The following is a 144,179-nucleotide window of genomic DNA, read 5'->3' as shown; positions in this document are numbered from 1 at the left end:
ACCCCGGAAAAGTAATGAACCGCACAAATCAAAGTTCCGCTGTGAAACAGTACTTTCTACTCTTGCATATCATTCACAGCCGTCTAACATTCTGACAGGAATCTTTTTAAATGACAGTTCGAGAGGATGTAAAATGCGGTGAAAGATAACAGCATTGCTAAAAGCGTGTGATGGAATGAATACAACTCCCTACACAACCTAGAAACTTTATTGCATGCCTGAATAAAAAAATATGTGGAATCTCGTGACTACTGTGCACGCCAAGCATTTCTACTCTAAGGCACTCAGTACAACGTTTTCTGAATGTGGTAAGATTATTTACTAGATATAGTAAACATCAATACCCCAGGGTGAGGTGTTTACCACTTGAGATAAATAACTCCTTTTCCGGGTTTGGAATAGGAAAATGAGGCTTAGCAAGCAGAATCGGTTTTAATACACCAAGGGCCAGATGTAGGAGCCCTAATACCGGTCGGAAACGGCCGATTTCTGCCGTTTCCGACCGGTATTGGGGTTTTCAGATGTAGGGGGCTGAAAATGACAGAATCGGTATATTTACCGATTCGGTAAAATTACCGATTCGGTAAATTACCGAACCGGTAAATATACCGATTCTGTAATTACAAATGTAGGTGGCACAGTTTACAGTGCCACAGGCCCTTAAGAGTCGGTATTTTACCACACAATGCTATTGTGTGGTAAAATACCGAATTCAGGTGTGCATGCACATCTGTGCAATGTGACACACAGACATGCCCTTAGGGCATGTATGTGTGCCACATGTCACACAAGCCTGTACTTGGGGTGCTAGAGGGTGTCAAAGTGACACCCCCTGCACCCTTGCAGGATTCGGTATTTACCAATTCTGTAAATACAGAATCGGTATTTCCCATTGATTCCTATGGCCTTCAAAGCCCATAGGAATCAATGGGAAATACCGATTCTGTATTTACAGAATCGGTAAATACCGAATGTTACAGATTCGGTAATTCTGAATTTAAAATTACCTACATCTGCCTCCTTCCTATTTACCTATTCTTAAATACCGAATTGGTAAAATTCGGTATTTAAGAGTAGGTAAATCGGAATTACCTACATCTAGCCCCAAATGCTATGGGTTTTGCGTCTCTCTAGGTCTTTTCCCCCAATAATCCGAAACACAATTCCCCCAAGAATTTAATAGAGGTAAAGAGCGATCCTTATTCACTTATAATAAGGCATATGGGTTATTCATCATGGTTGTGATGGAATACCCATCCATCAAATTCTAAATCAAACTATATTCACTTCTTTTTTTATCAAAACTCACCAGAGAGGCAAGGCTTGAAGTTGGAGCCAGGAAGGGCTCTTAGAGGCAGGATTCCTTCATTATGAGTTAATGCTGAATCCATTTTTAGCATGACAAAATCAAGACCTATACCTTCTAAGTAGTTAATATGTGAGATGTGACTAATTTGATATACAAAGAGATTATCAAGTATATTGCAGCAACTCCTATGAAAACTCAAAGGCTCTATTGGTAAAGGTGTGTCTTTAACAGTTATCTTCGGAGATTTTATGAGTTTTCAACAGGTTATCAAAACAATAGTGTCATTGAGTCGTTTGCACAAACAAATATTGTAGAGATAATTGAATTCATTATTTGGTTGATGTCCAAGCACATTCTGCACTAGAAAGCATCTGATTTCAGAGGCTTACCACAGTGGTGTCTAGGCATATTTCCCCAGCTAAATAGCTCAGTGTTTGAGCTTTTAATCCAAGTAAGCCTCAGTGTTGTCTTCATTTAAACATGCAAAATGTGTGTCTCCTCAGGAGAACAAAGTCCCAATTCAAGTGCTCATACTTTTATCAATTCAATCAAAGAGTATGAAGGATGGTGTATGTTAGATCTGGATTTTTCAGCAGGTTTATCCCAAATAATTTTTGCTCTTTGGCCGCCTGTTTCTGACCTGTTTTTGTTGGTTTTATGACTCTGAGCACATTAAGGGTACGGTCTGCTGTAAAAGCATGGCTTTCATTCTGCTCAAAGCATCAAACTGTATAAAAGAAACATTCAGTAAAGGCCATAGCGGTGCATCCCTGACTATATTTTTCAGAGGAAATAATACTTGCATACAGCAAGTAACCCTGGTGTTCACTGTAACCAGATAGACGATACCCGGAAGCATGCATCAGCAACCTTGATCATTCAGCATCAAGCTACTCCCATTCAAGAGCAACTCGAACACCGGTGTAATCACGTCAGCTGGAGTTCCTTTCATATGACAAGAGAGATTCAGTATTGAACCATTACATGCTCCATGCAAAACAATATCTTGGCACATGAGAGAACCGCTTAAAGTGTTCTTGCAGTTTGTACCACTAAGAAAACACTTCTCGATCCCCACTCCGGCATCGAAATATATATGTTAAATCCCAGGATTTCTTAATGTATTCTTTACCCAATTTTTCATATCTGCCTGCCTGCCTTTGCTCAAAGCAATAGTGAATTGGAAAGGTTGTGACCGGAAGAGTGATTTGGCTGTAAAGTAGTAGCCATTCTGTTGATGGTAATTCGGCCACTGTGAATGGTAGCCAATCCAGTTTTTCAATTTGCAGGATCATATATTTATCTCCTCTTTGTGCCATTTCTCTCTGTATATCTGTTAGATTGTATTCTGAAAACAGAGACGTACTGTTTATAAAACACCAAGGCACAAATCCTGCATGCAAAGATTGCAGCGTCCAGCTTAATAACAAAATATAATTTAACTGAGATTGGCCGTGTCGTAATATGGCTAAATCCAGTATGTCAATAGCAGAATATACAATGTTGTCCAATGAATATATCCTGGAGGTCAAGTTGTTAACCCACTATCTACCACAGCTAAAGCTTTTTCTAAGTGTATACTGTCTATTCTCCGTATTCTCTCTGAGGCTTCCTGTTGGGAAATCTTCCAGTTTTCATTATAGGCAGCATAAATGCATATATGAAACGTGTTTGACGTTGTCTACTGGGTCCTTGTAAAAAGTCCCTAAGATCCATGTCATATGAGAGTAAAGATAAGTGTTGTTTCACTTCTGCAAGTGTCGAGGTTTCTAGCCAATTGAGGTACAACTTCTCAACACTATAGGATGTCACTCCCCCTAGATGTACATAACGTGGGTCTGGCCTATTGATACTGAGTCCCTCAGTGATGTTCAGGAAACTTTTACGATATATGTTCGTGTCTAAGAGCCAAACTACCAACTTCTTCCAATTTGGATATGTTCTATTGTACTTTAGTATGTCATCTACTGTTGCTCCTTCTGTTGTAGTTGAATTCTGTCACCCCTGTGTTGGTGATGGAAACCTAGGAGAGTTCAGGCCCTTGTTCCTGGCTAGTCCAAGACATGATGTGTGCTGCACAGTATTATTTAAAAAGATCATCTGCAGTGGAATGAGGCTTGCTCTAAATAGTACCTTTGTACCCTGGACTTACCAGTCCCTTGAACTCCAAATTGATTTTGAGTCAATTCGTCTTTCTAAAGGTCAAAACCATGTTTAGACAATTGGGCCAAAAAGGAAGCAGAGTAAATCTATTTAGTGTTTGTCAACATACTTTTCAGTGCTGATGTTGATGCAACCCTATAGTAATACAAGGCTGGATCTGTTGTGTTAAACCATGAGAAGTATGAACATTTCTGTGCAAACGCTTGTGAACTACTTTTTGGTAGTGTTGGGCAATGTTCCCACTGATGGTACTCAAAAACATTCCTAGCTAAACTGGATTTGTGCAGGAAATGATGACCATAATGTCAGTAACAGTACAATGTGTCATAATCTGAAGAACTCTCTAACATTTCATTGTTAGAAAATGCAGCAGTTTTCTGTAAATCAGACAACATGTTAATGATTGTTTCAGTGTCTCAATCATCAGAACATTTACTGGAGGTAATTTTAACACTTAATAACATTTTAAATAGGTGATTCATTTTTAAAAGTTTGGTCGGTCTGAAATCAACCTTGTCCCATACTGTGCCATCTGGTATAGGAACTGCTGTAATGTTCACTGGTGACAAGTCTCCTTGTTCATGATGTGCTGATGGATGTGGCTTCAGTAGGATGTTGACCTTTTGGACTGTGGAACTTTGCTGAAGGTAGTGTCCATTAATAAGCATACTAAAAGTTAGTAATAAGCCTAGCCAGAAAAGAAAAAACAATATCCCATAAATTACCCAGAGTTCAATCCAAGGTGATGCCAGATATGTCTTTTGAAGAAAGAGAAAAAAGTCCTTTAATTGTTGCTTGAATGGTGTTATTTGCTGGCGTCGTTTCCTGCTCGCTTGGATCCAGAGGAAAAATATCAAAGTTCCTGAAATAGCAGAAGCAGTTCGATCAATTGTAGGAATTGCATTGGGATTAGTTGAAATATTATTTTCCTCTCGATGAGGCATGTTAATGTAGACTTCTATATTGGGTCTAATTGCAACTTGTGAATGATTCTGATGTTCAGTTTGACTTTGAATATATGGTTCAAGTGGAACAAGTGCCATAGCATTTTTGCTTAGTCCTTCATTCTTTACAGGTGGCTCTTCGAACTTGATGAGTCTTTCTGTGTCAACTTCTTGGATTGTGGCGAGTGGAGGGCATCTGCTACAGTGGAGTCTACAAGGCCTCCTATTCAGTATCGGCCACATAGTATGATTTGATTAGGTCGAATGAGACAAATCTTTTCTCCTTTTTCCCGGCAAGTGGAGGTAAAAGTAAGGTTCTTGTTCCTTGTACTGCAAAAACTGGTACAGGTGTTCTGTATGAAGGTCCAAATTCCTTTTTTTCCACAATTTTCTCTCTGACCAGATCCCTGACTTTTGGGATCCAGACCGGTCTTGCCGTGACTGCCTTGACTTCCCCAGTGGCAGTCTGCTTTAGATGGACATTGCTTTGTTTTATCCTGGATTCATTTAGATACTGTAAAACAGCCAAACAATCAATCAATCATAGCATTTGTAAAGTACACTAGTCACCCATGAGGGTCTCAAGGCGCTGAGGGGAGGGATGCTGCTGCTGCTCAAAAAGCCAGGTTTTGATTAGCCTCCTGAAGGTGAGGTGGTCCTGGGTGTGCCGTAGGAGGATGGGGAGGGTGTCCCAGGTTTTGGCGGCGAGGTGTGAGAACGACCTGTTGCCAGAGTTTGCTCTTTGGATGTGGGTAAACGGTGGCGAGGGCGAGGTTGGCGGAGCGGAGTTGGCAGTTCTGGGTGTAGAAGGTGAGTCAGCTGTTGAGGTATGTCAGTCCAGTGTTGTGGAGTGCTTTGTGTGCGTGGGTGAGGAGCTTGAAGGTGATCCTCTTGTTGACGGGAAGCCATTGCAGGTCTTTTAGGTGGGGTGTGATGTGGCTGTGGCAAGGGACGTCGAGGATTAGGCGTGCGGAGGCGTTCTGTATGCGTTGCAGTCGTCTCAGGAGTTTTGCCGAGGCTCCTGCGTAGAGGGCGTTGCCGTAGTCTAGCCTACTGCTGACAAGGGCATGGGTGACCGTTGTTCTTGTTTCAGTGGGGATCCACCTTTAGATCTTGGGGAGCATGCGGAGGGTGTTGAAGCAGTAAGAAGACCTGCTTGGTCCTGGAGAGTGTTGAGTTGAGGATGAAACCTGTGTTGCATGCATGGTCGGTGGGTATTGGTGCTGCTCTCAGTGTGGTCGGCCACCAGGAATCGTCCCACGCCGAGGGAGTGGACCCGAGGATGAGGACTTCCATCTTGTCTGAGTTCAGCTTCAGGCGGCTGACCTTCATCCACTCTGCAACCGCTCTCATTCCTTCGTGAAGGTTGGTTTTAATGGTTAACCTTTTAACAGTCTTCTGGGTGTCCTGTGAACCGCTTTGCTCCTCTTAGCCCCTCTCGTTAGCTTTGTGAACCAATACATCTACAGGATCTGGCCCACAGTCCTGTGCTCAAGAGGATGCTTCTAACCTCTGTCATGCTGACAGGAGTGAACATCAGAGCAAGAGATATTCCCACATGGGCACAATGTTGAGAGTGCAGACGAGAATAGCAAGGCCATTACCTCTTTCATGCCACAAACTCGAAATAGCTTTCAGTGAGACAATCCAATGTTTTTTATTATTCGGGTGATTGTTTTTTGTATCATTGACTGCAAATGTTCACAGTGCTCTTTTCATTTGTATGTTCTTTGGTTCTTTTTTCCTCACTCATTACCTACAGTGAGATTATAGAGGCATTGTTTGAATCCCATGGTGATATGAAGTACAAGGTGTTCGGTCCAGTGTTCTGCCCAGTAATTCAGTTTCTTAACTTGAGCCACAATGATCCTACAAATGCAAAAGATCAGTCTTTGTACTGATGAGTTCAGTAACCAACACATCAACCTTAGAGTATGTGTGATCCAGTATTACACCGTATTTAACACTTCTTTTCCACTATGAATGTAATACAACACACCACACAATTATGAATCAATTTATATTTTTTTAATTCATATTTTTAAATAATGAAGACGATTTCCTTCATACATTGCTGTCATAGATACACAAAACATAAAATGTGACTTAGTGAACAAAATGACATATAATGCAACAGTGTATTGTACAGCACACTTCGACAATTTGACAAAATGATGCATAAGTATAAACAAATATCCATCATTTTTATCAAATGATTCGACAAACACCCTCTATCTCCATTAGTTTCAATTTCAGGATGACTTGACCAAGGACATGGACTCGTCAAAATATCTTCAACGTTTCGACTCCTAGTTTATGTGCTAATAAATCCACATCACGGATGTCTTCCTCAGGACTGGTATAAGTGTTGAAGACAGCCTATATGGAAATACAGACTCACACGTAAGTATGGTGTGCATGATATGAATAAAATAATGTAAGCACAGGGTGCCTAAGCGACTGAATAGACAGTAATAAAATCAAAAGACCTCCTTGATACAGGGATAGAGTCCACACTGAGGATTCAATCTAGATTCAACAAACAGATCTTCTCGTGCCCCAAAAATAATGATTCTATTGGGTAAAACAGTACAATACCATAAGTACTGGAAAATAACCTTGCACTGTTTGTCCATAAGACCCAACTGTGTAAAGATGCTCACCGTTAGGTGTGGGGCACAAACATCAAATGGTCCTCCAATGTAAAATTCCAAGGTGAAATGCTAGTACACTTCTGTTTTATTCTCCAGAGTAAATTGTAAAAGTCAAAAATTGAGGGTAAATGACATATCTAGAATCCCAAACCTAAAGATGGTGCAGGATAGTGCCTCACCGAAATTGCCTCAATGTAATGAATGCTAAATCCAAAGGCTAGCACTGCTGTCTGAATAACTTTTGTCTATCAAGCTCTTTTCTCTATATATTTGTACTTTTCTGTCATTTGCAGGGGTGACCTCTCCATTAGAGCGGAGGAGCATTGCCCCATTTAAATACCCCTCCAAAGCCCAAGAGTAATGTTTTACCATTTTATTTATCATCACCCTGTTCTGGACCGAGTGTCAGGACATTGTGGATCCTCCTGAGTGGCAACAGGGAGGAGTTGTGGGCAGAAGGCTGCCTGAGCCCTGTTTAAAGTGTGCATGTCTTTTTGGCTGGCCATCTTGCGATGGCCAGCCAGACATGCACACTTTAAACCTCTCAACCCGGCTGTCTGAAGACAGGTGGGTTGAGAGTGTAGTCCTGTAGTACACTGGGGAGCACCAAGAGAGGCTGCTCGCTCCAATCAGGCTGCTGCTCTTATGCTGGTTAACAGCATGTGAGCAGCACCAGGATTGGTCAATGGAGTTTGCTGGGGCCCACTCTGCAGTCTCAGAAGAAGAGGTTCAAAGCAAAGAGGACGTTGTGTCATCTGGATTCAATAAGAGTTTTCATATATATATATATATTTTTTTTTTTTTATTTTATTCGCGGGTGCACCCATCCATTTCCATAGATGCTAGCCGACACTGATCTTTTGTATCCACATGTCCTGAATGTTAATGTCTAATTATAAGGGTCACAGCCACCACTAGTCTACAAATGAGAGAGGGTTTTTACATGATCACCAACATTCCTAATACTGGTGCCCCTGCTGCTGCAGTTACTGTTAGCAATGGTGATGCTCCCAGTTTCAGAAAAAGGATTTTTCTGTGACAGAAGGTCAAGGCTTTCGAAAGTTATGTATAAGGTTTGTTAAAGGTACCTGAACAGATTGTGACAAAACCTGAGAGAAAGAGAGAGATGGTTTATGAATAGCTTTACTAATATGCATCTACTGAAATAGTGACACTAATCAGCATGTAGTTACTAATGATCAGTAAACAATAGAGGGACTTTGGACAAAAACTTGGTGACTTAACAAAAAGAAGTATAAGCTAGAACTTTAGGACATTAGGGATTTCAGAGTCCTCGAAAAGTATAAGTGCCTTAAGGACATCACTATACAATGTTTAGCAATGGTGGTATATCTTCATGGATATATCCTAAGGAGCACTGAGAGATTCCTATTTAGGTAGGGAGTCCAGAATAGTAAATGCAAAACCACATGACTTCAATTTAAAAAGAACGTGCCACCTTCCACATCTTTCCTCAGATACTCTCCTTCACAGGCATAAATGAAATGGCCTTATTTTCTTGTCCCGGAAGGAAAATGATTCAGGATTCAATATTCAAGGTCAATGTTTAATACACATAAAAACAATCTATTAGGTTAACCCAGAAGACATCAGAAGCATTATGGGCACTCAGGCACAGTTTGTGGAAATGCAAACCCTAAGACGTAGGGGCATATTCACAAGGACTGGTGATACCTTTCGAAAAATCCAGTTAGCGGTAGTCTTTTTATTGCCACCTAACCCTGAAAACTAACGCCATGTTAGCAGCGAATTAACAAGCCCTCGCTACATGGCAATAGTATCAGGGAACAGCAGTGAAAACTGCTCATCAGCGCAATGGAGATAGGAAATCCGGCCTTAGTGGGCGATAACTAGCGATAGGCCCAGTAGTGGCTAAAAAACTCACATTAGTCAGCTGAAAGTGTGTTTTCTTGCCTCTAATGCAAAAAATAGCCTATCAGTCACTCTCCAATTCAAAACAGACATAAAAAACAATAACATGCAGAATGGAGCAGCCAGGGCCAAGTGCAGCACACATAAACAACCCCGACAAGCCAGCCAACATCCCAGATGACCAGGATGTGAGGCTTGATGCCTCGTTGGACCTGCATCTGGAGCTTGGATGCCTTGTTGGACCTGCGCCTTGATTCTCAATGCCTCGGTGGCCTGCATCCGGAGCTTGGATGCCTTGCTGGACCTGAGTCTGGAGCCTGGATGCCTTGCTGGACCTGTGCCTGGAGCCTGGATGCCTTGGTGGACCTGAGTCTGGAGCCTGAATACCTCGGTGGACCTGTATCTGGAGCCTGGATGCCTTGCTGGACCTGCATCTGGAACCTGGAGCGGGATGTGGAGGAGCTGTGGAGTCGATGAGCCGTGGAGGTAGACATTGAGGTGCGACGATCGCCCGTACCTGGTGATGAAGTCTGGCAGGTCGCATGGAGAAACGTTGCTGACCTGTGTGAGAAGACCCTTTGGAGCTGTTAATGGAAGAGGGACTCCTGTGCACTAACGTGTGAGGTCCGCATCCCCTACTAAGATCCACAACTACACTGGGGATTATCAATGGTGTGTGCAGTCTCCCTGCATCACAGGCCAGATGATGTTGGACTGGCCGTACGCTATGGAGGGTGAGGCCCCTGTGCTATGTCGAACATGTGTGGTGTGAGCGCTGCAACTTCACGCCTAAGGGGGCCCTGCTGCATCAACTGCATCGAGAGGTGCAGTACCTGGCGTAGTGATATCACAACTGGCTGAGACTCCTGCTGGCTGAGTCACAGATTTGGAGAGAGTGCAGTGGATTGCAGTTGGCTGTGCTGTAGCAGTGGGTGGCTTGAGATCCAGGGTTTATGGCACGGTTCGCAGTCAGGTCGCAGACAGGCAAAGACGGGCTGGCCTAAGGCGCCCCTTAGGCTCACCAGCAGCACGCGTCCGCTGAGTGATAGCGCAGCAGCCTCCATTAGGTAGGGGAGTGGGAGGAACAATCAGCTAGGAGGCTGGAATGGTGAGGACAGGGGTGCAGGCCACAGGGGCAGCAGCGGTGGGAAGCAGGGGCATGAAGAAGCCAAAAAAACAGATTTAAAAGGGAAAAACAAGGGATAACTAATGATGTAATTATGCTATGTATGCTCAGGGGGGTGCGAGGTTGGCTAGGATTGCTCCAAACATGGAACAGGGCATGGGTGGATTGGCATGCCCACTCAAGTGCTCAATGTTTGGTCGGCTCACTCAGGCCGCCCAAAGTAGTCATGCTCACTTTCCTGTTAATAATGCAGGCTGCATTACCCCCTGCGTGGAGAACATGCCCGTCCCTTCGGCCCATGTCTGCATGACTTGTCCCGTTGCCAATTACCAATCCCACTGCTGCATTGCAGCATTGTGATTGACTCAGGGAAGAGAGCCTGTTAGCCTACTTCCTTTTCCTGAAAGCAGGCACAGGAGAGCAGGAGCTACAAAGACACAGGACCAGGATTCGAGGTAAGACTTCCCTCATTTAAATTTTTACAACACCCGATCAAAAACACATCCCCGCTTCCCCGCCCCATCCAGTGTTCTTTCCGGCATTTACCACCTCACAGCTGTTCAGCCCCCCCAGCTCTTCTCAATGGCAGCCGCTGTGCGCCCATGCACAGCGGGCGTACCACTCCTGTGCCAAAGGCACATATGTAGGTGCTACGCATGCCATAACATTGCATTTTATTCCAATGCATACTAATTCTAGGCACATTTCAACAGTAGAGTAGGTGTTGCATAGTGCAGACATATATATCACTAATCCCACTTCAGTGAGTGCAACCCAAAACTAACCTTTGTACCACAAACACAACCGTGAACCCTGGAATTCTTTTTTGAGCGACCAAAACACACCCAAAAATCAGATTTGAGCCAAATGCACAACCTGATTTTCATATTGTATCCCAAAACACACCACAATTTTCATATTTTACATCCAAAACCCATAACCACCCGAAAATTTTTAAATTACCCCATTACTGACCTCACAATGCATTGTAACCAAATACGATGTAAAGGCACCTGCGTTGTTGGAGTTGTGTTGCTAACAATGTACTGCCTGCATTGTAATGGTTGTCTCCTGTGCAAAAGGCAATCCATAGGCTACGCCATTTGCGTGTGTCTGCCCATGGACCACGCTCAGCACCAAGAAGCCTTCCTCTTGGACACTCCACCGCAACAACACCAGCACCCTCCTTGCCATCAACCCTGGACACCACCTCACCTGCCAGGACCACCCTCTGCTCCGGACTGGACATTGCCATCGCCATCACTGAAGGCTGCAGTATCACCCGCATGGAGCACCCCGACTGTCAAGGAGGAGGCATTGCCATCACCTACAGTAGCACACTCCAACTGGCCACACACTCTAATGACCCAAGGGTTACCATGGATCACCTCAAATCCCCGATCCGGACCAAGCACATCATCTGCAGCACCCTCATATGCAGGCTCCCCGGGAAATGCCCCCCAATCTCCAATACCATTGTAGACCTCATTGCACCCCAGGCTCTCCCATCCACCAATGACATCCTACTTGGTGAACTCAAGTTCCACCTGGACAACCCCAGTGACCAGGACACTACCCCCTCCTGGGAAGGTCCCCTACATCATACAGAAGCAGCAAGTCATCGCAACAAGCCACATAACAGGACACACGGTTGAGCATGTCACCTCAGCCAGCGGGAACTTCCACTATAGCCACAACACCGAACTCTCCTGGACCGACCATCATTGGTAACATCACGTCTTCACCTTGCCGACAGGACGCCGCCGCCTCATCGCACCCTCCCGCAGCTGGATCAAGGCTACCGAAGAACGTCTCATCAACTCCCTCCTCACCAACACTCCTCCACCAATGCTTCCAAACGATGACACCGCAGCGCGCAACCACCACAAGGGCTCTCCAACAGCGCCGACATTCGGACACCCCTCATGAATGGCACTGCGTCAGTACTTTTAGCCTGCCTGAAGGCAGGGGTGAGAGTGATGCAGTGCCACAGGGAAAGACTGGCCCCATGCATTGATGAAGTTGCGTCATGGTTGTGACATGACTGCAGCAATGCGTGACTTTGGCGCAGACAGATACGTCAGGATTCCTGACATATCTGTAATCACTTGTGTCATGGATCACTGTCCAGTGAACACAGTGCATGCATGCTGTCCCAAGAAGGGCGTAGTGAGAAGTGTTGCAAAGCTGTCTTGTCGCAGCGCTGCAACACTTTTCATGACTTATTGATGATGCGCATTCCTGCACTGTAGTTTTTTCGCAGGGCAGCGCTGCAAAATTGCTTGCAGCGCTGTCCAGCTCCAAAACCTGCAGAGATGATGCCTCAAGTGTTATCCCCATTTTTAAGACCAGCTATTTTCTGGTCTTAAGTAACGAGCTCTAACTGCAGTTAGAGACAGTTTTTTTGGTCTTCAGAACTTCAAGGATCCCCTTGTGAATATGAAGAAGTCAGGTTTGCGGCCATTTTTGCACTGGAGTGCCTCTCCAGCACATAATTATTGCTAACAGAAGTGGCGATCTTTACAACGGACGTTTTCCCAGAAAAACTGTCATTAACGGCTGTTAGCGACAGCTTGATAATAGGGCGATAAAATTATCACCGCATTAGCGGCAGAAAGGTGCCACTAACGCTGCGATAACTCTTTGTAAATATGCCCCATAGTGTTGCAGAAAAAAGTAAATTTCTCCCATTTAGAAAGTCAAGGAGAGAGGCATCCAACTCACATTGGTTTAAAACTATGCAACATTATGTCCCTAAGAGGCCTGATAATTGTATGAGAATTGAACACAGTTGCAGACTCAATAACTTCCCTAGAATTCAGAAGACCAGATTTAACAGTGGTGTTTTTTTAACTATATTAGTCTCCCCACCTGAGATTACTCCATTAAGGCTATGAAAACAGGTAAATGTTCCTTTTGTGCCGTATCACCCCAGGAATTGAAGTATAGACATTAGATAATTTAAAACAATTTTAAAGGAATTCACCATAAATCAAAATAATATCAAAGTAGCTGTATAATACAATGAAAATATGCAAATGTGTGTGTTAAGAGGCCCACAAAAAGTATTGACGTGTCCACTACCACAATTGTTTAGATACAACATTAAAGAGTTTCATTTAATTCAAAAGAATGCGAGAAAATTGAGTTTGTATGAAAGGCCAGCCGTGCACCCACAATGCCATCCAAATCAATCAGATTCTTTTCATATGGAATCATTAGAGTATGATATGACATTGTAGTACAAAGCTAATGTGTTGGATAAATGTCAAATGTTCAAATTATTACAGTGCAAACATCTTTGATATTTACATGAAATCAAAGGAGACGTATTTTTTTTTTTAAATGGAGAGTTTTATTTAAAACAAGAGAAATCATGTGTCTTGACCTTTAAGGTATTCCAAACAGTGACGAATTTGGTCATTAAAGCTAACCTTTTCCAAGCAAAAGTCTGCCCAACAGAGAATGAACTGCTTTCACAAAAACAAATGAATGTACCTTCAAATTAATGAGTGTGTTAAAATGTCTTCCTACAATAGATGTATATAAAAAGTGCATAATACAATATATCCGGTACGAATTCTGTAAATGTTGATCAATCTCAATACTATGGTTTTTCCAAAAAGACAAGTATTGGTCCACCCGATTTTGATAACATTATCAAAGAGCCTAACACTAAGCTAAATACATGAAATAAGGACAATCCAGGACATTTCAGGATCATATATAAAATATATTCCAATAGTTTGTATCAATCTTTTTAAAGGAATGAACATAATTCCTCATTGTCTATACAGTGTCGTATCGCTTGAAAAGCAAAATGCTGCAATGACAAGCGTTACTAAAAGCCCTTTCAATGGTACTCATTTTATTAACGTCAGAAAGATGGAAGGGTGAATGGGCCCACTAGGTTTCAAATATGTGATGTGACCTTTAACATTTGTTTCAGTATTATTTATATTAGTCCGCTGAGCCGTTTTTCAGCATATAAATATAGAAATTAATAAAACATGAAAGCTTTTTGTAATCAATAATGGCTTCAGACATTTTGCAGCCCAGAAAACAAATACCTATTGCTGTTTTCTCGCCTTGCTATACTTATTAAACATTTGCACTTGAATGATTGGTCAACAATTCACACCCCACCCAATGTCAAACATTACAATTTACACCTCCTTGCTTTATATCTGTCTCTGCTTTAGCTAAATACTCTGTTGCAGATGTTGACTATCACATTAACAGGCAGAGTTCTGGAGAGGGCATGCAGTTCATACGTCTTCACGGCATGCTTATTAGTGCACCACATCTGTGCTGTTTAGTGGTAGGGCAATTCATGTTTTTCAGGAAATAAAACTCTGGACAGAAGGTTACACACTTCCTTTCGACCGACAGGGATTGGTTTCTTTCAAAGCATTGTTCAAGGATATGATTAGATTATTTTGGAGGACCCCTCGCTTGACCATGACTAAGTTTGATTCAAGAACTTGTAGTTACATATTTGTTATTATATGTGGGCATCCTCACCTGTGGGTTGCTGTTTGTTCTGGAACTGAGACTGGTTGTGGAATGTACGTAAATTAAGCAGGTGGGATGTATTAATCTAACTCCAGTCCAGCCCACAAACACTGAAAATATTTGATACATGTAGTGGTTAAAATGATCTATTCCAAAAACCAGCCAAAGAAAGTTCGAAAGGTGCATAAATGAAGGGTGTTAGACCTGACATCCTTGGTGTGCTTCCCCTAAATTTTTATTTTCAAACCTCCTGTTTTTGTGACTTCGTTTTTGCTGGCTTAGTATTCTGATGGCCAGTGCTAAAATGCTTGTGCTCTTTCCCTAAAATGTGGTAAATTTGGCGTACCCACAATTGGCATATTTAATTTACTCATAAGTCCCTAAGGAAGTGTACTACATATGTCCAGGGCCTGTAGATTAAATGCTATTAGTGGAACTGCAGCACTGATTGGCCCACCCACTTAAGTGACCATTTACCCATGTCTCAGGCCTGCCATTGCAGAGCCTGTGTGAGCAGTTTTAAACTGCGATGTGGGCCTGGCAAGTTTAACCTCTTGCCAGACCCAAACTTTCCTTTTTAATACATATGTCCCCCTAGGGCAGGCCCTGGACAGCCCAGAGGGCAGGGGGGGGCTTTATTTAAAAAGCAAGCCCAGTTATTTTAAGTTTTACGTGTCCTGGTAGTGAAACACTATTGAATTTGTTGTTCACTACTGCAAGGCTTATATCTCCCATAGGCTAACATTGGGATTAGCTTTTTATATTTCATAAGTGCATTTTCCAAATGGGAAGTTATAACTGGTTAAAATCCTAATTTATGGTGAAGTTGGATTTCACATTTCTGAAATTCTGAAAAAGTCACTTTTAGAAAGTTGGCATTTTCTTGCCTAAGCGATTGGGCTTTGTGTATTCTACCTAGACAGCCACACACAATAGATCTGACATGTTGGGCCATCCTGATGGGAGAGAGGAGCTGGACACAGCCTCACTTACACCTGCATAGGCTGGGTCCTGTTCACATACAAAGGGCTGCACGCCCCCCTGTAGTGAGTCTGGAGCTAAGGCAGGAAGGCAGGGCACCTATGCACTCTAAAGGTACCTATTTGAAATCTCCAAATTTAGAGGCACCATTGGGTATAAGAACTGGACCTCAGACACCACCACTTCAATACACTTCTGTATCTGCTGAAGCAAGATTTCTTCATCAAAGAAGACGCCGCACAACACTTTTGGTTACGCTGTTTGTTTTATTTTCCTATAGGTTTCCCCACCTATGCGTTTCGGACTTCTGTATCTGTGGATACTCTGCCAAGAAGAAAGACTGCTGTGCTGCTGAAAGACTGCCACTTTGCTGGAATACTACTCTGCTGGACTTCTGCTTTGCTGTGCTGATCTGCTGCTTGCTGGCCTCTTGTCGGGATGATAAGGATTGGACCTGCATCTCTGACCCCAGAACCAAGAGTTTCTCCAAGGGCTACTTGCCAGGCCTCCTGATCTGGGCCTCACATACATAATAGTCTTCCAATAACCTTTTATCTGCACCTGAACTCTGCCATCTGTGAGTCTACCCTGCCAGTGGTACCACCCCAGTCCTGGATCTTTCAGTGGAGGGACTAATGGGCTTATCTACAGAACCAGTGCATCTTCTCTGCTAAGCAGTGGAACCTCTGGCAAAACAAACATCTCCTCACCTGAGTGATACAGAACAGATGCATCACTGCTGTTGCTGTTTCTGGGTGCGGAAGGCCTGCAGTGCCCTTTGCATCCTCGAACCTGACGCATCACCGATGGTGCGGTGCATCTCTGCCCCAGGTACATGCATCCTTCATCAATGGCTGCTCCCCGATGACCACCACATTGCAGGCTAGCAGCTTCATCAGAACCACCTTATCACCTGGCTGCATGCCACATCCTTGATGCCAGGACTTCACATTGCAAGCCCCCGTCAACGGTATCCTCGATGACAATGCACAGGACCAGTCTTGCTGCACCTCGGAACCGACGCATCACCTCTTCTTCTTTTAAATACACGCAGTATTCTGCAACTTGAATTTAAGGTACTTTGTTCAGTGGTCCCTTAGCAAGCTCGCAATCCACCGTGGTTATCACAGGTTAATTGAGGGATTGCTTGTGCCTTACACTGACTAGGATTGTGGTTGCTGCTTGACCAGGGATCACACCCCATTCAACCAGCAACTCAATTTATAACAGAGGGGGAGGAGGGTATTTTAATAGTCTAAATCCAAGCCCACAAGAAAATTGGGAGAGTGCATGTATTAAGTATTGTAACTCCAGTCTCACAAACATTGTGGAAAACATTTAAATTATTGGGGTCAATTTACAATTTTAACTCCAATCTTACTTACATTGTGGGAAGTTGTTGTAATACTTTATTCGATATATTCATATCATAAAAGTACAGACATTTACTAAACATAAAACCAACGTACAAAGTATTACATCCATTTCATCTTAAAATAATTAAAAAACCTCTATACAATAAAAAAAATAATTACAGAGGGCTAAAGTGCATTTTCAATAATGTTCATGTATCTAGATAAGGTGGGAGTTTTTATTTTTTAATATTATCTAGTAGCCTAGTCCGTTTAAGCCAAGCGCTAGAAAGATACATTGCAACCCCAGAGACAATAAACATGGAAGTTGTATCAGTTAAAAGGATACGTAGTGAAATCCTAAAATCTCTAACACCCATCTCTCTACACACAGGTTTTAACCATCTTACTCTAGGGGACTTGTAAGCCCTACAAGCAAACAAAAAATGAGGTAGAGATTCTTTCATGCATGGGCAGCCTGGACAAGTGGCATCATGATCCCTTGCTCTTTTCCACCCCGCTGTAAACTTTTTCAGGGGAAGTATACCATATCTCATCTTCAAGAAGAGGGATCTATCTCTAGTGATTTGAATGTAATCCAGAAGGGGCTCTAACTTCCTAGTTGGCTTATGTTCCAAAAATTGGTTAGTCAATGGCCCCCACTTTGTACTTTTTAGGTCCGCAGCCTCCACCCACTCCCAATACATTTTTTTTACAATTTGTTTGTGGGGTGGTGACTGGGAAACCCAAAATTCAGCCATGCCTAGACTCATCACCAGCTGTCTTAATTTATTGAACCACTTTATTTTTTTTTTTAGGCATTCAGGTTAATCAACTCGTCCAACACCAAGGCATATTTTGCAAATTCTGGTGTCCTTCTCAGGCGCACCCAGAACAGCAAGGGGCGGAGGCGTACTATATCCGCAATTGATCGCTTGCCCATGTCATTAAAAAGGGATTTCAGAGGGGTCGAGTAAGGGAGCAATACTAAGTCTCTCACAAACTTATTCTCAGCTCTTACCAGATCAATCGTGTCCTCTCCTCCCCACAATTCGGAACCATAAACCGCCGAAGCTAGCGCCTTTCCCTCATATACTGCAAGGGCCGGGGCTATTGGCCTACTGATAGATAGGCGCTGATTGCTCAGGATTACTCCGGAAACCCTTTTAAGATTTAGGAGCATTTTTGCTAAATGGGAGTCCCATTTCATGTTATTACATAACCTGACTCCCAGATAGTCAAATTCTTCGACCACCTCTAAAGCAGCCCCATTTAAGGTGAGATGGACTTTCCTAGCCATGTGTTTTAGAGGATAGCACCATCAACTTCGTTTTAGAGGTATTAATAGTTAACCCTCGCTCGTCACTAAACAAACTAAAACGATCGAAGAGTTTCTGTAAGCCCGTTGGGGTTTTGGACATCAGGAGGGTGTCCCCAGCCAGGACTGGAGCATCCGCAGAGTCCTCCCTCAAATGGTCTACCACCCCATTGATGAAGAAGGAGAACAATGTCGGAGCCATAACACAGCCCTGGCGAACCCCTCTGCTGACTGGCACCCTCCCTGTTAGCTGACCCTGGCTACCCCACCGGATTCTTTCATAAGTATCTTCATGTAGCCTAACAACAAACTGCAAAAGATGACACGGGAACCCCATGTCCAACAAGACCTTCCAGAGCTTATCACGGGGGATTACATCAAATGCAGTTTTTAAGTCAATAAAGGGCAAATATAGGCTACCCTTTGCGACGGACACAGATTTCCAGTATACTGCACAGAACCTGAAAACTTGGTCCATCGTGCCCACATTTTTCCTAAAACCCGCCTGAAAGTGGGTCAGAATATTGTCCGCATTTAGCCATGTCCCTACTCTATTAACTATGACCCTGCCAACTACCTTCTGAATTGTATCAATTAAACGTATAGGTCTGTACTTGGCAGGGTCCTCTCTGTCACCTTTTTTATATATGGTTATAATCTCTGCACATTGTGGGAAGTACATCATTTGTACATTAAGGTTATGATCTACATTTTCATCAATGTCCCAAGTAAAACAGGGAACCGTGCTTTATAAGGATACTATCATTCTAACTCTAATCCCAATAAAAGTAGGAAAAGTGCATACTAGAAGAGGATGAGAATTAACAGCCTTTCTCAAGACTCACAAAGGGTAGGGAACAGTTCAGAAATGAAAAGGGTGAGACTTACTATTCACATAAAACAAGCTTTGAAAGAGGATACAATACGTGGGCGAGTTTAACAATTCAATCTCCAAGCCAGCAAAAACTGGTGTAAAGTGTGTTAATAGATGGGGTAATATCTAATATTCTAACTTTAAATCAACAAAGTTTATGAAAATTGCATAAACTGGTATGGGATCAGATTTTGGGCCTTATTTGTTTGCTGAAGCAGGGGCGGAACAGCCTCGCTCTGCTCCAGCATCGCAAAACCTGTGTTTGAACCGCAAGCCAGTTTAGGAGTTTCCTTCTGTCCACAGCAGTGCCTATGAAATAGACATCACAATGGGTACGTAAAAAACATTGCATGCACGGCATGGACTGATGCAGACCATGTCGTGCAGGTACTGGGGTGCATGCACACAGGGGGGCACAACATGTGCCCCCCTGCATTCATCCCAAGGGGCAAAGGCATAAGGAGGTCCTGCAGGCCCCCCTTTGCTTCCTCCTTTCCTTTATACCAGTTTCATGTAAGTTACAATAGTTCCATCAATATCAATTGCATCATACAGTAACAGTTATTGACCAGCAATAAAAAGAAGCAAGCCTAAAGTTCCATGCATTTTATGGTCTACCTTTGTTTCCTCACCACCACATTTTTCATTGGAGGTTACACTGCCATGAAAAGTGTGGAGGTAAGGAAACTCGTAATATATGCAAGGTGGGGCAAGAGCGTCCCCGCCAAGGATATTGTAGCCCTAAGACTGCCGCTCTACTGCCAAGGATCTCTCACTTCGCTGAGTTCTCTGTGTATGCGGGGCCTCCCTCAACCACACGGGACTACCTGCAGGCGGGGTGGGCTCCCGCCTGCCTCCAACACCTCCCTACATTGCCGGTGCTCCCAACTGTTCACGGGCAGGAGTGCCTGACTTTTTCATCTTCTGGCAGCATAAGCGTGGTGGGCACCCATACCTGTAAAAGAGAAGAATAAGCGGGGTGGGCACCTGCTTTTACATTAAAAGCAAATCCTGCAGAAATGAGGGGTAGGCTCCCTCCGAATTGAAAGTATAAAGCGGGGTGGGCTCCCGCTTTGTCCTGTATCACAGGGGAATCCCTACCATGGGGATTCCCTCCGACAGGGGCTCCAGCTCGGCGCTGCACAACCCACGCTCTTCCCTTGTAGAGAAGAATACAAATAGATAGGTCACAGCGCTCCATCCTCCTGGAAACCAAAATATAAAGCGCTCCTGGAGGACTGAAAAATATGGCGCTCACAAGGTGCCCAGAAGCCACACCTCTAGTAGCCAGCAGAGGTCCTCCAATAAAAAGGCATTGTCTTTAGGTGAAGAAAATGAAGCAAAAAGGTCCTGTAGAGAGTAAGGGCAATGTAGAGCCCAAGGAGGCAAGTCCTCATGGTACCCCCCCCTCTCCCGGGCCCCAGCAGCAGCACGCCCTGGCAGGAAGAGCAACCAAGAACTTAACAATCTTGTGGGTACACAGCCCCTATATTTTTATTAGAAAAACCCTATGTGTCACAGCACAGGGCTGGGAGGATACAAGTCAGAACTGGAATGGGGGTGCTTTGGGGCACTTTGTTTTGCTCAGCTCTTCTCTCCTTTGTCAGGTGGGGGCTAGGGGCTCAGACGCACCACAGGGGGCAGAGCTGGGATTGCGGAGGGTAGGCACAGTCCTATTCAGGTCCCAGGTGCAACTCCTCCCTCCCATCAACATGCAGATCTCCCTATTCACCACTGGGCACACATATCCCCTATGCATTCCTATGGGAGGGTAGGCCCATCTCACCACACATACACAGAGATCGCACGCACTTTACACTGGACCCCAGAGCTAAAGTGCTCAGAGGCCTAAAATCACCAACACCAGGTTACAGAAAAAGGCTAGGAGAATGCAAAAAGTTTCAGGGTGAAACTGCCAAAAGGGCAAGTCCACCACACTGGCCTATCAGCCATTAGGGCATCCCTAAGGGTAACATATCATTATTAAGAAGGAAGGGTTAGGCTCGGCAAAAGGTTTATTTTGTCAGGTTGAAATGGTAATTTAAAACTGCACTACAGGTGGCAGTGGTAAGCCGGAGACATGTTACAAAATGCTTAGTGGGTTGCAAAATGAGTGCTGCAAGCCCATTAGTTGCATTTAACTTACAGGCCCTGGGTACATGACCTACTATTTACTAGGGACTTACAAGTAAATGATATGTGCCTATTAGGTGTAGGCCAATTTTACCATGTTTGAGGGAGAGAACACAAGCACTTTAGTACTTGTTAGTAGTGATGTATGTGAATTAATGGAAATACAAAACTGAGAAAATACATTGGGGGAAATAGTTCATAGAAAACCAATTTTAAGGAAATATGAATACATCATAAAGGTAACATTTTAAAATGAAAAATAATTTGAAGGAAAGATCCAAAATTACATTAAACAGGTGTGGTGTTTAGGATTATTTTACTAGGTTTTGGAGGTAAAGCATAGGTAATGTGCACAGATGATGACGGGATATTAGGGGTCAGGAATGGGTGTAGTTTAAGGGCTGTAAGAGTTCTTTTAGATATCATGACTGGGTGGAGTATAGTGGAGGTGAGGGGGTTTTAGGGTTCAGGACAGAGTGGAGATTAGGATATCAGGTGTTTTAGTGTTCAGGGATAGGTGGAGTGTAGGAGTGTTGAGGGGTGTTAGCATTCAATGATGGCTAAAGAATACGGGGTGAATAGCGTTTAGGGTTCAGCAGTGGGTGGAGCTTAGGGTGGTGAGGGGTTTTAAGGATACGAGGATTTGTGAAATTTAGAGGTGATAAGTGTCTTTTTAGGGTTCAGGTATGGTTAGAATTTAGGGGGCTGAGGAGGTTTTAAGGTGCATGGATGGGTGGTATTTAAGGGCAGTGAGTATTTTTCAGGGTTCAGGAATGGATGGAGTTTGGGTGTGGGGTGGGATTTTAAGGGGTCAGGGTTGTGCAGGGTTTAGGCAAAGAAAGGTTTTTATGGTTTAGTAGTAGGTGGGGTTTATGGGCAGTGATGGGTTTTTACAGTTAAGGGTGGATTGTAGGTGTAAAAAGTGCTTTTAGGGTTCGGGGATGGTTGTGGTTTAGGAGTCAGGGATGGGTGTAGATTAGCTGTAGGGAGGGGTTTTTAGGGTTCTAGGATGGGTGGAGTTTAGTGCTAGGACAGGCTTTTAGAGGTTCAGAAATGGGCATAGACATTCTGTGAATTGATTTCTATGACAGGGCAAATCCCTTTCATACTGAAAACAGTTTAGCTTATATGGTGTCTCAGTAATGTAATTTCATTAAATCGTTTTTCTATGAAATCTCATGCAATCCTTGAAACACAGTACTTAGGGCTCGATTAGGATGGCGGGCAGACTTCTGACCGCCCGCAACCCCATCGTAGATGGGACTTCCCGACAGGCTGTCGGTGGTCCCGCACTAGGCACTTCGATGCGACTGACACACTGGCAGTTGCAATGCTTATTTTCTGCATATGCATTTTAGCATGTAAACGTAAAGATGTTTTATCAAAGGGTTGTGGGTGCAGTAGCTTACTCAAGAGTGTTTGCATGAACTCCCTGTTATGCTTATTATGCATATTAATAAAACAGAAATCTCACATAACTTTAGTAAAACAACAAAAAACTATTTTTACATGCTAAAATACATATAATCATCTCATAAAAATTAAAATATAGAAAGCAGTGCCTTTAGTTAAATAATTCTATCTTTACATGCCAAAATGCATATAGTCATTTTACAAAAGTGAAAATGGAAATATAGCATGCAGTGAGAGAGGTTTGGGATTCTCCCTAACCTAGGGAGAGAGCCAACCACATGCCTTGTTCACAAAGAGCACATCATGCGAAATGATTCGGTGGTGGTCCCATCCTCCTAGGACTACCCCAAGCACAGTTATGAACAAAAATGCAATCCCAACCAAAGGCCCTGCATATAGCCAAATACTGGGGCTGAAGTTATCATTTCTGCTTCCGGTTCACAGTGCACGACACGGCCGCAGGAGGAATCTGACTCTGCAGATGTACTCGCTAACAGGTTTGCACCTGAATGCGTTTGACATACCCGGAACGGAGGCTAGGGGGTATGTTTAAATACCATGGCGGACAATATATTCTGCCATTTTGGCATCTATATTGACAGGAAAGGACAAGAAATATCAGAACATACTAACGTCTGACACTGGACTGATCGGTAGACAGTGTGTGCATAATCTTACCTGTAATCAGGTAAGACATGACTAGTCTCTCTCGAGCCTCTAAAACTTTTAAGGGGTGAAGTCTGGAATGGGTTATTAAGTATTCTTTGAATCTTAATCAACTGGGGATAGCAATACAGGAACTTTTTTACTCAGATTGGAGGAGGACCCAAATCTATTTGACCAGCCTGGTCAGAGAACCAGTGGAGGGGGTAGGGGAATTGAGAGGCAATGCAGGGCACTATTACAGTAGGGCTGCAATACTGGATTAACTAGTGTGATTTTCATAACACATCAAGGACTTTTGGGTGATAGCTCACTCTCCATTATAGGTGAGGAGAAATAAGAGAAGTGATGAGTCTGACAAGTAGGATTGGTCTTTTTGACAGTGAGGTGCAGGGATATGCTTTTGTTTACAAATTCAGATTAGGCACGACACAGCCACGGAGGAATCTGACTCTTCAAGCGTACTCGCTAACAGGAAAGGACAAGACATATTGGAACATAATAATGTCTCACACTAGACTGAACGGTAGTTGGTGTGTGCATAATCCTGTAATCAGGAGATAGCAATACAGGATCTTTTTTACTCAGCTTGACACAAATCTATTTAACCAGCCGGGTCGGAACTCGAGGAAAGACTTGTTAGCTGGGCGTTGTGAACTAAAGACAGCAAACTGAACACACTGAATGACTCTTTTTCATGGAATGATTAAAGTTACAGTGCTTTGTTGATAATTGCGTTTGCTGAGGATTTTTAGTAATGATTTTCTATGTTGTCAGCGTGAAAATTGCATGGTATGTATGAGTGAACCGGAGTAATGGAGACGAGTGGGATTGGTTATTAATTCCCTGGCATAGCCTTTTTAATAAGATGAAGGTAAGGTTTTTTTCACAAACAGTGGAAGTGTATTGCTTCTATTCCTGAAGTTGTAGTGACGAGACTTGGGGCCAAATATATGTGTTGGTAGTTAGGCCATTCTCCAGGGTGGAGGAGTATTTTACGCCATCACGGAGGTTCTACTACCAAATTTATATCTGTGCTCTGAGCCAGAGAAAATGTAATGCATTGACAGAAACTGTTGTCAAGGTGGTTCCCATCAATGCCTTGTTAGGTTGCATTGTAACTTCATTGAACAGGGATTTTGTTTTTTAAAATACAAAAAAAATTATTCCCCCCTCATTATGGGAGTTATCTCCCAAGGCAAGGGGGTAATTCTGCAGTTTTTACTGCCCCTTACCACTTGGGTTTTCCTGGCACTGATGGTGGGCAGACATACAGGTCACCTACCGGTGGCCCTTAATTCATCGGCGGGGTGTAACCACTGGGGAAACATTGTTACACCAAAAGGCTGCCCACTTTTATATCTGGTGGGCTCACCATTATGTTGGAGTCAAGGGTATTCTGTCACCCTTTCAAGTTCCATTTACACAACACAAATGTGTAATCACTCTCGTCATTAAGTCATGGAATGGTCTCTGTTGTTCTTTTTTTTGCATCTAATTTACTTTATCTGTTCATGTCTGAGTCCACCTCCTGTGATCACTTTCTGTTTGCTGATTTCTGTTATTGTTCTAGATAGCTGAGAAAAGAAGCATCCGCCGGATGTATATGTACATATTGATCCCAACCCTAGGACCTTAGCCTGCCAGGTAACCTTAGCACAAGCATATCAACCTTCTTTATACTCCCAGGCCTTATTTATTGTTACCTGTAGTGTTTCTTGAAATGGATGTACACTACCCCATTTATTTGTATGAGATACAACTATGCCATATACATATTTTATTAATTATAGGCATACAATACCTTTCCCACCCAATCTCTTTCCAGTTTTGCTGACTCAAATGGTGATAATCTGGTCTCCTATTATAGGACTATGTCTGGGGATGTTGTTCAAACAAGTTAACACTTTTTTTTACATTAGATATGCCATGTGAGTCCATTTAGGTTATGATAGTCTGGTCTTTGCTCACTGCTCTGGATGTTTGTGGATCTTTGTGGCCTGGTATTTGCATGGTGGCTATTGGGTGAGTTACAAGGACCTATAAATAAAGGTTGCATTGGAGCGACTAATGTTTAATGTATTTAAGGGTGTACTATATGATACGTATTCAAGTGGGCATTTATGTGCTTGTTTTAAAATGTTAGGATGTTAGCGGGATATGTAGTACTAGAAAGAGGGGATTTTGTGGAAACTTAGAAAACACCTGTGATAGTGTCAAAGAAGGTCAATGCAGTTCAGTATCACACAATAAAATATGACAATATATGCAAACGTGTGTAACATTTAAAAATGGCTTAGGAATAATCTTTGAGCCTTTCCACCTGCCACCCGGCCCAATATGAACTGGTACTCTAGGTGAAATCAGGTGTTGTTCAGCATAAGGTATTTTTTAAGTTCTCATGGTGGATGGCTATAGCTGTCTTCGGCAATCAATACAGATACCTTCAACAAAGAACTTGGGAAATGTAACAAATATGCAAATATGCACCCCATACCATTAGTCAGTTACCAATAACAAATAGGAAATGAACAGCCTCATTCAGCTATTTGACCCCTTCCATAGACTCAAGTTTGATTATTCTGCTTTTCCCATCTGTAAGTCTTATCAATCAAATACAGGTTTCCCACCAAGTCTCGTAGGTTTGGCCACACTGCCTCCAATTTTGCAATGTGCCCTACCTTAGGTTTCATGCCTCCTGACTGTGGGGACGTCAAGCAATTTTCATAGTTTATTGGGAGATCTGGATTTATGAGCATGTGTACTCATTTCTTTAATAGAGTTCAAACGCACTCCTTCCAATGCTAATTCTTCACTATTTCCCAGCTCCACTTCTCAAATGCCCTTTGAAGATATGTGATTTCAGCCTTCTTCACAATACCATCCAGTGAGTTAGTCACATCCATGGACGGTTCTCCACTGGTGTCTAAAATTTGCCACCAGGTCTTCTGGCTCGTAGGACTCCATATTCCTGCCGGTGCACAGACATAATATCGACTCCAAAATATCGTTTGGACAGAATATCGAGTTTTAAATATCGTTTGGAGAAAATATCGACAGGACAGAATATCGACAGCCAAAATATTGTTTTTAAGGTAAGTGAAGTAATATCGACTGTAAATAATATAGAAAGTAAAAAATATCGTTTTTTATATAATATGTAATTATTTATAGTGTTTTTATGTTATAATATGTGTGAAAAGTGTCATTTTATGTTATCATTATTTTTAATTAATGATTTTTTTTAAATTATTGTGTAATTTTATTCTGTAGCGGGTTGTGGGTTTATAGGGGAATAGGGTGGGAAGTAATTTAATTATAATTAATTAAATATGTAAATTTATTAATTGGTAGTAATAATTAATTAATTGGCAATTAAATAATATATGTTAATTATTTAAAATTTAATTGGTAATTAATTTAATTTAATTTATTAATTGCTAATTATGTAAATTAAAATAATGTATTTCCTGTAGCGGGTTGTGGTTTTATAGGGGAATAGGGTGGGAAGTAATTTAATTATAATTAATTAAATCTGTAAATTTATTAATTGGTAGTAATAATTAATTAATTGGTAATTAAATAATATTTGTTAATTAATTAAAATGTAATTGGTAATTATTTTAATTTAATTGATTAATTGCTAATTATGTTAAATTAAAGGGGTATTTTTAGGGTTCAGGGTCAGTTTTTAGTTTTTGGGTAAAGGGGTATTTTTAGGGTTCAGGGTCAGTTTTTAGTTTTTGGGTAAAGGGGTATTTTTAGGGTTCAGGTTCAGTTTTTAGTTTTTGGGTAAAGGGGTATTTTTAGGGTTCAGGGTCAGTTTTTAGTTTTTGGGTAAAGGGGTATTTTTAGGGTTCAGGGTCAGTTTTTAGTTTTTGGGTAAAGGGGTATTTTTAGGGTTCAGGGTCAGTTTTGGGTTTTTGGGTAAAGGGGTATTTTTAGGGTTCAGTGTCAGTTTTGGGTTTTTGGGTAAAGGGTTTTTTTAGGGTTCAGGGTCAGTTTTGGGGTACAGGGGTACAGGGGTAAAGTGTAAAAATAAAGTAAAATTAAATTTACATTAATTTAATTTAATGAAATGAAATTAAATTAAATTATATTTAAATAATTTTAAATAATTTAAATTAAAAAATGTATTATATACTTACCAATACTTACGTTGTAATGGTAGTGCGTTGTAAAAGTTGCGTTGTAACGTCATATATCCACTGTTGCACTCTTTTCAGTGGGAATAGTAATTTTTACTCTTTTGTATTTGTACGTTAATAATATTGGCTATTATTTAATTAAATTTTGTTACTATATATATATATGTTTTAAGAAATATGATTAAAAAAATATTATTTTTTTACTTTCATTAATTATTTAATTATTAAAAGCTATTTTAAGTATTGTTAATTATATTTTAGTAATTAATGTTTTATATTAATGTAATTAAACATTGTTTTTATTAAAGTCGATATTTTTTACAACTATATTTTTGTAAACGATATTTTGTACTCGATATTTTTGTACTTACCTGTTTGTACATACAAACTCGATATTTTGGTTGTAGATATTTTTTCCTCGATATTTTGGGTAGTCGATATTTTGGTAGTCGATATTATTTCAGTGATCCATTCCTGCCATATGTAGTGAGCAGGTTGGTGGCTGGTTCTAAGATTCTGTATATAACATATCGCTGTTAAATTTCTGGGTACAGAGGTAGGAATTGTTTACTTTTCATATTTATTCCATGGGAGAGCTCTGCTGAGATAAATTCACTGTGATTCTCATATTGAAACTAGCTTGGCTGCAATTATTATTTGACAGGCCTGTTAGTGTCTGAGGAGGCAAGTTAAGATGGGTCTTGAGGCTTCAGATTTAAGAACACATTTCACTCAATAGTATGTGCCTTCTAAAAATCTAATAGTCGAGAAAAGGATTATCCAAGTAGTGTGGGAACTCTGCGACTGAATCAAAACAGGGGAATCAAATCTCCAAGATAAGAGGGTTTCATACCTTAATATTGAGATTAAAATGCCAGTTGACTTTTTATTGTGTGTCAAAGTGATAATAAAATATGGTGGGAGATAAAAACAATTAATATTGATGGAAATTATATCTTTATTGCATATGTTTGAAATATTGCTTACAAGAAGGGGCGGAGCCTGCCTCCTAGGAGCATGACGGCATCTTGGTAAAGCTCCTGGCTAGCGAGACCCTTGACCCTTGGCCCTCAGGTAGACATCGGCGGGCAACCATCACCAGACTTTCCAACTGTGTTGTAGGGGTACTGTGACCTCTCTGATGGTGGTGGGAAGGTGCTTTGGGGCCTCTGCAGCCAATACGGTATTACCAGAGCAGAAATAGGGGGCCAGACACCCAGGAGCAGATAAGGTTGCCGTAGACTCCCAGCTCCTGGGGCCTTGACTGCCGGCCTTTATTTTGTCTGAAAAAAGTCTTCACAGGGTGCACACAGGGTGCACACAACCAGCCTCACCTGAGCTTGGGGGACACTTGAAACCTTTCTGACAGCTGTAAAGCGGCTGCACAGAGTCCTCTGCTGATGTGACCAGGATGATCAGGTCACAGTGATGATTGCACTTGCTGGTGGCCCAACAACCCAGTGAGGATGAGATAAGAGACCTCCTGCAATTGGCAATAAGCCCACCAGGGATGAGCAGCCTTAGGGCCTGGGGCAGTATGTTCTGTGCGGTGAGGGGCATGCAGCTGGACGAATCAACTGCGGTCTATGGTGCTGGGGATGCACCCTAATGTTTGAAGTGACATTTCTCTCCCTGGGATGTTGCTGCAGTCATCTCAGGGCACTGAACCCATGGAGTGAGTGGTGCCTGAAAGGAGAGGGGCAGGAGCCATACATCTTCATTTGGGAAGGTGGTAGTCCCTCTACTCATCATTATCTCCCACCCACCTTGTCCCCCTGCAACACAAAGTATCTTCCAGTACCGCCTCTGTTGCTGCCAGGTGGCCATACAGTGGGGAATGTGGCCTCCCACCGAGGCCTGTTTGACATTGACCTTGGGTTTGGACATCTGGTTAGACTGCTCTCTTGATTTGGGTAGCCAGGAGTTCCTCTCTAGTGTTGTGCAATGCGTTGGTGGCCGAGAGTGTGCTGTCTCTCCTGCACCATGTCTGAGGTGCTGCTCTGCTACTTTGAACTCAACACCAGGGGTGACTTCCACTGCGGTAGGCCTCGCTGACTCATCTGGGGCATGGCCATCCAGGATTCTGTGTGGCAGACTTTAGTTTTGGCAGTCATAGGGACTGGGCCACACCTCCCCTGCTGGAGGCTACATTGGTGCCCCGCCCTAGACCCTCTAACTGGGGGCTCACACTCTTCACACCTGACTTACTAAGATGCCGCAGACCGCACCTTTGGTGTCCCTTCTTTCTGTTTACCTTCACTGGAGGTCCCACCAACAATCTCCTGTGGCTGCTTTGGCTCTTCAGGTATGCCGCTTCTAACCTCTCCCCAATGATTGACCATTACACATGTCAAAATCTAAGTCAAAATTAACATGCAATCTCCTTTTCTTACAGACTGTCTCTAGAGTGAAGCCACCCAACACAACCAGGATGGGAACCATGTTACAAGACCGATCATCTATATTGTCAGTATCCATGGACACACTTCTTCGTCAGCGCTCCAAAATCAAGACTTCTATGGGCTCCACTGGAGCTGCAGTCACAAAAACCGCTGATCAGACATTGCCTCCTCCCAAAACCAGTTTGATGTTACAGGAAAAGTACCTCTTTGAGGACAGAAGCTGATGGGATCACTGGCTTGACGGAGAAAATAGAGGGGGCACATGTGATCCCGTTCCTCTGTGACTTTCTGCCAAAACTCTTGGATCTCTCATTTGCCAAAAAACTTGAGATAGATTGTGCTCACAAGGCGCACGATTCACAAAGGTAAACTTAGATATTTGGTCTAAACTTCTAAGTTTATGACTTCGGGAATTCACAAAGGGCATTTACAAGTAGAATCCTTATGTCAGCACTCAGTGTGGAGAGCCAGCCCTAGTGCGGACATAAAGATAGTACTTGTAAATGCCCTTTGTGAATTCCCAAAGTTGTAAACGTAGTCACTTGTTCTAAGTTTAGGCCAAACGTCTAAGATTACCTTTGTGAATTGGGCTCAGGGTCTGCTTCCCACCCCCACCTCCCTAAAGCCGTAACCAAGCTCATACTGGTGTGTCTCCTGAGACACCAACAGGCGAGCAGATTATCATTGCAGCAAAGAAACACGTCCCATATCAATCTGAGACCCACCACATCTTCATCTCAGCTGGCTTCTTCCAGAACACCAATCTTATGTGGAATCAAGTTCTGGCCCTGCAGCCCCTCCATTGGGAAGTGGGAAATACAGTATGGTCTTCTATAACCAGCCATGATGCTGATAACAGTGGAGCAGAGGACCCATGAGTATGATGACCCTGAAGACCTGGAGAGATTTCGAAATGCCCTAAATCTCAACCACATGGACATCTGTGAACCACCTGGTGAACCAACGCCTTGGACCTGGGTGAAGGAGGAACCTTATGATCAAGAGTCACGCACATAGCTACAGAGGTTTCAGATTGCTATGTGTGACATTTTCATAATTTCAGTTTAATTATGTGTGACATTTCAATGACTATGAGTGACACTCACCAGCAAAATCAAGCAATGAAGACAAGGGAAACATACGTCAGAAATTGGCTATGCAACCTATAAAACTATTTATCATGATTGAGGAAAGAATTGCTTTCTGTGTTCTGTTTTCACTGACAAATGCTTTCAGTTTCATTTCCTAGTACAGCAAAGGTTTACTCAGAGAGCAATAGGGGTGTCAGTGTAAGGCAAAACAGCAACCTAGAGCTAGAGCCTGTAAAGGAAATAAAATCATCTACTTATCGCATCTGGTCCTTGATGGGGAGGTGCTCCACTGCCCCTATGGATGTGATTGGACAGCAACAGCATCCGTTGTTGTGAAGGAACTGTGCTGATGTGAAGACCCTGCAATCTGTGCACCGCAAGGAGTGCTCCGGCAGTGAGTGGGGAGACTGTGCGGTCATGTGTGGTCCTGCGATACTTTCCTGTGCTTGTGAGAGATATTTCCAAGATTTTTTGCATGACTCTCTGGGCCATGCTTATTTTAGCGCTGGTGAATGTGTGATGGGGGCAGCACTATCGGCTGTGCTGATGATCTCTCTTCATGTTCAAAAGGAGTTTTGCACCAGTTCACAAGAGTGCACTTTTAATAGTTCATAAAAGTGGGCATAAAAGGCTGATAACAGTGCGAAACCTTAGGAATCCACACAAAGCCAGATCAGTGTCACACAAAGCAGCACGATGTGGCTTTGTGTGGTAGCTTAGAAGCAAATGAAATCAGGTGTAAACAGTGGATTGGCGGGGGTGAAGGGATTGATTTTCCTGATCCTAATTCAGAATTTCCATGAGTGGTGCAGTGCTCGCCTACATGAAACAAAAGTGTGTCTGAGCCCTAACAAACATGCAGGGCAGAAAGTGACATCAGTTGTGTTTACTCACTGTCATCCAGCGAACCAGGGGGCTCATTTATGAGCCCTTGCGTCACTTTTAGTGACGCACCAGTGGAGTAAAAAATGTGCCTTGTTGCACCACATTTACAAAGTGACGCATCTAGGTAGATGCGTCACTTTGTAAACCCCTGCGCCACATTATACCTGCGCCAGGTATAATGTATGCAAGGGGGGCGTTTTGTCGCAAGAAAGAGTCATAGAAGTGACGCAATGAAATCTATAAGATTTCACTGCGCTATTTCTTGGAAGCTAATGCATCAAAATCTAACGCCTGCCTCATGGCAGGAGTCAGCCTGACGCAGGCCCTTTCAGATGGGACTTGCCCCATGTGAAAGTACACATTGATGGAGTTGCGTCACTTTTGTGACAAACTCCAGCAATGCGTCACTTTTGCGCCTATAGATACGTCAGAAATACTGACGTATCTGTAACTCCTTGCGACATGATGCGTCATACTGTAAATATGATGCATCATTAGTGTCGCAGGGAGAGCGCAGTGAAAAGTGACGCATCGCTGTTTTCACGCAGCGATGCATCACTTTTCATAAATGAGGCCCAGCGAATATTGCTTGCGAGCCATAGCGCTTGCTCATCTCCACAATTAGGCAGCACAAAGGTTGTGGGTGAATCACATGCTGTGCCACTCTGGCTGACACCGGCGCCATACAGAACACGAGTCATGCCACCTCAATCTCCAATCAGACGCCATCACGTCATGTAATGGGTGGCACCTTGCCAGAAAACACCAGGAAAGTTCCCACCCGGTATCCACTAACTTAGTGAAAAAAGAGTGCTGCAGTGTATTTCAGACAGCAGGCAGATAGCACAGAGCACACTACAGCAGCATGGTGATTCCTGCTTGAATACAGCTCTTTGTACGGCATTCCTCGCATCGGTAGTCAATGTGCTACAAATGCATGACAATGCATTTTAAGGCGATGATGCGGACATCACACCTAAAATGCGTTAGTCTGACGCCTGATGGTTGGTATTTGGCAGGGCTGCACGCACGATTGGTCGTTGTCTGGAGGCAAACATCTGAGCAAGAGCCATGGTAGTCAGAGGGACTAATCAGATCCAGGATTAAGACACTATGGTTTACTGTCCTCTGGCCTGCAGTACCGCTTGATGCCTTTTTGCTAAATTCCCTGGACTGTGGGTCTGGCGACAGAAGCCTGCTGTTGGAATGCCGATAGCACTTTGCTTGTGTCACACGACCAGCGCAGGGTGTGCCGTCAGTGGGCCCCTTGTTGGCTGGCTTGACTGGGTGGAGCCTGCGGAGGCTTGCTGCTGGACTATTGTATTGGACCTTGCCAGGACTGTGCCTGCATTGCTGACAGGGTCCTAGAACAATAATGTATTCTCTGTTATTTGTTCATATGTTTGCCTCAGTTTTCTATGCTTTACCTTTCCCTAGATTTGATGGGGGCCTCCGGGATTCACTGTTTGTCATCCCTCAGACACAGTGGTTGGTTTCTGGGGTTTTGGTTTGAGGTCCTTCTTGGCCACTGTGCAGGTGTAGGTCTGTTCACACGAACACACTGACTTTCCATGGACCACCCTACCCAGAACTATAGATCTAGTTGTTCCTACCCTCCAGTAATAGGGGAGGAGTCAGCAATATTTTCCATGTTTCTCTGGGTTATAGCATAAACTTCTTCTCTGCATACCAGAAGTTTTTGCTTCGTACACCAAAGACAACTCCTGTTTTCCCCCATTACCCCTTCTATAGACCCCTGTCCTCCCATTCCAGATACCCCCTGTGCCACACACATGCCCCCCCACTCTCTGGGCTGACCCTTCCATTGCAGAGCTACTCGCTCAATTTAAACAGCCTGGCTCTTTATCAAGAGGCAGAAAACCCCCTCATTTCTGAGAATGCAACCCGCGATGTCGCACTGCTCCAAGAAACGCATCTGTCCCCTACTGAACATGATAAACGTAGATGGGATTGGGTGGGCATAGTGTTGCATGCCAGCAGGACTCTGAAAACCTTAAACGTCCTCCTATTCCCCCAGACCATAGGAAGAGTGGGGTGGCCATTCTGTTTCACAAATCCCTGGCAGCCTGAATACTAAGGATGTGGAGGGGCCCCTTGGGAAGGTACATCTTTGCCAAGGTTCAGATCCATGATGAGTTCTTGATTGTGGGTTCTATCTACGCTCATGTGAGAGATAAGACAGATCTCTTCGCCACAATGACCAAACACCTTCTCTTCTTTGGGGAGGCTAAGGTATACTCATGTTGGCTGCACCTAGACCCGTACCTTGTTATGCCTGAAAACCACGCAGCCAGACAGCCCCAGGATTGTTTCATCCTCTCTGACATCATTAATGACCATTAACGAGCCCTGGCACAACCAAGGGATAGGGACTACACTTTCACTTCCTGCACCCATGGCCCCATTTTCCAGATAGATTTTTTTGCTGTCTGTTAAATTGGACTGAAATAGTGTGGTAGCCTTGATTCTCCCTAACAGTTCCTCTGTTCAGGAATCCATCGAAGCTGAGAGGGATCAAGTGGAGTGGCCGTGCCTGTTTCGTGTGAAGGAGACCATTGGCCTGGGGAAGCCGTACATTGATAAGGTTGGGTGGGGTTATGCCGCTCCAACAGCCTCGGTGGCCAGTGGGGGGGTTTCCTCACCCTTTTTTGCTATCCAGCATGGGACACAACAGGGGTGTCCACAGTCGCCCTTGTTATTCTTTTGGAGCTAGAGCCATTTGCAGATAAGATTTTCAATATGCCTTGTATTCGAGGGATAGCCACGACAGTAGGTGGGAGTGAGGCATTCTATTATGTGGACAATATCTTGGCAGTTCTCTCCTACCCATGGAAATCAATATCTGCCTTCATGCAAGAGATAGAGTTTTTTATGACTTCTCGGGGTACCGAAATACTGGTCAAAATATGAGGCCATGCCATCGATGCAGGTGGCCACAGTAGCATCACTGGGGGATGCATCAGTTGCTTGGCAGCCAGTGTGTCTAAAGTACCCGGGGGTGTATCTGAGTTGCAATCTATTTAGGGTGGTCCATGATAATATCACTCATATTAGTAGCAAAGTGAGAGTCAAATATACAACTTGGTTGGCTATGAACCAGTCCCTCTGGGGACAAGTACACATTATCAAAATGTATGTGATGCCATGTTTTACTACATTTTTTGAATGCTTCCTTGAAAATCCCTAGGGGTGTGCTACAGGAGATCAACCATCTGATCCCGGCCTTTGTGTGGCAGGAGCGCAGAGCCTGCCTCAAAGCCACCTAGTATGCCAAGAACACTGCAGGGGGACTGTGCCTGCCACATGCAAAGTCCTACTGACTGGCCTCACAGCTAACACACATCAGCAAATGCTGAAGTCAGCTAATGAAATGCCCATGTAGGTCTTCTTGGAACAGTATTTACTGCAAAAGAAGATGACCCTCACAACTGACTACGTAGGGCATGAGCAGGCCTTCCAACTTGGTAACCCAATCATAGGCACCATGTCTGGTGTCGCACTCATGAATTGATTCGCTCACCCAGTACAGTCCATCTTAAGGCGCTGATAAGGATAAACAGGGTTATCATGATTGGGGAGAGGAGATCACCTGGTCTCATTTGAGGGACAGTGGTTTGATATGGGACGTCTCATAATGCTCATAATTAACGCTGTTACTGGGGACAGAGGCTAGGCCTATCACTCTCTGAACAAGACTGACATGATCTCTCAGAGGAGCATGACAGTTTTTAGGTCGCGCCTGCGATTGCAGGGGCGAAAGCCCCTGCTGTCGCAAAGCGATCTATTGTAATCATTTCAGTCATTTTCCCTGTCAAGGACTAGGCAGAGACAACAGACTGTCACGAGCACGCAGCCGGCCGGAATCGGATCAGGTCACGCGCTCCGATCCCGGCCGGCTGTTCACAACACATGCACACGCAGGCACAGGCAGGCACACACGCAGGCACACGCAGGCACACACAGGCACACACAGGCACACACGCAGGCACAGGCAGGCACACACGCAGGCACAGGCAGGCACACACACAGGCACACACGCAGGCACACACAACACACACACACAGACAGACGCACGCACCCCCCCCCCCAACTCACCGGGCTCTTTTAGTGTGTTCCGTGTCTCTGTCATCAGCCAGGGGGTCAGTCTCGAACCTCAATCTCCCTCCGCAGCGCTGGTCTTCACCCGGGCCCCCTCCTGGGACCCGGGACTTCAGATGCCGCACTCCTCTTTGGTGCCGGGGCTTGGAGCGCGCACGCGCGGGCAGCTCCCGCCCTCTCGCGCTCAGCCCGGGCTGCTTTCAGATTGTGGCTTTTTGTCAACAGGAAAGCTGTGAGGCTACAACAGAGGCCAGCTAGTTACTCAGGCAGCTGAGTTATTACAGTCATTTGTACCTCACAATTTGTTTCCGTACCGGTGTGGCCATAATATCTGCAAAGTATTTTCAATGTAAGGTTCTGAAAAGTGCTGCGGGCTCAAGGGGGAGATGGGTGCATGTACAATTGGTATTATACTCCCAGAAATGTGTTACATGTCTAGTCTAAGGGCCAAATGTTGATGTTCTGGAGGTATTGGATATGCTCTCCTTGGAACGGTTTGATTGGGTCAGAGAATTGATTAAGGTTATTTTAATTGTGTAATGAACTATTGCATTGATTCTACTAATCGTACCACTACCCCTCGTATGCCGAGAAATAGGGCCTTCTTTAACGACCTGACCCAGGTACATGGGCTTTGTGATGTATGGAGGATCTTTTATCCAGCCAACCCGAAGTATATTTTTTATTCATGTCCACACAAGCACTACTATGGGATTGACATGGATTTTGCTGGGAGGTTTTTAGTAGAAAGTGCAGAAATAGATGTAAGCCCTTGGATTGTTTCTGACCATAATCCAATTCTATTTTCAATCAGCTCTACTGAGGCTAGAGCTAGCAGTTTACAATTATAATTTCCTCGTCATCTTTGGTCTAATGGCGACTAAGGGAAGCATGTCTCAGTTTCCCCCAGCCCCTCCTCCCCTACCCCCTCCCCCCCCAATCAACGCAGGTACAGCGTCACCTCCAGTAGCTTGGGATACCATGAAGGCATACATATGCAGTATCGCACTTAAGTAAATTCTCAAATAAAACAGAGCTGCTTTAGAGGGTGCTTGTTTATTGCCCCAAGCTATTCATCCGCTTGAAGATCATTCAAGGAGTGGCAGAAGAGCATATTATTTATTTTCGGGTAATTAAGAAACGAACCTTGCTTGAACGTGGGGTAAAAAAAACAGATTATGGAGAAAAGGTGTCCCCTGGACTGATTGTGGGCTACGCTAGGCGACAATTGGATAGATGTATCAAACTGGCTTAGGCACTATATATACACCCCATGTATATAAGACTCCATGTGTCAAGGTGGCGTATGCTGGGTGGTACTCGCTTATTTCAGATCTGTTGCAGTACTTGACGGGTACCTGCTTTCTCCCCTTTTATTTGCCCTGTATTTGCAATTGCTTTACATGAACACAGGTATCCAGCCTTTGATGTTTGGTGGTCATAAGCTTCATGCATACGCAGATGAGGTTTCGTTTTCTTTCATCAAACCTGTTAGCAGCACTGGGACAGTTTGTTAATGAAGGCACTCGCATTGGAATGTTCTCGGGGTACAAGCTCAACTTATATAAGACATAGGTTCTCTTGAATTGTAAGCCAGATTCTCCAACTCCAGAGGTAACCTCAACTGCTGCATACCTTGGTGTCAAATTGTGCTCCGAGGGTGGGGATATAATTAAATGGAATTATGAACCTTCACTATTATCAGTTATTTCTGATGAAGTCATGGAATAAACTTCACTTAGAATTATTGGTCGATGTAATGTCTTTAAGATGAATATCTATTTGTTCAAGGCAATCCCACTGCAGGTTACGGATTCTTTTTTTAGATGGTACTATCAGGAGTTTCATCTAGAGTTACAAGCAGGCGAGAGGAGCAATTTGCTTTATGAAACTCACGTTTAGCAGGGCCACTGGAAGTATGAGATTGAGCGGCAGCTGCGATTTTCATATAATTATAGATTTGCCGTATTTGCCACATAGTCCACAATCTGCTGAATCATCTGCAGATTTTAACCCAAAAATCATTTTGTTTCTAGCTCAAACGGTTCAAAAGTGACTAAAACTGCAGTGACATGTGTTGCCCCACAGTGGAAGGCCCTTTGCAAAGCTGGACTGGTCACCTTTCTGTTGCTTAGTGTTCTATTTGGATTTAAACTGGTACTAAAGAGGTGCAACTAATGTCCAGATTGTGTTACCAAGTTTAACAAGCATTGGCATAGCCAATAGGTCTCGCCTTTGGGACCTAATAGGTTTGCCATGCAGCAGATACGTCCAGTGGGTTTCGCAGTGGTAACCGGGACAGACTGCTTCCCTTGAGCTCCGAGGTGTACAGTGCAGAAAAAATGCGTGCGGCCTCCCCAAGTGTCCGCCATGCTGTGTGCTAAAGCATGGCTGCTGCCCATAATAAAGCATGCACAATAAAGCGCATGAAACCGATGTGTAAACATGCATTAAAAAAGCAATAGGTCTCGCCTTTCATCAAGTTAAAGCCATTTGCTATACAATACCATTAGTAAAGCAAATGGCTTTAACTTAATCAAAGGCGAGACCTAGTGCATTTTCAATGCTTGTTTTCCGAAAGCCGTTGCTAAATTTAGGTATTTTAAGGTCCTCCACCAGTGGCACTAGATGAGGCTCTATAGGGCACACATGACTGCTGACTCCACGTGCTAGAGGTGTGATGAACTAGACTGTGAAACTGCACGTCCCCCCACTACTGGAGCTCGGTTTGGGACATGAAGAGGACCAACCCAGGGCTGGCGCCGACTGGCCCTGCTCTATGCCATGGCAGCATTCCCAGACTTGACGTAACACCGTAGGAGTTGGCTGGCTTAGGTGACAAAGGTGGAAATCTTGCAATATTGGGAATCGTATATGTTCCGGTTTCCATAACATGGCTGTCTGATATATACAACATGTCAGTATACGAAAAAGTCATTTACAAGCTCAAAGACCAACTGCAGAAGTTTGAGGAGGTCTAAGGTCCCTTCCTTCTCACACAGCTTCTGACCCTGGCACCAACCAGTCCTGCTCCCTCTAATGTTTACGGCTCATGGATCTGTCTGACCTAGGGGTTAGCTCCATGTAGGGTTGCCAGGGGTCCCAGCTCCATGTATTTTCCGCCTCACTCTCTTGCGCCTTCTCCACCTGTCTCCCCTTTTCTCTCTCCCTGCACACTTGGAAGATCTTCCTTGTAGTGTCCTCTCTATCTGGAGGAGTTCTGTGTTGATTTTCTTTTATCACTTTCTTTTCAGATGTTATTGTTTCTGAGAGATCACGGATACTGCAGTTTGATTATTTCCGGTATCTGTTACATGCTTAGTGTGTGTGGAAAACCCCCAAAAGAATTGAGAATTATTGCGTGCCAAAACAATGCTGTATTTGTTGCAGTTTGTTTTTGGTCAAATATCTCTCATAATTTGGTATTAATATATCGGTATAAACAAATGTATCATATTAAAAAACAATAAACCTCTTGGCAAGCATTGACAACAGTTTGCATGGAAAAACAATGCTAGTTATTGAATTAATACTAGCTAACCTAATGACCTTTCCAACATTGCATGCATTATTGAAGATTTAGCATTTCAGTCTCAGATCGATTTGTTTCGTCCTTTATGCTTCACACAGAATTCCTTCTTTGCATTCTATTCATGTTCCCCATATTTTCCAATATTTCTTAGGACTTTATATTTATGTACTTTTAGTGTCTGACACATAACTAATCTCACCTGCATGACCAAATGGTGTAAAGTAGATCTCTTTTTCTGTTTGTAATCTTAAACAAGGTCAGTTCCTTTTCTAAAGTCAGTTGGAAGTTAAATACATTCTGTTTAAATGTTTGAAATGTATTATTCAATATATCACTGAGATTTCAAATCCCTAGGAACAATCAATGCAACTGTCGACTTTGTCTTCTAGGTTGCCATTGACAATTTCACATGTTTCCCTTAGATTATTATATTTCTCCATTTATCAAAAGGGTTTCACATTTTGAGAATATTTTGTTGTTTTGTGGTTAATTTGAGGAATTATGATGGAGGTGAGAACAGTATCAGTGACCGAATCACCACCCGCCACTTTTCGATGGCGGGCGGTGTGTTGGTGGTCAGAAAGACCGACAGGCATGCATCCGTCAGTCTCCTTGAGCCTGCAGGTACAGCGGAGGGGCTCGTAGTCCCTACATTGGAGGCAGTTCCTACCAGGCACAGCTGCATGGATTATAATGTCCATTTCGGCCTGCCTGTTCTTGGTGGTTAACCCGCCATAAACAGGCACGCGGAAAGGGACTTTGGGGGCCCGTAGCAGTCCCCTTTCCCCCCAGGCCCTAAGCTGTGGGCACTGGGAGGCACCTATGGTGCCCCCTACATATCTCTGCACCATGTGGCAGGCACTGCATGGTGCCTGCAACATAGGGCAGGATATGCAAAGTAGCTGTGGGCAATGAACTCCGCTCCGCTAGCAGAGGTTGCGGAGTTTTGGTAACTACGCATTTCATTGAAAACACGGAATTCATGCAATAATTCCAACTCCGCTACATAGTGGAGTTAGCTACCACACCCACAAGCCTTTGCTAAAACAACTTTACCTTTACATGCTAAAAAGCATATAACCAATTCACAAAAGTGAACTTTGAAAAATACCAGGCAATGAGAGAGGTGATGATTTTGGGGTCACCCGTAACCGAGGGAGAGGGAAAGTATGATTACACGCTTCATGGCAAGGGGTTACACTATACAAACAATTGGGAAATCAGAATGTAGGGTATTGAGAATGCAGAGATGTGACACACTTAAAGATAAAACTGTGACAAAAGAACAAGAGCATGGAGTCAGACGTGTAACAAACTATAATGGATTGACCTAAACACTAATGAGAAGTATGAAGAAACATTGGGGCATACTGAGGGAGGACAAATCACTAGCGACTTGCACGAGTGCCAAACCAGGGATCACATTCAGGAAAGGCAGGACATTAAAGCCCATCATGAGTCCGAGCATCCCCCAAAATGGAAAGGAAGCAAATTGGCTTACACAGCAATCTTTGGGATTTTACAAATGTGATGCATGTGGGGTCTGCAGGTGAGCAATGGATAAAAAGGAGAAATTCAAGGGACATGATAACAAGGTGTACACAATCAGACACAACATAAATTGGAATTCTAAATGTGTTATCTACATCATTGAGTGCAAATGCAATCGTATGCACGTACAATTAGAGCCCTGAAATAAAGATGCAAGATATCCTATGGAAAACCATGCCATGGAGTGTGAGACAGAGGACTCACACAAACAACTTGCCTTTTACGGGATTGACATACTAGCGCAAAACCTCAGAGGGGGTAATAGAGAGCTTAAATTAAGACGCGTAGAGACTATGCAGATCATGTGTCTTAAATTTGTTGAACTGGGCCGAGGAGACTGGGGGAGAGACCCATCTAAGATATGTGGGTTTGCATTTGGGAGGAAGATTGGGAATGTCAATGAATATGACAAGCAATGTGTCCGCATTGAGTTAATCTAATGCTGTATTCATGTGCACTCATGACAAAGTACTCTTGGAATGTACTGTAGTGACACAATTGAATGGTTAGTGTATTACTATGTACTCATCCATACAAACTGTATTGGCTGAAAATGAAGGTTTCTCACTGTGATACTTATGAAATGCGGCATTACTGGATGTATAGCAACAATATGTTTGGTTGGGTTGATCTCACTGGTGTCAAGGTTTTAATACTACATATCAACAGTTACCCACAGAGAATGAGACGATTAGAATGAGTTTAGCCTTCTAGAGGGAAAGGTGTGACTGATTAACACACAGTCATTAACACACACACACACACACGGATACTTCCGATAATTAGTGGAGCAATCGGTGGTGCCCGTCACAAGCCAACATAATAATGATGAATTTTTAAATCAATATAAAAAAGATACTGGAGAGTACTCATCATTAGTGTTAATGTTCTAGTTGATGCGGAACTGAAGAAGCTAAATAAGGGGCCTGAAGTTATCACTTTTGCTTCTGATTCACAGTGCATGACCCAGCCGCGGAAGGAATCTGACTCTGCCAGCGTACTCGCTAACAGGTATGCGCCTTAATGCACTTGACATAGCTGGGACGGAGGCTAGGGGTATGTTCAAATACCATGGGGGACTAAATATTCTGCCATTTGGCATCTATATTGACAGAAAAGGACAAGAAATATCTCCACACAATAACGTCTCACACTAAACTGAACGGTAGTCGGTGTGTGCATAATCCTGTAATCAGGTAAGACATGAATAGTCTCGCTCAATCTACTAAAACGTTTAGGGGTGATATCTGGATTGGGTTATTAAGTATTCTTTGGATCTTAATCAATAGCTAAACAGGAGCGTTTCTACTCAGATTGAAGGAGGACACAAATCTATTTGATCGGCCTGGTCGGAAGAAGAAACAGAGGAGAGGTAGGGGACTCAGGAGACTAGGCAGGGCTCTATTACAGTCGGGCTGTAATACTGGATGTACTTGTGTTATTTTCATAACACATCAAGGAGCTTTGGGTGATATCTCACTCTCCATTATATGTGAGGAGAAGTAAGAGAAGTGACGAGTCTGAGAGGCGGGATTGGTCTTTTTAATAGTGAGGTGCAAAGATATGCTTTTGTTCACACATTCACGATAGGCACGACACGGCCGCGGGAGGAATCTAACTCTGCGAGTGTACTCTCGACCAGGAAAGGACAAGAAATATCGGGACATAATAACGTCCCACCCTAGACTGAATGGTAGTCGATGTATGCATAATCATGTAAGCATGGGATAGCAATACGAGAGCTTTTTTACTCAGATTGAAGGAGGACACAACTCTATTTGACCAGCTGGGTCGGAAGTAGAACCGGCAGAGAGGTGAGGAGAAGTAAGAGAAGTGACGAGCCTGAAAGCCCTGAAGAAGGCGCGAGCTATTTCCTGAAACTGAACACAACGAAGTACTATGTTTTATGCTATAATTGAAGTTACAATTCTTTGTTAATAATTGCGTTTGCTGAGGATTTTTAGTTAATTTGGGAATTACACTAGGGTCAAAGATTGGAGGGGTTAGAGTGATTCAACTTCCCTTGGGCACTGCTAAAGATTACAGCCTTTATTACAGGAAGTGTACATAATTGTATTAGTGGCAGGAGCATCCTAGTACAAATAACACCCCAGAAGGGCATTACACATACAAAATCATGCACCACAGACACTTGGAAGGATAGTGCTAGGATCTGAGATAGGGCATAGAAACGGGACTTTACATGTGTGTGACAGTAAGCCTCCACTCCCAGGTCAAAAATAAAAATGTTTGGTAACAGTTATGGGTTCACAAAATGTAGTGCGCTACCACCACTCTTTGTATTAAACCCATGACAGAGGTGGCAGTCAAAGGCAGGTGCAATGAGGGTATGCTTGGAGTGCCCCTCTCAGTCAGAGGACAGGCCCAAGAGCTCACTCATGTCAAAGGACATGCCTAGGTCTCTGCACATGTACTAGATAGGGGTTATGCTATTACCAAACTCGACAATCAGGATATGAGATATTTAGGGCATTCGAGGCAGATAGCATGACTGTACACCATGCACCTAGCCTATCAGTAAACTTTGTTAAAAATATAATTTTCAGGAGGGAATTATTTTCAAATGACTTCGTTTTAATCTGCTTTATGTAAGGCCCTTGGTGTAAGGACCTAGAAGGGATAGATGTTTGCAAAGGTGTTGGAATTTAAGTCATTCGTGATCACGGCCCGTGAGTCATGTATAGATTGTTCAGCACTCCTAACAGCTGGCAGTCACCTATTCCACAAACATGTTAGCATTCATCTCGAAGTCACTTCCTCCGATGGTTTTGCATACATTTAGGCTGTGGCCTCCTAATAGAAAGTAATATTTTTCATATGAGTCCAGATCTGAAAAGGTCATGGACGTGCCTTTCTACAAGCATTTATGAATTGTTTTTGCAAAAATATTGAATATTTTTAATGTATCACGTTTACCATTTATTGTAGCTTTTGATATTTGATTATAGCATTTGCCTCAGCAGAGAGAAGGCACCTATTTCTGAATATAGCATCAATGGCTGTCAGAAGAATCATGCATCTACCAACTTCACAATTCAACATTGTTAAGCTTATATATTTTCTTTCTGCTGTAATGATTCCAAAGAGGTACGATAACCGCCATGAAAAATATAACACGTCTGTGAAAAGGCATCCCTTTATTTCTTTTTTGTTTGATCTATAATAATTCCTTTTTTACTTGTATGTGAAGGCGGTGTAGCAAAGGTCATCTCATTTCTTTTTCAACAATATCGTCTCGGAAGTGGGATAAAAACTATGTAAGACTTGCAGGTAATGATCAAACAGTAGGAGCATGCTCAAATATTTTCTCAAGAAGAAGAAGCTGTAATTTAATTTAAAAAAATATATATACTTTTGTTTAAAGAGATACTTTTACCTTGATATGGACTTGGAAGTGGACTACATTGTCAGAGACAGAATTAATAAGTTGCCTTCAATCAAAAGAAAAGTTCAATTTAATATGAAATAGACATTTTCTTTAAACGTAATGCTGAACACACTGTAGGGTCAAGCAGGAATATTTCTAACACTATTATCTTTGTAGGTGGCTGTCGAAACAGACAATGGTGGGGCAAGGGTGACCCTTAGTGTTCAAATGTATAGGAGCTGTGTGGTTTCAAGCACCTACTTGGTGATTTAAAGTGTAGCTACATGCACCACCAGCTGTGCTATTACAAATAGTTCTTGGCACGTTATATGATTGCCTTCCATGTTAATGGAGGGATATTTGGGAGGTAAAGTATTCTACTGTTTTGAATTGTTGTTTATGTAGCACTTTCCCACCCTGTGCAAGGGCTGTAGATCGTTCTAGATTGTTAGAAAAATATATTTTCCATTTTATACAATATATAGCATTTCATATCGCAGACGAGGTCACATAGCATCATTTAAGCAATGTAATGAAGATCTCAGAGCGGTATAGTTTCAAGTGTTTTTTAGCATCCAGGGGCCTTATTTATGAAAGCCTTGCGCCACCGATGCGTCACTTTTTCCCATGTAAGTGACGCACCGGCGGCGCAAGGCCTTCATAAATAAGGGCCCAGGTATCTATTACTATTTGGAGAGTCCATTTGTCTCTTGGTCCAACTTTAGAATATTCCGGGGATCATTTCTGTAGCTGTGCGAGGTGAGCTAAATGGTGCTGACAAGCTCAGTTATAATCGAACAGAAAGATCTAGTGATGGATTAGGCATGTCCACAATTTATATTCAGCCAGTGAGGTTGGATTCAGTCCTAATTATGGCTGTGTCCCATTGTCTTGTGTCATTCAATCTTTGTAGTTGAAGATGGTGCTCAACAGTAAAGGCTGCTGAGGAGTGAGGAAGGGGGATGTGTGACTCCATTAGAGGTTACTGCATTCTTGAAGTAATTCCAGATTACAATTAATGCTGATTCGCAGTTCTTTCCAGGGTGAAAACCTGTCTGCTAATCAGAAAGGAGTTCGATTCCTCAAGATAATCTGAGATTTGAATTAAAACAGTTTTTTCCATCAGTTTACATATGAATTTCTGGTTAATAGTCGAGTCATTTCTTCTGTATCATTGACTAAATTCACATAGGAATTCTTTGGTCAAAAGTGATTCATTAAAGATCACTCTAGACATTATTGCTGCAGAATTTGCTTGGAGAACATTCTAGAAGATATTTGGGGCACATGAGGGAAGAATCAAGCATATTGCACTAATATAGGACTAAATGAAACATGACATAACATAAACATCAGGGCGAGCAGGTGCTTGATAAATGTACTTTTACTGTTAAGTATTTTCCTCCAAATTACTCTTTATTATACGAGCGGGCGTAATTGCGTTATTATCGATAATATTGTGTCAAAGAGTAATACAAAATTGCCTAAATTACTCTTGATTTTTCCGGCATAATTAAAATGACTCCTTAGTGTAAAGGATGGGTTATGCAGGTGCAGGAACTGAAGGAAACTGTAAAATTCTCACACAAAAACAGAAATCCATTTTGCAAATCAGAGTGTTCATTCACTCTATGAAGTAAAATTACATTATTATAATTATTGTTATAAATTGGTAGTTTTAATAATGCTTTATAAGAGCATTCTCTACCCTCACAGGTGTTCTGTTCAGTACAGAGCCGCCTAGAAAAGATAGTGGGACAGCAATGAAAGAAAAATATCTCTAAACTATTTCATATGTGTTCTTAATGACCTATACGTTCTTGGTCCTAGATGAAATGGTCGCACAAAGTTCTTGGTGAGAATAACTACCCATAAAGCATCTAACCCATTCTACAGAAACCGAAAACAGTTAACACTGCGCCTACTGAAGACATCTGAAAACTGATTTCAGATGACATCTTCAGAGAATTAATAGTTGTGGATGCCGGGGGCGTGGCTTGGACGCCGTGCGAGATGGACGGCTAGGTGAGGAGCTCCGTCGCGCCGGGACAGCCTCTTCTGCTTTTACCGATGTGAAGGAAGCCGGACTTCGCCCAAAACACCGGATTTGGAAACCGGAGCATACCGCCAACATGAGGTGTGTTTTTCCCTGCCCATATTCCGTGACTTTGATGGAATTTTAGCCTGTTTAACTCTCCAGTCACCGGAATCCGCCATTTTGTGATCTGCCTCAGTGCCGGCGACTCGGTTACAGACTGGCTCTTCTTTAGCGCCTCTAATTACCGGCCTCACACCAACGGCCACTTACACGAGTTCGTCTTAAAAGGGGAGCGTTTGGGCGCATTTTATTTCTTTATGCCCCTATTCCACTTAAAACCGCTATCCCTCTCCTGTCAAGTGTCCGCCATTTTGAAATCACCGCGACTGACTGCGCACCGCGATCCAAGTTCATCTCCTCACGCTTCCATGCTGTTTACATCTCTCATCTGCGAACTGCCACCTTATGTCCTCCTCTGCTCTCTGTGACGGCGCTGCGACTCGCCACATGTCTCTTCTTCATGTTGTGCACTTCCCTGTGGTGACTGTCTCATGAACACTGACCCCATCATCATTACTAAATTGGATATCTCAGTTACGGGCGCTTGTCATTAGCGCACCTTATTATAACCGTTCTTCACACTGCGCTGTGCCACTTACTTCTTCATGGATAAGCGCCCCCTCATCTAAAGCGCGAACCAACAAACCAGCGTGCCTGCGCCATTAGCGGAACGGTTCATCTTACGCTGCAACTCATTTTTACCTCAGCGCGAGAGGACTACAGTATACCTTCTCGTCCTTTGTCCATCTGATGAATACTTTACATCTATTCACATAATCACTACATGTGCAAGTGACTTCTCAAACTTGACTTTACCTGTCTGAGGTACGTTATTGGTTACATAAGCCTCAATTTGTTTTTACACCCTCTATGAAAACTCTGGTGGGCTCTCCATCTGGTGCACCTAAGTCGAATCCCTCTGTCAAAATGGCGACTCAGAAGTCATCCTTGGCTCACTCATCTGTTGGTAAGCCCTCTTCACCGGCTACACCAGGCAAGCGCCTCAAACAAAATTCTCCTACACCAGAGGATAGCCCCCCTGCCTCGCCTATTGATCAGATTTTGGAGGAACTACGAGCAATGCGTCCCTTTATTGAGAAGACGAGTACAGATATGCAGCTTTTGAAAGACAAATGGGAATCCATGGATGCCCGTATTTCTACTGTTGAGCTCCATATTCCTGAACATCAATCCAACACGCAACGTATTGGGGCGTTGGAGAAGACTGTCCTTTCCCTGCAAAAGCATACAGAAGATTTGGAAAATCGCTATAGGAGGAACAACCTCCGTATTTACAATTTGCCGGAAAATCTTGAGGGTGACAATCCAGTGACTTTCTTTACCACCTTCTTACCGAAACTCTTGGACTTGCCCCCTTCTACAACCATCAGTATACAGAGGGCCCATAGATTGGGTGCGAGAACTGACTCTTCTTCCAAGCCTCGTGGAGTAATCATCCTATTTTTGAAGTACACAGATCTTCTTTTGATTCTTTCAGCAGCAAGGAACAAACAACAAGTGTCTTGGCAAGGTCAACGAGTCTACTTATCCCAAGATGTATCTAATGTTACTGCCTCCAGACGTAAAGAATTTCTGGCTATGCGTCCTTCTCTACGTTCTATGGGAGCAAGATATGGCCTATTTCACCCTTGTACTCTCAGAGTCACCTATCGGAACAAGACTTGGTCATTTCAGGAACCTGGAGAACTACGGAACTTTCTCCTCTTACAAAATGAAGAAGGAATGGATGCCTCCTCCTCTGCTTCGACCAGTGGCTGAGCCTTGACTTTTGTTGTATTCATGTCTTGTTCTCTAATAATCTTTCTCTGATTACGTGCTCCTTTCCGCATTCCTTACTTTATCCTTAACATCCTTTTTTCCCCTATTTCCTCTTTGATTGTCTTTCTCTTGCATCTCTTACATTTATTTATTCTTCCTCTCTGTATTTCTAGCTCTACGTTTAAGTCACATGTTTCGTATGTCTGTCAATAATTTTTCTTTTCTCCCAGATGGATATTTGTCGGACGCTTCCTTCACCACTTTGTCCCGTCCTGTATTCCTTTTGTCCGGTCTTGGCGTGGTCCTGCTCCCGACCCTGGTTCGTCCGTCTTGTAGCGCATCACCACCTCCCCACCTTCCCCTTTGTGTACTTCCCCCTCCAGGTATGTTCAATACAGTCATCCTTTTGGATTTGTACTGTCTTCTATGCCTTCTCTCTTTTCTTCCTTTTCCTTCCTTTGCTGCTCTTTTCTCCCTTTTCCTATCCTTCTCCCTTTCTCCCTTTATTTTTCCTTTTCTTTTTCATCTTCTATCTATCCTTCCTTCTACCTTTTTGATGATCTATATAGTTCTTATTTGTCTACAGTTTGAATTACTTATTGTACAGTATGTTGTTGCATTTTTCAATTTTGATCAATTTACTGCTCTTTCACCTTCAAAGTTGTTTCATGGAATGTGAAAGGATTTAATCACCCTATCAAAAGGCAAAGAGTACTTTCACATTTATCTTCTTCCAATCCAGACATTGTTCTTATTCAAGAAACCCATCTCTCTGATATTGAATCCTTAAAACTAAAGCGATTATGGGTTGGCACTGTTTTATTTTCTCCTGCTTCTCAAAAAAAGAATGGGGTGGCTATCTTGATTCACAAACGCCTCCAGTGTAAAGTATTGTTAGAAGAAAAAGATGATGAGGGGCGTTGGATCTCGGCTAAACTACTCATTAATGCTATCCCAATTACTGTATTCAATGTGTACGGACCCACAGGTTTTGACTCCTCCTTTTGGCCCTCCATTACAGCGAAATGTATTCAATATAAAGATGATTCTTTCCTACTAGGTGGAGATTGTAACCAGATCATTGACCCCTTTTTAGACCGTAAATCTTCTGTTCGTTTTTCCCCTCACAAACCACATAAGCAATTCCTTGACACTATCACTCAGACACATCTTGTGGATTCATGGAGACTCACTCACCCAGACGTTATGGATTTCTCCTTCTTCTCTCCTCCTCATGCTTCTTTCTCTCGTTTAGACTACATTTTTCTTTCTTCATCTCTTTCTCAACACCTTATCTCCTCTTCTATTGAACCTATTGTTATCTCTGACCATGCTCCTATTATTACTGTCTTTGACCTTCTTCCACCTACTCCTAAATCCTCTCGTTGGCGTTTCAACCCTTCTCTTCTTACTGATCCTCTCTTCTCCTCCTCTTTTCGCTCTTTCGCTTCTGAATTTTTTCAACTCAACTCTACACCTGATACCCCTCCTCATATTCTTTGGGATTCCTTCAAGGCCACCGCCCGAGGTTTTATTATTGATTTTGTCTCTAAGAAGAAGAAAAAATTCCTTCAAAAACGTAAAGTTACCCTTGCCCACATTAAATCGCTGGAACATCAATTCTATACCTCCTCTAATAATCATATGTCTCCTGAACTTCTTAAAGCTAAGATCGCTTTTAACAAGCTTACTACAGACTCAGCCTCCTCTTTTCTCCTCAGGAGCAGCGCACGATACTATGGAGGCCGAAATAAATCTGGCAAACTATTAGCTAACTACCTCAAATCGCGTAAGGAACGAACTCACATAGATTCTATCTATTCCCCCTCTAATGTTCTTTTACATACAAATGCAGAAATCCTGGAACAATTTCATTCTTTTTATGAATCTTTATATACGCCTGAGAACCCTCCCACCCCAGACCTTATTCAATCCTATTTTGACAACCTACCTACACCAGATACCTCCCATCTTGATTTTTCGACCGTTGATACTGACCTCACCATCTCTGAGTTGTCCACTGCTTTATCCTCCCTCACTAAAGGCAAGACTTCAGGACCTGACGGCTTTCCAGTTGAATTTTACTTAAATTTTTCGGATCTCCTTTTACCTAAACTTCTATCTCTTTTTCAATCTTTTTGTTCTACTGGATCGGCCCAAGGCTCATTTCAGGACGCTACCATATGCCTTATTCCTAAAGACGGTAGAGACCCTAAGTTTTGTAAAAATTATCGCCCTATATCTTTAGTCAATGTGGATTATAAGATTTTTGCAAAATTATTAGCTCTCCGCCTTGACCCGCTCTTACCACATCTCATAGGGAAAGAACAATGTGGATTTGTTAAAGGCCGCCTTACTTCAGATAATTCCAGACTCTTCCTTAATGTGTTAAGTAAAGCCCCCTCACTATCAATTCCCATTGCCGCCATCTCAGTCGATGCTGAGAAGGCCTTTGATCGGGTTGACTGGTCCTTTCTCATGGCTTCTTTAAAATGGCATGGCTTCAACCCTAAATTCATATCTTATATTTCTTTGATATACTCTACGCCCAAAGCCTCTGTTCTCGTCAATAGTCAATTCACTTCCCCATTCACACTTCAACGTGGAGTCCGTCAAGGTTGTCCTTTGTCACCTCTTTTATTTATTTTAGCACTTGAACCCTTCCTCACCTCTATACGTAACAATCCCTCCATTTCCGGATTCCCTTATGGTGCTCATCATCTTAAATTATCTGCATATGCTGACGATATTCTTTTATTTATTTCAGACCCAGTCACCTCTGTTCCCTCTTTATTAAGTGAATTCGAAAAATTCTCTTTGGTCTCAGGTTACAAAATAAATTCTGACAAAACTGAAATTCTTCCGTTAACTAAACTTTGCCTTCCCCACTTCTTTACGGCTACAGGCTTTGCTTGGAACTCTAAGAAAATTAAATATCTTGGTGTTCTTTTTTCTAACTCTATTTCCTCTTCTATTCAACTCAACATGAATGCAGTTATCTCTAGAATAGAATTATTACTCGCTTCCTGGAATCCTCTGTTTCTCTCCTGGTGGGGTCGTCTTGACTCCATCAGGATGATGATTGCCCCAATTTTGATTTATTTATTATCCATGCTTCCAATCCGTATCCCTATTTCTTATTTCCGCTGCATTGATTCGGTTTTGTCCAAATTTCTCTGGAAACAGAAAAAGGCTCGTATTTCTCTCTTACGCCTCCGCAAATCTAAACTCAATGGTGGAACCAACTTCCCAGACTTTCGACTTTACCACAAGTCTTTCTCACTTCGACAAGCTTCCCGCTGGCTCTCTCAGGAAACCTCCCCTTTTTCTCCCCTCTGGCTCTCTGTCGAACAGGAGTTATTGCTTCCTTACTCTTTACAAGAGGTTATCCGCTTCACTTCTAAAGCCCCATGTCTTAACCCCCTTTTATTCAAACATACCTCTTCTCTTCTACGACCTTTAGTCTCCTCTGCCCCGGTCACTCAGGAATCCTTCCTACTATTACCTATATGGTATAATTCACTCATACTAATAAATAACAGACCTATCGCATGGCCCTCATGGAGAGCGAAAGGTATCATCTGGGTACGTCATCTGTTTGATGGCTCATCCCCCTGTTCGTTTCCCCAACTCCAGTCTCAATTCCGCTGCCCTCCTTCTTTTGCAAAAAAATTCCTCATTCTTATGGAAACCATTTTAGATCGCTATTATTCTCTTCCGTCTGAAGACCTGCCAGCCTCACCTCCCTCTTTACTTACCGTCCTCTCTACTGTTCCTAAAGCTTCTCTTATTTATCGCCACTTCTCAGCCCCTGACCCACACCGTCTTAAATCGAAGTTAGAATTGTCTTGGGAGGAAGATTTGGGCTCTTTATGGTCAACTTCTCTTTGGGACAAAATATGGGCCAGATCTTTGAAGATTTCCCGCACTGCCTCTCTCACTCAATCCCTATTTTTCTTCTATCACAGACTCTACCTTTCTCCTCTTTCTATATCTCGCTTTCACTCCACTTCTATCCCTACTTGCTGGACCTGTAACGCTCCCAATGCAGATCTTTCACATCTTTTCTTCCTTTGCCCATCAGTTCGCGTTTTTTGGACTCAGATATTTTCTCGCCTCTCCTGTATTTTCAACATCTCTCCCCATTTTTCCACTACCACTGTATTTCTAGGTAGCCTTTCAGATGATCTGGATCTCCCTCCACACTCTCAAGGCCTTTTTGGCCTCATGTTAGCCCTTGCATTACAACACATTGTATCTAACTGGAAATCTTTGAACAATTTGTCTCTAAATTGTTGGTGGAATCTAGTATGTCAATCACATAGACTTGATGTTGCTTTTGCCTCCTCCTGTAACCCCCCCGAAATGTTGAACTTTACTGGTTACCTCTCACTTTATATTTAGATCAATCTGCCAAAAAGATATATTCTCCAGTTTCCTCGGATAATTTCAAACCCCCTTGAATACATGTACTCTGCCTGCAGTTTATGATATTTCAATTTCACTATTGTGATTTCTCTTTTTATCTTTATACTTGTTTCCTTTTCGCTAAAGGTTCTTATTTCAAGTAATCGCTAAATATTATGTATTTTACTGTACTCTTTTGATTACATTTATTGAATTCACTATTTTACTCATTCCTTATCCTATTACCATGCTTTTATTTACCTCCCTCCCCTCCCCCTCCTTCCCCCCGTAAAATAATTCCAAATGCTTGGTTTTTTCACTGTGATATTGGCTGCCTATGTTTAATTTATCCCAATCTTTAACTTTTTCTAATTTTTTGCTGATGTCACCTTAATTGTAATATCTGCTTTTATTCTAATAAAGCTTTCAAACATAAAAAAAAAATAGTTGTGGATGCCAATAAACATTTCAGGGTGAGTTCAGGAGATAATTAACAGCATCCACTACCATGAAACCGTAAACACTTGATGAAAAGCTAATTTACATTATTAAAAAAGAAACGAATGACAATAAATAATCGGAATGAATCACTTTAGAAATACAAGACATTTACAATCAGACATCATAAAGGCACAGAAAATATATTATACAGACTATCTGGACAATGCAGAAAAGTGTACAAGTGTGACTATCTACATCAAAGACACAAAAATAGGTTCATGACTTTATCTAATATAACGTCTTCTGATAGAATAGGCCCTAGGACTAAACGCTCTAAAAGGCTACCCCAAATAAAAATTGGTATTTTAAGCCACAAAAAGAAAAAAATGCATGAATAGTTCCATAATAATTATAATATTTTAGCAAAGTCTCAGAAGCATGCTAAATAGCAATGGCGTGTAACATCATCACTGCGACTGCTCCAAATTTAATTTGAATGTCTCCACACTTGAAACTATATGATTAACAACAGTGAAGCTGATGAATTGGATAAATAAGTGGGTGCACCTTCTTCTGGAGATATAGAAATTACAACTAGTGCTTATGACAATCTGTAGGGTATCTTAAACACCATGTTGACTTTGATTATCACTTTTCCAGAGAGAGATGCTCATAATTTTAAAAAGATCTGCCCACTACCTCTTCTTCTCTCGCATCTACATACCTTGACAATATATATTTGGTCAAAGATTATAGATGCGGAGTTACTAATAACGGGGCCTATTCACTGTAGCAATTTTGGACTATGTAATTAATTCTCTTGTAGCATTACTTTATGTACACTACTACTACTCACATACCTCTGGCCTGAGATCTCCACATCTGCCTTTCCTGTCTTTTCTGTGCTGTGATGTCTGCCACAAGCACAGACATATGTGCACACTGAGGTATATGTTCTAATCGTAAATGTGGGAGGGACAAGGTGGAGGGATCGAAACATGGGGAATAATTACTACAAAATTACAATGGTTTAGGGAAATTTAAGGAGGGATTGGGAACCGAAATGAACATACCAATGCATATGGCGAATGGGTATGGTACCTGTGTTACATAAAAGATACAGTGGCTTCTGCTACAACAGTACTACTGGCAAAACAAGACAAATTACCTCAGCTGAGCTTTTGGAGTAGGGCAAGCACCACACCAGGGCAATCGCTGGTACTGTAAGAGACTTTCATAGTAATCAATGAAAGTATTGAATAACCCAAACACCAAAACTATAGAGAAAATAGGCAAGAAAACAGCAAAATGGATGTAATACTTTAAAAATATATATTATCAATGTATTCAAATTAAAAAAACATTCTCGAAAGTAATTGTTTACACACATTGATACAAAAACTTCAGTCACAATAAAATCAGCTGCAACTGCGAGGGGGCTGAAAAGACCCATGAGGTCCACACCACATCCATCAATAGTTAGAACTAATTATAACACCATCACATCATAGACAATCTGCCAACATAAGAAAGCAACACACAGACCTAAATAAATTCCTTTCACTATGTTGATGATTATCTTTGATGCCTTGCTTCTCATGTTACTGAACAATTATTTGAGGGGGATAGAGTGGATTTACTGGCAGAGGTCATTGGCAGATACTTCTTCTTGCTTGAAGTGGTCCTTAACATGATTTATGACTGTGACCATGGGTTCACTTCACCTACAAGCCGCTCCCAAGCGATTACTTCGCCTGTCAAAATACTGGCTCCACTCCCCTTCCTCTGCACTGGTTCCTTCGAGAGGGTCAGTGCTGATATCGTAGGCATCTCACCAGAAAACCAATACCTATGCTTGTGACAGGTACTTAAATGCATCAGCAGCTTTGTGCACAAGTTCATTGCCATGCTACAGTCCCTGACAGAAAAACAACATGTGGCAAGATCATTTTACATCATGGCCCACATCTTTGGGGTAACACTCTTCATTGATTTGACACGTGCCTCTCATCAACCACCGGCATATTACAACTTTACTAAATCAGAGACCCATGGCACTCCATCAGCATTCAAGATGTCTGACATGCACACTACCTTTCCTTTAAATATACATGGCTACCCCATGTAGAGAAATTCAGTAAACACAAATACGTTGGATGCTGAGGATTTTGGATACATATGACTAATGGCCAAGTAGAATGAACTTACACTAGCATTGCATGTGTTTCGGGGGTGGCATCTTAAGCATAGTCACTTGTTATATCGACGAAATATAACAGATTAGACACTGAGATTGAATACATGCATGCATGGATCAAGTGATCAATCCTGAAGGTAACCAAAACATGAGATATATTACATTTCTTTGTTGCAAGCAATGACAGGTATGCGTGCTCTGCCCCTTTCCTTACACTCTTTGAATGTCAGGTATCCTTACTCTGCTCACCTCCTCACACCCTTCAAATATCCAATGGTACTTGCACATCAGCAGTACAATAGCACACAAATCCCTGCATGAAGCATAATTAAATGTACTTTCAGTATCCTCATGTTGCGATACAGAAGCCTTGATCATACAGGTGGGAGGTCCAATATGCCCCAGAAGCTGTGTGCAATAGTCTTATAACCTTTTGCTTGTTGCACAACATCACCATGCAGTTGGGTTACATGTAGACCTTACCCCTGAACTACGGCTCCATTAATAATCCTGGGAGGGTACAACAAATAGATGTCTGGGTCTACAGGTGCAGAACAGACTTTTGATCTCATACCACAACTGGTGTGCTAGTTTTCTTGCAGCATCACTGCAGATGGTTATTTCACATCATATAGTCAATGTTGAAGGGTGGACAGCTTCACCAGCTAAACATATATCATTGCTGGAAAAGAGTAGTGATGCGTCAAGATGCTACAACCAAAGACGCAAGTCTCATTGTCATACACATACACATATACCTCACTTTCTCGCTTATTCATTCATCATGCCCATATTAAAACACCAAACATCACTCACACACACTGCATAGTCATTTATGTTTAATTTTTACTTTGTTCACCTTTCGAAATGTAGAAAACGATATTAAATGAAGTCCAGACACATTCACGATGTGGATGAGATCTCTGCATGGAGCATAGATCTTTGATTTACTGTTTACTGCTATAAATAGGAAATGTCATAAAGGAAGAGTAAGCAGGCTATTCCTGAGCTATTCATTCACCACAATACCATCCTCCTCCATCCTGCTGTTTAGTAATTCATTGCATACTCCTTAGTTATCGACAAACAAGGCTGAGCTGGCCATTTTCGCACTGGCATTTCTATATTGGCATGCTAAGAGCCTGGTGTGTGAGCTGGAAAGGCTAGGATTTCCAATCAGAACTATTTGGATCAATTCTAAAGTAAAAGTCCTGCATTGTACGACTGGTATACGTTGTTCTAATTTGGGCTAATGTTGATTTCCACTTTATGCCTTTACAACAGCACTCTTAAACGTGGAGAGTTTAAATTATACATGTGGCTGTCAAAGGAGATTGGAGTGCTTGACGATATCAATGTTTATCACCTTTTCTATTGAAATATCTTCGCTTAGGTATTTGACTATACATGTTTTTTAACCATATGCAATCACCATTCCTCCATTTTATCTCTAGCCCGTTTCATCTGGCAGTGCTAACAAAGCAATAGGAGAGCAGGATTTAGAGAAACGTTTGGCAAGCTCCTCAGATGCAAGGTGGTTTTAAAGAATTAGTATAACAAGTGAGGAGTAGAAACCAGTCATCAATAGATTAAGTGGCCCTGCCAGAAACTTACTCTCTCTCTGCTTCAACAAGACCATGGGAAGATGCTGTTGTGCCAATTGCACTCCCCTACATCACTCCAGGTACCCCACCACAATGCGGCCTCCAGCGGCACCCTTGATTTACCTCTTCTTCCCCCAAGTACCCATGAGGAAGCACAATTTACAATGGTAACAGTTGATATGAGCGCTCAGCACAGTAAAGGTACAGGTAAAGTTTAGGATCAAAGTAAATGTGGTGCTCCAAGGATGAGGGGGCTGGTTACCACAACCCCAAAGATAACCACAGGGGTGTAGACTATAGATTGTCCATCCGAGCACTCGTTCAGTTTCAAAGAAAGTCTTTCACGGTTTTCACCAGTCCATTTAATATCCAATTTCTTCAGTTGTATCACAAATCATAAGTTCCAATCAAATTCCAAATCAAAATCCAACATATGAAACGATGCAGCCACGTGTTTCGTCTGGTCAGTAGGACCTTCGACTCCTTATGTTTTTCTCCTATCTTTAGTCACCACACGTGTTCGTGTCGCTCGTATTGGCGTTCTGCAGAACGCCAATAGACACGCGAGAGGAACATTACGAGCGACACGAACACGTGTGGTGACTAAAGATAGGAGAAAAACATAAGGAGTATACTGAATCGATACTAGGAGGATGTTACATGAATAGACATCTGAAATACAGTGTGAAATACGGTGCTGGACACCTGGATTTGGAGCCCTGAGGAAGTCGAAGGTCCTACTGACCAGACGAAACACGTGGCTGCATCGTTTCATATGTTGGATTTTGATTTGGAATTTGATTGGAACTTATGATTTGTGATACAACTGAAGAAATTGGATATTAAATGGACTGGTGAAAACCGTGAAAGACTTTCTTTGAAACTGAACGAGTGCTCGGATGGACAATCTATACCCATGAGGAAGACCATGGACAAGGGAATCATTATCCTGAGACATTCCTAAGCCCTCACATGTTGACACTCCTGCCCTGACTATGTCTTAATAACTGCTTTCAAGGATGCAATGAGGGAGACAGTTGCTGCTCAGCTAGGGATCCCTCAGGATATGAAGGACATGACATAAATAAATGAAGACTAGCCAAGAAATGCTAGCTGGACAGCTCAGAAAAACAATGTACAATCCTAATCTTCATTATAGAGGGTGTTTGACCTTCTCTGCTATCCAACCCCACTACACATGCTGCTGTTGACTTCTCATCCAATGTATCCAAGCAACTTGTGTCTAACCTTAGCCTACGGTGTTCAGTTCCTCACCGTCCTGTCATGCATAGTCACCTGCCTGCGTTTGATGAGGAATTTTTTGAGATAGTCAAATTAAAGACAGAGGATGACCAACTGAGGACTGCTACTTTTACAACCCATTTTAGGCTGGGGTAGTATGGTATTAACTTTATTTTCTTTTGGAAATTTGACTTTTATTTTAGCAAGACTATAATTTAGGATATTTCTGATATCTATTTGGACTTTTTATTTTGGACTATTGCATGGTAAATTACACTACTTCACTTATACCCATGCAAATACACCTGCCTCATGAGGTCCACAGTGAGTGTTGTTTTCATAGCCCTTCCAAGCTGACATTTATTCCTTAGACCCAGGCAATATTTTCTTTTATTGGTTAATGCCCAAGGCTATACTCCTACTTTTTATATTTTTTGTTTGAACAATCATAGCTTAATTCATAGACAATACAACCCTGGAATTGCTGACAATATTTCTTAACTAAGTGTTTGATCTAATAACATTTGCGACTGCTAAAAAATAATTTTTGAAAAATGTGTGGATGAGTGAGTGTGATGTTGCGCAAGTAGTTTAATCAGTTGTTGGTAATGGTGTCCTCATCCTCTGGCGGTGTTGACCATGTCTCCAGCTACATGAAACTCGATCGATTGAAGGTTGGTGTTTGTGATCGGAGAGTATTGTACTTTATGCAGGTATATTGCTAACAGGGTTTATATGTGTTGCATTCCTGACTAGTTGCAAGAGTGCCTCAGCTGAGTTCTGTTGTAAAAATATGGGGATTGATTCATTTAAGGATCCTAGAGGCTGGAATCACATGCAAATTGGTTATAATAGACTACCTCTAGTACCATTTCTTCATAATATTCTTTCCAGAGCAGGGCCTTAATGTTCCCTACCTGTGGCGTTCAACTAATGAACTAGTTTCTTTATATTTTTCTTATCACGTAGATCCATGGGCAAACATACACATTTATCAATCTGTGAACATACGCAATAAGTAATCAAAAACCAATTTGAAAAATGGTTTTACTTCAAAATTACTTTTTTATTATTCTGATATGTATTCTTCAAACATATTACACACTATAGCATTCTGTATACTTATATTTCAATATACAATTGTGAAATAAATTATCTACAGTGCATAACAAAGCAACAAATATTTACCTCATAGCGTTACATTAGTACCATATAGTCCTATTACATAGTCCTTTAATATCAGGATATAGAATACTTAGCCTCAATACTTTTTCTTTTCTATGGTCCTGGTGAAAAGTGAAGGATGCGCCTTCTGTGCATTCCTTGTCCATACAGTTTGACAATGTCACTTGATTTGTGTAGCTTTTATCAATTGCCTGGCTAAGACATGTTGCCTTTCACCTTTGTCTGTTGAAAAAGAAAGATGTTCTTTGTGCAATATGGATAAGGTTAGAACAATTTTTCATTGTCTCAAAAGGACAACTGTGCCTCTAAAACATCAGAGGGAGTTTTTCCAGGTTGTTGGTAATCTCATGCAGGGTCACCTCCAAGTAGCTAATGTCCTACCACACAGATAACTGCTTTCTGAAAAATCCTCCCAGATGACAGGATTTGGCCACATCACACTCTGCATATGTAGTTATATGACATGGCCAATAGGTTGTCCATCACAGGTTGGGTTGACACCAGGGAGGTTGTGAGGGGGAGATTGGTAAAGCGAGAAAGTTCCTCTTTGCCAGAAGTATTACTCCTGTATGGAAGCAGCATACAGGGAGGCAGGTGAGGTACCTTTTCGTTAAAGACTATATGTAGGGACATCTTTCATAGGGCCATATTATGAGTCTGGCTGTCCACGGACTGCCATATTCATGATGGTGGTGTCCTGACCACCCTATTACCACTCAGGTTGTTGGGTCACCTTGGGACCCCCACAACTGCTGCAACCACGAGGGAACCGCCATTCCCTGGCAGTTGAGTGTCAGTCCTGAGGCTACAATATGCTTGGCAGGGCCACTGCAGTCGGATGTATGTCTTTACAACGCATGCTTTTACCACGCATGCCTTTACAACGCAGGTTTTACAACGCAAGTCGTTACAACGACTTGCGTTGGGGGGTGCTGGATAGTGAATAGTTTAATTTACTATTCCAACTCCAGTCCCCGTGGATAGTAGGGAAGGTGTTGGACAGTAAATTAAACTATTACCTATCCTACATCGCCCCCTAGCGCAATTCGTTGTAACGAATTGCATTGTAAAAGTTGCGTGGTAAAGGTAGTGCGTGGTAAAAGTTGCGTTGTAAACGCTGTTTACCCTGCAGTCCCGCTAAGCATATTATGAGTTTCCTCACCGCCATAAAAAGTGTGGCATGAGGAAACAGAAGGGGCCCTACATGGCCCCCTGGTGCCTCACGCCATGTGGATGTGCCCCCATGTGTACATGCACACCAGTAACTGCGCGGCATGGACTGCAGCAGTCCATGCTGCACAGGCACTGTCTTTGACATTCCCATTGCAGTGCCATTTCATAGGCACTGCCCTGGAAATGCTAAAGAACCGCCCAACAGACCAGGAGAAAACTCCTGATCTGTCAGGCGGTTCCAACACAGGTGTGGCGTGAGAAAGCAGGGTGGTCCTACTCTAGCACTGCCAAACTCATAATAAGGCCCATAGCTTGAACAAGCATCTGTGTCTCTTTTATGTGTTGCTGAGGAATTGCAATCCTGAGAGAAGTCTTTTAGCAGCTGATCTGTTTGCGGTGGTAATTGCGTTTTGATCCTGAGTGGGGCCAACAATGTCCTCCTCCTCTTCAGCTGAACAGCCACCAAGATTGTAGCTAGAAAGAGCATGTACTTTTCTCCTGTGATCGCTAACTTCCTCCATTTGTGGATTCCAGAATACTCAAGGACATGCAAGAGTTAAATTAAATAAGTTGTAAGTCAGTCATGGATGTTTGCTTTGTGTATCTCAAGTATAAGGCTAAAACAATGTCCTTAAAGATGGTGGTCAAAATGTCTTCCCAATTCATTAGATGGACAGAAGAGTAAATAAGAATTTGAGTTATATGAGTCAGAGACAATATAGGACACTGACAGGTGGCACAAACTATGTCACTGCAAATGAATGTACATAAGACATATTTCATTCACAAAGAGAAAACGGCCAATTAACATGCATTCCTAATAAACGTGAAATAATAATGAGAAAGAACACATTTTAACATAAAGTAAAGGATGTCGAATGGTCACACACTTACCAGACTGACAGACGGTAAAAGGCTGTATTGCTTCTACCATTATGTCCCATGTTGACATCTGATGTCTTGGGCTTAGTGTGGGCATCATGGGCTATTGTGTCATTCTAGCTAACAAGAGAAACATCTACAGATTATTGAGGCATTTCATCACACACAGTAGGAATGTATGGTGTCATGTGATTTATGTACAGTACATCAACAAACTTGGTACTCTCCTCTGTAATATCAACAGAAAGATGTTATTTTTGTGCTGACATTTAAGTGATGTGATGTGTCAGAGTGTTAGGTTCTCTGACACAAATATTACAGTCACACACTAACTACAATGGGGACCTGAGTGGATAGACTGATGAGTGACAGGAGACATACACATATTCTTGCACATGATGGTTTGCTATGTACATACGTATGCATTTGTTGACCTGAGGGCACTGAAGTCTGACACTATCAGTTCGCCAGTGAGAAGTGTTGTTAAAAAAGTAAAGAAATAGTGTTAATTAAAAATAATAATACCTATCCTGACATTTACAAAGTGGATGATTGGATGAACCAAACACAAATCAGTAGGCATAATACTTACAAATGTATAACATTTGTCAGCTGTTTGAGGCCTGTTAATGTTTTGATACAGGTTACGAGCAGAAGTAGAGGTGGCAGCAGATGTTAATTGGGACAACAACACAGGAACTTTAGCGTGCATCAAAACAAGAGGTGTATGATTATTGAAATTAGTGAAATCTCTCAGCACACAAAGAATTATTGGCAGTAGTAAGATGCAAGGCAGACAAAAACTAAAATCTTCCAACGGTGTGAAACTGTGTGTTGAGCTTAACAAATGTAGTTTACTCATTTAAGGGAGGAATTTTAGAGGGTTAGTATGGGGTATATGTGTTTGATATTTTCCTTTCTCTGTAGTATTTGGTTAGGACAGTCTTGCATTAATGGTGCGAGTAAACTAGTGAGGAAAAAGGGATGTTAAATACTTACCTGACCCTACATTGGGGTAACCACGAAAAGGCAGGCCATATAGCTGAAGAAGGTGCATGTGAGGATGGTACACTTCCAACAAGGATGATTATAGGTGGGATTCCGATATGTTTCCAGGGAAACCTTGACTATTTGTATTCTGAATACTTCTCTTTCAACTTCCTTTTCTCATCTTGCCATGCATTTGTTAGGTCTCCTATGGTACGTGCTTCCAATCCCAATGCATTTGCCTAATCAGTGATCTGCTTCCAAAAGCCAAACTTCTTAGTTCGACTGGAGATAGCTGCAGAGTGTGTAATTCCCTTTAGTGATCTACCACAAACGTAGCTGAAAGATCTGTTTCTTCCCCTGTGAGGATTGTCTTCATCTTGAGAGATGCTGAATGCATCCTGATTGCTATAACAGGTCTCCATCAGTATGGGTTGTCATGCGGTTCAAGGGGAAGAAAACAGAGTCTAGAGCGTGGGCTGTTTTTGATGCTTGGAGTCATAATAAGTAGCAGGTGTAGGATTTAGCTCAAGTGTTTGCTGCCTCTCTATTCCCTCCAATTGGGAATTCGCCACAGGTCTATTGACAAAACAAGTAGAACATCCTAATTTCTAGGTGTGGGTGGAAATTGCATGATCGCGTTACGCAACTCTATGCGAAAATTTTAAAAATCTCCGCAAACACGCTGAAATATCGCGTAGACGCAGAAAGGCTTTTCCCGTCTGTTCGCGATATTTTCTGCGTGATCGCGTTGGAAATGTCTCGCCAACGTGCCCCACCCGCTCACGATGCTTATTTCCTGTTCCGGGTCACGCAATGCATGCTCGCGCTCGTTCGCGATACGTATTTCCTGTTCGGGAACGCTATTGCGTGTTCGCGATGCTTTTTGCGCGCTCGCGGGGAAAATATCGTGGAAAATTGCCCACACGGCATTAGGTGCGGCCGTCTTGTTTTTCACTCTATTGCTATGGTTCTGGGGCCTGCTTTTCAATGCTCTCTCTGTCTTTTCAATCCTTTGTTTCTAGAAACTTTTATTGATCTTTTTTTATTTATCTCTCAGACTATTTTCCTGATTCTATATTTTTTGTTTTTGTCTACTTATTGTGTGTTTTTAACTATGTTTTCACTCTTTTTCTATTACCTGCTTTTTTCATTTCTTTTACTTACTTTTTTAATTTTTACCTTTTCTTTCCCGCTCCCAGCTACCCCAGAACCATGGCAAAGGGCCACAGGGCTCGTCGTAGGTGCCCACAAGTGGTGCAGGCACAGGCTTTATTTGGGGAGGTGGAGTTGGCCACACTGGTTTTCTTTGTGCAGTGCCACCTCCCCTTAAGCCTGGCAGCAGGCGGCAGACATGGGTCCGGGTACGGGCTCCGGGAGCATCAGCAGCATTGTAGAAAGGTGCGCCAGCAGTGTTTCGCTGTTCTGGTGTCCGGCACACACAGGACCTGCTGGACCTTCTAGGAGTGGAGGTCCAGATTCCTCGTGAGTAACTATTTAATTATTACTACTTTGAGTCAGTTCTTCTGCTCTGTGTTATATATTCCGAATGCTGCTGCTTACATTACAGGTAAATTACGTTTAAAAGTCTTCTGTGATTGTTATGACACAGGTGCTCAGCACTACTAATCTTATTTGTTTGCAACTTGGCGTTTGCGCTCGCTTACCATGATTATGTAAGAGTTTATTTTAGAGAACTTAAGTTAGGTAATGCTAGAGTGACTATAGTCCTTCCTTTGTCCTGTCACTAAGAGATAGTGGTGGATTGATACTTAAGTTTAGTTACTTATTAATATGAGTTTGTAATTTTTTAGTGTTCTGCGTGATGCCCCCTCTGTTACGTCACGTGCTGCTAGTGCTAACACCAGTCCTTAGTAGAACCTTTTGTAGTTTGTTCAATGAGTGGTACTAGGCTTAGCACTACCAGAACATCAGCATCAACCAACAATTTGGTGTATGCAAAAATACAGTCATGTGTCCTCCATTTATGCATTTTTGAGGACTAAAAGAAGTGGAAATGCATACTTAATTGGCAAACCTGGACTAGTTGGGCTAGGTCTAGTGGTACGTACTATTTAGGCTTAGTTAGTATTCTGGCATCCGAATGGAAGACTGGATTAGTGTTGATAAATAATAAGTAGTCGATCCGCGAATCCCCCGATACTACTTGTTGACCAGATGAGATAGGTCAATTTTATTGCAATTGTTGTTTACATAAATGTTTTTTTTGACCGTCCTTTACATTTTTTTATTTGTTTCACACCAATCATCAATGTTTGTCTCTTTCTTATATATTTCATGATCAGGATCCAGGGGCAAGAAGACAGGGTCTGAGTCGGCGGGAGCACAAGAACAACAACAGAGACAGGAGGACCACGACAAGGGCTCTTCTGCTGGCCCTAGTAAGTCTTCTTGTTTTTAATATTAATAATTCTTATTCCCTAATTTTTACCTCACCATATTTTTTCCGAACTATTGTTTCCGTTTCCTAATACTATTTTTTACCAACAATTATCCTTCGATCTGGACTATCTGTTTCTAAATTCTTGTTATCCCTGCCTTTAACTGCTCTCTGTACTACTACTATTAGTCTGTCTATAGCTAAGCTTTCCCAGTTGTCCACTCTTTATTTAAAAGGTTTTAAATAAAACTGAGATTCACCAGTAGCTCTAGCCATTGAGTCCAGTCCTTTGCGTTGTCCTCCTGTACTACTTCTAGTCTTTTTGATCTTGAGTCTTTGTTAATCTTGAGGCTTTTCAACAATTACCACCAACAAATGCCCAACCAGATTTTACTATTTTGATAGGATAGGACATACTACTACTGTTGTAGAGATTTTGCACATACAGAACATTGCACAAGAAAATAGGATGTTGGTGATGGGAGGTTGGACCTTCCTCACACCTCAATCAGAAGTTCAGAACCCACCACAATCCCTGCCCGACTAGTTATATTAGTGTCTCATCATAACTATTAGCTCTCCGAACCCTCCCCCCAAGATATCCAACAAGTAGACAACCCAGAGCACAACACACCCCACCTCTCAGTCATGGAAGCAAGGCACATGAACACCCTTCCTTTCGCTCGCTCACTCGTGTAAGTCCACACCGAATACCACCTTGACTATGTAAGTTCAAAAGTTGTATTTTCAATTGACAAGCTCTGTACGTTGTTCTATAATGCAGCACCAACAGGAAAATGCATAACATTAAAACAATAAACATTGTTACACTTAGTTTCAGTTACAACAACTACAAGTCCATAGAAAAAAATGGGAAATCATTATAACTGAACAGTGGTGGAAGCACCACCCTCTCCTTGGTAGGAATATAGCTTCTATAAAATTATACAGTTACAATAACTACAAGTCCATAGAAAAAAATGGGAAATCATGATAACTGAACAGTAGTGGAAGCACCACCATCCCCTTGGTAGGAATATAATTTACATAAAATTATAAGTGAAGATCTCTGGGCAAATTCTGGGGACCCCTCACCTGAGACATCATAGGCTCTGGTTCGTAGAAGGGAATCTTGCGTCTGTAATGAGAAAAATGGTGCGCGTTGATATATTGCAAGCATTTCTCAGCCGTGCCAAAAAGTGTAGCCTTTTTTTGAATAAGCAATATGGACTAACACCAGAAATCCATAAAAAAGTGGCTTGTTAATGTTTTGGTTGACCTTGTACGCAGCGCTTAGACAGTAGCAGTAGGAGGTCATGTGGGCTCAAAGGTGAGTATACAACAAGCTGCGAGGTAATGTCACGTGTGCAAAAATAAAAGACACAAAGGTAAAACTGTTGCATGGCTCGGGCTAACTAAGCAAAGACTAGAATGACCCTAGGGAACATATATAACTACTAGTGCCTACTCTACTACTACCTGATTTGTACTAGTGATGTATGTTGTATAAGTATGTATTACTATTAACTCATTTTTCAATCTTGCTACTGGAAAATAGGGGAAGGTGTAAATGACACCTAAAAAATGTGTAATGTTTTTTCTAGGCGCACTACCGACCACCAGTGCCGGGGTGAGCGGCGAAGGCGAGGTGGCTGAAGAGGATGCGGCACCAGTGGCGGGCGGTGGTAAGTTAGATTCCTAATCCTTACTTATTGACATTACACTCACTGCAAGAGTGTACTGTATACTGTACTGTTGAGACTTAGTAAGTAAGAAGTTGTTGTGAACGTTTGAAGAGTGAAGACACCCTTTAATTGGCATTAGTAAAGGCATTACTGGTGGGAGTGTTGAGTAACCAATGGCCTCTCTGATTTCAACTCCGCTGTGAAAGTTTTATGGAGAAAACAAAAAGTCAGATCATATCACCTTCAAAGATGGAGTTGAACTAAAAGGGAAAAACAGGTAGAAGGAAGAAGGACAGGCGAGATTTAATATTTACGACTGACAGAGAAGGGCACGTGTGATGCATGCATGCATGCATGTAGAGGTGGCTGATAGGAATCAGATGCATGGTTGGTTGAATGTCTTAAAAACTCCCACAAATAATAAAGCCCAAGGAAGTGGGAGGATAGATACATACCACAAATGTTATGTACTGTGCTTGATAGTGCTAACATGCCACTATGTGTATAATTAACTTGTCTAACTGCTTTTCTAAGAGTATATTTTATAATAGTCTTGTTTTTTCTTTTTGATAAATAGCTACTCCTTCCACGGGGAAACATGATCAGAAGAAGTTGGCCTCTAAGGCCCGGCGCAGGAACCTGGAGACCATCCAGCGTGAATATCGTCGGCTGGTGGTCCTGGAAGAAGAGGAGGAGGAGGCGGCAGCAGCTGCAGCCTCCTCCAATTCCCCAGGCACCAGCCACCGCCCTCCAGTGGTACAGTGCCACCGTCTTGCAGCCGCCTGCACCGCCCTTCCTTCAGCATCACTGGTGCCCCCCCACTGTGGCTGCAACTGCCGCGCTTTGAAGCAATGTTTCGCCCTTCTTGGGGAGAAAGTGCGTGTCCTCCAAAGTCGATCCCGCCTAACCTAAAGAGACCCTGTTCATTGCCCCTTTTATATTTATTCTTTTGGTGGGTGGGCATTGGGGTTTCGCGTTTTGGACAATTAGGTTTGCCTTTTTCTTTACGGACATTGGTTGGGGTTAGGGAGAGCTGTGAGTCAGATTTTTATTTTTTTACAAAGTTTATTTTTGTTAGGGTTATTAAATCAATATTTCTACTTTACATACAATGTTGTTAATGTTTTGTGGGTGGGGTTACTGTTTTACATCACACTGTTTCCTTGCTGGTGCGGGGCCGCTGAAAGCCAGTGTTTGATTTAAATAATTTGCTGACTTTGTGACACAAACAAATAGATGCGGCGCCCCTCACTGATTGATTTGTCCTGCTAGTACTGCTAGTCTCTTCTAGTCTATGCATTCTTTAACTGGACTCAAAGGGGTGTGTGAATTGATTGAAAACATGTCCATTATTAATTATGCCTCCCCAAACATCTCCTACATTTGCTTAATGTGTAACTTGGGCACAGAGATGGATGCATGGTGATGATGGTTTCCTTTCCTAACATGCCATGGTTGTGGTGGTAGTAGTAGTAGTAGTAGACACTGGCAGCAGCATTTGCGAAAAAAGAAAATGAGACAGTCAGTCGCACTGAGAGAACCTGTTTGAGGAGTAGTAGAATGAAGTACAATACAGAACTTACTGTGAAACAATATTATGCAAAAATATTTTACAACAAACATGATGGTGGTGGGGATAGCCTAGTACACAGAGTTACAAACTATAGTTGTGTCGAGTCACGACTAGGCCAAGAGTATACTGGACAGAAGCGTAACAGTGCTGTGTAGGAGGATGACAACAAATCCAATCAATGTCGCCAATTAATGCGGATGTATAGGTTCCTTTGGTAAATAAAAATCACCTCACAAATATACTGCTCATGGGTGGGCAAGCAGAAGAAGATACTCGCCCTGCCTTAAAATTGAAGTACTGTTGCTTTTGCCACATCCGCCCTAGCAAGTTTGAGATAAATTATTGGTGTACATTTAATTTAGTCACACCTCAAAAAGTCACACACCCCGGGGGAAGAGGGTTAGGGTTTGTTGAATGGATGGGAAGAGGGTTTTGGGGAAAGGTTTGAAAATGAAAAACAGTACGCATGGACAAACCACAAATGACAAACTCTGTAGACTACCATATCCATAGCAATATGCTAAGGGAGAAAAAGGAAATGCATGCATGGTGATGATTGATAAGGAAACCCGGATTACATACAGTTTGTGTTCAGTTGTTCCTGGCTTACTTTTACAGATAGAAAAGACAATTTTTAAATATCTGTAGGGATGAATTATAAACGGAGTGCAAACCTAATGATAATAATAACAACAAGAAGAACACACTGTTGTAAAGATTGTAGACAAAAAAATGGATCAAATTATTTAAAAGATTATGAAAGTTGATACTGTGTTATCCTGTTCAAAAATGTGGATTTGCAACTCGGCATTCCTCTTGGTCCTCTCGTCCATCAATCTTGGGTGTTGCCACTGCCTGCCTGGCAGATGTAGATTTATTGGTAAGGTAAGTGTGCATTGTTTTCCCAAGTATAGCACAGGGTAAGGTCCAGCCTGTAATTGTAGATGGAAAAACAAAAGGGATATTGAGAAACAAAGTTGAAAAAAATGCACAAATTGTGGTGTAGCACAACAAGAACACTTTCCGAGGCGGCATGTATGCATCATCTCTACTCTAGTCTGTTTCCAGCATTGACCTACAACAACAACAGGACAGAGCAGGCCCACAGTGATGGCACGCTTAGAACATCCTCCATTTAGTGTACATTTTTTGAAAGAGTTGGACAAAGCACATATCCAGCAACATAGCATTTTACAATTTAAGTGACTAAATCAATGCACCTCAGTCATTCCACCACTACACTCGACTCCACTGCTACACAAACATTTAGGTCTGCTGTGGGTGTTGTTGAATTGTTTACCTTTTATGCCACGCATGAAACGTCCTGACTTATTATTCCATCAATCATCTCCGATACTTGTACTGAGTGACTGTGAAGATCGGCCTGCAGTAGAAGTACAATTTTGTTATTAAACAACAAGAGTAGACATTTTATTGACTTGAGTCACTCTTTAGTGTGTAGAGTAATACTAGTACACTTTGACTTCACTTCATGAACAGCAAACAACAAAAACACAAACACCAATCACTCAGAGTCGGTGTCCAATGCATGCCATTCATTTTCATTGCTTGTTCCTTCTCATCTTAAGTTACGGGACCGTCTCTCTCGCAATCATCATCATGGTGCTGTTGTCCTACTCAGTGTGCAGGGTACAGATTGTTTCCCCTTCCTGTATTCAAAAGCAATGTATCAGGCTGCAGTAGAAGTATACATTTCTTATTAAAAATAGTTGCAAGAAGGGGAAAATTGCCTTGAGTTACTTTTAGTGTGTAGAATGATGTTTATTACATATTGTACACAATGAAATAACTTCATGCACAACAAACAACAAACAAATCACTCAGTCTGTGTCCAATGCATGGCATCATTCATTACCTGTTCCATCTCATCTTCAGTTAATGGGCAGTCTCTCCTGGCTCAGAAAGGAAGATAGCTATAGTAGTCATCATCATGTTCCACTTCTTTTGGAGGGACTAGGAAAGATATTATTTTTCTTCTATTTTGCATCATCCAAACATCATCTGTCTTGAGGGCAATGGATTTAGGGAGATTCAGGAGGATGGAGGAGCAGAATTTGGAGGACTGTACTGTGAAAAAGCTGAAACTCGTATATTGAAATAAAAAGAGTAGAAGACGGTGGTGATGGATTTGTTGTGATTCAAAGTTTGTAACCGGAAAGACAGACACACAAATGAAGGAAAATAAGGGAGGAAGACAGTAATTGCAAGCCTAATTGTCAGGGAAGTATAGCTCATCCTCAAACTCTGTGGGTTCAACCAGAAGTAGGTAATCATCATGTAACACACTACTTCTGTCTCCTGAGCCGCTGTCCTCATCTTCCTCCCTTGTTTCATGTATTGTGTAATTTGGTGGTATGAAGTGCTGATTCATTTTGATCATTGTTAACCTCTCCACGTTTTTGGTGGAGAGACTGGTCCTTCTCACTGTTACAATGGAACCAGCAGCACTGAAAACACATTCAGAAGAGACACTTGTGACAGGGCAAGCCAAATAGCTTATTGCCAGCCTTCTGAGCAGTGGCCATTGGACCCTTTTCCCATACCAATACCGCAATGGGTTTTGATCAATGTACACCTCTGTTGGGTCATCCAGATAGGCTTGGACCATCCACTCAATGTTCAGGGCTGCTAAACTTTTTTCAGGCTCTTTTCTCTGTGAATCAGCACTGGTTTTACCAATGCCTAAATGTAAATACCAATCCCGTAACGATGCTACTGGGCCTAATGATCCAGTTATTGCTGTTTTTGATAGTGATGGTGAGTGTTCTGAGCCAAACGCACTGCCCTCATCCTCCGAAGTTGCACTTGATGCCGGATGCCCTGCTGCAGTACTTGTTATGGGTTGCTCTAGCGGGCTTTTAATTAGCAGCCGTTCAATTTCCAACTTACTCACTGCCTCGGCTATCCAAGTTTTGTAGCGGGCAACATCCACCTCTGAAAAAGGAATTAATGTCTTCAGTGCCAATTTTGCCAGTGGATCCAGAATTGTGACAGAAATGAAATGTTCTTGTGACAAAATCTTATTTTGCACCCTTTTATTGTCAGCTAAGTGATGGGCTAAGCTCTCCACCAACTCATAGGCTTCTTTTTTTTTCTCTACACCTTTGTATGATTCAGAAACCTTCTTCAGCTGATGCTCTAGCATTTTCAATAATGGGATAACTAGGCCCATAGTACAGCCTCCTTGCTGACTTTATTTTGAAAGTTTTATAGAGTGCGAACAACACCCTTGCGGATATAAGAGCGCTTTACAATCAGTGATGAAAAAATTATACAACAAAATAGAGACAGGCAGGTCAAGTATACATAAAATATTGTGTAAAGTAAAAAAAAAAGGTGCAAAACAGGAAAGCAACTATGGTGCCTAGATTGTCTGGTTGGACATGTGTCCTAAAAGGACTACTGGTGGAGGTACTAGTGAACTCATAGTTTCCTTAGATAATGATCATGTGAATTTATCCATGAGAATCACTTTTAATTCCTTTTTGAAAAATGCAGTAGCTGTGATAAGTTTGATTTCTGGGGGTAGTGCGTTCCAAATCCTAGGAGCCATCCCTGAGAAGGAACATTTATACATTTTCGTCTTGTTGAATCTGTGTGGCTTCAAGAGTAGGTTTTCCGCACATCTTGTGGTTCTAATACCACCAGAGATAGTCAATTTCTGAGTGAGCTAGCTGGGTGTATTGTGGTGTATGGCCTTATGAGTCATGCAGGCAATTTTCAGGTGAATTCTGGCTTCAGATGGTAGACAATTCAAGGATTTTAATTCAAGGGAGATGTGGGACCTTCTTTTTGAGCCCATGATGAGTCTCACTGCAGTATTGATGGAGGCTCTTAGTGGTGCTGTTGCCAATTTGGGGAGCCCACAAAGAGAGACACTACCATAGTCTACCCTAGGGATAAGTAGCGCTTGAACTGCCGTATTGAAATCATTGATCGGTAAGAAAGGTTTCAGCTTCCTCAATGTATTAATCTGGAAATTCGCCCCCTTTGTTGCATTGCTAATGTGTTTATGCATGTTGAGATGGCAGTCAAGGGTTATACCCAATGATTTCGCTGAGTCAACAATGGTTGGTTGAACGTTGAATGCCGTAAGATGTTTGAACCAGTCATGCAAGAGGGGTATTTTGGCGGGTAGAGCTATTAGGAGGAGTTCAGCTTTTAGTGCGTTTAGTTTGAGATGGTTCTCAGCTAGCCATGACTGGGTGTTCAAAAGCGTTGTGTTAAGCAATTTGATGTCTTCTGGTGTGTGTATCTTAAGGTATAGTTGTGTATCATCTGCATACATGTGAAATTGTACATTGGATGCTTGCAACAGAATAGTAAGTGGTTCCATAAATAAATTAAACAGTGTCGGGGATAGTGCAGACCCTTGTGGGACTCCCAAAGTTACTGGCACGGATTTGGACAGGGAGTTGTTGACCTTGAATTTCTTAGTCCGGTTTAGAAGAAAGGAGGTAAACCAGTTAAGCACTGACCCTGATAGGCCCATTCTGTGATTCAGCAGATCTATCAGGTTCTCGTGTTTGACCGTATCAAAGGCTGAGGAGAGGTCTACTAGGATGAATAGGCATGATCCATTCTGATCAAATATTTGTAAAGCATCGTCAATTATGTGTGTCATAGCTGATTCCGTGCTATGCCCTGCTCTGAAGCCTGATTGGTGTTTGTCAAGAAGGTTGAAGTGATCAATGTGTTTTGTCAAATGGTGGAGTATACTTTTTTCCAAAATTTTGACCAGGGTAGGGCTATTGGAAATCGGGCGATAGTTGTTTAGGTCCATGGGGTCAGCTGTGGGTTTCTTGAGGATGGGTGAAACCTGTCCTACTTTGAGGGTGTCCGGGATGCAACCTTGATGGAGTGAGCTGTTGATGATTTTGGTCCAGAGCGGCAGATTCAATGTGGTAAAGTCTTTAACAGCGTTAGCGGGGAGAGGATCGGTGGTGTGATTGGCCGGCTTCAGGGTGCTGAGAATTTTGCCTATTACTTCTTCAGTGTAGGTCTCAAAGGAAGACCAAGCTGCGTCGTTTTTTTAGGTCACGTTTTGAAGTGGTTTGTTGTGATGACGTTGGAAGAGTAGGGGGAGTTTTGGTGTGAGCACTTGACTGTAAGATATTTATTTTATTTATTTATTTATTAAGTTTATAAAGCGCGACAGCTACCCGTGAGGGTTTCCCGGCGCTAATTGACCAAAGCAACCTGACACCAAACAAGGAAAAAAAACAAAACTACTGATTAAAGAGCCAGGTCTTCACTGCTCTTCGAAAGCGAGCATGGCTTCCCTCCATACGAATACCTAGTGGGAGGGAGTTCCAAAATCTGGGTCCTAGATTAGCAAAGGCACTACCACCAATTCTGGACAGTCTGAACTTGGGTACACAGAATAGGTATTGAGAAGAAAAGAGGAGAGAACGAGGACTTAACAAGAGACTGAAGGTACAGGGGAGATATACCCGCCTTAATCTTGTGCATGTAGCTTAGGGCCTTGAACTTTACACGGCTTTCGATGCTGAGCCAATGGAGTTCCCTCAGACGCTCCGTAATATGGTCCGTTTTTCGACAACCGCAAAGGAGCCGAGCAGCGGCGTTCTGAACTAATTGGAGGCGGCGAGTGATCGCCTTGGTGGATCCCAGATAGAGCACGTTACCATAGTCCAATTTGGAGGTCACCAAGGCGTCAACCACAGATCTCTGGGTGTCCAAGGCAAGCATCCAGAAGATTTTTCTGAGCCACCGCAGGATGGTAAAGCAGGTGGCTGCCACTTTGTTGGCTTGGTCTTTCATAGATAACCCCTTGTCGATGGTCACTCCAAGGTTACTCACATGTTCGGACGGGACCGGCAGGGCACCCATGGCAGAAGGCCAATGCCTCGGTTTTCAAAGATCAGGTTTCTTACCCAATACCAGGACCTCCGTCTTCCCGCCATTTAATTTAAGCAGGTTGCTGTTCATCCAGCAAGCTATGTCGCTGAGTACTGTTTGCAAATGGGATGGCGAAGTGGGGTCAGCTTGGGATAGGGAAAAAACTATTTGTGAATCGTCGGCGTAAGTGAATAAATTCAGCCCAGACCTTTGAGCAACATGAGCCAGGGGGGTAACATAAAGATTGAACAAAAGAGGACTCAGAATAGAACCCTGGGGTACACCATTTGGGGAAGAATACATTTTAGAAGTGGATGGGTGGGAAAACATTTGAAAAGTCCGATCCTTCAAAAGGACGAGAGCCGATCCAAAGCTTTACCCCCAATGCCAATGTTCGCAAGGGCTCTGGTGAGGATGTTATGGGATACGGTATCGAATGCTGCACTGAGATCAAGCAATATCAGTGCAGCCGTTTCCCCTCGATCCTGAAGCAGGCGTAGATTTTCAGTCACACCTAAGAGAGTGGTCTCGGTGGAAAATCCCGGGCGGAAGCCGGACTGGGAAGGGTGTAATAAGTTGTTAAGCGCAACGTACTGAGACAAGTGTACGTGTATGTGTCTCTCCAGGACTTTGGAAAAAATAGGCAATAAGGAAATGGGACGATAATTGGAGGAAACATTGGGGTCAGCAGTGGATTGTTTCAAGAGTGGAGTGACCATAGCGTGCTTCCAGCAGCTGGGGACAGTAGCATTATTAAGAGAGTGATTAAGCAACGTGCAGATGGTAGAAAGATGGGGGAGATCCAAGGAGCGTAGTATGGAGGCAGGCACCGGATCCAACGGCGAACCTGACTTAAGCTTGCTCAGGGTCTCCAAGAAGGTTGGAGGAAGAAGATCAGGCCAGGAGAGGAGTGGAACCGATGACTGTGTTAGGGAGACAACGGCCTCACCAACATCATGGAGCGGGTTGGCCAAAATATTACTGATGTTACTAGCTCCTTGAGCGGCAATGTCCTAATGTATGTTCTCTATCTTGGAGATGAAATACTGTGCGAGCTCGTCGCATTTATTGTTAGATGGGGGAAGAGTGGCCGTAGTCCTGGAGCCAGCAAGTTCCTTGACCAGGCTAAACAGAATTTTAGATTTATTGACCGCTTCGGAAATCATTTTATTCACGTAACTTGCCCTAATCTGGGCACAGGCTTTGTGATAGTGCTTCAGCTCAGTTTTATAAGCGAGGCAAGCGGAGGTGGAGTAATCCCTTCTCCAAGCCCGTTCTAATTTTTTGCATCGGGATTTATCGAATTGAAGTGACTCATTGTACCAAGATAAGGTAATTGAGGAGATCTTTCTTGATGTTTTCAGTCTTTAGATTAAAGAAGGTAGAGAATTTCTTCACAAGTGGGTTGTGTACAAGCGATGTCTTGTAGTCGTTGAGGTTCATCCTTAGATTGGGTTTTGAATAATTCTAAACGTTTTTGGGGACGGTTTCTTGCTTGGTCCAGTTGGGGCTGAAAAAGTCTGCTTTAGTGCACTTGATCTTTCTATAGTAAGCATTTCTCCTTTTTGTTAGAATTTTGAGGTGCTTGGCGGATGGGACTGATCTCCAATTATGTTCGGAAGTTCTAAGAGAGCGTCTAGCATCATTCAGCAGATCGTTGTATCAAGGTTTAGAGTCTTTCGACGAAACTCTCTTTAGTTGAAGGGGGGCAACCTCATTAATAACCAAAGTCATGGAGTTGAGTAAATGGTTGTTGAGGTCATGTACTTTGGAGAGACCAGCCAGAGGCTGGAGTAGCTTATGGCTGTAGACGGGTAAAGTGTTGGGGTTGGGTTTTTTCAAGGTGATGATATGGTGGTATGACCAATCACAGGGTAGGATTAACTCAAGCTGAATGGAGTCATTTTTGGAGATTATTAAATCCAAGATTGCGCATTTGTTGTGTGTGGGGCTGTTGCAAATTTGGGTGAGGTCTAGCGCGCCTATGAAGTTTTTGAGACTGTTAACCTTGAGTCGTTGTGGTTGTTCCAATGAAGATTGAAGTCGCCAAGGAATATTTGAGTGTTTTGTCATCCGGTGTTCGTTGTGACGATGTCCATGAAGTGTTCAGTGAAGATGAGGTTGTCACCAGGTGGATGATAGATGATGTGTAATGAGCATATTGGATTGCCATTGCTGTTCATGTCAATACACATGTATTCGCAAGAAGAGAATACGGGGGATAAGGCTCTGTTTACTGAGATGCTGCTATGATGTATGCACGCGATTCCTCCCCCCGACTTATCACTCCTATCCAGTCTGATGATGTCATAATTTGGGATACAAGAATGTCAAGGAGGGGCGAGGAGGATTCGGTTAGCCAGGTTTCTGTTAACACAATCAGGTCAAGCTCATGTGAGATGATGACGTCAGCTATGTCCACTACGTGTCTAGATGCTGATATGCAGTTCAGAAGTGTGCATCTAAGACGGGGTTTGATGAGAGAAGGGGTGGCATCGTGTGTGAGTGTGATTCCTCTATTATTGTGTGTGGCAAACCTGTGTGTGTTAGGGGGAATAGTAGGTATGGCCGTGTGTGCAGGAGAGATGGGGGTGATACAAGGGGGTTCATAGGAATGAACAAGGGAGCGTATATCACTCTCCGAAAATGAGTTGATGCTTCAGATTAGGCGGGTAGGGAGATTAGGGGATGGAATAGAATTCCAAATGGGAAGAGTTTGATTGGGGGTGAGAAGAAGACGAGTTGGGGGCTTGTTTGATCTAGACGTTTTTGATGATCTGATGTGCACTGATTGTCTAGATATCATCTCTTTAACAGTGTGTAGTTCCTCTTTGATTTGGTGGAGTGCAGACATAATCACATCCAGTCTGGTATCTGGTGCGATTATGAGAGGGGTCGGTGGATGTGATAACTCATCCAGCGTGGTATCTGGAGCGGTTGTGAATGGGGAGGGTGGCTGTAAAAGGACTGTTGGTGGTTATGCCGCAGCCCGGATGGGTGTGCGATCTGGTGCAGGCAAACATGATGAAGTGTATGTGGATGGGGGAGTGAAGACCTCAAAAGGACGAAGCATCTCAGTCAGGCATTTAACTAGGCACCATTGGTCCATCTGAAGGGTCATGCCTTTCACAGTAGCATCCCCTCTTCGCATGACATGTTCATTGAAGGGCCTGTACTGCTCAAACAGATGGTCAAGCATGTAATAAGTTGAGTTCCAACGTGTTGCCACCTCCTGGATGAGTGCTTTGACTGGCATTCTATAGTCACGTTGAATGATCCGCAGCTGCTTCCTAGCTTTAAAAGAATGGCTGAAATGAGTGCATATTCTTCAGCAGGTGCTCAGTAAGTTGTTGACTATGGCTTCTTTTTTCAGAAAGTCTTGAACTATAATGTTTATGCAGTACGCCGAATATGGAGCCCTGAAATAGGAACTAAGCTCCATGGCCTTAAGTACATTACTGCCATTATCTGTGGAAACAAAACCAATATTACGCCCTCTTGGGCGCAGCCATTCAAAAACCTTGCTGCAAAACTCTTCCAAAATGTTTACAGCAGTATGAGATTTCTCCATGGCGAACATGGCTACAGTTGCATGTTTCCGAGTAGCTTTAAAAATCTCAGCTGTGTCAACTGCACCTACTTCAGATAGCTTATCTCTAACCCCAACATAAGAGACCCAGTGTGCAGTGATGCACATGTAATCTGTGGCTTGGCAACTGGTCTACATGTCTGTTGTCAGGTGGATATTGTGAACAGCACTCTGCTGCAAAGCTTGTCCAACCAATTCCATACACATCATGATGGAGTGCCAGAACAGCAATTCTTGTGAAATAAGACCGGCTGGGAACCTTCCATTTAGGGCAGATGGATGACACAAATTCAAGGAAACCCACCCCTTCCACAAATGAAAAAGGGAGACGGTCCAGCGCTAACATTTTAGCCAGCTTCGCATTGTACAACCGTGCCGTTGGGTGGTTGAGTTGGAACTGCCCCTCCAACCTAAGCATGCTCTCAATGGTAGGCAGAAGTACTTTCCTTTGTGGTGCTGTTGTTTTCATTAACCCACTTAGGCTCAACAATGCAATTTGTTTCATTGCAGTACTCGGTCGCCTTGGTGTCTCAGCCTGACTCTGAGTATGGCTCTTACTGCGGTGCCACTGAGATGTTGCTAAGGAGGATGTGGGCGGTACCACTACACTACTGGAGACAGGGCTAGAAATGCCTCCCTCTTCTTCACCTTCCACCACAATAATATCGTCCCCTTATTCTTCATGCCCAACATCAATGGGTTGAGTTTTTTTACTTTGTTGTAAGTGAAGTAGGTGATCCTCCCACACGGTAGTGTGGTGTATTTTGAGATGACTTGTTTGGCCTCCGGTACCATAGTTTCTACCAAGCTTACCCCGCCAAACACTTTGTCGACAGATTGAGCATATAGCAACGTTCTCCTCCTTAGTGCTAACCGAAAAGAAGTCCCAAACTGGGGAGGAGAACTTTCGTGCACTGCTGGATGTGCCACTTTCAATACCAGATGAACTGGAGGGTGTGCTTGGAATGTGACTCTGTGCAGCTACACTGTGACTTTTACCACTACCTACTGAGATGGTTGAGCTGGATGTAGGTCCCTTCCGGGCCTTTGAAAATATGGAAGCTGGAGGTCGTGGTGGTGTAACCTGTGTTGGTGGTATCCGTGCTGCATCCCGCTCAGCATTCTTTTTGGATAGGGTTATAATGTTGGTCTCCATCCCCTTTGGATCGGGAGTGATGTGCGTTGATGACTGGCTCGTTATCATCAACATCATCCCCCTCTTGTACATCTACCTCCAATAACTTTAAGTCTTTCTGGAACCTTCCTTTTCACTAGCCTTGTCTTGTGGCGTGCATCACTCTCAGACTAAGCTGGTGGCTTCCAGGTGCCATTACGATCATCAGAAGTGGGGCTTGAAGAAGAAGATGATGGACTAAGCCTCCTTTTCCTTGCTGGTGGTCTGGAAGACAATAGATCCTCTGAAACATTGGTTTGCTCCACTTTGTCTGCAGGAAGCTTGATTTCCTGAAATGCCCCTACTTCAGGAGCAACAACTACTATTGTGGGCTGGTCTTGCGGCTGCTACTATTTATGCAGCTGCTGCTGTTCTTGTGACTGCTGCTGCTTTTGTGACTGCTGCTGTTCTTGTGGCTGCTGCTGTTTTTGCGGCTGCTGCTGTTGTTGTGGCTGCTGCTGTTCTTGGGGCTGCTGCTGTTCTTGTGGCTGCTGCTGCACACTTATCTGCTGAGTTTCCACCTGTGTTGATTGTATACTACTTTTCGATAATGACATTTCAACATCGCTGCTCGTTAGTAGACTGGCTACCTCTGCGACACTCAAGGGCTTGGGCCTAGGTTGGTGGGGTTGGACCGCTGGTGCGGAGGTGCTGCTCCCAGCTTGGTTCCCGGACAACGCTGCTGCATGCGTAATTTGTTTGGTCCCAAAAAACACATTGGTTGGCACACCAGTCGTGGTACTGGAGGACCTGGTACCTTTCTTTGGGGCCATCTTCTACAGATGTCAGGCAGGACGCAGAGGTGCAGAGATGTCTGTGGACACACATGGACGTGATACGCAGCAGGACTTCTGTCTGACAGTACAAAGGGTGATGATGATGATGATGACCTATGATGAGGATGCACCTAAAAGCAAATACGCCAGGAGAAGAACATCAGTAAAATGTTGCATTTGTTGTTGTGGTTCAACAATTACTATTATACTAGTACAAACAAACAAACAAACAAATAAAAGATATAGGCTAGCCATTTCTGAGACTTTGTCAACAAGGGATATAGTACTGTGTACATACTACACTCTCAGGATGGATATCAAAGAGAATAAGAACAACAACCAAAATACAAATGTAATGGAAGTGGGGTGGACCCTGTTTGGCTTTAAATTATTTGAGCATCACATCATTCAGGGAGCTGCTGCTGGCAAAGGGGATGGATGGATGGAGGTTAGCAGTAAGCAATAGGAAAACCATGCAGGCTTATTTGGCTAAAGCAGCACACTAAATAACTCCCACCACAAAAGGCCACCTGCCACATGGACACTCACAAATAACAAGCAGGAGGCCTGGGAAACACAAGGAACTGACAAAAGGCCTATAAAAGCCTGGCAAAGGATGCATGCTAAAGCACACTGCTCTGCCTTTCTAATGCAATAAAATGCAAAAATGAAAATACACATGCCAAACAAAAGGTCTGCAGGGTGCATGCACACCAACACACCAGACACACACATCAAAGGCATTTCTTTAAGACACCCAACAACAAAAATACCCCCCCCAAAAAAATTAAATTGTAGTTGCAGCAACCGCAATGCCCCCAATCAAACAGACACAACACCAACTTACTTGTTAAAATATCAAATTCAAAAGTCCTCAAATCCAATGGTAATGATGCAGCAGACACAAAGAGTGATCCTTCCAGCTCAAAATCCAAAGGCAGAATGAACATGAGATGGTTAAAGCAGTGGGAGAGGCCTGCTGGACAGGAACAGGAAGTTTGGGGTTCTGTGGCACTTCCTCCCTCTCCCTCCATTTTAAAAAAGGACTCCTTGCACAAAAAGGGACAGCCAAATCTAGGGAGTTTTTTCATCCAAATCATCATTTACAGAAGGTTTTATGTTGCTAGAGATGATATTCCTCTCCAGATTGAAAATTTTACGTGTTCGAGTTCTCGAGCTTCACCACACAGTATTTCGATGTCACGTCCAAAATGATGTGTTCGCATTCTCACGCTCTTTGTCGCATTGGATATTGACGTGTACGCTTCCTCACGCTCTCGCTCGCGGAGGAGAACGACGCATTCGAGATGTTATACTCTCGCAGTGTCTGATGGCGAGACGAATGACGTGATTGCAGTCATGAACTCTCGCGAGATAGCGCGAACGGCTACCAACATCTCGTGGAGCACGCGAACGGATCGGAAAACTCATCAGCAAATGCGGGGATCCCGGTAGGGCGATTGCGTGCGCAAGAAGATATTTTCAAAGCCCGAACATGGAAAAAAATCTCCGCTACGCTGCGCATCGCAGAAATATTGGCATTTTCACACTCTCCGCGGAACACAAAAATTCCAAAATATCGCAATTTCCGTGAGCGGAACAGAATTTGACGCCCACCCCTAATAATGTCAGTCCTGTGAGATTTCACTCGCTTAAGAGAAGGGATGGAGACTCAAAAGTCAACTTTTAGATGGATATTTCCACCTGTAACTGCTAAATTGTATCCAGATGAAGATCTCCATATAAACTTAGGTGGATATCTCCTCACGAGAAGATAGCAGTACAGAAACGTATCTTTGTAACTAGGATCCAAAATGCAGGATAATATATCAAGACAGCATATTGCTACGGTATAGAATTTGTACAGCCAAATTCAACATAGAAATCTTAATTTTCTCTAAATTTACATGTCAAAGGCTAGTTTCTAAAATTTTACAACAGAAATATTTAGTAATACTTGGAAATCCGTGCCTTCTATGGTGTTGCAATCAAGGTTCATGAATGGATATTGATGGGCGTTGAGCATTAGCGTCTGTTTGGCAGAAGTTTTATACTTAGGGCCCTATTTACGAGAAACTAATGCAGCACAGTACTGAGATGCAATATATTTACAACAACATGTCGCATCTCTGTGCTTTTCTGTGCACTGGCACACAAACTGCTGCCATGCGCTAGCGTAGGCAACCTGCAACAATGGTGCGTGGATGCCTGCATCATAGAGAGATTGTTTTTGTGCAGGACGGGGCACCTTCCTGCACAAAAACAATTAATTGGGGTGATTCGCTCTTCCAATGCATGCTGTAGATTGCAGCACACATTGAAAGAGGAAAAAACCGTGGAGAAATGAAAACATTTCTCTGCGTTCCTCCTTGCTATGCCACCCCTGGGGGTGGCGTAGCATTCTGACACATTCCCAGGTTTACGATTGCTTGTAAATCTGAAAATGCATAAGGGGACATGGGTTATGCGTGGGAATACCCACAGCAAAACTCAAGTCATGTGCCAACACGCAAAGTTATGTTATGTTATGTTATATGTATTTATTTTGCGCACAGCTGCTCCAGCAAAGGAGCGTCCTGGCGCCACCAACAAGGGGAAGCACAACACAACAAGCAGCTGGAAAACAGAAAGAGCTAAACAAGAATATTAAAACAAAAATGTTTTGATTGCTTTCCGAAAGAGCATAAGATCCTCCAACAGACGAATTTCCATCGGAAGAGAGTTCCAAATATTAGCGGCATTAACACAGAAAGAGCGTCCACCAACGCGACACAGCCTGAAACGTGGGACCACGGCAAGAGCCTGGCCAGCGGAACGCAGAGCACGAGTTGGAACATAGAGGGACAAAAGGTTAGATAAAATCTGAGGCCCCATGCCCTTCAGAATTTTAAAAGCCAGACAGAGGACTTTAAAATCAATTCTCTTCCTGACAGGTAACCAGTGCAAAGAACGAAGGACATTGGAGACAGGACAAAATCTGGGCAGACCAACTATTGCTCTTGCAGCGGCGTTTTGTACCCGCTGCAAGCGAGAGATCTCAGCCTGATTAGCTCCCACCAGGAGAGAACTGGCATAGTCCAGGCGAGAGATAAATGTAGCCTGAATCACCAGCTGCCTAGTTGGAGCATCAAAAAATCTAAGCACGGGTCTCAAGCCTCGAAGAACGCCAAAACAACAAGCTGCTGTTTTCTTGGTATGGCCGATAAAAGTAAGGCCAGCATCCAACCAGACTCCCAGGTTTCTTAGTTCCAGAACCGGAGTCGGAGCAGGACCCAGTTCTGGAGGCCACCACCTGTCGCCCCAAAGCTCCACTCTCTTCCCGACAATCATAATCTCCGTCTTAGTGGCATTAAGCTGGAGGCAATTCGCCGTCAGCCAGTTGGCCACCGCCTTCAGTCCATTCTGAAACCTGGGGGCATCTTGGTCCGCATCCCCGCTGAGAGTAACCGCCAGCTGAGTGTCATCGGCATATGAGACCAAAGTCAGGCCCCACTGCCTAGCGACCTCAGCCAGCGGTCTCACGTACAGATTAAATAACGTGGGGCTCAGCGAGGATCCCTGCGGAACCCCCATGGCCAGAGGATGATATTTGGACTTGAAGGGAGGAATAGCCACACAGAATGAGCGATTGTCAAGGAAAGAGTGGAACCACCGTAAGGCCTGTCCCCCAACACCAATCTCCCCTAGCCGATGTAACAAGATGCTATGGGAGACAGTGTCGAAGGCGGCGCTGAGATCTAATAGTAACAGCGCCGCCGTCTGACCAGCATCCAGCACCAATCGTAGGTGCTCTACCATAGCTAGAAGAGCCGTCTCCGTGCTGTGGCCAGCACGGAAGCCATTCTGTGTAGGGTCTAAGGCATTAGTCCGGAACAGATGTTCTGACAAGGCCCGGTAGACATGGGCCTCCGCTATCTTTGCCGGCCAGGGTAAGAGTGATATGGGGCGATAGCTTTCAGGTTTCGAGGGGTCCAGTGCAGGCTTCTTAATGATTGGAGAGACCACCGCCTGCTTCCATCTGGTTGGGACCACCCCTGATTCCAATGAAAGATTAACTAGGGTACAAACTGCAGAGCCCCCCACAAAAGATTGTTCTCTAAAAAGAGCAGATCTAACTGGATCCAACGGAGAACCCGATTTAATCTGAGAGGCAAGTTTGTTAAACCCCTCCAGGAGTAATGGGGGGAAGGAGTGCAGGATGTAAAGGCTTTGACCCCCTTCTCGAACTTCCAGGACGGGCCCCGGGCTGGGGAAGGCCCGGTAAATAGTCTGGACCTTCTCCAGAAAAAAGGCAGCCAAGGCTTCACACTGGGAGATGGACCCCACTGCCACCGAGGAAGTCCTTTTCACCAAGAGATCCTTGACGGCCTTAAAAATGGTCTTGGACGGGTTCGGGCTATTGCGGAACTCCATGGCATAAAATGCCGCACGAGCTCTACAAATAGCACGGTGGTAAGCCCTGACAGAGGCAACGTAAGCAGCTTTCAAGTCAGCCCCATACGTCTTCCGCCATGCCCTCTCCGCCCGTCTACAAGCACCCTTCAGGGCAAGCAGCACATTGTCATACCAAGGGCTCGATTGTCTAACACTCACTTTACTAGACACAATAGGAATCAAAGAGTCCAATGCCCTAGTAATCCACGCGCAAAACTGGTCATAACCAGTTTCCACATTATTCAGTGGGCCCAGCCGCTCTTCCGCTAGAAGCTGATGCAGATCGTCTATCTTCAGTTTGTTCCAGCGCCGCCTGGGCACCCTTCTAGCCAATGGAGTGGGAGGGATCTCAGGTAAGGAGAACCGACAGGTCACCAAAAAATGATCTGTCCAGTCTAAAGGGGAGATGGCCATAACCCTAACCTCGCCCAAGTTGGTAAAGAGGGGGTCCAAAATATGGCCTCCTACATGGGTGGGCTGAGATACCTGTTGGGAGAGCTGCAGAGCCTCTAAGTCGGCTAGAATACTGCTCACCGTCGGGTTGGTCTGAATATCGAAATGCAGGTTCAGATCGCCTAAGATGGAAAAGTTCGCACAACCCAAAATTAGTGTGCTAACAGCATCTGGGAAAGCTTTTCTGAACACTACATCGCTACCTGGTGGACGGTAGACAACCATCCCCGAAAGCGTAAATTGAGGGCTGATTAGGATCTTAAAAGAGGCGCTTTCGCAACCAGCGATGTTAAGGCCGCTCCACTTACAATTGAAACAAGACCTAACTATGAGGGCAATGCCACCACCTCTCGTAGGTCGATTCAGTGTGTACATAGAGTACTCAGGGGGACAGGCTAAGTTGATAATAGCCGCGTCCGCATCCTGAAGCCATGTTTCAGTAATGGCGAAAACGTCCGTGTTGTGTGAAAAGGAGCGATAGTGACAAGCAAATGTAAAGCCACACACGGTGGCTTTACGTTTGCTTACAAATATCACGCAGCAGGTTGAGCCGCCGGTGCGTCACATAACATAACGTAATGGTGGCCCAAATGGCTTTTGAATAAGCCCCTTAGAAAATAAGTTAAATTAAACAAACATGGGTGTCATGCCAGCAAGTTCATTGCCTATTAGACTAGACCTTGACTTCGATAAGAGATGTCTTTTACAAGATGGCTACATGACGCTCAGCATAAAAGAAAAATAACATGCCAACCATTTTAATGGCATGAGAAATATATAAATGTACAATACATTGAATTAAAATGTGTTGAGGCATCCACAAAACATTAGAGAACTTGTATAACTGTGAATGTTAGTCTAAAAAAGAAGTAATAGGACAACTATTTTAGTCTTACTCATGTCACAAACAAAGTTAGATTACAATTTTTATTTTTCTCTTTCCTCATACAATTGGCTGCAAGTAGTTCCACCATAACTGCCTTAAGAAAAATAAAGATGCCTTGCCCTGATGGCCTCTTTCATGTCAATGCCTCTTGGAAACCCTCCAACTGCTTGATTAAACATTTTGGACACATACTGTTTGGTGAAACGTGCCTTGGGATTAATCACAATTTCACTTGGAATTATTTGGTTTCCCTATTTCTGATTTGCTCCACTTATGAACATGAACCTCTTTATGAAACATGAGCACAAGGACAACATTTTACATTGCAGTTATTGTGCCATTATTAATATTTAATTGATGTATTTGCCTGTGGATTATTTTTACGTTTTGTATTATTAAATCTATGTTTGTTTGATATAGCATTGGCTGTGCTAGATGGTATTGCTAAACAGTGAATTTATTTTGCAATTGTAATTACCTTCATGCTGTATTGCTAACAATCTAACAATCCCCCTCATATAAATTACGAATCTTGCCACTTGAGAGAATGTTCCTCCTTTCCATTTCCTCTCTCTTGAGTTTGACACAACCTACCAGCATACAGTAATCACAAAAAACATAAATGCTCTACTTTTCTTTATCCACAGAACAACATGAAATGATTTCCACTGTACGCAATGTAGATACATACAGCCCCCTCTCTCTAAGTGATACTCACTCTTATTGATACATCTTTGGAGCTACTGGTAGCCGCTAGCTCTCCAGCAGTAGCTCTTGCAAGTGAATCCGAACCCAGTATGTCATACAGAGAAGTCAGAAACAGCCACACTAATAGCAGGGTTAGACACTAATACATAAAAACACACTGACAATGAATGGCAGTGGGAGGGGCTGAAATATGACCAACTGTCTCAGCTCCTAATCTAGGTAAGCTGCATGTAGATTGGACATGTTGCAGGCTCTCCTCTTATCAGTCACACTGTGTGAATAACTATTGGGCCAGAAAGAGTGACAGATGATCCGAGAGCAGAGTCGCTTGAGCACTGGATTGCAAAGGTTGTTCATTATCAATATTTTTTATCAGCTGGAACCTTATTGGACATGGCCAACATTGTAACAATGATAATATCCATCAGTTGGTCAGGATTATTTTAATTAATCAGATGTAGTTCCATTTATATATTAGTTTAGATACACCTGTTCTAGGTGTAGGAAAATTCTTCTTTGTGCCTGGTAACCACAGGAGTGGACCGTGACTCAGATCCAGCTAGGGTTTAATTTCCACAGGAGAGATATATGGAAGGTTTTATGTTAAGAGACCCAAATGTAGGAGGGATGAATGAGCTCCACAAAGAGGCACAGAGGTTTCACCATTTAGAAGGATTCCCTAGAATTTCTCCAGAAAAATGTGTTTGGATTTATAGTAAATGAGAGAAAGCATTTCAAAGGACAGTTGGTCTGACTGAAAGAACGTTCTGTGGGTATGAGTTTTACCTCTCGCTAATGAATTGCTAGGAACTACTACAAGTAAGTTCCAACACCAACAGCCTCTCACCCCACAACTAGGCTTGGAACAGATCAGATGAGGAATAACAATTTGCTTGCCTATAGATAAGAGTAAGTCCTGACCTAGTTCAGGCCTTACTCCTCAAGATCTGGATGTGCTTGTGAGGGTCAAACTACTTGACCTCCTTTTGCAACAGGGATATTAAAGACAAAAAGGACATCTTAGTGAAGAACCATGTGAATAGTGGGCTGAAGATAGTTGTTTTGTTTACTTCCCACTGCTCTCGACGCACTGGTATCTTGAAAGATGTTTCCTATTGTATGGGACTGTGGAGTGGCCATGTAAAAGAAGTCAAGCATTAAACAAAAATTGGAGAATAAACACATTTTCACCTTTGAAAGCCCGTGACAAGGTGCTGAGGCTACACCAGGTGCATTTTAAGCAGTAAAGATTTTATGGTTTGTAATGCTCAGAGGTTTTTGCCCATGTACAGCCTAATGATGCTGAATGATTTTAAACTACACAAAGTCTGAAACTAAAAATCATGAGCAAAGAAAGTCTGCAAACTATACCCAGAAGATAAGCTACCCTGAGTAGTTGGACTCAAAACTGAAGTTTTCACCAGGAAATCAGATTCATTTTACATGACATCAAGGAAACCTTGTTGACAGCAGCACCCTGACTTACTTTGCTTGAACATTTGCACTTGCATAAGCTCTTCTTCGTCAGAAGGTAAAACTGTTGATCATGGTGAACGACTGGGCTGTACCTGACCCATGGTCCATCTTTGAAGCACAAAAAGACACCTAGTAACCATATTCCACACGCCTTGACAAGCACTGTCACTTTTTGTACATTCAACTTGTGATATTAAAATTTAGCAGTTCATATCTTCTGGTTCCGTTTTTCCATTTTTTTGTCAATGTTGTCTTATTTATTTTATTCCTTATATTTTTCCTGTTGCACTTTATTGTTTAGGAATTTTACTGATTGATTTAATGTTGTTTAGGTGTTGCCTAAATATTTCATGCACCTTTCTCTGATGAATAGCCTGCTGCATTGTATCCTACATTGGTACCAAGGGTAAGCACAACTTATCTCACTGAAAGTGCACTGTAGTTACCTAACAGGGCACTAACCTATTAACTTTGGTTGCATTTATACCTTTTTTCTCCAGAGATAGTAATCCAGAATGTCACAATAATGTCCTGACATCTCTTTTAAAAAATATTCTTCATTAACTGTCCAGAAAAGGCAGGCTTGTTTTGTAAAAAATAGGTTTGTTTTGGCCAGTACCAAACTATTCAGTAATATCATTGCCTTAGCTAATGATTCTCATGTTCACGGAAGCCAAAGTGGCTCATCAGTTTAACAGTCTACCACTCAAATGTATTGCTTTGAGGAGACATTTCTAACATGAACAAAATCATATGGCTTTGTCAATCAGTGCTGCTTTTATTATTGGAGCCCATCAGAGGCATGTACTAGGCGCAACATGCCTCTCTTGCTCTCTCTCGCTCTTCCCACTAGCTACGAGGCCTGGGTCCATTTTTCATACAAATAAGTAATTATGGTTTACCCTGGTTTCATATAGATAATACTCTAAGATAGCTGTGAAAGTGTCTTTTCAAATCCTTCTCCTCACTCCCAGTGACCCTTTATATGTAATCATATATCCATGTTTCAAAGGACAGTTTGATCCACAGCAAAACCAAAAGCAAAATCCTGCCACTGACCAAATATAGCATACCTAAGGCAGCCATATTATGGAAACATCTTCCATCGAATATGTGGGCATCCAATACACAAGACATACAGATAGAGGCCTATCCATCAATAATAAAATAATATCATTAAATTATTAATGCCCCTAAAATATTTTTATTGGTCTTCTGTCCATTTGTTCTGTTAATGAATCCTGATACCCGAAAGAGGATCCTTACTTCAGCTGTAAGCTGATTGTCAAGGGTTTCAGATAATTGACATCTAACAATGCTCCTTTTCAATTTTCCAAACTGCCATTCTACAAATGCGTTGACTATATAAAAATGTATGTGGTTCCGGAAACATCGTTGCAGTGGGCCCAATTCACAGAACTAACTTAAGACAAAATCCTAAACTTACTACAATTTTGGTATTCACAGAAGGCCCTTACTCATTTTATTATTCACAGAAGGCACTTACTCATTTTGGAATATACAGAAGACACTTACTCATCAATTAGTAAGTGCCTTCTATGGGTACCAAAATGAGTAAGTTACTCAAAATGAGTAAGTTACTCAAAATGAGTAACTTACTCATTTTGGTATTCACGGAAGGCACTTACTCATCAGTGAGTAAGTGCCTTCCGTGAATACCAAAATGAGTAGGTGCTTTCTGTGAATACCAAAATGAGTAAGTGCCTTCTGTGAATACCAAAATGGTAGTACGTTTAGGATTTTGTCTTAAGTTAGTTCTATGAATCGGGCCCATTGTTCCCCAAAAATATACTTTCTTACAACTACATCATCAGATTATACCAAGTTCTCTTGAGTCCTGTCTTGGGGTGGGCAATACATTCTGCTCTATCCGCGGAGCTTGCAGAGTTTGGGCCACTCCGAATTACGTTTGTAACACAAAGTTCCGGCCAAACTCTGGCACGGCTGAGTTTTTTTCTCATGTGAGGCTCGCCTTCGGTAAGTTGGTGAGCATGAATGAGAATTGGCGGCCTCAATTATTTTTGAGTGCCAGCAGGGCACCCACCAAGATTTTCTCAATGTGACCGTTCGGGCTGATTTTGCAGAGTGGAACAAGCTTCCGGCACTAAACATTAGTGCTAGATGCCCATTTCCACCCATGAATGGAACTCCGTGGAATCATGAGTTAGAACTTTCCTTTGTTTCGATATTCACAAATGTAAGTTAGTTCTAGTAAGTTTACTACTAGTAAACTTACTAGTAGTAAAGTTACTAAGTGCTGATGGTAGTGTTTTAAGGTTTAGGATAGTGCAGTGGTGTTCATCTACTGTTGGGGATAGTGTTTTAGGGATTAAAGTAGTGCAGTGGTGTTTATGTAGTATAGACGTTCATGCTGAGGGTAGTGTTTTATGTTTAAGGGTAGTGTAGTGGTCTTTGTGAAGTAGAGGTGTTGTGCTGAGGGTGTGAATTAACATTACACTATGACCACCCTAAGCACATTTATCAGTAGTAACCACTACAAAATTCCAGGTGAAGTTATCAGCAGAATGCTAGGAAAACGTTTATCAATATTAAATGCTTCTAATCAAGTAAAATTCAAATCATCACATGCAGTGTACCACAAAAGGTATTACCACAGCAGTAAGTCTCCCCAACTTAGATTTAAACTGGATAAACATGTTTCATGTGACAGACCCATAGGCCAACGCTGCAGCTTCCACATGCTTCAACATCCTCCACATACCCAGCAAAACCTTCAAATAGACCCACCCCCGAATCAAGGAATACCATCACCCAAGCACTCATCACCAGCAGGCTGGACTACGGGAATGCCCTCTATACAGGAATCAACAAATCTCTACTCCATAAACTTCAGACTGTCCAGAACACCGCAGCCAGACTCATCCTCAGCATCCCACGACAAGACCACATTACCCAGCATAAGCGAGCACTCCACTTGCTACCGTCGAAAAAATAGTGACCTTTAAGCTGCTCACACACACCTATAAAGCTCTCCACAACACAGGACTCCAATACCTCAATCTCCTTCTACACCCCCAAAAGAAACCTCCACTCCGCTGAACAGACCTTGGCCGAAATCCTCTGTATCCACAGAACCAGACAGGAGGCACACCCTTCTCCTACATCATGGCCAAGACCTGGAATGAACTCCCCCTCAGCATCAGATGAACCCCCACACTGAAAGCATTTAGCAAGAGCCATAAGACATGGCTTTTTGAATCACCAAAGCAGCACAAATACCCCCCACATACTCCCCCAGTGCCTGGAAACCCTCACAGGTGAGTTCTGCACTCTATACATCCCTAATTGATTAATTGGTACACCACCACAGTGTGTGTTTGAGTGTTATCAACAGACCCTGCCATTGGTCTTGCTGTCTGTAACTCTTAAGGGTAGTGAAATGAGCAGTACTACCTTCTTTAATATACACAGAATTTCTGAAATTGGCTTGGTTTGGCTTCACCTCTGAGAGCTACTTTCAGGGTGGTTGAGAGCTACCAGTAGCTCCAGAGCTAATAGTTGGAGACCCCTGGTATGTATAGTGAGTGGGGAATTGTAGTCCTGAAGCACAAATGTGAAGGTTGTTACACCACTTCATGCATAATGCATAGCAGTTTGAATCACTCCATTCCCTAAAGCCTGGCTCACTGCATGAGTACATGCTACATGACTGAATAATTACATTATTATAAGTAAAGAAACTGGGTGAATTCTTAGTTGGTTGACTTTTACTTAAGTGAATGAATTACTACATGGTACAAAAAGACTCATTTTGAATTTGCAACAGCAGTCACACTGTGTTTCCTGGAGTATATAGATAGTGACTGGAGAATTGTAGGCCTGAAGCACAACTGTGAAGGTGGTTACACCAATACATGCATAATGCATAGTAGTTTGAAGCACTGCATAACCTAAAGCCTGGCTTACTGCGGGAGTTTATGTACTTATGTAACTGCGAACACAACAACCAACCAAATCATTCTCTCTCAATGTTGCCAAATGGACACTGATTCATAGTGTGATTCTAGACAAATAACAGTATCACTTGCAGTGTATAAAGAAAGCTTAAAAAAATTAGACAAATAAATGTATTAAAACTCAGATATATATCTGCCACGGGATGCAGGGAAAATAGGGGTTTAGGGTATTGAAGAATAATTAAAAAAGTTTTACAAAAAAGGGGAAGTTACTAGAATGATAAGTCGCAAAAAAAGGGGAATGAATGTTAATACTCGTATTAAAAAAAAAAGTAACCTATAGAAATGCTTTAATAAGAAAACAAATTTAAATAAAGCATTTTAGAAATTATAAAAAGGTTAAAAAGTATGGAAAGAGGCATTTTTACATAAACACGTGACGCACTAAAACACTGGAAATGAGAACACATGTCAACTGAAAAACGAGACTTAAAAGTGGGAGGAGCAATAAATTGATCCCATAGAGTGTTAAGTAACCAAAAAGTATATAAACCACACCCGTGGGATAATTTATTTTGTTTCAGAGTTTCAATACGGGCGAAGAAACTACGAACAAGGTAATGATTCGGGGCTGCAGTAGCATCTTGAGAATATCTTTCATTTCCTCAGAGGGAACATATTGTTAATGTATATTTAAAAATACATTAAACGTTATCTTCCTTCCAGAGGAGTTGGATGAATTTTGACAGAGGATGGAAAGAATATCCAAGAGAGGTAAATTATCTGAATGGGTATATGTTTGATATTTTTAAAAAAGAAAGAAAAATGTTTTAAATGATTTTAGAATGTGGTATGATTAAGTTTAAATGGAATATAATAATACGTTGACAAAAGAACCATTACAAGAAATATAAGTTAATTAAGGAATTACTACATGCAAAGTAATAATTAGGAGTGATGCCATCATCTTGAATGTATCTTTCCTTTCAACAGAGAGATCATATTGTTAATGTATATTTTAATTTATATATAACGTTATGATCCTTCAACTGGAGTTGGATGACTTTCAACAGAGGATTTCAAAACATAATAAATAATATTTTTTTTAGTATCGAAAAAAAAAACTTTGGAATAAAGTAAAAGAGAATACTCTTTATCGTCTAGGAGTGAAAATGGGCTGAAAGTATTTATATTGAGTAGTGCTTTCACAAATGTTCAATTGTGAAGAATAGGAGGATTATCTTTGCAAGCACTTTTTTTGAAAAAAATATTATAATTGTGGCATCAATCAATGAATCAATCAGTGGCACTTATAGAGCGCGCTACATACCCGTAGGGTCTCAAGGCGCTGGGGGGGGGGAGGGGGTGCCGCTACTGCTACTGCTCGAACAGCCAGGTCTTCAACTTCTTCCTGAAGGAGAGGTGGTCTTGGGTCAGGCGCAGGTCGGTCGGGAGGGAGTTCCAGGTCTTGGCGGCCAGGTAGGAGAAGGACCTTCCTCCCGTAGTCGCTCTTCGGATGCGGGGGACGGCGGCGAGGGCGTGGTTGGCTGATCGGAGGTGGCGTTTGGGAGCGTAGAAGTTGACTCGGCTGTTGAGGTAGCTCGGGCCTTGGTCGTGTAGGGCTTTGTGTGCGTGGGTGAGGAGGCGGAAGGTGATTCTTTTGTTGACGGGGAGCCAGTGAAGGTCTCTCAGATGTCCGGAGATGTGGCTGGTTCGTGGGATGTCGAGGATGAGTCTGGCTGAGGCGTTCTGGATCCGCTGGAGTCTCTTCTGGAGCTTGACGGTGGTACCGGCGTAGAGGGCGTTGCCGTAGTCCAGTCGGCTGGTGACGAGGGCCTGGGTGACGGTCTTCCTGGTCTCGGTGGGGATCCACCAGAAGATCTTCCGTAGCATGCGTAGGATGTTGAAGCACGACGAGGAGACGGCGTTGACTTGCCTGGTCATGGAGAGGGAGGAGTCCAGGATGAAGCCCAGGTTTCGTGCATGGTCTGTCGGTTTGGGTGCGGTGCCCAGGGCGGGAGGCCACCAGGAGTCGTCCCAGGCGGAGGGTGAGGAGCCCAGGATGAGAACCTCCGTCTTGTCCGAGTTCAGCTTCAGGCGGCTGGTCGTCATCCACTCGGCTACCTCTTTCATCCCTTCGTGCAGGTTGGCTCTGGCGGCGGCGGGGTCGTGGGTCAGGGAGAGGATCAGCTGGGTGTCGTCGGCGTAGGAGATTATGCTGAGGTTGTGTTTGCGTACGATGGCCGCGAGGGGACTCATGTAGACGTTGAAGATGGTGGGGCTCAGAGATGATCCTTGGGGGACGCCGCAGATGACGTCGGAGGCCTCTGACTTGTACGGTGGTAGGCGGACTCTCTGTGTTCTGCCGTCGAGGAAGGAGATGATCCATTCCAGCGCCTTGTCCTGGATTCCGATGTTGCCGAGGCGCCGTACTAGGGTGCGGTGGCAGACCGTGTCGAATGCCGCGGAGAGGTCTAGGAGGATGAGGGCCGCTGTTTCTCCATTGTCCATCAGGGCTCGGATGTCATCGGTGGTGGCGATGAGGGCGGTCTCGGTGCTGTGGTTGGCTCGGAAGCCGGACTGTGAGGGGTCGAGGGATCCATTCGTCTCGAGGAAGGCGGCCATCTGTTTGTTGACGGTCTTCTCGATGACTTTGGCTGGAAACGGGAGGAGCGAGATGGGGCGGTAATTCTTGAGGTCGGTGGGGTCCGCTGTTGGTTTCTTGAGTAGAGCGCTGAGTTCGGCGTGTTTCCAGCTCTCCGGGAAGATGGTGGTGTCGAAGGATGTGTTGATGATGTCTCGCAGGTGGGGTGCGATGACGGCGTCGGCCTTGTTGAAGACGTGGTGAGGGCAGGGGTCGGTCGGTGAACCGGAGTGGATAGAGTTCATCGTGCGGATGGTGTCTTCGGTGCTGATCGGGGTCCAGGCGTGGAGGGTGGTGGTGGGGGGTGGTTGATCGGTCTTGGTGTGCGTTGGTTGGTTGTTGAAGCTGTTGTGTATGTCCGCGGTCTTGTTGTGGAAGTATGACGCGAGGGAGTTGCAGAGGTCTTGCGATGGGGTGATGTCGTTGTTTCCTGCGCTGGGGTTGGATAGCTCTTTTACGATGTTGAAGAGTTCCTTGCAGTTGTGTGCGTTGTTGTCCAACCGGTCCTTGAATGCTGTTTTCTTGGCGGCGCGGATCAGCTGGTGGTGTTTCCGGGTGGCAGTTTTGAAGGAGGTCCTGTTGTCCGGTGTCGGTTCCCTTTTCCAGGCTTTCTCCAGAGCTCGGCAGTTCTTCTTGGAGCTCTTGAGTTCATTGGTGAACCATGGGGCCTTCTTGCTGCCGGGTCTGCTAGGCGGGGTCCTCAGTGGGGCGAGTTCGTCCGCGCAGTTGCTGATCCACGTCGTGAGGTTGTCGGCGGCCTGGCTCGGGTTCGCTGAGCTGGCAGGAGGGTGCTGGCTCAGGGAGGTGGCGAGCTGGTGTGCTGTGATCTTGTTCCAGCTTCTGCGGGCCGCCTGTTGCTGGTGGTGGTGAGTCGTCGTTCTCTTGAAGGTGAAGTGGACGCAGCTGTGGTCCGTCCATTGAAGCTCAGTGGCGTGGCTGAAGTCAATGTCTGTGCTGGACGAGAAGACTGCGTCGAGTGTGTGTCCGGCGAGATGGGTGGGGGTGGACACCAGTTGCTTGAGTCCCAGGTTGGCGAGGTTGTCGAGCAGGGTGCTGGTGTTGCGGTCGTTGTTGTTCTCCAGGTGGAAGTTGAGGTCCCCGAGGAGGATGTAGTCGGCGGAGGGGAGGGCGTGCGGGCTGACGAAGTCGGCGATGTCCTCGCTGAATTGCGTGCGTGGTCCCGGGGGTCGGTAGATCAGGGTGCCTCTGAGGGTGGTGTTCGGGTTGGTGTGGATCTGGAAATGCAGGTGTTCGGCGCTGGTCAGGGTGTTGTCGGTGCTGGTCGTGAGACGGATGGTGCTCCTGTGGACGATGGCGATGCCTCCTCCCGTCTGGTTGGCCTTTCGGTCCCTCCGGACGATCTTGTAGCCCTCTGGGATAGCGATGGCGATGTCAGGAGCTGAGGAGGTGTTCATCCAGGTCTCAGTGAGGAAGGCAACGTCAGGGGCTGTGGCGTCTAGGAGGTTCCAGAGTTCGATGGCGTGTCTGTGGACGGAGCGGGTGTTGAGCAGGATGCACTTGAGGTGGGTGCTGCTGGAGTTCGACTTGGCTGGTGTTGGTGCGAGGCAGGTCCGGGTGCAGGAGAACTTGCAGGCGTGGCAGCTGAAAGGTCCGTGGGTACGTCGTGGTGTGGCTTGGTGGCAGTCTGGGCGTCGGCCGGTGTTGAGTGCGCTGAGGGTGGCGGCTGAGTACGTCCTGCGGGTCGGTCGGGATCGTCGAGGTCCAGGGGTCCTGGCCCTGGGCGCGGTCCAGGCGCGGACAGGCGCAGACGGGCTTACCTTTGGCGCGCCTTCGGCGCACAATCGGCGCGCCCGCTGCGCGTCAACGCTGCGCGTTCGCACGGTCGCCATTTAAGGCGAAGTGCGCGGGTGGGCGGAGCAGCTGGGAGGCGGGAGCGGGGAGAGTTACAGAAGAGAAGAAAGGGGCGGGGACAAGCGGCGGTGGCGGGAAGGGAGGGCGGAGGACAACAAGGAAGGCAGAAACACGGGTAAAAGGAGGATAAACAAAACAGGCACAAATCTGCGACAAAACAAGGGAAATAAGGGGAAAAGTAACAAGTTACACGGAGTAAACTAAACAGGCACAACTATTAGGCAAAACAAGGGAAAAAGGAAAAAAAAAAGGAGATACACGAAGTTTTGGAAATACAGGCACAAATGCTTGACAAAACAAACCCTGCTGCGGAGGCAGCCGGCAACCGGCAAAACGAGGCAGTAGCGAGGCAGAGGGCGGGCAGGGGCACACGCAGCAGCTGGTGGCCGTGCGGCGCGGGGGTGTCCCACAAGTGGGTCACCATCAAATGTTAATAATTCTTTCAATTTTTAAGAATGATTGTTAAATGTAATATTGAAATGAAAAATAAATAAAAATAATGGGGCAACACTTTTATAATGTGAGCATACGGAATGAGTGCTTAAGATAAAATAAAGTACATGTGGTCCAAAGCCTGATACCAATGAATAAAAAAAAGATTTTGCATTTCACCCATGTGATGAATATAAAACACTCAATAAAAATATTTTGAAAACTTGTGCATTTTTCTTTCAAGGATGGTTTGAAGAATTATACATTTAATGAAAGGACAAAGTACTCCACGCTAAAGGAGAAAAGTCAGCACAATTATTATAGAATAGAAAATAGAACATTATTTTTAAATACATTTACAGTCAACAAACTTGTGAGCACAGTAGACAGTTTAAATTAAAAACACCCTACCACAACTGGGGGCATATTATCAAGAAGGGTTGAAACGCATTGTAAAATAAAGTGCGTCACAAAATGGGCTACATACATGGTGAGGGTATCGTAACGTCACATAGAAAAAACAAGCCAGTCAACATTAGGATCAGGAAGGTAGAGTTAACCACACAACAGCCAATTAAATGTTTTTCAAAATCTGCGCAAGGAAAGGGATTGGTTGGTAATACATCTTCTTACAAAGCTTCACAAACAATGAAAAAGAGGTGTAGAAAGTTTCTGTTTTTAACATACGAGCAAATCAGATGACCTTGCAAGTACACGCAGTGAAAGACAATTATTAAAGTTTACTTGCTTTCGCAAGACCCTGAAAGGCTTCTTGCAGAATAAGTACGCACTTATCTGCCAGACCCCATTCAATGATTAACCAGGCTCTCAAGCCTTAACACGTCAAAATCATCTCTCATCACTTTCTCTTCTTCCAGGTTCACTGTGAAAGTGTGTATCTCCTTCTCCTTTAACTCCCTCTTTTTCACAGTAATTGTTACTCATACACTATCCAGCAAATACCCCACAGATGCAACCCCCTGGATTTGCAATAGTAATTGTTACTCATACACTATCCAACACATATCCTACAGATGCACCCTCGTGGAGTTAGAAAAGTAATTGTTACCCCTACACTAACATGCACTTACCCTACAGATGCACTCCCCTGGACTTAGAATAGTAACTGTTACCCCTACAATAACCTGCACTTACCCTACAGATGCACCCTGCTCTCTCTTTCAAAATCCAAACCAGATTTACAACACCCTTGCACCACTTTTGCATCACTTTTCCCATCTTAAAAGTAAAGCAATAGTAATGCAATGAACTTGTAAACCTGCCGCTAGCCTCATTCCACACATACCCACTGGAGTAAGACTGTTTATAACTTGTTGGGGGCCCACATCACCCACTGGGGTTTGTATTTACAAGCAGATCAATAACCATAATTCCTGCTTTCTGGCTAAATAAATCCAAGGAGCAATGGAATAGCACGTTGTGTTGTGGCTTCATCTTTGGGGGCAACTCTTTGTGTGGATGTAAAGCGGCTGGCTCGGCCGCGATGATGCCCCACTGTGTAATCGCAGGTCGGTAGTGCAAAAGACGAAGAGGCACTACTTGAACAACGTGTCCACTCCGAGGAGGATGTTATCAACGTTTAGCCTCATTCCGCACATACCCACTGGGGTAGGATGGTTTATAACTTGTTGGGGGCCCACATCACCCACTGTGGTTTGTATTTACTAGCGGACTACAATAACCATAATTCCCGCAGCACACGCCCACATGGGCTGGACATTTTAAATGTGCTCAGGTGGACTGCTTGGATGGGGTCGCCATTGCCAGTGATCAAGGGCGTCGTAACGCCCGAAACGCGTTTGGCTCATTTGTGTGCTGCTTTCTGGCTAAATAAATCCAAGGAGCAATGGAATAGCACGTTGTGTTGTGGCTTCATCTTTGGGGGCAACTCTTTGTGTGGATAAATATAAATATATATATTCACTGAAAAAACCATAGGTTATAGACCATATATAGTTAGGAATTAGCATTTACAAAACCTTGAAAATTCACGGAAAAAAACATAGGTTATAGACCATATATAGTTAGGAATTAGCATTTACAAAACCTTATTTTACTCACACAAAACCATTGAAATTCCATATATAGTTAGTTGCACTAACTATATATCGCGCACCCGCAATCCACTGCTGATCATGTCACATATTACATCATTCATGACATGGTCAGTGACATCACTGATGACATCACTGATGACATCTCAAGTTTTTCGTTGTTTCCCCCCCAAAAAACCAAAAAAAACATAAAATTGTTCAAAAAATACAAAAAAAACAAAAAATGTTCAGAAAAAATAAAAAATATATAAAACAACAAAAACATTAAAAAAATGTTCTTTTCAGAACTACCTCCCATTTTTAAAAAATTACTAAAATTTTAAGCACTCTTGACTTCATTTTTCTCATCGGTGCGCTTCCCGGTGCGCGCACCGGAGAGCGCCCCGTTAGCGCAATAAAAAAAAATTAAAAAAAACAAGAGAAGGAGAGCAAAATAAGAAGGAAAATAGTAAAGGATGTGGAATGAGAGGTAGGGATAGAACCGGACTAAAAGAACAATCCTGAGGGAAAGTGTTAAAAAAACAGTGAGCAAAAGTAAATAGGAATAAAACAAGATGTATGATAGTGACTAAGGTTAAAACATGTGGAATAACAGAGAGAAAAAACAGAAAGCAGAAAAGAAGTGACAGAAAAGGAATGATTGAAACAGCAAAGAAATGTAAATAACATAGGGGCATATTATCAACACAGACGATAACATTTTCGCTGCTTTTATCGGCAGAAAACTGCCGCTAAAGCCGCTTTTGCGGCAGAAAACTACCGCTAAAGCCGCTTTTGCAGCAGTTTTCTGCCAATAAAAGCAGCGATAATTTTATTGCCTGTGTTGATAATATGCCCCTTAGTGTCCTTGAACTACAGAGAGAAAGCATAATGAACAAGTAGTGAAAGAGTGATCAGTCAGAGACAGTGAGAGTAATAGAACAGGAGTGAGGAACTATGAGAACAGAGGGACTGAGAAAAGGAGTAGAAGGAGTAGAGTAAGTAAGTAATAGAGAAAGGAATGAGGGAAATAGCAAAGGCAGGAAACTGAGGGTTAAAGAAATGAAGCAGTGGAACTAATTGAAGTTAAATGTGATAGAAATGTAACGAAAAGAGTACAAAACATTTACCTTATAATTGTCGTTAACTTAGTCACTTGTTATTTTTATACTTTCAATCTGTGAAAGAAAGAACAAAAATTTGAAAAATATTAAAACATGTATTTAAAAATGAGAAAAGACAAGGGAAAAGATTGACAATCATTCAATTTTACAAAGAAATAAAGTTAGAGATAAACATGCAGAAAAAAAGAGAAAGAAACGGTGATAGACAGTTAGACACAAAAAGAAATTGAAATAGAGTAAATTATTAAGAGAAAAAAAAAGAAGATACTTTCAGTGACAGAAAAGAAGGATAGAAGAGAAAACTAAATTGAAGTTGTGAAAGCTACTAAAAGAAACTGAGTAAGGTAAACTATATAAGGAAAGGGTGAATAAGGAAAAGAGAGTGAGGGAGAGAGGAGACAGAGGAGACAGAGGAAGTGAAGGAAAGAGTGTCAGATACAGACTGAGTGAGGCATCTAAACAATGTGATTCATAATGTTAGGAAACACAGGTAATGTAATTGAAAAACGTTCAATTTTTTTTGTTTATTCCACAATCACATCACTTGTGTTTCCTTTGCTTAGGTATCTCATTGTGCAGATGTAGTCTAGCATATGAAAGATTACGCAGAAGGTGACCACTGTATGCAACAACTTTGACACTTACAGAAGTCTCTGCTTCTCCATGCCCCCTACACAGTCCTAAATATATACATTTTAAACTAACAGTATCTTGTTGCAGATGAAATGAGGCCTATCTTGCAACATGGTGCATCTTTTGCACTGCTGCTGTGTCACAAAAGTGACACAACGGCAGCGCAAAAGAGGTGCACGGTCATCATAAAACTGCCCCTAACATTTTAAATGATTGTTTCAGGATGCCGATAAGGTGTGGCCTATCCAGAGATTTGTTTGAGGTGAGGTCTACTCAGAGTTACAGATTAAATTTAGGCTTGTTGAAGAGTACAGAGGAGATAATACATGTGGAAGCCTACCAACGAAGTGAGTCATGTCCACTGCACTCTTGAACAAAGGCCAGACCTCCTCTGTCTCCCTGGACAGGCCTAAACCTCATCTGCACAATGTGATTCGTAATGTTAGGAAACACAGCTGATATAATTGAAAAACGTGCAAATATTTTTGCTCATTTAACAATCACATCACCTGTATTTCCTCAGCTTAGGTATCTCATTGTACAGATGTAGTCTAGCATATCCAAGAGTACGCAGAAGGTGAGGACTGTATGTAACAGAGCAATGTACATTACTCACCTCCCTTGACACTTACAGAAGCCTCAGTTTCTCCATGCCTCCTACACAGTTCTAAATGTATATCATAAATACAAAAAGTACAGAATTAATTATACATGTTAAATGGTTTATTTTTGCTGTTCTCAGAATATATCAAATTTCACTAAAAACAGTGACTTGAAGGTATTCATCATATAACAGCGGGGAAAAAAAAACACAATCAAAATGATTGTGTTTAAAAAACCCATATAACATAACCAATCAGAAATCAGAACTCCTCAAAAGTAACTTACTTTCCATGAAGTCGAAGGATGTCCTATGAACAGCTTATACTCTGTTGTGCTGTTATTACTTTCAGCCCGCCACTTTCTGAAAGAAAAGCTCAATCATTTTGACAAATATGTTACATACAATAAATGACTTCTCGCTCTCTACCGCACTTCTCCTCAAGGCCAAATCGTGTAAGAGCCATTTATAACTCTTGGAATTCTTCTAAGCAAATCCCGTCATTTTCTTTTTCCGCAACTTTCAGAAAGAAAACGTTCAAGATCACTTTCACAATCCTGTACTAGTAATATCTCACCCTTCTTGCTCACTCATGTTCCACATTTCCTATGACACTGATACTGCTTACTATGAAGCAGACTTACACTACCTCTATGACTACTACAATTATTTAATTCTCTACATCACTTTTAATCACAAAGCAATTTAAAACAGTACATAAAATTATATCAACTCCTAAAATCATTATAGGCCAGTTACCTACCCTAAATTCTTTCTTCTGAAAACAGAAAGTAAGAATATTTTTAAATAAAAAGGCAACATTGTTTCATAGTTCAATGTGAATTATTTCCGGAACATCATTTTTTTTTACATTTTGAGTAAGATGTGTAATAAATGGATGTTGTCAAAGGACCATCATGTCATATAATAGCTGCAGTTAGAAATGTTCTTCCTAAAATCAACGACTGTGTAGCCATAACATTTGTAATTAAAGTTGAAAACTTATTTTCATCAGGTTTATATAGTTGGAATTTTTAAATGACAATATAACCAAAAGTTTGTTCAAAATATGTCGACAGCATTGCAGACTTACATTACCTCTACTCCATGTTTTGATTGGCTGCTTGAATTAGCTTATTAAAAGAAACAGTTTTTCTGAACTCATTCAAAGTGCAGTTATTTTTCCATGACGTCAAGTGTTATGGTAAGAACACCGTTTGCTTTGGGAAATACTCTGTTGTCCTTTAACTAATCCGTGCCCACCACTTTCTGTAAAAAAACCTTCTTTTTTTTCAGGAACTACTTAAAACTGAAAAATAACTTTTGACTCTGTACTACACTTATCCTCAAGGCCAAATAGTGTAGGAGCCATTAGAACCTCTTGAAATCCCTCAGAGCAAATCCCGAGATTCTTTCCCTAAAATTTTGGTTGTAAAAACACCAGGTAAGAATTTTTAAGGTCAAAAGGCAATTTTTTTTTTAAAGTTAAAACAGAATCATTGCAGAATGACCAGCCGTTTCTAGACTTCAAATAAGCTGTGTAATGTCCTGATGTTATTGAAGGACCGTCATGATATATAATTGCTGCAGTTACAAAATTCCTTCCTGATATTGACAACTGCGAAGCCACAACATTTTTAATTAAAGTTGTCAATTTTGTTCCATCAGGCCTACATCGTTGGAACATTAAAATGACATACTGGCCATATGTTCGTATAAATAATGTGGACAACATTTCAGACTTACATTGGCTACACTCCATGTTGTGATCGGCTGCTTTTACTAGCTTATTAAAGGACACTGATTTACTATCTGGCAAAGTTAAATATATACATTTTTCTGAGTCTATACTAGTAGTACTTGATACCCTACAGTTCTCGCAGTCATGCTGCCATTGATAAGAAAGGCCAAACAGGTGATCTACATCTACACCTTCATCTTGCAATACATCAAGCATATACATTAAAAACTCTTGACAATCTTGCTGAATATTTTGAGAGAATTGCGTTTGACCTGAACATTTGTCTAACAGATTTCGAATTTCAAACACAATTTCTATTTTTGTTCTATCAGTGCTACATTTCTCTAACATAGAATTCAACAAACTGCAAAATATTTGATCCGAATTGACCACAATCTCTTCTTTTAAATTTTCTAGAGAAAACAAAACATTAACCACTACATTAGCATAGCAGTTGACACCAGAACTGTTTTCAAATTGAAAACCAACAACATCTTCAACAAAATCCTTTTTCTTTCTGCTTATAATTTCTGGTTCATCGACTTTTCGTCTTTTTGCTACAACCTCTCTACTATTGGTCACATTTCTTGGTTTCCGGCCTACCACACGTTTCTCAAACAAAGGATATTGAGGCAAATGTGGCGCATACTCTCTTCTTAACCTATTGTATTCCTTAACACAATCTAGATCCGCACAAATGTTTGTGACATCACACTCAATCAAGTACAATCCCGATAAAGTTCTGACTCGTGGCAATGCCACATATGCCATACCCTCCTTGAACACAGAACTGCCAATATTCACCAATGCACTGTCTACACTTAAACCTTGCGATTTATGGATTGTCACCGCATATGCCAAGCAAACAGGAAACTGCTTACGGTGAACATATAAGTCTTTTACAAGCAAAAACCTAGCAGAGCAACGACCAATTAGCTGTACTTCCTCAATGCCATCAAATTTATTTTTTAAAAATTCAATTCCATCTCTATTTCTGTATTTCTCAAAATCAACAACATTACCCATTGATCCATTTACCAGACCTCTTTCAACATAAATTCCTTCTTAAAATTATACGGCAATTTAAGCACACATTCAGAGTCTTTTCAAAACCAGCAGTTTTAGATATAGTCTTCTCTAATGAATCCAATTTTGATTTCAAGTTCACAGACAAAATAATTGTTGCTCCCATATGCTCTACTCTGTCAATAGCTTCCAGTTTCACAATCTCTTGGTTTTCTAAATGCAACATTTTGTTGTTGAAGATGGCACATTCTGCAAGAGTTGGCATCAAACATATTCCAGATTTCTTCTCACTAATTTTCTGAAAAATATTCTCAGGCACAACGTCTTCTTCTGGATACAAATTTGACAGTAATCGTGCATGTAAAGCTTCTTTCCCATGCTCGGTCACTTTTCCGATTCTAACATCTTGTAGAATATTCTTATAATCTTCATCCTTCGCTTGATGCATATTTTCACGCAGTTCAGCATAATTGAAGTTTAACCATATATTGACGTTGCCAATACTCCCTAGGCACTTCCTGGTATCTTCATGCGTGAGCATTTTGAACACAGGTTGTCCTTTCACTGGTGTCAGCTGCAGAAGATCACCGAAAACAATGATGTGTTTGCCACCAAATAACACATCATACTCTGTTTTGAGAACTTCTTGCATTCTCAAATGCACAAAGGCAAGCATGACATTGGAAACCATGCTTACTTCGTCATTGATAAGAAGTTTCATTTTCCTCAAGACTCTTGAAACTTCACAACAAGCATCTCCAGATAACTTGTGGTATTGTAATTTGTTATCATGCTCCACTGGCAGCATCAGTAGACGATGTAAAGTAATACCTTTAATGTTATGTGCTGCCAGTCCAGTTGGAGCGGTGACAACACAAGACAGCGATGACTCAGTCCTTTTTTGCAAATAACATGAAATTGCTTTAATGAGGAAACTTTTTCCAGTTCCCGCTTCTCCACTCACGTACAGTCGGACAGGCTTCAACGACGTACATGAGCACTCTTTCTTCTCATGACTTAATCCATGATCTATTTGGTTGGTAACTTCGTCATATATTTTCCTCTGCTCAACGTTGAGTTGTCTTTCCAAGTCTTCTAAGTTAACCGCATCCTCCTGAGCATGTGCCATGGCTCTTTCCGCTTCAATCATGGCAGTGGCAGCTTCATTTTCGATAACTGGTCCTCCTAGTGGATCCTGACTCAATGAAACAGAACTCTGACTGTCCTAAGAACTGTCTCTAGCAATCTTGGCTGCAATCGTTGCTTCCTGCTCGATTTCCGCATTCAACATTTCTAGATATTTGGGAAAACCAGGACATTCTATGGTCTCCTTGGCGGCATTGAAAGAGTCTTCATAACAGAGGAAATCTCCAAGCAGTTCCTCTTCTGCACGCCAAGGCTTGAAAAGTTGCAAAAGTGCTAAATAGAAAAACTCTTTTCTTTCAGGAGATTCGCCACTCAATTTTCGATGGTTTACCAAGTGGCATTTTCTTTGCTTGACCAGACATCCCTCACTTCCAATTACAGCATACACTCCTTTATCAATATCTTCTTTGATGTTCCTCTTGAATATGTAATTTTGTAGAACCTCATACAGACAAACATTCTCGAGGTGACTGTTTCTATTTGGATAATATGTATCCAACATGTTGGTCTTCAAAATATCTGTACTGTTTGGCTCCTTTTCCGCCAAATACTCAATTTCCCGTACAGGTTTCAGAACTCGATTACGCGTTGCAGCAAGACCAAGACTCGCCCAAATGATACTCCTGGATTTGGCATAGAGACTTGCTGAAGACAACCGGTCAGAACATTCGTCAGCTCCGATTTCTCGATGCGACAACATCTTCAGACTGAAACTGTACAACTTCTTACTGAGGCTCTTTTCATGGGAAATGTCCTCCCACATATCCTTCAATTCTGTCTTTTCTTTTTTGGTGATGTAAGATGTCACATACCGAGCCACAGCCATACAGTTATCAGCCACAAACAGTATATCCATGTTAGCATTCCACATGGACAAAATCACTGGGTTGTAGTCGTTGATGTACTTGGACTCTTCGTTCCTTTTCAAATTGTACGTATTTTTGGGTGATTTCTTCATCACATTATGTCGCAGTGAAGACATCAAACTGTTCACTCTTCCTTTAGAAATCACCGGTCGTGGAAAGGCGAAACGACATTTTGTGTAGAACTTGTCCTTGTTTCTGAATTTACGACGACAGTACTTTCCACAATGATGGCTTTGGAAGCGTAAAACTTGTTCTCTTAGGCTTTTGTCTTCCTTTGCCTTTGGAACAGCACATGTAGAATACTGTTCTATGAAACTCATCACTAAGTCATCCGGATCTGTTCCAAAATTGGGTGCATCTTTGATCCACAGCAGCATATGTATATGAGGAGCACCTCTTGCTTGGTACTCCTTTCTCCAGAATAAAACCAACACCTCTCCAAGAGGTGGATTTTTCTTGTTCATGATGAAAGACATCATAGCTTCAAATCTATGATTGAAGTACCTGCATACATTCACTGGATCCAAGGAGCACAGTTCTCCGGGTGTCTTGAATTCGATATTTTCAATGTTTCCATTTGCCTCTCGTAGAAATTCAAGTAAATCTTCCCAGCCATACTCGGCACAGCTGAGAGTGAGGAACCATGTGGGAGTTCCTAAGTTCCTCAGCATACATTTTAAATCACCATGACGATGGTACCAGTACTCATTAGTACCACACTGACACGCCATGAGATTAATCAGGTGAGAATCCAAAATACTGTCTTGCACATTGACTTTATCCATAAAGTCACTTGCCGAGATATTTTGCATCTGTACACCACTTTTCAAGATGTGGTTCACTGCATATGACAGTCCAGACAGATCGCTTTCAAACAGTAGATGAAACAAATAGGGAATGCATTGACGAAACCTAGGATCTTCTGCATACAATCGTAAAGTCCGGTATTCAGAAGCAGGAATTTGATCAGGTCGCTCATCATATCTTCCTCCTTGACCTGTTGGAAATAGCTGTGGGAAACACCAAGCTTCCAAACTTTCCTCCCAAACACTAATGGGACTTCCTTTGGCTTGTTTCATTTGAAACAACTCAATAGCATTCCCCATGACTTCCTTGGAATGCAAAGGATGAACACTATAATGTTCATATATTTCTTCATTTTTAGAGGCTTCTACTTTCTCAATTTGACCAGCACACAAATCGCTATCCTCTTCTTCACTAACTTCCTCTTCTGCAACATATACATTCTTGTAGTACTTATTGTTTTTCTTCAAATACAATGTTGCCTTTTTGACTTTCCTAACATCCACTAAATCTTGCCAGATTTTCTTACTCTTTGTCGGAACCCCATTAACTAAGATAACCAGAGGTTCCTCTTCCACTTCTCTACTCCAATTGTATTAATGTTTTTCTTCAAATCTAGAGGCAGATAAACAACTCTTCCCTTTAATCCGCTCTGTAAATCTGATGGAGGCAATTTCCCTGTCTTTGGCTCCATTCGTACAATAGCCTGAAAGGGATGGATACTTTGAATCAAAATAGATTCATAAGTATTTAAATCCTTCAATTCAGAAGGAATCTCAACCAAGTCTAGATTATTATGAACCGCTCTAGCAGGCATCCGGTTTTGATTTAATCTGTTACAACAATAAGTACACAAACGTTGATCCAATCCCAAATCAAAACAATTTTCTACCATCAAGTATGTTGCAAAATCTTTCCATTCACTATTTTTTTCACTTTCACTTTTCGCATATAAATCCACTAACTTAGTCTGATTCTTATAATAAGTGCGTCGACAACACACACAAGTAAAATTAGGCCTCTCACTTGATTTCACCTGAAACGTGGCAATTTCTTTCTGAAAATTATCTTTACTGGAAACCTGTACACTATCTTCCACATTACCTTCTTCTTCTGGGTCAATTTCAACATTCTCCGCTTTACTTGCAAAGTAACAAAACTCAGTTTATTTACAAATATTCTTCACATCTACTTCAGAACCATGCAAAAGAGCAGTGCATAATTGTTTAAGCATAATTGCTGGAGTCTTAGCATAATACAACATTCTAACTAATTTCCTCACTTTATTATGATGCACTGCTAGCATCCTGAAATGATGAAAAACACTCTGGCATACTCTCCTGGAAAGACAAGCCAGTGAATGACCATGCAAACCTGTCACTTCTCTCACTCTGCAAGGATCTAATTCTTGCAACAACTTCATTTTCTGTTTTAAAGTGTTCTTATTAAATGTCCGTACAAAATCGCAAAGCAAATTGATGGAATCCTGTTGCACACTGCAAATACTACTACACTTCCAGATATACACTGGTCCCTTAGGACGTCTTCCTAAAACCTCATTACCTAACACCTCTTCTGCCTCTGTTGTCACAAGTTTTTCTTTTTCAACTGGACAACCATCTTTCACCTCATAAGCTCGACCACTGGTGTCAACTGCATGCACCAAATCATTATCCTGGAAATAACTCTCCTCATTAAAAAATGCCTCACAACTTGAACTATGCATCCATTCTCCTGAAAAAACTTCACAAAAATTACTACGATTAACTGTTCTCTTCCATCTACTATTTCTTTTGAAATCATAAATTGCCTTGTTTAGCTTCCTAATTCTATTGATTATCAAAATAAATAACTTTCGCTTAATTTCAAATGCCTGATCAATAATTTTCTCAACTTTTTTTTTCTCTTATAAAAAACCACTTTCTGTTGACCTTTCTTAATATTTTTTAACAAATTGCCAATTATCCTGTTGCGGAACATTCGTCTACGAATGTCCCTAAACTGATTTTTCCTTCTACTACCATGCACAGAGTTATCTCCTGCTCTAGCAGTAACATTTTTGATTGGCCTTTCCTTTCCGTTTAAATTGGTTCTCTTTTTCTGGACTAAAACATTTTCTGTAGTACTACTTTTTTTTCTACAAATGTTTCTTAGGAATGATTTCGTTGTCTTACCCGGAGCTTTCTTGGTGATTTGACGAGTTTTTATTGTAGAGGACTGCTGCAAGCATTTAGTAAGCTGCTGTCTTTGACGTTTTGTAGCCTTTCGGTTTCGTTCTTTAGATGGCATTATGTACTTTTGAAATGATCTGCAGTTGAATCTGTGGTAAAATATAATTAAAAATGTTATTAACCACTATTACCAAACAGTAAATCAATAACAGTCGTCAAAAATTTAACACACTACTTGTCATTTTTACATACAATAATTTTTAGTGCATTGGCAAATTTAGTAGTCACAAATAGTAGCAAACAAATGGAATGCTTCTACATTTGACCTGTGCTGTTTTATATGTGAATCTGAACTAATTTTATGAGCATATTTGACTATTTTATTAAAGACACTACACACAAGCTGTTTTTGAAGTTGTGTTTAATTTTAAATGAAACGGTTTACATGTTTACTTTTCATTTCCAGTAACTTTTAAAAATAAATGTTTATAGTTCCATAGGCTCAAGCAGGTCAGCTTCCCACCCTATGTCATACAATTCTGACAAATCGGCATCCTCATCATGTTCTTCATCATCCTCAGGATTTAAATCATCCAAGGCATCTACTTCCACTGATGTTTCAATCACAATTTCAATGATAATATCGAGATCAACAGATTGCTCATTATCACTCATGCTTGATGTTGTCGTTATCTTTAAAGAAAGAGAACAACAATGAGATGTTGCAGAGTAAGAGACAAATCTCAGAGACTATAATTGTAAAATTGTTTAACAAGAGTAACATTTTGCAGATATTATTTAACCATGTCCAGCGATGCTGTTTCAAACTGGCGTAAGGATTTGATTCAGCAATGCCATAAATGTGACTCAGTGAAATCTTCTTAATTTTACTGTGTTAGTTTTACAGGGCTTTCATGCAAATGACTGGCCACCCTACAACAAAACGCTCACATGAAATCTGACGCAGGTTTCATGTGGCACAGGACTTTACAGGATGACACATCTGCCTAGATGCATCAAGTTGAAAATATGTCGCAACATAGCAAATCTTTTGCACCGCCGCTGCGTCACAAAAGTGACGCACAGCGGCGCAAAAGAGGCACACGGCTATCATAAATCTGTCCCTAACATTTTAAATGATTGATTCAGGATGACGATAAGGTGTGGCCTATCCAGAGGTTTGTTTGAGGTGAGGCCTACTCAGGGTTGCAGATGAAATTTAGGCTTGTGGAAGAGTACAGAGGAGATAATACATGTGCAGGCCTACCAATGAAGTGAGTCATGTCCACTTCACTCTTGAACAAAGGCCAGACCTCTTCTGTGTCCGTGGACAGGCCTAAACCTCATCTGCACAATGTCATTCGTAAAGTTAGGAAACACAGGTGATGTAATTCCAAAAATGTGGAATTTCTTTTCCTCATTTCACAATCACATCACCTGTGTTTCCTTTGCTTAGGTATCTCATTGTGCAGATGGAGTCTAGCATATCAAATAGTACACAGAAGTTGAGCACTGTATACAACAATTTTGACATTTACAGAAGATTCAGCTTCTCCATGCCCCCTACACAGTCCTAAATGTTTACAGTTTAAACTGACGGTATCTTGTTGGAGATGAAGTGAGGCCTGTCTTGCAACATGGTGCATCTTTTGCATCACTGCTGCATCGGTTTCATGTGGCACAGGACTTTACAGCATGACACATCTGCCTAGATGCAGCAAGTTGTAAATATGTCGCAACATAGCAAATCTTTTGCACCACCACTGCGTCACAAAAGTGACGCACAACGGCGCAAAAGAGGCACACGGCTATCATAAATCTGTCCCTAACATTTTAAATGATTGATTCAGGATGACGATAAGGTGTGGCCTATCCAGAGGTTTGTTTGAGGTGAGGCCTACTCAGGTTTGCAGATGAAATTTAGGCTTGTTGAAGAGTACAGAGGAGATAATACATGTGCAGGCCTACCAATGAAGTGAGTCATGTCCACTTCACTCTTGAACAAAGGCCAGACCTCTTCTGTGTCCGTCGACAGGCCTAAACGTCATCTGCACAATGTGATTCGTAAAGTTAGGAAACACAGGTGATGTAATTGAAAAATGTGGAATTTCTTTTCCTTATTTCACAATCACATCACCTGTGTTTCCTTTGCTTAGGTATCTCATTGTGCAGATGGAGTCTAGCATATCAAAGAGTACACAGAAGTTGAGCACTGTATACAACAATTCTGACATTTACAGAAGATTCAGCTTCTCCATGCCCCCTACACAGTCCTAAATGTTTACAGTTTAAACTGACGGTATCTTGTTGGAGATGAAGTGAGGCCTGTCTTGCAACATGGTGCATCTTTTGCATCACTGCTGCATCGGTTTCATGTGGCACAGGACTTTACAGCATGACACATCTGCCTAGATGCATCAAGTTGTAAATATGTCGCAACATAGCAAATCTTTTGCACCACCACTGCGTCACAAAAGTGACGCACAGCGGCGCAAAAGAGGCACACGGCTATCATAAATCTGTCCCTAACATTTTAAATGATTGATTCAGGATGACGATAAGGTGTGGCCTATCCAGAGGTTTGTTTGAGGTGAGGCCTACTCAGGGTTGCAGATGAAATTTAGGCTTGTTGAAGAGTACAGAGGAGATAATACATGTGCAGGCCTACCAATGAAGTGAGTCATGTCCACTTCACTCTTGAACAAAGGCCAGACCTCTTCTGTGTCCGTGGACAGGCCTAAACCTCATCTGCACAATGTGATTCGTAAAGTTAGGAAACACAGGTGATGTAATTGAAAAATGTGGAATTTCTTTTCCTCATTTCACAATCACATCACCTGTGTTTCCTTTGCTTAGGTATCTCATTGTGCAGATGGAGTCTAGCATATCAAAGAGTACACAGAAGTTGAGCACTGTATACAACAATTTTGACATTTACAGAAGATTCAGCTTCTCCATGCCCCCTACACAGTCCTAAATGTTTACAGTTTAAACTGACGGTATCTTGTTGGAGATGAAGTGAGGCCTGTCTTGCAACATGGTGCATCTTTTGCATCACTGCTGCATCGGTTTCATGTGGCACATGACTTTACAGCATGACACATCTGCCTAGATGCATCAAGTTGTAAATATGTCGCAACATAGCAAATCTTTTGCACCGCCGCTGCGTCACAAAAGTGACGCACAGTGGCGCAAAAGAGGCACACGGCTATCATAAAGCTGTCCCTAACATTTTAAATGATTGATTCAGGATGACGATAAGGTGTGGCCTATCCAGAGGTTTGTTTGAGGTGAGGCCTACTCAGGGTTGCAGATGAAATTTAGGCTTGTTGAAGAGTACAGAGGAGATAATACATGTGCAGGCCTACCAATGAAGTGAGTCATGTCCACTTCACTCTTGAACAAAGGCCAGACCTCTTCTGTGTCCGTGGACAGGCCTAAACCTCATCTGCACAATGTGATTCGTAAAGTTAGGAAACACAGGTGATGTAATTGAAAAATGTGGAATTTCTTTTCCTCATTTCACAATCACATCACCTGTGTTTCCTTTGCTTAGGTATCTCATAGTGCAGATGGAGTCTAGCATATCAGAGTACACAGAAGCTGAGCACTGTATACAAAAAGTTTGACATTTACAGAAGATTCAGCTACTCCATGCCCCCTACACAGTCCTAAATGTTTACAGTTTAAACTGACGGTATCTTGTTGGAGATGAAGTGAGGCCTATCTTGCAACATGGTGCATCTTTTGCATCACTGCTGCATCACAAAAGTGACGCAACAGCGGCGCAAAAGAGGCGCACGGCCATCATAAATCTGCCCCTAACATTTTAAATGATTGATTCAGGATGACGATAAGGTGAGGCCTATCCAGAGATTTGTTTGAGGTGAGGCCTACTCAGGGATGCAGATGAAATTTAGGCTTATTGAAGAGTACAGAGGAGTTAATACATGTGCAGGCCTACCAATGAAGTGAGTCATGTCCACTGCACTCTTGAACAAAGGCCAGACCTCTTCTGTGTCCCTGGACAGGCCTAAACCTCATCTGCACAATGTGATTCGTAATGTTAGAAAACACAGGTGATGTAATTGAAAAATGTGGAATTTCTTTTGCTCATTTCACAATCACATCACCTGTGTTTCCTTTGCTTAGATATCTCATTGTGCAGATGGAGTCTAGCATATCAAAGACTACGCAGAAGGTGAGCACTGTATGGAACATGGCTATGTAACTCAAAGAATCAAAATCTAAATTTGCCAAGCACACATGGGGGCGTATTTACAAGGACCTTGCACCACGGGGAAATGTATTAAATTAAAATGGGGAAAATAACATCAAAGGGACTCAAAGGCCTTGTAAATATGCCCCAAGCAACCTATGAAACTCTAGCAGTACATATCAAGAAACCTAATTGATTTCAAAAAACGTTTTTAAACACATCATGTAAAGCAATTATATACCTACATTCATGGGGAAGTGACTTAAAATGCTCTAAGACACATGAAAGCGTTTTTTAAGGCCCTTGCACCATTTTTGCGTCACTTTTAACATGGCTATGTAACTCAAAGAATCAAAATCTAAATTTGCCAAGCACACATGGGGGCGTATTTACAAGGACCTTCCACCACAGGGAAATGTCTTAAATTAAAATGGGAAAAATAACATCAAAGGGACTCAAATGCCTTTTAAATATACCCCAAGCAACCTATGAAACTCTAGCAGTACATATCAAGAAACCTAATTGATTTCAAAAAACGTTTTTAAACACATCATGTAAATCAATTATATACTTACATTCAAGGGGAAGTGACTTAAAATGCCCTAAGACACATAAAAGCGTTTTTTAAGGCCCTTGCACCATTTTTGCGTCACTTTTAACATGGCTATGTAACTCAAAGAATTAAAAACTAAATTTGCCAAGCACAGATGGGGCGTATTTACAAGGACCTTGCACCACGGGGAAATGTCTTAAATTAAAATGGGAAAAATAACATCAGAGAGACTCAAAGGCCTTGTAAATATGCCCCAAGCAACCTATGAAACTCTAGCAGTACATATCAAGAAACCTAATTGATTTCAAAAAACGTTTTTAAACACGTCATGTAAAGCAATTATATACCTACATTCATGGGGAAGTGACTTAAAATGCCCTAAGACACATGAAAGCGTTTTTTTAAGGCCCTTGCACCATTTTTGCGTCACTTTTAACATGGCTATGTAACTCAAAGAATCAAAATCTAAATTTGCCAAGCACACATGGGGGCGTATTTACAAGGACCTTGCACCACAAGGAAATGTCTTAAATTAAAATGGGAAAAATAACATCAAAGGAACTCAAAGGCCTTGTAAATATACCCCGAGCAACCTATGAAACTCTAGCAGTACATATCAAGAAACCTAATTGATTTCAAAAAACGTTTTTAAACACATCATGTAAAGTAATTATATACCTACATTCATGGGGAAGTGACTTAAAATGCCCTAAGACACATGAAAGCATTTTTTTAAGACCTTTGCACCATTTTAGCGTCACTTTTAACATGCCTATGTAACATGGCTATGTAACTCAAAGAAACAAAATCTATTTGTAAAACACTTGACACAAAGCAACATTTAAAATACACAACTTTCTTCATAATTTTCTCCTTAAAGCATACTATTCTCTATTTAAATTAAATGAATCTTTTCTCACCTTAGCAAATACTTTTTGAGTTTCAAAACAGTCTCAGACACACACCAATTTTTCTTTAGCAGAGCAAAAGGTATGCACTCCAGAAGCTGCAACCAACAATGGCACAGAAATGCTGTAATTCATCACACATATCTCTCATGTCACCCAATCAAAACTCTTCCCTCACTTTTTTCAAATCAACACCCTTCCCCCCTCTGCCCTTTCTGCCTTTTTTCCATAGCAACCACCTCCTGAAAGACCTCTCATGTTTGCAAGTTCACACAACAATGTTTCAATTGAACTCTGAACTCTCAGTACACCTGCGTATCCAGTGCAATCTTTCATAAAATGATTTTTTCTTGACCATTCAAATTACATCTTTCAAAGAACTCATCCATGCACCCTAACTTTCTGTTTTCAGCAATCAAAATCCACCAATCACTGCTACTGATTAATTACTACAGAAACTCAAGTTTTTTTCATTACATACTCCTACTGTTTCAACTGCCATTTCATTACCACACTTCATCTGACTGCAGCAGAACCTCCTCTCACCATGTTTTCTGTCTGGATTGTTGGACATAGTTATATCCACTGGGCTCAAAGGTTTGCTGATAACATAAATTTACACAACCTCAATTTACAAAATGTGGAAATCAACTGGATTGGCCACAGAGGATTAAGATGTCACCAATTGATACCATTGGTGAAAACCTTTTTGCATTTTCCAAAACCTGACCTGTTAATTGTGCACTGTGGAGGAAATGACTTGGGCACTTTGACTGGGGTAGGTCTGGAAATGCTTTTAAAGGACACCTTTGAGCAATTGATGGCACTATTTCCTCAAACTGCCTTGGTATATTCAAATATATGCCAAAAACAGAAATGGAGGTGGTCAAACGAATTTTGTCCACAAATTGAGAAATCGAGGAAGCATGTAAATACGTCTGTTTCAGCTTACATGAGAGACCATGGAATGGGCTCCATCTACAACAATAACTTGCGTTACTATATGCAAGATATCTACAGAGCAGATGGAGTTCACTTCTCAGATGAGGGGAACAGAATTTTCATCCTCAATTTAAGACAGTGCATTGGTACCTACTTGTAGGTACCTACATCAGCCACAGGACCCAAAAGCTCTTTTCAGAGCTACCCTACATCTGATCACTCACAATTATTATTTTACTCTAACTTTTTTCACTAATTTTCACCAAAGTACGCTCCCCGGAGCGCTACCCGGTACGCGCACCGGACGCTAACCACGCGAAAATTTGAAAAAAAATGGTTTTTTTCCGCACATATGGGCCTCCTCAGCCACCCTCAGAAAACCTAGGGGGTCAGGATACGTCTACCGTGCCCCCTCCTACCCATTCTCAACATTATTTGCCCTCCATCTTGTATCTCAATTCTACCGAAACACAAAATGGAGGACTCCCGTAACGCTGCCGGTTCGCGTACCGGGGCGCGCACCGGGAAGCGCTCGCTCAAAAAAGGTGGGAAAGTAATTCACAGAAAAACCACTGGAGACACTTTCACCAAATATAGATTAGCTCATACTACATACCAATCCCTACCATTTTCACAAATTTGATTGAAATTCCATTTAGCCATTTAGCCTGTAGACCTCTCTAAATACCCTGAGGTAAATTACTTCACAAAACACATCTGAAGTGTTGGAATTGACAACCAATTAAAATGTTACTTTCATTTTCTACTTTTTTTACCTGACATTTGATTGGTTATGTACCTGAATATATATAAAGAAAGAGAGAGAAGCACAGCCATTTTGACTACTACTTCCTGAACTACATTGCAAGATCATTTTACTCACAACTTAAACTTGTTTTTAAAAGGTAAGATGTTATTTTATAAATTTGAAAACATTTTCAGATAGTTATATACTATCCCTCTGTAAAAGTTAGACATTGAGAAAAGCTTGTTTATTATAATTATGGATTGATTTAGGTTTCTGTGGTATAATTATGAATTTACTTAGGCTTTTTCACAGGCACTTTTTAATAGTACTACTTCACGCCTCAAAAGTACCTGTCTGAACTTAAACCCAACAGTGCCCTATCTCTACTGATATATTTATTTTTTATGCAAATTTCAGCACAAAAATGGAAGGAGAACAGAACGTTTCCTTTGAAATTGTCCTAGACATGAACAATGAGGAAATCATTGAACCCATTGACTTGGAATTCATGGATGAATCACGAGACCATGAACTTCTACAATGTGTAGAATCTGTGGATTTCTTACTTCAATATGAGGACTGTCAAATGTGGGAAGTTATGTTCAGTCAAAAAGAAGACATATCGGACAGTCAAATGTTAGACGTTCTATTAAATTTTGAAAAAGAATCAGAAAAATAAAATTATATTTAATAATAAAAAATTGTTTGAGTCTTTAATCATTTTTATATGTAATTCATAAACTAGTACCAAATTGATTATAATGTAAAGTCAGACTTATAGTATACTGTGCACAATCACAAAAATAAATTTATATTTAATAATCATAAATACTGCTACTTAAATAAAAAAAAACAAGAAAAAACAACAAAAAGAACAATCAATAAACATACAATATTTCAAAATATCATAGTCTATCATTCTTTTTTCCTTATAGTACGCTCCCCAGACCGCTTCCCGGTGCGCGTACCGGGCGCTCCACAAGCAAAAAAAACAAAAAAAAATTATTTTTTTTTGCCCCGCGGGGCCCTTTTAAAGCCTCCACATCAAACCTAGGGGGTCAGGGAGGATCTACTATGCCCCCTTATGGTCATTTCCCCCTTTGTTTTGGCCTCCTCTTGTCTCTCGATCCTACCGAGAGACAAGATGGCGGCCGCTCCGGACTGTTTAGAATGTTGACAGACACCGAAGAGCCAATCAGCTTCGCTTCGCGAAGTTCCGTTACGCGTCAGGTACGCGAAACGGGGCGCTGCCCGGAGCGCGCTTACAGATTTATATATTTTTTTGAACGTTAATTTCTCAAAATCCACTGGAACACATATATTGAGACCTAGCAAAGGCACATCGGGCTACCAGTCCCTACAATTTTGCCAAGTTTCGTGAAAATCCATTCAGCTGTTCGAGCTAAAAGTGAGGCCAACCGCCCTATGGAAAATTGCATGGGAAAAACACGTTTTGGGATCCCCCTTTTTTCTCGGCCCCCCCTTGACGAAACCCCCCCAAATTTTCAGAGGCCGCTCTGAAACAAAATGTGCCATTTTCCTGAAAATTACAGCCAATTCCGTCCTCAAACGCCAAAGTTATTCGACATAGAATTTTCAAAAATCCCATAGAGAAAAAATCCTAACTATATATACCTACTGGCGACCGCCAGTAGGTAATATATATATATATATATATATATATATATATATATATATATATATATATATATATATATATATATACATATATATATATATATATATATATATATATATATATATATATATATATATATATATATATATATATATATATATATATATATATATATATATATATATATTCACTGAAAAAAACATAGGTTTCAGGTATGTTATAGTTAGGAATTAGCATTTAAAAAACGTTAGGGGACACAGACTCTTTGCACACGGAGGAGGCTTGCACACGGAGGAGGCTTGCACAGGAGGCGATTTCCAAGTTCATCTTCCTACACCTCGCCGCAGCGTCTTTGAGTGCGTGGGGCCTTATCACTTGAAGATCAGGAGCGGTAAGGCGGTTCAGGGCTTGAGGCTCGGCGGGGCTGCGAGCGTGCGGGGACTCCATCAACCAGGAGTCCCTGCAAGACCGTTTACCACCATCCGGTCCGCTCTCCCTGCTGGCCCGCCCCCCGCCCACCTGAGGATACTTAACATCCCCCTTCACCTTCCCTCGTTGGGACACAGACTCCTTGCACACGGAGGAGGCTTGCACACGGAGGAGGCTTGCACAGGAGGCGATTTCCAAGTTCATCTTCCCACACCTCGCCGCACCCGCTTCGCGGGTGCCGCAGCGTCTTGGAGTGCGTGGGGCCTTATCACTTGAAGATCAGGAGCGGTAAGGCGATTCAGGGCTTGAGGCTCGGCGGGGCTGCGAGCGTGCGGGGACTCCATCAACCAGGAGTCCCTGCGAGACCGTTTACCACCATCCGGTCCGCTCTCCCTGCTGGCCCGCCCCCCGCCTATCACGCCCCCTTTATCAAACCTCCGACTCCCGCAGCGCGGGACGCAGCTCGGGGCGAAGACCGGGCTAAGAGCGGGCCGTTTGAGGCCGTTAGAGGCAGGTAGAGACTGGACTGGGCCACCCCACTTGGTTTCACCGCCCTCCCCTACGGACACCACTTTGCTGATTATAATACTTTGTTTAAACATCATGTCAACCCGCGAGTTCAGAAATAGAGCGACCAAATCCAAATTGAAAAACGGTACTTTAGACGATTTTATTACCCGGACCAACACAGCGATTGACACTGAGATCGCCAAAATGCAGTACAGGGTGTCTATTGAATTAGACGCTGCAAGAAGATTGTCACAGGAGTTAACTGCAGCCAAAAGATCCTCCCTAGGGCCCATTGCCTGGGCTAAAACACCTGATCGCCCACTAGGACCTGACCCTAATTTAATCATTACACTTGCAGACATTCACCAGTCACATATGGCTAATACACCTACATCGCAGGGGGGGTCTCCCCTAAAAACTATTAATTCATCACAATCCCAACCGGGTGAAATCCTCGGGCAGGAGAAGGAGGCCGAGGAGGGTCTATTGGCAACGGCGCAAAATTGCAAATGTTCACCCCCAAAAGGAGGAAAACCTGTAACCCCCACAAAACGGTCCACTAAATAAAAGGAAGCGTAGTAACATCTCGGCATACTCAAGAAAAAAGGCCAAGATAGCGAAGGCCCAGTTAGTAACTAAGGCACCATCCCAGCTATTCCTAGATCCCTTTCTAGGGACCACCAACCAACCTCTTGAAGCGAGTCCAGAAGTCACCCCTCCACAACTGGTAGTCATACATGAAAATGATAACCTCACAAAAGAAAGTGATACTACTGGGGTCCCACTTTGCACTATAAAAGGGAAGGATGTTGAGTTTTTAACAATTGTGTGGGAAACACTCAAAAAATTGCTCTCCCCCTTAGAAGTGAGACTCTCACATATTGAAACTCAGCTCCTGGAAACTGAAAAAAGCATCCTGAACTTGGCAACCATTAGCATGCAGAACATAAAACCAGCTTGTTCACATGAAACTTATACCACCACAGTACCATCTGATGCTATAACCCCAGCTGCTGCTATCCCGGTGGCCCCCCCGAAGGCTATTCCTGTGGTATCTACTAATGACACCCCATTCCCTCCTGCTGTTGTACCCGCAGTTGTTACCACCACTGCTATCCCAGAAACCAAACCGATTCCAAAACCACGGTACAAGGTCAACACACATGTCCCAACTAATAGGGCACCGATGGCCACCAACCATTTGGCGGCTGATAATCTACCACCAACTCCAGTCACGGCAGGCCAACCAGCACCACCCATGATAGATCAGTCTAACCCGAGATATAATGGTTGTAATTTCAACCATCCCACAACCCAGAGAGTTAACACCAAAAACACTCGCCCTAGGGGTTATGTTGATCTTCCCCCTGAGGTAAGATCCTATGTAGTGGTTCTGACAGGGGTCACAGAACTGACCTTTAATCAGCAGGAGGACTTTGCTTCATTAAAGAACAAAGTGACCCACTGGCTCAGTGTAAATAGGCCAATACCTAACCACCTAAGGAGTAAAATCCTTATGGTGCGTAGGGTGCCATGGGTAGGTACCACGCACAAGTCCGTCAATGGTGACTGCGTGATTGTCTCCTTGACCCTAATACTGCTCATGCCATTCATTCCTGGAATTACTATAGCACAGATTCACCAATAGCATCCAGACCCCTCACTTATTTCTACCCACCCCATCCTTATTCGAACTTGGGAGGGAATTGGAGAAGGATCCCGGAGAGGAAGGGTGGCTGGGGAAGGTTACCCAACCACTGGTTGGATACACACGGTGGTTGGAATGGGGTACCGACTTCCAATAGGTATGGGTGCCTTGAGGAAGTGGATTGACGCCCACACTTGACCACTACCATAGCCTCAGCACCCGCCTCAACAAGGTCCATCCTATGGGCCCATCCGCTCCAACCACATTAAACCCACATCTGGGCCAACCGGTCTCTCCCCCATCACAAAATCAGTCGGAGGATCTTATCCTCATTCAAGGGTTAGGCAGGCATGATGTCATAACATTAAAGTCAACTAAAATAAAAACCCACAAACTAGTTATGAGTGACCTGATAGTGGATAGCCCTTCTATTCAGGCCTGCCCAAAATCAAAGTTTGTGCCATCAGACGCATCTCTCCCTATCCACCCAGGCGTACCTACCCTACGTGAATGCTCTTTGCCATTAGCTTTCACTGATAGATCGAAGGCTCTAGGAGTAATTTCCATACTCTCTTGGAATGTAGCCGGGTTAGACAGCAAAGTAGATTCACTTGAATGGGGGGAATTCATCGAGGGGTATGATATATACCTATTTCAAGAGACGTGGGCCAGGGAAAAACATCTCCGTCCGGGCTTTGCCACCTTTGAGACTCAGGCAAAGTGGGGAGGAAAGGGTCGTCCATCAGGGGGTCTATTGATCTGGGTTGGCTCCCATTTGGGCTGCAGGGCCACATACTTGGAGACCAAATCATTGGATTTTCAGTGTGTATCTCTGGAATGGCCATGTGGAGGAAAACTAACACTGATCAATATATATTCTAGACCGGTGGGGGTAGCAGCCACCTCGGGAACAGTCGAGGACCTAGCCCTGTTTCTTGACTCTCTTACTCTCTATTCCCCAATAATTGTTGGTGGCGATTTTAACTACCAGTATGAACCTCTCCCCGACCACCTGGCGGGTATAACTAGTGAAGAGGATGAATTATGGAATATCCCCACTTTGACCGACACATCGGTTAAGGCCTGGACCCCACTCGCCACCCAAATAACATCTTTTACGCTCAGTCACTCGTTGAGGGCTTGCAACGGCCGAATAAAAGGGGATATTCCGCCAAAACATACCTTTAACAGATTTGGTCACGAGTCACGCATTGACTATATCTTGGTCTCGGTCAGGGACTGGGAGAAAGTGAAAGATTTCAGAGTAACTCCCAGATCTGATAGTGACCATAATCCGCTTTCACTAAGATTTGAGCTACAGGGGTTATATACAACCAAGGTAGATGAAGATCCCGCACATCAGGTCGACCTCGAATTAGCCAGCAATAGACGCAGCATTAAATGGGCTAAATTGCTGGAAAATCCGAGCAACATCGGTAGACTGTATGCACTAGTTGTCCCTGCCCTAGAAAAGGCTGAGCGCTGCTTGCACCAATTAGCTAATGATCTAGAACCCCCTTCTCCAGGTAACTCTGAGGTAACTAACCCTCCCCTTTGTAAGGCTGCACAACAGAGTGAGCTCGGGACCATTCACTCCGAGCTATGCACCGACCTGGCGGAGGTGCTGAACCCGGTGGCCAGGCTTAAGTAGCCCAAGCAGAAAAGAGCCACCTGGTTCAGCGCTCCCTGCAGGATAGCGAAAGCTGCACTACTGGAATCACTCAAAGCACGACACACTCCAAGCAAAATCAAGGAAAAACGATTAGCTTACAAATCAGCCCTCCGTGCAGCCAAAGTAGCCTGGGACGAGGGAAATTGGACTAAAATGACAGCTGCCCTTGCATCTCGAGACGCCCGGACCTTCTGGCAAATCGTTAAGCATGGCTCAGCTGAACCATTCGCAGCAGTAGAGTCCAACATAGCACCCTCTGTCTGGGAGGAACATTTCAAAAATCTCTACAAAACACATAGTAGTGACCTCCCGATGATCCCACCTGAAGATGCACTGCACTTATCCACTGAAAGTGTAGCCATCATGGATGGATTCAGTGTGGAGGAGGTCGCCATGGTAATCATGGCCCTGGCTGCTGGAAAGGCGCCGGGCCTTGACAGGTTGCCAGGTGACCTCTACAAACACGAACCCAAGATCTGGGCTCCTTATCTCAGGGTTTTATTCAAGTCAATCCTGAATGGCATGCCAATCCCTCCGACATGGCCGGGGGCAGAGATAGTCCCTATCTTCAAGAAGGGTTCGCCTCTGCTACCGGCCAACTACAGGCCAATAAGCCTGATTGACGTGTCACAAAAACTTTTTGCCAAACTGCTGCTAAATCGCCTGCTTGAGTGGATTAGGGATTGTAACATCTTTAGTCCCTTCCAAGCAGGATTGAGGGAAAAGGTCTCAACCACAGACCAGGTCTTTCGGCTTGTCCTCATTTATTGGAAAACGGTGCAGTTGGAGGGTGGCAGCCTCTACACTGTATTCGTGGACCTGAGGGCGGCGTTTGACCTGGTCCCCCGGTCCAAGCTGTGGGAGGTGCTGGCTAATTTGGGGGTTCCCGAGGGTTTGTTGAAAATGATAGTTCGCCTTCACAGCGCCAACTTTGCACAGGTGAGATGTGGCAGGATGGGTGTACTGTCCGAGAGGTTCCCCGTTGGCAGGGGGGTAAGACAGGGTTGCGTGCTTGCACCGACCCTGTTTTGCCTCTATGTCAACGGGGTTATCTCCCATCTGGAGGGGATCCCCAACTCTGACGCTCCAAAGTTGGCAGCTGTAAGGGTGCCGGCAATTATGTTTGCCGACGACACCGTGCTGCTATCAAAGTCCGCAATGGGTATCCAGCGTATCCTGGATGGTTTTGCGGACTTTTGTGAGGGCCACGGTTTAGAAATTAACACTCTCAAAACTAAATTCATGGTCCTCAATCCCCCACTGAAATTCCACTTTAGCCCCAGAATCGCACAAAGCAGGCTCGAGAGGGTGAAAACCTTTGAATACTTGGGTATTATGCTAAACGACAAATTATCCTGGAACACGCACCTCGAGAAAGCTCTTCTCAAACTGACTCAACACTCGGGGGGCATCATGAGCCTCTTGGCGAATAATAAACCTTCGATTAGGCCTATTGGTCCCCCAATGCAGATTTACAAAACACAGGCTAAGGGGGCTGCCATGTATGGGTCCGAACTTTGGGGGCACGTAGGAACTTCAGACCTCTTGAAAGTGGAGAATAAATTAATTCGAAGGCTTGTAGGACTCCATCTAGCACGCCCCTAGTCCCTCTTAGGTTGGATCTGGGTCTGCGTCCGTTAGACGGTGAATTGGCTTTTCGCCCGTTGGCTTATTGGCGCAGACTCTGGGCAACCCCAGAATTGGCTAGCTATAGACAGGGACTACAGGAGGTGCTTGCTATGCCGAATGCTGGAAGAATCCACTGGCTTAAATTGATTAAACTGGAACTGGAGGGTCTGGGACTTTCTAAAATGTGGTCTGACCCCTTGGCAACTTGCCAACTTATACCCAAAAAGGTACTAGCCAAGGCATATCATGACAGTAAATCATTGTCGCTTCTCAATAAACTAAAACCTGGGTCATTGACAGATTCCTTCATGTCCTTCAAGGCCACCTATAATTTCGAACTAACTCTAGATAAAGTCCACCCTCCCCTGCTCAGGAAATTATACTTGCAGTGGAGACATGGGTCCCTCCCCATTCGATCACTCACAAGCAAATGGAGCAAGGACGCAACTAGAATCTGCCCAGCATGCAGATCCTCTGACGAATCCGAACTCCACATTCTCTTATTTTGTCCCGCTTATCGAGAGATTCGTATTCAATGGATAGTCCCACTCTGCAGAAACCTGGGATTTGTGAAGTGTTTGGCTGCTTTTAGAGTTTTGAAAACCAATCTGACTGATCATATTGTGTTTGCAGTGGCCAAATACTTGGGTGCTATCTGGAGTATCAGAAGGAAATGCCTTAGGGATGGCTATTGTTTCTATTGCTTTTAAAACACTGCAGTACAAATTGGGTCTGTGCTATTGTTCGATTCTTATATTTTATACTGTATAACCTTTTTACAAAACTACAGTTTTAAAATGTATGTCTTATATGTCTTTTATGGTAAATTTCTACCGAAATAAAGATTTTTTTGAATTGAATTGAATTGAAAACGTTAGAAATTCACTAAAAAAAAACATAGGTTTCAGGGACGTTATAGTTAGTTGAATATTTGACTCATATAAAACCAGAGAAATTCGCCTGTTATAGTTAGTTGAGCTAATTATAACTCGCGCACCCTCAATCCACTGCTGATGATGTCACATATTACATCACTCATGACATGGTCAGTGACATCACTGATGACATCACTGGTGACATCTCAAATGACATCACTGATGATAACTATAACTATAATGTCCCTGAAACCTATTGTTTTTAAGTGAATTTGTAAAGTTTTTTAAATGCTAATTCCTAACTATAACGTACCTGAAACCTATCGTTTTTTCAGTGAATTTCTAAGGTTTTTTAAATGATAATTTCATATTTTAATGTTTCTAAAACCTATATTTTTTCAAATATTTTTTAACATATTTTGAAACTCTATTCTACTTCTTTTTTTTACTTAAAAAATTATGTAATTTTTTATATCTTTCCCAAAAAATGTATATTTTTTCTTTTTGGGAGAAAAGTGAACTCCCATAACGGTAGCTTACCAAGCTCCATCACCACACGTGTCCTATCCGCCATATTGCTAAACTCGTAAATGATGCACATTTCGTATCCGACGATTATGTTTACCGCGTCCCGCGAAACATCATATACGCATGAAGTCATCCCAGGTGCTACTTTGGTATCCGACGGATAGGCAGTACCAAGCCACACATTACGTCATGTACGTATGGGTTTGCGCCCGCTGCGCTCTGCGTATGTGATGATTACATGCTGCCAGGCCCTGTGTTACGTCAAAGACGTATAGTATCGCGCCAGGTACACCATTCCCTTTTTTTTGTCTCAAAAGTATATCTAACTAACTTTAAACAGTATATGAGAGCAAGCGATAATCTAAAATATATTAAACATTTATATATTTCTAACTGGAATACACTTATATAATGATAAATATATTTTGTTAAAATCGCGTTGGATGTGGCCTCCTTACGCGCTTGGTGCACGATTGCCATGTGACCTCAAAAAAAAGCATTTGATTGGCTTATAACATTTACCATTGTAACAGTTAGATGACCCCACCCATTTTACTCATTCTCTCTCCAGCGTTTGATGAGAGACACCTCTTCTGCTTAGAAAGCTTTTTTGAAATGTGTTTTCCTGTATACAAATATCTTATACTACACACAACATGCAACGATCATCTTGATCAATATTCATGCTCTGTACATCAGCCTTCCACGTGTGATTGCCATGCAACTATAACGTTCCATTAAAAAACAAATATGTGTTACACGATGCCCCTGGTGTCTGTGTGTGCACATTATTGTGCTCCATTTCGGCCTCGGTATTCGTGGCTCTAAGAAGTATCAAGACCCAGGGGCAGACAAACAGTAAACAGCAATGTGTAGATTTCTTTTCCTGTACTCTCTGTTGTCAGGCTTTACCAATACAGTAGTGTGTTATATGTAAGACTTTCAGATTCACATTTGACATGCATTGCTTCACTGTAACAGGTGTTATCACTGTATATGACGTAGTCTCACTGCTGATCCTCCCTCCATTTGAGCACATTCACATGTGTACCCTTCGTGATAGCAACACTTTCAATAATACCATACACCATTAACATGCATGTCTGCCTTGACAACGACATTTAATGTTCACCATTCAATCTTTTCAAACACCATCTCATTAACGATAGTTTCTGCCCTCCTGACACATGCTACACTCTGCAAGGTCAAAACTACAAAAGAAACACACATAAGTACAATTCCTTGCCAGACAGGAACGGAACAACGCCCCGGTTCCCGGAATATTTATTCACACCCTTACGCTGGCCTGGCGTACCAAGCCCAGGCCACTTTGCGTACGAATAAATAGGATAACCATGAAGCCACACGTCCCTCTTCTTCCACACTGCCTCAGGTGATATGCCGCATCCACCTCGCATATCACAATGCGCAATAAAAAAAAGAAATGGATCCGTGAGGTGTACACTATCCTGCAATCAACACTCCATCTGAATTGTGGGCACTGCTGCCCGTAGTGTTTGCTCACACAACAATGACAGCAGGTAAGCACAGCGGCCTAGGTGCACAGCGGCTCCAATTGAGCGCCATGCTGGGGGAGAGGTGGAATGCATCAGCCAGAGTGCGTAATGATATAATCTCTGACCTCATTCAGTCACATCTCTGTCTCATTTTAAAGACCTACTGTACCAGACTATAGGCCTGAGCCAGCGGGCAGCGCTGCCCTACAGACACGTGGCGTTGGCTTTTAGGACAATGTAGAGAGCTTGTTACTAAGTGTACAAACACACAAGCTTCAGCCACTGCATTACATGCGCACATCATGCTTCTAGCATGCGCTCTGTTCCTTTAAATGTGAACCTTACTATAACATACTATTTTTTAACCTTGTGTATTCTCTACCACGCCAACTCCTCTTTGAACCACGATAACCACTAACGCTTGGTAGATCGTACTTCAAAAATCAAGCTTGAAATAAACCTTCATTTACCTCCAGACATTTCCACCATTACATTATTTCTCCCTTTTCAGACATTCCATTGATTGCTTCAAGAAGGGCGGAGCTGGAGCTGACTCCGCAATGATGCCCTGGGCATTCTGACACCTTCCATTGTGGCATCAAGAAACCGTCCCTGACCGGAGACCTGGTCTACCGTACAAACGTACCCCAGACTTAGAGCTTGCACCAACATGTCGTGGGACACATCGGTGGTGTCAGGTGAGCAGTGAAGCCTCGGTGTGCACGACCTACAATTGAGCATTGTGCGGGGGGAGGGGCTGGGGTGCAGCAACCTGGGTGCACAGGTGCATGCAAGCGATTTTCCCGTAACTAATAATGTACAACTATATTATAAAACAACGACGATAACATTATCACCACTTTAGCGCAGGAAACTGCTCCTAAAGCAGTTATAATGGGCTTAATAATGTGCCCTTGTGAATTCCCATAGAAGCCCAGGTTCACACCAGAACCTGGGCTTCTATGGGAATTCACAAGAGCATATTATCAACCCCTTATTGCCGCTCTAGCTGCAGTCTCCTGCCGCTAAAGCGGCGTCGTTCCTTGAAAATATGGCCCATAATCTCTGGCGTCATGTGTATCATTTTAAGGACTTGCTGAACCACACTCTTTCTTACGGACCCCAGCGTCGTACACAAACGGGTGTCGGGAGGGTAAAGACTAAGGGCTGGGTAGAGTAGGGACCCCAGAGTCCTAGACAAACAGGTGATGGGAGGGTAAACACTGAAGGCTGGGTGCAGTAGGCCGATGTTCTGTCTCCTCCTCCCTCTCTTCTTTTGACTCTCCCTCCCCTTCTCCATTCCACCCACTCCCACTCCCTTCCATTCTCGCTATCGTCCTTTTATTCAGACTACCTTTCTTCACCTCTTCCACATAGCACAGATACTTATGTTTCATTTTTGACTTGTAGGTTTCCTATGCTGCTTCCACAGGAGTCCAACCCATGTTTTTTTATTATACTGTTTCTTCTATTAAAGTTCTGTTTCTATTTATTTGTGTTTTAATAAAGGTTAATTTTTTTCAAAGAAATAACTGAGTGTATAGGTCTACTTTTTCTGAGAACACCTATATATTATTTATTGTGAAAATCATCAGTTTATAGGAGATTTTAAGGACAAACTTACCTAATATTAGAGTGCACATACCAAACATAATCTATCTGACTATTAGACAAATGAAGCCTGGGTAATTGTACAACTGCAAGAGAACTATGAGTCTATCATATTATAACAAAATAAGTACTGCCCGTGTGATTACCGAACAAATAAGGCACTGCCTAGGACCACCGAGGCTACAGTGACTGCCGAGGCCCACCCAGCATATTTAAATAAAGCCCTGGAGTGTGGCGATCCCTGGACTTCAGTTGGCCTCAAACCCCCCGAACAATTAGTAAACAATCACCGTGAAGGTGGCGGTCCCCTAGGCTGCAAAACATCTCTGTGCCCTTCTGCGCCTAATTCACATGTGACATTAAGATTTTCGGTCCTACAAAGACCCCGAAATATAATAATTGGATTGGCCACAGAACATTACCCACCAGGGACCTCATATAAAAGAACGGGTAAGACCGCCCCTTTTTTTTTTGCTTCTTTCTTTTTTTCTCACCAATTTTACCATCTGCAACCCCTCTATTAAATCGATACAAGGCTTTCCTCCTCTGGCTTCAAGTAGTCAAACAAGTATTTGCTATCCCAGGGTGGAAGCCATGCACCAGCCCTCTAATAGCAAACACAAATGTCCCATGAATGCACACCCCGGGACATTGTATGCCCTACACCTGACATGTCGCCCTCCCTAAGACTATGATGCATTTGTTAGTATAAACACGTGCTAACACTACTTACACACATGTAGTACAGCGACCAGAAAGTAGTGAAGAAGCTGAGGAAGCGCAAAGTATAAATCCTACCAGAAGTCAGATGACAGTGCAATGAGCCGACGACCCTGGCATGAGTAGAAACAGCTACACGAAGAAAGCGGGTCTTCAGCACAACGCAAGCAATTTTGAAATATTGGTGTGTGCAGCTTAAATTTATGTAGTAAAGAGGCAGACAGCAGTGGATCCAATAGGTAGATTTATTACAGGAATACAAGACACCTGAAACAGCCACCAACAGGAGCAGACACACTTCTCAATAGCCAAATGGCTGACATCTTGGAAGAGTATAGTGGTACATGCTATCGAGACTAATATGCAATTTCATTGTTGTTACATATAAAATTAATTAACTGAACACATAGGAAATGAACAATGGACGTCAATAAGTGTCATCAGCTATAACACAATATGAACATGTTGTGCTCAGGAACCCAGTGGTTAGCTGAACAGCATTGCTGGCTGCCATCTTAGAAAATGTTTGTTTTGATGCTTACACAAGTTTTTGTAATTGCATACCATATCGCTCTCTAATTAACATATCCAATCATATACTGTTGTGTGCGGACATGGATATATCAGACCAGCCTTATTGTGTGCCAAATGGTACTCTAAATCACGCGTTCAATCTACTGGTATTGTGTACAAGATAAAACACCACAAACCAAGAAAGCACAAAACCAAAAACAAACATTTCTGTATCTTATGAGCAGACCAAGAGCGGCTGCCACCCATAGTGAGCTGGCTCCAAGGTATGCTCAAATGTAAACGGTCCCCACTGGTCCTTGTCCGCGAAGCCAGACAAGGCCAGACAGTCGTAAATGAACAGTGCAGTGGAGTTATCTGTTCAGAGCCCATGCTGTTCAGGTGCACACAGAACTGTGATATCAGTGTTAAGCAGTACAGTAAACAATTACCAAGTGAAATACTAGGTTCTGCAGCTAAATAGAGACATGTCCTTACTCGAGAAAGCTCAAAAGATGTGTCACAGACCTTGCCATGGATGCCCACCAGGAGGCGTGCTCGGTGAAACGAATATTCGAAGTGAGGAGGACGCGAATTGCACGTCAAAGTGAGTGCAGTGCCTGGGCCCCCATCCCCAACTGTTCTCCTGTAGCAAAGTACATAAAGCAATAATTGGTGAGGTTAAAAAATCTATATATTGCATCTCTGAAAAATAAATAAACTTACAACGCACTAAATCATGCCGCTGCACTAAAAAAAGGGTTACAATGTGTGCATATAAGAAGGGTGTGCCCCTGGAGGACAGGGGAAATGTTCTTACAGATGAGACTTAGGGGTGAATACACCTTCAGAGAAACCATCAGTTCTCTTTAAGGTGGACTGCAAGCTCCTCATTTCGATTGAGGCCTCCTGGATCCTTAGTCTGAAAGTTAATAATTTATTTGGATTCCTTCTGCCTCAACCTTAGCACCCTGTTACCGCCCCTAGGGTTCCTGTCAATCTGTTCAAGAATGAAATAACTCAGAAGTGAGCGATTAGAGTAGTGTTTGTCATGAAAGTGTCTTGCCACAGGATAGTTCTCATCAGTGTGTGAAATGGCTCGATAGTGTTCCAGTATGCGCTTTTTGGCGTGTAGGGTTGTACTGCCTATGTACCACAACTGACAGGGGCAGACAATTACATAGATGACATGTGTGGTACTACAGGTGAGAAATTGGTTGATTTCTTTCTTAACCACATTGTATTCCACTCTCTTTACATGGGTTCCATTCTTGCAGGCTTTGCAGAGGCCGCAAGGGAAAAATCCCTTGAGGCCAAAGCCTTGAGTAGGGGAGTAAGTGGTGATATCACTCTGTACACCTATGTCTCTAATGTTTCTTTCTTTTCTATATGTGATAGTGGGTCTCGTTGGAACATCGCCACCTATGATGTTGTCACTTTTCAAGATGTCCCAATTTTTGGACAGTATCTTTTGTATTTGTTTTGACTCAGGGTTGTATGTTAAAATGAGTTGAGTACTGTCCTGGATGTTATCCTTGTCATCTATGGTTTGGTCCTCAAGAGTGGTACTTCTGGGGATGTTGTCTGCTCTCTGTTTATCTTTTTTCAAAACCCACCTTGGGTATCCTCTGTTTTTAAACCTTTTCAGCATAACAGTACACTCTTGTTGGTAGCCAATTTCAGTTTTACAGTTCCTCTGTGCCCTCACCAGCTCACCAAAAGAAATGCTCCATTTAAGAGTCTCAGGATGGCTGCTGAGGGCATGGAGAACGCTGTTGCCAGCTGTGGCCTTTCTAAAAAGAGAGGTGTGTATTTGATTATCCTTGATGTCAATTCTGACATCAAGGTATTCAGCCGTGACCTTGCTAATGTTGCTGGTAAGATTGATGTTATTTGTGTTGGTATTGAGTAGGTCTATAAAAATGGTGGCTGCTTCCTCTGACCCCCAACACACTACCAAAATATCATCAATGTAGCGCCACGACGTGTCAACATGACTCAAATGTTCTGTACAAGCAGGATCCGTAAAAATCTTTTTCTCCCAGTGCCCCATGAAGAGGTTCGCAAAACTGGGAGCAAAGCATGAACCTATTGCGGGCCCGATCTTCTGCTTGTATAGTACACTGTCAAACAAAAAGAAATTGTTGAGGAGACAAAATTCCACCATTTCTAGTAACATTTTACTATGCTCTTTGAACCGAAGTGGACGAGCATTAAGAAAATGCTCACAGGCCACAAGGCCCTGTTTGTGGTCAAGTCAAGTCAAGTCAAATACTACTTTATTCGATGATTTAAAATCATAAAAGTATGCTATTCTAAAAGATTAAAATCAAGGGTACAATATTAAATACAAATATTTACATAATATACAAATCAAATGTACATAACTCACTGAGATTGTTAGATGCATAGATTTCCAAATTAACTTGAAAAAATGTACACACTGTCTATAAAACAGTATTTTAGTAACCAGAGGTTCGTATTCATATATATACTCAGTTGATTCTTAAAATTACTTCAATTCATAAATTTACATTTTAATCAAAAGATACTTCCCCTAATTGCCTCATCTTCTTATTACGGATAGAGGCTACCAAAAAGTTCGCTACCCCAAACATGACAACAGAAGATTCCATTAACTGTAAATAAAGTAAAGCTGGTTTTACTTGTATAAAACCCCTGTTTTTCAGCAATGGAATAATAAATGTTTTCCTTCCTTCCATATAAAATGGGCAAAAAAACACAAAATGCATCGTGTCCTGGTATGAGTGATGGTCACATTTACAGGGAGCAGCTCCCTCTGGTTTGCTCCATTCCCTATAAATTCCCAGTAACATGTGCGATTGATTAAAACGAAATTTGGTGAGCAACCACCGATGGAAGGGTTTGGTGACTGTTGTCAAGTATGGTTGTATAGCCATTGTCAGTATCAACAGAAAATGAGCCCTTACAGTGGGTTTACACAGTTCTATTGCTTCACGGTCCAGTTCCCTAGATTTTTTAAAGTTGTTTTTTACCCAATTGATGTCGGCTTTAATTAAGCTTTCTGGGTTAGAATAAATCTCTGGGCGTCCAAGATAACTAGATATGGACTTAATATAGGACATTCATTTTATTTCTGCCACTTTGTCAAGGGACATGCAGTCCTTGATAATCTTATGGTTCAAAGATAGGTTAGGGTTTATCCATGTTCTTATCCATTGCAGGATAGGTGCCATGTTCAAATGATCTGAGATATAACCCATCCCTAGCTCAAGGTGTACAGCATAACTGGCGGTTGAATGAGGGAGACCCAAGAGGGCTCGCAGAAATTTGTTTTCCTCCCTTTGTATGAGGGTTGTATCCTTATAGCCCCATAGTGCAGCCCCATACCTAGCAATGGCCACACTTTTTGCCTTGTAGACAGACAGGATTGCCTCCCCCGGTTTGCCTCCCAGTCTCTTTGCAAAGCCCAGAATGGCAGATGTTGATCTTCTTATGCCTGCTGCTTTATTTGATAATTGGGGAGCCCATGTGCCACCGTCATCAAATACAACTCCTAAATATGTGAAAACCCTTACCTTTGTTATTATAGAGTCATTACAGGAGACTGTTTTAAAGTGCTTTCTTCTGTTCCCTAAATACATAACATGGGATTTATCTGTATTGACCACCAAGTCCAACCCTTCCATAAACTCCCCGAATGAGTCCAGCAAACCTTGTAAGGCATTAGGTGTTCTTGCCAATAACACTGTATCGTCCGCGTATAGGAGTACAGGGATGGACGATCCTCCCATACGCAGAATATCAGGCGTTACCCTTTCCAGAACCTCTTCCAGGGAGTTTATGTAAAGAGTGAACAGCATTGGGGCCAATATGCATCCTTGACGCACCCCTCTGCCAGATTTAAACTTGGCAGTGCATTTTCCCTCTTGCGTCATTCTAATTGATGCTGAAAGGTCCCTGTGTAACTCAGCTAGGAAGTTCACCAAAGCCTGGTCCATTCCCAGCTCCAGGAGCATTCTTCACAGCCTTGACCTATTGACTAAGTCAAAGGCTGTGGATAGGTCCATAAAAGCCAGGAAAATTGAACCTTTTGTTGCTACTGTGTATTTGTTGATTATGAGATGCAGATTTAGGCATTGGTCTTCTGTTCCTCTCCCCCCTCTAAACCCATATTGGGCTTCACATAAGATGGCTTTATCTGTAGCCCAGGTATTTATCCTGGCCAGTATTACTTTTCCCAATATTTTGATTGATGAGTCAATCAGCGAGATTGGCCGATAACATCTTTGGTCCCCCCTTTGTCCCTTTTTAAATACTGGTATTATAATTGAGCGGGACCAGGTCTTAGGGAGGATGGCCGGAGTAGAGCTTGCGGCTAAATTAAAAACATCAGTGAGTATTATTGACCAAAGGTCAGGGTTGGCTTTATACATATCAGGTGGTACCCCATCCAGGCCTGGTGCTTTATGCCCCGTTGTCTCAGCTATTGCTGTCTGTACTTCTTTAATAGTAAAACTCCGTACAGACCCCACTAATTCATTTGCGTGTGTCTCATAAGTGTCAAGTTCCAGATTGCTTCCGTAAATATTCTCAAAATGGTTTAACCATTCCCGTTCTGTTATATTCACTTCTAACGGTGCGTTTTGTACCCCATTAAGCAAGGGCGAATTTACGATGGTCTAAAACTTGGAACTATTCCTTAGGGTAGCTTTATCATACAAGGCATCCCAAGCCTCCTTTTTTAGTACATTTTTACGAGTTTGTAATGTGGTTTTGTATATTCTCCATAAGGAGGAGACCTCTATCTTGTCTCTGGGATTTTTATTTAGGGCACGCAGGAGCTCACTATGTATTTTGGTGCAGTTATGGTCAAACCATCTATGCACCGGGTTGGGTTTCTGTTGTTGTTTCACCGTAAGTTCTAATGAGACCTGATGACAAATTGTCTCAAACGATGTTATGGGATCCCCTCCGAATCTGAGAGGGTCTCTACAGGTGTTAATTTCGTTCCCAACCTTAGATTTAATTATAGATAGGAACTCCTCTGGTACAATTTTATTCCATTTTAATCTCCTCCCCTGATCCTTGGTTGTAACCTCAGTAGTTACTTTGAGAAACACTGTTTTATTAAAAGACAGTGTGATATTGTCCACTTCCAACACCACTGGATTATGATCACTTAAAGTAGATTGCACAACATTATAAAATAAAACGGAATTTAACATTCCAGGTGATAAAAACATGTAATTCATAATAGTTTCACTTTCCCTTGCGTTATATGTAGGAACCTGATCCATAATATCAGCGAATCCAGGTTCGTACAGGTCTGTCAGTAAATCCTCCAGGGCAGCTCCCTTTAGATTGTGTTCGAAATGCTGATAAGCTGAATGTGCCGGGTAATCTGAGTCAAGGTACTGGCAGTTTAACTCACATAAATGGACATTAAAATCACCCATTAAGATGACATAGAAAAAAGTGGTTTGAGCTTCTTTATATAAAGATAAAAAAAATTGTAGTGAATGAATATGCTCATTTGGGTGTGTTATAAAAATTAATATATACAACTTTATTGTTGTTTGGCATTAAAACTTCTATTGCTAAGAAGTTAGGAGAGGCAGTATTGAGCTCTTTCACTATACCTAGAATGTTTACCGATATTAAGAACATTAATCCTCCCTTGTCCCTTCCTGATTTGGATTTACGGGCAGCTACAAAATATGAGGTAAACCCATTCACCCAAAAATTGCACTCCCTATCCCATGTTTCTTGCAGCGCCACTATGTCATGTTGTCTCAAAAATTCAATCCAGTCCTTATTATCCCTCTTTGCGCGTAATCCTGCAATATTCCAGCTCACCAGTTTTACAGATTGCTCCCTTCTTTCCATGTGTGCTATGGGTCGATTAGGTGGATTTAGTAAACGATCTTGTGACAGTCAATCATTATCAGCCAAGTGAGATAAGGGTGTAAATCTGTTTGTCATAACAATGCCCCCCTGACTCGCAGTAGTGTTGTGTTTACGTGATTTTGGGAGTAATCCAGATTTTTTAGTCGCCCAGCTGTTTAAAGGTACTGAATGTTTTGCCGGGTTTCTTATTATAGCTGTTTGTCCTTTCTCCTGTAGGCTCCTCCTATGTAGTTCAGGGCAATGATAGAAAAACCCCAAAGGTAGTGCTTGTATCTCTCCTTCTTCTATGTGCATATCCGTTGCATCCCAAAATAGTCTAGGAGCCTCATAGGGTCTATTGAAATTGACAATAAGACAATCTCCCTTAAAGTTTTTTTTGATGTTTCCCACCCAGTTCACCCATCTCCCCATATTTATACTGGTAGAGAGATTTTTATCACCCGTGCAGTTTTCGTCACACCATACCTTAATATTTCTTAACAGGGTTTCCTGTGTTTCTACCTCACCTGGTTTAAGGGGGGGTACATTTACTAGAATAGCCACATATGGGGTGGCCTCTGGGGGTAGATGGGTGGTATGTTTGTGTTCCGCATTCCTGTTCTTCTTAAACTCTCTCTCTCTCAGCTATAGGCGTTTTTTGGTGAGAGTGTCGCCTATCGGGGACAGTGACCATCCCCTGAACTTCCAGACCCTTAGCCTGGCCTGCAGATGTTACCCCGCTGTGTGACATAGGCGAGGGGGGAGGATTCAAATGAGTCGATGGTATACAGTCATTTGAGGTCCCCTTTGACCCAACATGCTGAGTTTGAGATTTATCAGTCAGAGTGGTGTTTTCATTAGTGTGTATAGGATCTTTTAAAGCTAGTATGTTTTTATACGTTCACATTTTTTCAGGATCTCTAAAACACATTCTCTTAGCATTTCAGTAATGTCACTACAAATCTGGGTCAGTACAGTTTCCATTTTTTCAGTGAGTATGTCCTCTACCATGTCTCTCACAGAGGTTTCAAAGTGTCTTGATAAAGAATATCCTTGTTTCATGGTTGGAGGAGTAGACATATTAGACTTTTTAAACTGCTTCTTTGCATGTTTCATACCTGCATTTGTGATGTCCCCGGTGAGGCATTTAGCAGTAGGAAGGTTTGTAACCTCTTCATCCTTCCGACTAGATGTAGGTTGCGGGGGTAGACTGGCAGGCACTTTATTAATGCAAATCACAGGCTCCAAGGGAATAGACTGTTTTGCGATTAAGGGTGATCCTGATGGTTCTAAAGTAGAGGATTCAAGTCCCAGCTCTCGTTCTGTGGTTGCAATTTCTATGTTTAGTTTGCCCACAGCAGTAGTAAGGTAGGACAATATATTGGTAGGATTATTGGAGTTTCGCGGGACTTTGGATTTAGCACTGTCGGTATTAGCAGATGTTTGTAGCTTGCGCTTACCCATTTTTGTCAATGTTTTCAGGGAGGTGGCCCGACCCGTCCCTTGACGTCCCCTGACGGCCACAGACCGCCCGCCCTCTGCCCGGGCTCCGCCCGGCGCCGTCCGCGCGCGTCTGCGACGCGGAGGAAGCTGACTGTTTTTAAACGCCTCCGGTGGCGCCAAACAGGAAGTGGGCGGTGTTCTCCCGGGGCAGGCTGGGAGCTGTAGTCTCGACCCCGCTTCGCGGCCGAGCGTTGCCACCAGCTCGGTGGCGGCGGGGGAAACCACAGCGTTAGAGACCCAGCGATGTTGTGAAGCCCAGATGATCCTGTGGGGCAGGTAAGCTGACAGACCCCCTCACTGTGTGCCTTCTCGATATTTGCGGCAATCCCCACTCCTCCGTGGAAGCTGACTGTTTTTAAACGCCTCCGGTGGCGCCAAACAGGAAGTGGGCGGTGTTCTCCCGGGGCAGGCTAGGAGCTGTAGTCTCGACCCCGCTCCGCGGCCAAGCATTGCCACCAGCTCGGCGGCGGCGGGGGAAACCACAGCGTTAGAGACCCAGCGATGTCGTGAAGCCCAGATGATCCGGTGGGGCAGGTAAGCTGACAGACCCACTCATTGTGTGCCCTCTCGGTATTTGCGGCAATTATGGTGTAAAGTGCCTGAACATCCAGAGTAATGAGATAACAGTCATCATCCCACTGTAAGTTCTGTAATTTCATGAGAAAATCTTTAGTATCTTTGATGTAGCTAGGCAAACTATTAACTCAATCGCACAAGTAATGGTCGACATATTTGGACACATGTTCGGAGACACTCCCTCTTGGAGATACAATGGGTCTTCCAGGAGGCTTGTCTTGGTTCTTATGCAGCTTAGGGAGTAGGTATAATATAGTTAAAACAGGATGGTCATTCTTGAGATATCTGTATTCCTTCCATTCTAGGATGCCCTTGTCCTTCCACGTGGTGAGTTTTTCCCAAAGTGTGATGATACTGTTATAGTACATGTCCTGTGTAGTGGGGATATAACATTTGGAGTCACCCAGCTGTCTGTGAGCCTCCGCTACATACTTGTCTCTGTCCAGTATGACAATATTGCCACCCTTGTCGGCAGGACGTATGACCACACTGTCATCTTCCATGAGGGACTTCAAAGAGTTTCTTTGTGCCACTGAGAGGTTATTGTCACTGTAAACATGTTTTCTTTTTTTGTGGCGATGTTTGCAAAAATCCTTACTGACACATTCATGGAATGTGTCAATAGCGTCATGAGACATAGTGGGAATAAACATGGACTTAGGCTTAAACCCAGAGGCAGCACTACTGTCAACCGTGAATGCTGCATCTTGCAGAAGTTTAGTGTTGCCGGTAAATTCCACCACCCCTTCTGTCTGTGTTAAATTGTTAACACTAGGTATTGTGTCACTTTCCTGTTCTAGTTGGAGTATGCTGATGAGGGTATCTACCTCCCCTATCGTGAAATTATCTGAGAGGTTGTTGGAGTGGGATTTAGCCTTACTGGAACCCCCCAACCTTTTGAGCTTGTGCCATTTCTGTAACTTCAATTTGCGTACAAATTTGAAAAGATCGATCCTGGACTCACTATAATTGAAAGACATAGAGGGACAGAATGAGAGCCCTAAACTTAATGTGTCTCTTTCGGTTTGGCTCATAGTCCTACTAGATAAATTGATAACAGTTTTATTTACCATAGAATGGTCCATTATTGTCCTCTTTTGGAGAGTTTCCCACGATGCCCCTTGCACTGCCTCTTTTGCCACCTCTGTAAGAGCCTCTTTCCTCTGTTCCTACATTTCCTCGACCTCTCACACGTCCTCGTCCCTTCTGTCCTCTTGTTGCTGGTGCCGGAGTCTCCTTGTTCGTCCATCTGCTCCGGCGCAGATGACGATATTCATCTAAAAAATTGGCCTTGCGGGGTGTTTTATCCATTTGTCTGACTTCTTCAGTGGATACATTGGATACATCAGACTCAGTCTCACTGGACAGGATTAGCTGTTCATCATCATTGCCTACGTCCTGCACCTGTATCCCTCTATTATTGTAGAGATGATCATATTTGCGACTGAAAGTTAAAATCCTGCCGCTTTCATAGTCGTTGTATTCCCTATCCAATTTTCTCTCCTTGCGTACCTTGATCTCTTCCTCGTAATGTTTGAGACGGTCTTTCATAGCAGTGACCAGTTTGTCTACAGCATCGTCCTCTGATTGATTTTTAATGTCTTCCATAAGTTCTTGTACCTGTTTTAATAGTAAGTCTCTGTCAATCAAGGCATATTTCACTAGTATCTCTACAATCCTCCTAGAACTTACTGCTGAGTTTTCTGACCATTCAGCTAACATTGCTGGGTTAGGTGTTTCGTATGTCGGTGTGGTGAAAATTCTCAGTCCTCTGGGAACCATTTCCTGATCGATGTAATTTTGCAGGGAAATGGCTTCCCACCACTTTGAGATTTCTCCCTTCTTCAATTTTTTCAAGTTTGTTGATTTTGTCTTTAACTGTTTGTGGGAAATCCGCTTTGACTTCCTTAGAGCTGGCAGCACATTTCTTTTTCCTTGTGAATAGGATCTGTGCAGCTGCTCGCCTCTCTTCTTCTTCCTCCATGTTGCGCTACCCTTGGAGATAGTTTGTAGATCCTGGCGCGTTGATGGTGTCCCCTCAACTAAATGTGAGGTTTCTCCTGCGAAGGCTTGCTCACACACGATATCTTTTAAGCTGATGGCTCGATAAAGTCACGTGCAGTAGCACTGATCAAGCTTGAGTCAAAAATAAATCACAAAGTCCTCGTGAAGATACACTGTGTATGACACACACGATGTCTGTTCTTCGTTATGGGTATTGGCAGCCATCTTGTTCGTCGCTAGAACCGAGTCACAAGAAAACAGTAAAACAAAGTTGAGAAATAACGGAAGGGGGCAGGCTAGAAACATTCTGACCCTCTAGGCTTGCTCAGGGGGTCGTACATGGATGTTTAGGCTCTATTTTTAATTTTTTGTAAAGAAAAATTATGCCGTACGCATACGGAAATACGTACAATTACGAGCAGGAGCTGCATGCTGATTGGCTGTCAATACTCCAAACCAGGAAGTGTTGGCAGCCATCTTGTTTGTCGGGAGAGCAGAGTCACAAGAAAACAGTAAAACAAAGTTGAGAAATAAGGAAAGGGGGCAGGGTAGAAACATTCTGACCCTATAGTCTTGGTCAGGGGGTGGTACATGGATCTTTAGGCTCAATTTAAATTTTTTTTAAATAAAAAATGGCGGGGTACTCGTGCAGGACTTGTCCGCAGTGGATAAGGTGAAAAAAAACTAGAAGTCCATTTTATTCATTAGGTCCCGGGGGGGCAAATTACGGGGGCAATTTTTTTGCATAATGGGGGCCTGTAAGGTGCCCCGTGCACTGGGGAACGGCACGCCTGTGGTTTTATTTTTAACCCCTTCCATGCTCATGACGAGCTCAGCTCGTCATGCAGTACACTGCTTGTGTGCTTATGACGAGCTGAGCTCGTCATGAACAATGGGACTCTGGGATATGCAGCACAGAGGATGAATTGCTGTAGCATTCGTGTGGTTAAGTATGCGGGGGGGTTACGTTCCTACTCCCCGGAGTCTCGGTGAGCGGCACCCCTCGAGTCTTTTTTAAAAAAAAATATGTTTTGAGCTCTCTCTCTCTCTCTCCGCGTACACGTCGCGGGGAACACCACCTTTCTGGGGCAGTGAAATATAAAATGACCTTCCAGCTCCGGGTACCTGCATTGTGTGGAGTTTTTTATTAATGTTGGGAGGGTGGGCTTGATAATACATCCTTGTAAATTCCCATAGAAGCCTATGTTCTGGTGTTAACATGGGCTTCTATGGGAAATAACAAGGCTGTATTATCAAGCTCATTATCGCTGTTTTATCTGCAGTTTCCTGCCAAATAAACGGCGATCATTTTAACACCAGTCCTTGATAATATGCACCTAAGTTTACCGGTCAAAAAAAGAGCAATGGGCCATATTATCAACAAAAGGCGATACATTATCGCTGCTTTTATCGGCAGGAAACTGCTGATAAAGCGTCGATAATGGGCTTGATAATATGCCCTTGTGAATTCCCATAGCAGCCCAGGTTAACATCAGATAATTTTGTAGCCAAGGCTTGATAATATGGCCCTCTCTCCTTTCACAAATAAAGGTAACACTACAGTTTTACGAGTGCAGTGTACCTGGTACATTTCACTTGTTATAGTGCTGCGTTAAAGTGGTGTCTATATGGAAGTGCCTACTGCGTTACTGACGCCAGTTATGCCGACTTAGTTCTAATGCATTGCTATGAAGGGTTTGTAGATCTAGGCCTCTTTGCTTACCGTTGTATAAACCTTGCTGCCAAACACATAAGGCAGTTGAATTCACAACTTGTATTGAACAATTTTTCTACACGTCCAAGCAGACAGCAGTGTCTATAAGTTTAAGAGAGAAAGAGAAATGATGTCACAGAGAGTGAGAGAGAGAAAACAGCATTAAAACTGTGTCACAGAATCTGGAGTAGATATTTTTTCTTGAAAAGTCAGAAGTAGATTTACTAGCTCCTTGCATCACTTTACCCATGTTAAAAGTGACTCAAAAGTGGCGTAATAAGGTTGTGGATCTGTGTGTCAGACTGTTGTAACCTATCTATTGTCACTTCTCGGAGGCAATTATAGATTTTACAGAGAAGCTGCTGTACACTACGCACTCTGGGCCATAATATAAAGCCTGGGCGACAAAATTATCGCCGATTTATCGGCAGGAAAGTGCCGCTAAAGTGGCGATAATGGGTTTGATAATATGCTCTATGGAATTCCAATCGAAGCTCATGTTAGATGTCCTTCACATCTAATTAACTATGTAAATTAATACATTAGATAGGAGTGCGTTCGTTAAAAATATTAAGTTGCATTTTTGTATGTAGTCAGCTACAACCCTTTGACTCCTTATGATGTTGCCGAGTCTTGATACCTCTATCGCTCACGACATACTCGTGCTCCCATCATCATCATCGCAAGTTCTTCACCCGCTCAGTGCTTCGGGCACCACTAACTCAGTGACCAAAGAGGCCACTCATGTGGTAGTGGGCCCTTTGTTCGGTGCTTTGGGAATAACTCTAAAATGGCGTACAACATGTGCGCTCTGTCTTTTTTATAGATAGGGTCACGTGTGTACTGATGGATGCGCTGAATGGGTGTGGTGTGGGTGTATACCAGCCATGAGGGAGTGTGTGTATTGATCTGACAACTAGACCTGCAACTAAGAAATCACTTCAATGGACGTTTGGGCCTTGTACTTTTGTTGTGTTTTCCTGGTAGCGTAAGAATGGCCTTCTTTTTTCTATGTGACGTTATAGAGTCACCAAATATGTAACCTATTTTGTGACGCATTTTATTGTACAATGCATTTGAAAAACTAGTTGTGGTAGGGTGTTTTTTAAATTAAACTATTTACTCTGGTTGCCATTTGTTGAATGTAGAAGTATATATATTTTTTTCTATTTTCTATTCTATCATAATTGTTCTGACTTTTCTGCTTTAGCGTGCAGTACTATATTATTTTATATAATGTATAACAAACTGTTGAAATCATGTTTGAAATTAGAATGTAAGCATGTAAGCTGCTCTCTGTGAGGAATAGCAATGCCGGCTCCCTCAGGAAGTGGGAAGCCGGCTGGGATCGTGGAGGCCTTGCGGCTGTTCCCACGGGCCTCAACGTTAGATTTAAGTCCCAGGAAATGGGGTCCTCTGGAATTATAGAAAATTCGTGATAAAGGCTATTTTTCGTCATGGTAGATTTGTCGTACGCGTACCAAGCACGTATGGACGACGTACAGCTGGAATATTGGAAGTCGTCCTGCAAGCGTACCTACGCAAGAAAAATATTTTTTTTTTTAGATATTTATGAAGTGTATTTGTTTATGTGTTGTGTGGCTCTAAAAAGAGCCCTTGTGTTTATTTGGAGATTTTAGTACCTACAAGTAAGTACCGATGCAGAGTCTTAAGTTTATGAGGAAGACTCTGTTCCCCTCATCTGTAAAATGTGCACCGTCTCTCCTATAGATGTCATGCATATTGTAACGCAGATTGTTGTTGTAAATGGCCCCCATTTGATCGTCTCGGAGAAAGGCAGAAACCGATTTATTCACATGTTTCCTAGCTTTCTCAATCTGTTGACAATAGTGGTTGGACCAGTTCCATTTCTGCCTATGGCATATATTAGAATATACAAAGACAGTTTTGGGAAACAGTGTCATCAATTGTGCAAAGGTGTCCTTCATAAGCATTTCCAGACCTACCCCTGTCAAAGTGCCTAGGTCATTGCCACCACAGTGCATAATTATGAGGTCAGGGTATTGGAGATGCAAAAAGGATTTCACCAAGTGGTGCCACTTTAACCCTCTCTGTCCAATCCATGTAATGTCTACATTTGGCAAACGTAGGTCTTTGTGAATTCCTTTCCGTTCTGTGTACCTTTCACTCCAGAAAATATAGCTGTGTCCCACAATCCACACTGTAAGCATCTTGAAGAGAGGTCTGGATGCACTCTGAAGGTCTCTGTAAATGAAGTGGCAGTTTGAAAAGTGAGATTTTTTCTAAAATGGTGGACAACATGCAGTTTTGAAAAAAGAAAAGGATTGATTAGTTGTTCAAGAACATTCTGCACTAAGCTACGATGAATGTTTCTGTGTTTTAAAAGGCTGATTTTTATTGGTTAAGAATAAGTGTTAGCAAAGAACGTTACATAAAATAAGCTGGTATATTCTCAAGTGAAGCATACTTGCTGTTTTAATTTGCAACAACGTATGATGAACTTTTCACCTGTGTGCTTAGTTAGGTTTCCTTGAAGGGTTTCTATGGTAACTAGCAGATTGTGGAATGGAGGAAGGGTTGAAAGTTTTGTCAGTTGGAAAGGGTGCAAAAGTTCAAGCAATATAAATGTGTGTTTCGTTTTGAATTTAATGTGGGAATGAATGTGATTTTTTGTTTATTTGTAAATTTGTGTAGATTGAGTGTGTAGTTTGATCGGAAAAGTTTGCTATTTGCTATAGGACTTCTGGAACCCATAGGACTGCTTTGGGGGATTTACAATGATGTCCAAGTTCAAAATCTTTGATGGCCTTTGTTGAGCCTTTGATGGCCCTGGGGAGCACCGTCTCCGAGGGCCGGCTCTTGTAGTGTTATAGGGTGCCTAGTCATGGGAGTCTGCTGTTTGCTATGGTTGGGCGCGAGTTCACTTTGAAGTAGGAAAGCAGATTGTTTTTCGTCAGAGAGAGCACTATGTAAGGTAGTTTCTCTGACCAAAAGCAATTCCGGCTCCCGAATGATGCAGGGAGCCGGCTGGTACCCTGGTGGATATGGGGCTCTACCTACGGTCTTGAACGTTATATTTGAGGCTTGGTGGATGGGGTGTCCGGTGATTGTAAAAAATGAGTGATGTATGCTATTTATGTTTTTTACGGTATATTTATTGTGCGCGTACAGTGTGAATTTTGAAAGTTGTTCCTTAAGCGTACGTAAGCAAAAAAATGAATTAAAAATAAATCTTTTACAGATATTTATCAAGTTTATGTGTTTATATCTTTGTTGCTTGTAATGAGGCGTTTTTGCTTTATTGGTACATATAAGTAAGTGCTTATGCATAG

This window comes from Lissotriton helveticus, chromosome 1_2 (genome assembly GCF_964261635.1).
Source record: "Lissotriton helveticus chromosome 1_2, aLisHel1.1, whole genome shotgun sequence".
NCBI classification, from domain to species: domain Eukaryota; kingdom Metazoa; phylum Chordata; class Amphibia; order Caudata; family Salamandridae; genus Lissotriton; species Lissotriton helveticus.
Note: the sequence above shows the minus strand (reverse complement) of the source record.